At 46.7% G+C, this 137,711-nt stretch overlaps 4 protein-coding genes across 4 annotated transcripts; 1 reads left to right on the plus strand and 3 right to left on the minus strand.

The window, feature by feature from the left end:
* Nucleotides 1–1,883: 1,883 nt before the first annotated feature.
* NKIRAS2 (NFKB inhibitor interacting Ras like 2) lies at nt 1,884–5,964 on the minus strand. Its single transcript, XM_056863606.1, has 3 exons — nt 5,861–5,964; nt 3,970–4,211; nt 1,884–2,126 (listed from the first exon to the last, which is right to left on the minus strand). Exons 1-3 carry the CDS (start codon nt 5,952–5,954, stop codon nt 1,887–1,889), a joined length of 576 nt encoding a protein of 191 aa, XP_056719584.1. The 5' UTR covers nt 5,955–5,964; the 3' UTR covers nt 1,884–1,886.
* A 10,336-nt stretch (nt 5,965–16,300) lies between these two features.
* DNAJC7 (DnaJ heat shock protein family (Hsp40) member C7) lies at nt 16,301–67,833 on the plus strand. Its single transcript, XM_056864683.1, has 14 exons — nt 16,301–16,383; nt 38,227–38,315; nt 46,300–46,424; nt 46,521–46,634; nt 50,854–50,928; nt 57,408–57,526; nt 58,477–58,630; nt 59,677–59,841; nt 61,161–61,252; nt 63,008–63,081; nt 63,847–63,993; nt 64,603–64,755; nt 65,817–65,879; nt 67,500–67,833. The coding sequence occupies exons 1-14, from the start codon at nt 16,301–16,303 to the stop codon at nt 67,535–67,537; spliced, it is 1,491 nt and encodes a 496-aa protein (XP_056720661.1). The 3' UTR covers nt 67,538–67,833.
* Nucleotides 67,834–79,040: 11,207 nt separating this feature from the next.
* On the minus strand, nt 79,041–97,460 carry CNP (2',3'-cyclic nucleotide 3' phosphodiesterase). Its single transcript, XM_056863486.1, has 4 exons — nt 97,331–97,460; nt 83,444–84,113; nt 80,600–80,742; nt 79,041–79,534 (listed from the first exon to the last, which is right to left on the minus strand). The coding sequence occupies exons 1-4, from the start codon at nt 97,331–97,333 to the stop codon at nt 79,082–79,084; spliced, it is 1,269 nt and encodes a 422-aa protein (XP_056719464.1). The 5' UTR covers nt 97,334–97,460; the 3' UTR covers nt 79,041–79,081.
* Nucleotides 97,461–102,139: 4,679 nt separating this feature from the next.
* Nucleotides 102,140–131,085, minus strand: ODAD4 (outer dynein arm docking complex subunit 4). Its single transcript, XM_056864684.1, has 12 exons — nt 130,972–131,085; nt 127,875–128,006; nt 124,453–124,606; nt 123,587–123,653; nt 121,140–121,300; nt 117,919–118,143; nt 114,169–114,376; nt 111,676–111,762; nt 110,429–110,625; nt 108,779–108,879; nt 106,690–106,768; nt 102,140–102,465 (listed from the first exon to the last, which is right to left on the minus strand). Exons 1-12 carry the CDS (start codon nt 131,083–131,085, stop codon nt 102,140–102,142), a joined length of 1,851 nt encoding a protein of 616 aa, XP_056720662.1.
* Nucleotides 131,086–137,711: the final 6,626 nt, after the last annotated feature.

Raw genomic sequence — 137,711 nt, forward strand, 5'->3', positions numbered from 1 at the left:
TTGAAAGATGTTTTAAAGAGACATGGGTCTTTTATGCATGGCTGTTTCCCTTGCGGTCACCCCTCCAATGACTTCAGGTCTTTGTTTTGATTATGCATGCCGTTTCCATCCATCAGAGGTCACCTCGCTCTCCCCCTGCGTTTCCCCACGTTTTGCCCGTGTTTTCAGGGACCAGTTTTATCTCGAATTTGAAAACACGGGCAAAATGCAGGGAAACGCAGGGGGAGAGTGAGACGACCTCTGACAATTGGAAATGGCATGCATAATCAACACAAAGACCTGAAGTCATTGGAGGGGTGACCGCGAGGGAAACAGCCATGCATAAAAGGCCTAATTATTTCTATAATGGTGTTAGGGAAATTCATAATATATTTCAATTGTGTGTTTAAAAAAGACAGATGAAAATCTAGTTTTGATTGGGACCAGGCCTATTCTGTACTCTGCACTCGACACGCTCTGGGTCCACATCTGAATCCAGTTAGTCCAGGGGTTAACATGCATTATGCACATCACAGAAAGAGCTGCCCCATGTGGCAAAGCCAAGGGATGAAACTGCCCTCTAAGCCAACAGATGAATCTACACTCTTGAGAAGGAAACATTGGTCATTTATGCATGGGTACTTTCACTCACATTTGCCCCCAGTCTGTCTTGGTTGTTCCTTGGAGTTATGCATGAGTTTTCCCTTCATTAGAGGTGACCTTGCTGCCAGCGCTCACAAATCCTGGGACTTCCTGTTCCTCTGTTACACCCAATTCTTCCCTCTCCCCATAGCTCAGCCTGGGTGAAATCCCCGTGCATAAGGCAAAGCATGGGACACACAAGCTTGGCTTCTCTCACAGTCAATTACAAAGCAGCATGTAAAGACGCAGGGATTCAAATGCTTACTGCTTACTGCTTCCTCGGAGCTTTTTCTGAGTAGAAGAAAGGCTTTATAAAACTGAGGCTTGGATTTCTCTTCCCCCACCCTTTCAGATCGCTCTGTATTTTGTTCTTAAAATGCTTTTTTATGTAGCAATTGGGTTTTGGACGGGATTTTCTCTCACAGTAAGCTCTACAAAGTAAGCCAATTACAAAGCAGCATTTAAAGGGGCAGGGACTTGATTTGAGCTTGGAGACTGTTGGTGCATAGATTCCCAACAGGAAAGTGTGGGTCCAGTGAGCGACAAACCTCAGGTAAAAATCCCATGCATAAACGACCATCGTCTGCTCCTGTTCTTACCGATGGCTCCTCGTTAAATATTGCTTTGCCTTGCCAGGTGGGCCACCTTTAGATAACTGTCGAGGATTAAGGTCTTCCCATATTGAGTGTGTGTGTGTGGGAGGGGGAGAGTTTTCATTATTCACTTTCTCCACAGTGTTACAGCTGACCCCCCACCCCGGACGAATCTCATAGCATACCTTCTTTGTCCATAGCTGGTGGAGGAGAGGGAAGAGATGCCAATCAAAGCAGGCCCACCATCAAATTGGAGTCATTCTGGGAAGTGTCTCCTCTTTGCCATGGTGACTCAAGTCCTCAATTAAGAGCAGAATTTAGTGCCCCTTACAAGGGCTCCTTGACAAGAAGAATTAAAGGACGGCAAAAGCAAAGAGCTAAAAATTCAACCACCAGTGTAATTCAGCCACTATTTTGATCACAAAATACACCTCGGCAGCTGCTGGCGGCAGACTTATACACACGCGGCTGGCTATCTATGTTTTTGGAGGTCAAAGAGTCAGAGTCATTTCCACTGCTCTGGACTTGGTGCTCTCTGTAAAAAAATGGAGATGGGAGGAAAGAAGATGGTGCTCCACCTGGAATCTGCTGCCTGAAGCTCTAGGTTTCATATCGCTTCTCGGTCGGGGTGATCTGCATGCATGCATTTGAACAAGTACTGTGCCCGCAGGTTCACCCATCCACAGAGCCACTGCTTTTGTTTTTACGGCTGAGCGGGAAAGCAGACTTGCTCTGAGGCTGGGTCATCTTGCTGGCCAGGTAGACAAAAGGCTCAATGAGGGTCCGGCGGTCAGCAACTGAGACCTCCCACAGCTTCACCTTCTCAGCCTTGGCCCAGTGCTGCGCCACATCGTGGTCCACGCGACGCAGTTCTTGCAAATCACACTTGTTGCCCAAGACCACAATGGTGACCTGTGGAGATCCAGGAAAAGAGCTGTTAGCACAGTTAAACAACACACACAGAGATTGTTCAGAGCGAATGCATGAAGCTGCCTTATACTGAGTCATCACCACACCTAAAAAAGGATATTGCAGAGCTTGAGAAGATTCAGAAAATTCTTCAGTGAAGAATTCTACTAGCACTTAAAGGTGAGAGTCCCGCTAAGCAAAATAAATAGGCTTCTTCAGTGTAAGGCTACAGTTCTTGGTTGTCTGTCTTCTAATATGGGCCTCTTTTATCAATTTCCAACCAAGGAGAGAGAAAAGGGGTTGGAACACATGTGGATAAGCTAGAACAATGGTATGCACAGGGTTACCAGATCTCCCTCTTCGATGGGAGACAGCCTGCCAGCGTAGAGCAGTGGTTTGGAGCAGTGGACTCTATCTGGAGAACCGGGCTTGATTCCCCACTCCTACACATTAAGCCAGCCGGGTGACCTTGGGCTAGTCACAGCTCTCTTAGAGCTCTCTCATCCCCACCTACCTCACAGGGTGTCTGTTGTGGGGAGGGGAAAGGAAGGTGATTGTAAGCCAGTTTGATTCTTCCTTAAGTGGTAGAGAAAGTCAGCATATAAAAACCAATACTTCTTCTTCTTCTGCCCTCCCACCGGCTTTGCTCACCACCGCTCAGCAGGGGGGAAATGCCAGGTGAAATGGGAGGGGGGCACCCAGCACCATGACTTCACTTCCAGCATGACCCAGGAGTGATGTCATCATGCCAGTCAATGCTCTAGCATTTGCCTAAAACTGTGGTGAATCCGTTCTGTTCAGATGATAGGATGATGACACTGACAGCAGAAGTCCCGGCCTCCACCATCTCCCACTGGTTGCCAGGTGGGCATTCCCCAGCATGCGTGCTTAAGAGCAGTATGCCAGACAGGACTGCCAACCTCCAGGTACTAGCTGGAGATCTCCCGCTATTACAACTGATCTCCAGCCGATAGAAATCAGTTCACCTGGAGAAAATGGCCACTTTGGCAATTGGACTCTGTGGTATTGAAGCCCCTCCCCTCCTCAAATTCCACCCTCCTCAGGCTCTGCCCCCCAAAATTTCCAGGTACTTCCCAATCCAGAAGTACTTTACAACCCTAATGCCAGACCATTTTGCTCAGAAAGCAAGGCTGGTTCCCCACCAGAAGGGAGCCCCTGAAGCACTGGCTGGGGTTCAACTTGCTCCCATTATGTCTGTCCAAGTATAGCTGTAGTGTATCTCCCCTTGCTCCTTTGGTTTGCTGGAACCCCAACAACTCCGCAGCTAGATGTTGCAGGGATCCTGGCATCTGGCTCTTACATCTGAGCTAGAAGGAAGAACCAGCTGTTTCTGAAACTGAGAAAGTGAAGTCCTGGTGTCTACAATAGTGGTGCAGCAGCAGCAGCAGAGGAAAGGAAAAGTTCCTGGGCTCTACCTGAGAAAGGGGATACGACAGGAGCTCTAGTGTTGCAGAGCAAGAACCTAAACCTGAGATGCCATTTGCCCTGTGAAATCACTACCGGAATCAATACGAAACCCTCCAATCTCTATGGTCTTCACCACAGAGTTTGGGGAATTTCCTAGCCTGTCTCCTTAAATGCTATTAATCCACCCAATTTTTTCTCCCGCTCCTCAGATCATCAAGGGTGGAGGATTGAGAAAGGGGTTTGCAATCTATGCCAGGCAGATTAAACAGTGTACCCTTCAGTAAACCCGCAAATAATCTGCAAGAGGCAGGGATTCTATGGCGGATGTGTTCGGGATCCTCTGCAGACAGCCCCATCCAGAATGAGTTTACCCCAAAAGAGTTCTAGATGCAGGCGTCGTAGGGTGCAGTTCACAGACCTCCTTCTTATCCTTGCTCTTGTCGATCTCCTTTTTGAGCATCTCTGCCCTCTTGAAGGACTCTTTGCTGTCAACGCTGTAAACCAGCACGTAGCCATCAGTGCAGGAGAAGCAGTGCTTGGGCAGCTCCATCCCATCCCGCAGGCCTCGGGTATCGTAGAAGCGCACCTGCTCCCGCACCCCTCGGTCGGTCTCGATTGAGCCCACGTAGATGTCCTCCTGAGTCTCAATCATCTCTGAACCTGCACACAGCAGAGGGCTGTCAGTCCTACAAATACAGGAATCGTTCTTCGCTAGAAGGAAGTTTATCTTCATGTAAAGTCTGTTTTGCTAACTTTCTTTGGAAGTTATAGGCCCCAGCTCTCTTGTTCATTATTTACCAGTACCCAGAGCACAATTATCTGGCTCCAAGTACTGACATCAAAACATTGGCAACGTCTGCTTGACACCTAGGTCATTTATACAGGGATGTTTCACCGCGGTCACCCCCGCCGACTGCTTCGGGGCTTCCTTTTGATTACGCATGCCTTTTCCGCCCATCAGAGGTTGCCTCACGCTCCCTGCATGTTTTGCCCCTGTTTTCCAGACACTGTTTTAGCTAGAAATGCAGGCAAAACATACAGGGAGAGCAAGGCAACTTCTGATGGGTGGAAAAGGCACGTGCAATCAAAAGGCAGCCCCCAAGCGGTTGGCAGGGTGACCACAGGGAAATGTCCCTGCATACAAGGCCCTAGAATCCTGGGGAAGGAAAAGCAATTGTGGGGGGGGGGGAATGGGCCTGAGCAGAAAACTGACTGATGTGTACATTAAACATAGACACCCCTTCATTAAGATTGTAGCCTCAGGCAACTGCATTTCCTTCTAAAATGTTGCCATGGCTTGTTTGTACATACTACAGTTTAATGCACGGCTTGTCCTTGGAAGGCGGCAAGTTGATGTATGGATTCAAATATTTCACAGCCCTTGAAGTGAGATTAATTTTTCCCCTTTTCTGCATAGGATCCTACATCTGTTTGACGTATTTATATGCTTCTATGCTGTTTTTCTTCCATAAATCTAAAGCTGTGTCAAATCTTTTTCAAACAGTAAAATACCCCTGTAAAAACAGAACACCATTAGCATAATTAAAACTCCATTAATGGAATCAACACATAATCTCAACTAAAAATATAATTTACCATGCAGAGGAGGTATGAAATGCCTTCTAGGGGAGGAAAAAGAAACTCTTCCCCTGTGTAAAATTATTTCACACGTTCTACAACAGCAAAGCAGTCATTTCCTCCAGGGGAACTGACCTCGGTTCTTAGGGTTGCCAGGTCCCCCCTGGCCACCAGTGGGGGATGGGGGAGGGGAGGGTTGTCAGATCCAGGTTGGGAAACGCCTGGAGATTTGGGGATGGACCCAGGGGAGGACAGGGACTTCAGTGGGGTACAATGCCATAGAATCCACCCTCCAAAGCATCCATTTTCTCCAGGGGAACTGATCTCTGTAGTCTGGAGAAGAGAGGTAATTCCAGGGGATTCCCAGGCCCCACATGAAGGCTGGCAACCCTATAGGTAGACAGTCAATTGTGGTTACCCCCACAATAATTCTGTAAGCTCAACGAACTGATGTAGCAAGGTTCGTGGCTGAATGGGGGATGTGAACCTCACAGAATGAAAGTCAACACTTTACCAATAAGGTTGCCAGCTCTGGGTTGGGAAATACCTGGAGATTTTGGGGGTGGAGACTGAGGAGGGCAGGGTTTGGAAGGGGGAGGGACTTCAGTGCCATAGAGTCCAATTGCAAAAGTGGCCATTTTCTCCAGGGGAACTGATTTCTATTGCCTGGAGATCAGTTGTAATAGCAGGAGATCTCCAGCCACCACCTGGAGTTTGGCAACCCTACTTACCAACCACGTGGTTCCCGTACAGAAGCTGCTCCAGTATGGAGGTCTTCCCGACTGATGCTTGCCCGCACACAACCACTTTGCAGCTTTTCCCCATCTTCTGGTAAATGCGGGGAAAGGACGCATGCAGGAAGCTATGAGACAGGTCAAGAAGATGAGCAATTAAAATTTATTTTATGCATTTAGAAAAATATACCTTGCTGCTGCTGCTTCCTCTCTCCTCTCTGGAAAGTCCCCAGGTGAGAATCTGATCCCTCCTGAGATGTTTAATTTTTTTTCCGGATTCTTGGGGGCTCATTTTAGCCAAGCTGTTTACTCAGATTAAACTAATGTGTTTTCCCCTCAGGATAGAAACTTAGTATTGTACCAGTATTTAAAAGGAGAAGTTAATTGGCTCTCCAAAACTACCGTCCAAGAGGTTTTGCTGGATATAGCTTCCAGGTAGGGTTGCCAGCTACAGGTTGGAAAATACCTGGAGATTTTGGAGGTGGAGCCTGAGAAGGGTGGGGTTTGGGGAGGAAAGTGACTTCAGTTGGGTATAATGTCAATACAGTCCACCTTCCAAAGTGGGCATTTTCTCCAGGTGAACTAATCTCTGTCACCTGGAGATCAGTTGTAATAGCTGGAAATCTCCAACCACCACCTGGAGGTTGGCAACCCTACTTCCAAGCTGTATTTTATTTACATTATTTATAGCCTGCCTTCCTCACAGGGACTCAAGGCGGATTACACATAGTGAGTCATTACAATCAACAAAATGTAGGGTTGCCAGCTCCAGGTTGGGAAATATCTGGAGATTTTGGGGGTGGAGGGTGGGGTTTGAAGAGGGGAGGGACTTCTGTAATGCCATAGAGTCCAATTGCCAAAGTGGTCATTTTCACCAGGGGAACTGATTTATTTCGCCTGGAGATCAGTTGTAATAGTCGGAGATCTCCAGCCACCACCTGGAGGTTGGCAACCCTAACAAAATGGGACATTCAGTACGTAAGGGAAAGCCTTGAGATTTGGGGGGTGGAGCCTGGGGAGGACAGAGACCTCAGTGGGATACAATGCCAGAGATGGGATACAATGCCATTTAGATACCCTCCAAAGTATCCATTTCCTCTGGGGGAACTGATCTCTGTAAATGTATACCTATGGTTTAAAACACACACACACATACAAAGTCTGAAATGGAACTACATCGTATTGGGCGGCATGGAGAAAAATTGAATTCCTGCTTCAGGTTCCTCCCTGTAATATATGGAAACTCTTATCCCATGTTGTGATGCTTATTCCATTGTGTTTCTACCACTGTTGCCAGTAATGTGTAGCAGCAGTGGGGGAAATGCACAATACAATCACGTTACCAATTGGAATATTATGGTGGAAAGGAGGAAGATGTGTTATATGGATGCTGGTTTCAACAGCATCCCTAAGTCGCCTCTGATGTCGCCTCTTGCACTCTGAAACAGACCAGAATGGCATATCATACAATTCCTAGAATGTGTCCGCCATTGTGATTATCTTCTTTTCTGACTTAATCAGAACTGTGAGTTTCTTGATCACTTTTTTTGTTTTGTTTTTTTGCCGTCAAGTCACAGCTGACTTATGGTGACCCCGTAGGGTTTTCAAGGCGAGAGAAGTTTGGAGGTGGTTTGCCACTGCCTGCGTCCTCATCACCCTGGTATTCCTTGGAGATCTCCCAGCCAAATAATAGCCAGGGTGAGGGCTGAGTGTGTGTGACTGGTCCAAGATCACCCAGCAAGCTTCCATGGCTCAAGTGGGGATTTGAACCTGGAATTCCCAGATCTGAGTCTGACACCTTAACCACTACACCACACTGACTCTTTCTTGACCACTAGAGGTAGGAGAAGAAGAGTTGGTTTTCATATGCCAACTTTCTCTACCACTTAAGGAAGAATCAAACTGGCTTACAATCACCTTCCCTTCTCCTCCCCACAACAGAAACCCTGTGAGGTAGGTGGGGCTGAAACAGTGTGACTAGCCCAAGGTCACCCAGCTGGCTTCATGTGTGGGAGTGGGGAAACAAATCCATGCCCTAGGCCTTAATAATGGATCGGGTAAAATGGCTAGGTATCTAGATAACCTAGAGATACCTTCTCAACGCCGCACTTTTCTATTAGCTAGGGTTAATGCATTCCCATCTAGGATGCTCTTAGGCCGATACCTCCAGCTCCCTAGACATGAACGCCTATGCACATGCGGTTTAAACTTGTTAGATGCAATTGACCACATCCTTTTAGATTGCCCCTTCTATGTGACTCTGCGGGATAAACTGCTATCTACTTTGCTCCAGTACAATACATACAGGAGTAATGAAGTGAAATGCAAATTTCTTTTGAGTGACCATGATCCTAAAATTACGGCTACCATGGCTGAATTTCTTACAGGAGTTCTTAAAGAACAAGAAAAGTTTTATTAACCCGACTGTAACTTATATGTATTGCCCTTTGGAGGTATATTGTTGTTGTTTTTCTATCTCTGTCTTTTGGTATGCCAATAAAGGTTAAAAAAAAAAATCCAGTTCATCAGATTAGCCTCCACCACTCATGTGGAGGAGTGGGGAATCAAACCCGGTTCTCCAGATCAGAGTCCACCGCTCCAAGCCACCGCTCTTAACCACACCACGCTGGCTCTCTACAAATGTGAAATGAGTACAGTATGGCTAACAAGATTGTAGGATAACTATTTACTGCTCCTGTGAATGGCACTAGTCTCGTGGTGATTTTAGTTCTTATGTGTACACATTTTAGTTCTTACATGTACACATGAAGTTGCCTTAATACGAAGTTGGATTACTAGTCTACAAAGGTCAGTATTATCTACTCTGTCTGGCAGAGGGTCTCCAGAATTTCAGGCAGAGATATTTCACATCACCTACTACCTGATCCTTTTTAACGGAAGATGCTGAGAATTCAACCTGGGACCTTCTGCATTCAAAGGAGAAGCTCTACCACTGAGCCACAGCCCACCTACACATAAGTATCCTAAAGCTACTGCTGCCTCATAACAAGGTTTGCCAACCTCCAGGTGGTCAGCACAGAGATATAAGTACAAAAAGGACACACTAGTATAGTGCATAAACAATTAATAATTCAGGTGCAGTGGTACATAAAGGGAACACATACAACTATGTACATAAATATACAATGTTTTTTCTAATGCAGTCTTTGTGCAAAAAGAGTTACTGTTGTAGTTGTAGAAAAATTCTTTAAAAAGTCCATAAGGTACTATAATAAATATTCAATTCTTCATGAGAAGACAATGGCTGGGGGACGGCCGTTTCAAGAAAATTTCTTCAGCCCCAATCAATTCATTCTTACAGTATCATATATCATACATTGAGTTAGCTGGTTCCCGTAGGATACTTCCAAATGTAGAAGCTAAGCTCGTTTATGCACTATACTAGTGTGTCCTTTTTGTACTTATATCTCTGTGCTGATTTCCAAACCTTATGGTAATAGCGCAGGAGTGCTCTCTTTTTTTGTGGTTTGCTAAACCTCCAGGTGGTGGGGAGAAAAAAGGCACCTCTGTACTAATACCACGAGGTTAGGAAAACAGTACAGGATGATATATATACACAAAGTGCAAATTTTATAAGCTACTGAGATGAAACAAGGACCATATACATGACACATACAAAGCACACATATATACAATATGTACAATCTGCATAAAGCAGAAATTCATAATTATGAATGTATAACAGCACTTTTTTGAAGGACTGAAGAAAGATTTCCACTACTGTGGATCTGAAACGGCCGTATCCATTGATGATTGTGGCTTTATATGGACTTTATACACAAAGATTACAATACTAATACTTACCTGGTACTCTGTTGAGACCTTTGGAATCATTTCTGCTTTATGCAGATTGTACATATTGTATATATTTGTGCTTTGTATGTGTCATGTATATGGTCCTTGTTTCATCTCAGTAGCTTATAAAATTTGCACTTTGTGTATATATACAAACCTCCAGGTGGTGGCTGGAGATCTCTTGCTATTGCAACTGATCTCCAGGCGACAAAGATCAGTTCCCCTGGAGACAATGGGCGAAAACGCATGGTCACTTTAGCCTCCTTTATTCCCTGTTTCAGCCAGGATTCAGCCAGGATCAGATGCATGCGTTTCACCGAACGTGTATTCGATCCTGGCTAAATCCTGGCTGAAACAGGGAATAAAGGAGGCTAAAAACGACCGTGCGTTTTCACCCAATGACTGCTTTGCGAGGTGGACTCTATGGCTCTGAAGTCCCTCCCCTCCCCAAACCCTGCCCTCCTCAGGCTCCACCCCCAAAATATCCAGGTATTTCCAAACTCAGGGCAACCCTGCTCACAGCGCTTTGTCCCATTGTTTATCTTTATTCTGTTGCTAGTAGGTTCTAGTCCAGTGGTTCCCAGCCTTTTTTTGACCAGGGGCCACTAGGACTTTTTTGTTTGGTGCAGGGACCCCAAGGCTCAAAATAAAAATTTTGAGAATTTGAAAACAAACTTTAATCATAACTGTTAGTTAAACATTAAACTTAGAATAATATTTGAATATATATTTTTATAATAGAGAACTTTTAATTGAAAATATTAATTTATTATGGGTTTATAACTTTGTTTTGCGGACCTTAATTTAGTTCTCGCGGACCCCTGGGGGTTCACGGACCCCTGGTTGGGAACCAGTGATCTAGTCCATGCAAGCTTATGCCACAAGAAATCTACAGTTCAGGACTCTTGAGGCAATACAGGCGTGTGTTATCCATACAAGTCAGGATTGGCTCTTGTTCGCTGTTGAATGCATGCTAAACAGCAATCCCTTGTCTGTTGATGCATAATCTGTGGCCTGTGCCTCTCCGATGTGATGTGACCATGCAAATCCATGCTAGCCTTCCAGCTGTTCTGAAACGGGGTAGGCAAAGCTGCGCCAAGAATCAAACCTCGTCCCTGCACGCGTGCATGGAAAAATGTGTGAACTTACCTGGCCAAGGCGTGCGTCCCCTTGCTCTTTAACTAGCCACCTGCCTCGATGAACTGTCCTGCTTCAACCTGGAAAGGAATTGAAAGGCAACAAAGTCACAGGGCTGGGAGAAGCGGAGGAAGGAGGAAGAGGCAGCCCACAGCTCCATCTAGGGTTCCTTCCTAGCAATTTACCTAGTGGTCCCATAGACAGAAAGCATAAGAACATAAGAAAAGCCATGCTGGATCAGGCCAAGATCCACCAAGTCCAGCAGTCTGTTCACACAGCGGCCAACCAGGTGCCTCTAGGAAGCCCCCAAACAAGACGACTGCAGCAGGAGCAGCATCCTGCCTGTGTCCCACAGCACCTAACAGAATAGGCCTGCTCCTCTGATCCTGGAGAGAATACATATGCATTATGACTAGTATTCATTTTGACTAGTAGCCATGGATAACCCTCTCCTCCATGAACATGTCCACTCCTCTCTTTTTTATATAAATATTTTTATTGATTTTTTAATAATAAATGGGATACAGAAGGAAAGAAGAGCAAGGGAATAACAAAAGATAGATAGATAGATAGATAGATAGATAGATAGATAGATAGATAGATAGATAGATAGATAGATAGATAGATAGATAGATAGATAGATGGATGGATGGATGGATGGATGGATGGATGGATGGATGGATGGATGGATGGATGGATGGGTGGGTGGGTGGGTGGGTGGGTGGGTGGGTGGGTGGGTGGGTGGATGGATGGATGGATGGATGGATAGATAGATAGATAGATAGATAGATAGATAGATAGATAGATAGATAGATAGATAGATATTATTCAGCATTAATATATCTAGTACCGCCCCCTTATAAGTGTCATAATATATTAACTTATTATTGAGTTATGTTCAATAATGTCCGCTCCTCTCTTAAAGCCTCCCAGGTTGGCAGCCATCACCACATCCCGGGGCAGGGAGTTCCACATACACAGCACCAATGCATTGCATGGAACATGTCGTTTTAGGTGAAAGATGAAATAGTTTTAAGGCGCATAAATAGTTTTAAGGCGTCCACTTCCACAGGAAGCAGCAATGGCTATTAGCACAGATGGCTCTTTTAAAAGATTAGACACATTCCAGGAAGGTTACGCTTAGGAAAGGATATGATGAGGGGAAAGGAACTCCCTTGTTCATAGACTGTTTATCTTGGCATACCGGAGGCTGAGGACACAGAGTTGAACAAGCCCAACACCAACACCCCCTTTGTGCACTGGTTGCAACCTTGCCCGCAGCTGGTTGGCCGCTCTTGGATTCAAAATGAACCATGGGTAGGGTTGCCACTCTCCAGGTGGCACCTGGATATTTCCCGCTATTATTATTGTTGTTGTTGTTATTAGAAGAATAACAGTTGGTTTTTATACACTGATTTTCTCTACCTTTTAAGGAGAAACAAACCGTCAAATCACCTTCCCTTTCTTGCGCCTGGAAACGTTATCCAGGAAAGACTCCAATCAAAAGATAACATCTGGAGATCAGAAATTACGTTTTACAGCTTTTACTATTAAATTGTACAATTCCCACAACAGACACCTTGTGAGGTAGGTGAGGCTGACAGAGTTCGAAGAGAACTGTGACTAGGCCAAGGTGACCCAGCTGGCTTCATGTGAAGGAGTGGGGAAACCAACCTAGGTCTCCACATTAGAGTCCGCTGGTCCTAACCACTACACCATGCTGACTCTCCAGATGACCACGATCAGTTTCCCTGGAGGACATGGCCACTTTGGAAGGTGGACTCTATGGCATTATACCCCGTTGAAGCCCCTTCCCTCCTCAAACGCTGACTTCCCCAAGCTCCACCCCCAAAATCTCCAGGTATTTCCCAACTCAGAGCTGGCAACCCTAACCATGGGGGAAGCCAACAAGGCTCTTCTCCCTCAGATATGTTTACATGCCTAACTGGATCGTATTGCTCACCTACCAAGGGAAGGGAGACTTTAAATCAAAAGCTGGCAAAGTATGGATTTTCAGTGTTTGGAAGATACAAAATCATTTCATTATATTTCGATATTTTGTCCCCAGTGGGGACCCAAAGTAGTTTTCAACATCATTCTCCTTTCCTCTAGTGCATCCTCACATCGACAACCCTGCAAGGACGAACTGGCCCCAGGTCACCCAACAAGCATCTATGGGAGAGTGGGGATCTGAACACGGGTCTCCCAGAGCCTAGTCTGACACCGGCTGGCTCTAGATACGTATTCAATAAAGTTGAACACCCCCACCCCAGAAACAGGAATGTTGGTGCAAATCCTTGAAAAACAACACGCAATCCACATCCTAAATTTTGTGCAAACACCCCAAGTAGTCTGCTGCAGGTCAAATCGAGCATTCTGATCCTATGTGGCTTTTGGATCTGAGAGAACCAGGCTTGAATCCCCACTCTGTCATGAAACATGAACACATGAAGCCGCCTTCTACTGAATCAGACCCTCGGTCCATCGAAGCCAGTATTGTCTACTCAGACCGGCAGCAGCTCTCCAGGGTCTCAGGCTGAGGTCTTTCACATCGCCTACTTGCCTAGTCCCTTTAACTGGAGATGCCGGGGATTGAACCTGGGACCCTTCTGCATGCCGAGCAGATGCTCTACCACTGAGCCACAGCCCCTCTCCATGGCTCTCCAGGGTCTCAGGCAGGGGTCTTTCACATCACCTACTTGCCTAGTCCCTTTAACTGGAGATGCTAGGGATTGAACCTGGGACCTTCTGCATGCCGAGCAGATGCTCTACCACTGAGCCACAGCCCCTCTCCATGGCTCTCCAGGGTCTCAGGCAAGGGTCTTTCACATCACCTACTTGCCTAGTCCCTTTAACTGGAGATGCCGGGGATTGAACCTGGGACCCTTCTGCATGCCGAGCAGATGCTCTACCGCTGAACTGGGTACCCTTGGGCCAGCCACACACTCTTGTCTGACCTACCTCACAGGGCTGTTGTGGGGATAAAATGGAGCAGAGAAGGATATAAACCACTCTGGGTCCTCATTGAGGAGAAAAGCAGGGTATAAATGAAGTAAATGTATCAATAAAGTCCCACTGAGTTCAAAGTATGCATGTTTAGGTATTGTAGCCTTGTATAACTTCCAGACAGGGGGATGTGTCAGTCTAGCAATCTAGCAGCTGGGACAGTACCCCAGAGATCTCCCGGTAATAATTGGCTTCCAGACTGCCAGGGAAGGGATTTCTGCCTAGCTACAAGCCTGCTCTGTGCACTGAGTAACTGGGGCAAGAGTCACGGAGGGTTACAGTAAACCATAACAAGAACTGGGTGAAACTGTTACTTTACTGCCGCCTCTATGTCTGCAGTGCTATCAGCTTTACCCTGAATGTTGATGGGTTGTCATATCTTGAATTTGGATAAATATCTCTCCCTCAGTACAATCGGGACTCAGAGATTTCTGCCCATTAGGGCCTCTGGGTCGCAGCAGCTCCAAATAAATGTTTCTTAAAACAATGGTCTTTAGGTCTCTCTCCCCCCCAAAACCCACAGTTTGTCACAACACAGCTTATTAAAGATAGATGTGTGTGTGTTAAGTGCCGTCAAGTCGCCTCCGACTCATGGCGACCCCATGAATAAAAGCCCTCCAAAATGTCCTATCTTTGACAGCCTTGCGCAGATCTTGCAAATTGATAAAGATAGGTAATTGTGGCATATTTTTTGTAGATCACAATCCACCTCATTAGATCCATAAATTGTGCCTTCCATTGGTAGGGGTATGTGTATATATGTGTGTGTATAAAATTAATTTTATCATTTAACAAAAACAAGAGAGCACGTCTAAGCAGGTCTACTCAGAAGTAATCTGGGGCTTAATCCCAGAGGGGAAGAGCTTTTAGGATTTGCACTTTGCTTTGCTTTATGGTACCAGAAGCGACCTTGGTTTTTTGTTTTTTTGATTGCTGATGACGTTACTAAGCCTCAGGCCTGCCCAAACTTTGCAAACAGGTCGCCGTGTGAGCCACATAAAGCAAAAGTCCAGCGGCACCTTCAAGACTAACATTTATTTCTAATTCACAGTGGGTAGCCGTGTTAGTCTGTCTGCAGTGGTAGAAAAGGGCAAGAGTCCAGTAGCACCTTAAAGGCTAACAAAAATATTTTCTGGCAGGGTGTGAGCTTTCGTGAGCCACAGCTCACTTCTTCAGATAATTCACAGTGGGTAGCCATGTTAGTCTGTCTGCAGTAGTAGACTCACGAAAAGCTCACACCCTGCCAGAAAATATTTTTGTTAGTCTTTAAGGTGCTACTGGACTCTGGCCCTTTTCTACTACTGCAGGCAGACTAACACGGCTACCCACTGTTTATATATATTTATTTAGTGATAAGATAGAAATTGTTTATAGTATATACTATATGGATGGAATGATATAGCAGCATGTGAACTAGTTTGAAAAATAATTTTTAAAAAAAGCTCACACCCTGCCAGAAAATATTTTTGTTCGTCTTTAAGGTGCTACTAGACTCTGGCCCTTTTTTACTACTTTAGGCACACTAACACGGCTACCCACTGTTTATATATATTTGTTTAGTGATAAGATAGAAATTGTTTATACTATATACTATATGAATGGAATGATATAACAGCATGTGAACTAGTTTGAAAAATAATTTTTAAAAAAAAGCTCATACCCTGCCAGAAAATATTTTTGTTAGTCTTTAAGGTGCTACTGGACTCTTGCTCTTTTCTACCACTGCAGGCAGACTAACACGGCTACCCACTGTTTATATATGTTTAGTGATAAGATAGAAATTGTTTATAGTATATACTATATGAATGGAATGATATAACAGCATGTGTACTAGTTTGAAAAATAATTTTTTTAAAAAAGCTCATACCCTGCCAGAAAATATTTTTGTTAGTCTTTAAGGTGCTACTGGACTCTTGTCCTTTTCTACTACTGCAGAAGTGAGCTGTGGCTCACGAAAGCTCACACCCTGCCAGAAAATATTTTTGTTAGTCTTTAAGGTGCTACTGGACTCTTGTCCTTTTCTACCACTGCAGACAGACTAACACGGCTACCCACTGTTTATATATATTTGTTTAGTGATAAGATAGAAATTGTTTATAGTATATACTATATGAATGGAATGATATAACAGAATGTGAACTAGTTTGAAAAATAATTTTTAAAAAAAGCTCATACCCTACCAGAAAATATTTTTGTTAGTCTTTAAGGTGCTACTGGACTCTTCCCCATTTATTTCCAAATTGGCTTTTCCAGCTCCCTTTTCTCCCGCGCGCCCCAGCCCCGCCCCCTTCGCCCAGCCTTAAGGGCCTCCTCTTGGCGGACTGACTCTCTTTGGTTGCCCAAGCCGGAAGTAGCCTTTCTGGCCCGCTCCGGAAGTGCCCGCGAGAACTTCCGGCCCCCTTCTCTCTCTCCCCCTCTCTGTCTCTCTCTCTCTCTTCCCGGCTCGGCGGCCGTTGGTTGCGGCAGTGGGGAAGCAAGATGGCGGCGGCGGACAGCGACTGCGACGTGATTATGGCTCCCGCGGCTGCCGGCGACGAGGGCGAGGACGCGGGGACGCGCAGGTAGAAGGCCCGCCCCTCCGCCGCCGCGCTCGGGGAGCGAGGGGGAGGGGCTTCTCCGGGGCCACGAAGGGTTGGAGGCCGGCCCGCGGCGGGGCGGGCGGGGAACGCGGTCTCTTGCTTGAGGGGAGACAAAAGCGAGTGCGCATGCGCGGCTGTCATTGATTAGGTGTCGTTTCCCCAGGGGCTCGTGGATGAAGATACAGAGAGAGTTCATAGGTTGGGGGCTGTTCATGGGTGGGGGCCGCTGCGTGGAGCCTCCATGCTTAGGGGCAGTGTTACCTGAAGAAGTGAGCTGCGGCTCACGAAAACTCACACCCTACCAGAAAATGTTTTTGTTAGTCTTGAAGGTGCTGCTGGACTCTTGCCCCTTTTCTACTACTGCAGACAGACTAACCCGGCTACCCACTGTGAATTATCTGAAGAAGTGAGCTGTGGCTCTTTTCTACTACTGCAGACAGACTTAACACGGCTACCCACTGTGAATTATCTGAAGTAACTCGACACTGAACAGGTTTCGAAGGAAAGGGAGCTGTGCAGAGCTTCCGTGCTCAGGGCAAGCGTCCCTCTGAAGTAACCGGCTTTGTGCATGTTGTGGAAGAAGGGGAGCTGTGTGGAGCATCCATGCTCAGGGGCAGTGTACCTGTGAAGTACAGGAACACAGGAGGCTGCCTTACACTGAATCAGACCTTTGGTCCATCAAAGTCAGTATTGTCTGCTCAGACCAGCAATGGCTCTCCAGGGTCTCAGGCAGAGGTCTTTCACATCGCCTACTTGCCTAGTCCCTTTAACTGGAGATGCCGGGGATTGAACCTGGGACCCTTCTGCATGCCAAGCAGATGCTCGACCACTGGGCCACAGCCCCTCCTCTGACACTGAACATGTTGTGGAGGAAGGGGAGATGTGTGGAGCCCCCTGTGTTTAGGGGCAGTGTACCTGTGAAATAACCGATGCTGGCAATCACAGAGGAAGGGGAGCTTGATGGCGGGTCTGTACTCAGTGGCAGTAGTTTTCTGAAATAGTATATTCCAAGAAATGCATAGCAGAGGAACAGGAGCTGTGTGGAGTCTGCATGCAGGGCAGGGTACCTTTGAAGTAACTGATGCTGAGGCACACATAGCCCAGGAGGCCTTGACTCTGGTGGAGCATCTGTTTTGCACAAGTGTCAGACCTCAGAACCTCGTCACGTTTCTTGCATAGGGAACTTCACTCCAGACGTAGTCGCGAGTTTAAAGCTTTATTAAGAAAGCCAGCGAGTTCAGCAAGTCATAGAAACTTAAGGCTAGAATACAGACATGGGGAAATATTGGTACATTTATAGGGTACATACAATGGGGTTGATTAGTTCAGGGTACAATACAAAAGAACGAGGAGCGGCAGAGTTGTCTTGATAGTTCAGATACAAGGAAACAATACGGAAGTTAACAGCTGCTTAAGAAAATGCATACAAGAAATTAACGCGCGCAATAGCTAGATGATCTCCAGGGCTCCCAGGCATTGTTCCGCGGGACCTGGTATCATACTAGCGATTACTCGGGCGGGTCTCCATTGTGGTGCAGATGCCGGGCGGGGGACAGAGTGCAAATGGGGGAGGACGGAGCGAACTAAAACTCCATTTTGTTTATGTGAGGAACCATCTTGTCTTATCCTGGGCTGCCAGAAAGCCTTAGCTGACAACAAGGAAATCTTAGATCCCCCAGGCTTTTCAGGTTAAATGAATCATGAGAAAAGCCATGCTGGATCAGACCAAGGTCCATCAAGTTCAGCAGTCTGTTCACGCAGTGGCCGACCAGGTGCCTCTAGGAAGCCACAAACAAGAAGAAGAGTTAGGTTTTATACCCCAATTTTCTCTACCTTTAAGGAATCTCAAACCGGTCTTCTTTTCTTCTCCCCACAACAACTTTGTGAGGTAGGTGGGACAGAGAAAGTTGGCGATAACTGTGACTACCCTAAAGTCACCCAGCAGGGTTCATGTGCAGGAGTGGGGAAACCAACCCGGTTCATCAGATTAGAGTCCGCCGCTCATATGGAGGAGCAGGGAATCAAATCCGGTTCTCCAGATTAGAGTTCACCACTCTTAACCACTACACCACGCTGGCTCTCCTACAACATGCTGGCTACACCAAGCAAGATGACTGCAGCAGCATTATTCTGCCTGTGTTCCACAGCACCTAATATAATAGGCATGCTCCTCTGATATTGAAGAGAATAGTAGTAGGTGTTGTGAAGGGTGTCTGCCTGAGATGCCAGAGAGCTGGTGTCAGTCAGAATAGACAAGACTGACTGTGGTAGACCAAGAGCATCTATCTCAGTATAAGATAGCATCACGTTTTCATGGATAGAGCCTGCATGCTCAGCAGCAGTACACCTCTGAAGTAACTAATGCCAGGGAATGCAGCAGCAGAAGGGAAGCTGTGCAGGGAACTGTGCATTCTGGATTAGAAAATACTGGAGTCCACATAGCAGAAGAGAGCTGTTCCCTTTTTGCCCTGCATGTGGGCTTCTTGGCTTCATAAGGAGGCAGAGCGCTAGACCAGAGAGATCCTTGATTTGACCCAACCGAGCAACATTTTTTCCTCCAAAGGAGAAATAGCAGGGCTTAGCCCTGCTGCTGTGGAAGTCCCTAAGGAGTACTTACAGTGGAATTCAGTAGGATTGTCTCACTAATATCCTTGCTTTAGTTCTTAATTTTGTTGTTGTTAATACTATTGTCAATGGAATAGTAAGATGTTTATTTTAAAAGCCTGTTAAGCATTTTGGATTCATCATTTTTGTAATCCTTACAATAGCACTGTAGGACAGGACCCTAAAGCTAGCTTTTCTCACAGTAGCACTGGTTTTGACAGTGGGGCCTTACTGTGAGCTGAGTTTTTTTAACCAGGGACTTCTTTGCTAATATTTTTAATTGCTGGCTTAATGTGGGGAGGGTGCACACAGAAAGAATATCTGGTAACTTTCAGAAGACGGTAGGAGTAATTTTTGCAAAATCTCAAAATTTGCACTTATTTCCTGGGTTGGAACAGAAATCTGTCCTTTTTTCAGTGGGAGATCATAAGAAATTGAGCAAAAAGGACGATAGAGACATGAGGTATACAGTGTTTCTGAAGGTCCTGTTTCAGATTTTGATAAGGAGTCTCTTGCAGTATAGAATTTGTTGCTGGAAACTTGGAATTCATCGGAAGTAGTCTTGACTAGTCCATTCCTAGTGTAGTGGCTGGTTTCATCAGAGCTAGATAACTGTTCTCTTTTGCTTGTGGAGAAAATGCTAGCTTTAGGGAACTTTGTGGCAAATGCAGTGACTGACTGACTGGTGTGTGGCTGCAGTCAGGTTTGCTTCCTTGCCCTCAGGTGGTGATTAATGGAGGCCTTGTGATAACAGCGCAACAGTCAGTGACTTGTCTGTGGGTGGGAACCTGATTACATCTGGAAGGCTTGGCCGGGCCTTTGGCTGGCTGAAGGAGAAGGAAGCCTTGGGCTGCTTCTTATTCAGGAATGAGGTTTTTGGTTTTGTAGTGCTGCTGTTGCTGAGAATAATAGTACTTTGGGTTTCTTTTCTGTCCTAAGCCTGTGCTTATTGCATTTACTAGATGTGAACACAGCAAGCGTAGCAAGCCTGCCCTCTAGGCCACTGTGTGACTGGCAGGGCTTGTTAACCCTTCAGAAGTTGCTAATTACGAGAGGGAGGGGGTTATCCTTAAGGAAACCCTGGGAAAGTTAGGTTAGGGGCTGTGGCTCAATGGTAGAGCATCTGCTTGGCATGCAGAAGGTCCCAGATTCAATCCCCGGCATCTCCAGTTAAAAGGACCAGGCCAGTAGGTGATGTGAAGGACCCCTGCCGGAGACCCTGGAAAGCCACAGCCGGTCTGAGTAGACAACACTGACTTTGATGGACCAAGGGTCTGATTCAGTATAAGGCAGCTTTATGTGTTCATGTGTTCAAGAGCTCTCAAGGGGCTGGATCTGGCCCACAGGCCTTATTGGGGAGAGGCCATGGCTCAGTGGTAGAGCATCTGCTTGGCATGCAGAAGGTCCCAGATTCAATCCCCAGCATCTCCAGTTAAAAGGACTAGGCAAGTAGGTGATGTGAAAGACCTCTGCCTGAGAACCTGGAGAGCCGCTGCCGGTCTGAGTAGACAATACTGACTTTGATGGACCACGGGTCTGATTCAGTATAAGGCAGCTTTTTGTGTTCATGTGTGAGCGATTTGCCCACTGGGAGCTTTGCAGCTTGGGCAGAGGTGGATGAGTTTCTGTCCTTCAAAGTAAAGCAACAGTGAGCCTAGGTTGGTGACCAGCCATTGAAAGCCTTCCTCACTCCTCCCACAAGAATAGCCAGTTTCCTCCAGGTTGCCAGCACAAGGACATATTTTTGGGAATAGTGAATCTGAGACATTTAGGGGGACAAGCGGGGGGAGCTGTCTGTCAGCCGCTGGAAATACAGACTGTTATGTATTCAGTTAGAATGGTTGTATGCATCAAGGCTCTCTCAGTGAGAAGACCAATAAAGATGAGCAAGTTTCCCAGGAAAGCTGCTTAACCACAGCTACTGGTCTTCCCTCGGCCATGTGCAGACGGGGTAATGGCTGGGTTGGTGTGATTGGATATTTACTTAATTTATACCCTGCCCCTTTTGTCGGTGTGGTGTAGTGGTTAAGAGCGGTGATTTGGAGCTGTGGACTCTGATCTGGAGAACTGGGTTTGATTCTCCACTTCACATAAGCGGCAGATGCTAATCTGGTGATCTGGATTTGTTTCCCCACTCCTACACATGAAGCCAGCTGGGTGATCTTGGGCTAGTCACAGCTCTCTCAGCCCCCACCTACCTCACAGGGTGTCTGTTGTGGGGAGGGGAAGGTGATTGTAAGCTGGTTTGATTCTTCCTTAATTTATCCTCACACAGAACCTGTGAACTAAGCTAGGCTGAGAGTGTGTGGCTGGTCCAAGGTTTCCCAGCAAGTTTCCATGACACAGTGGAGATTCGAACCTGAGTCTCTCAGATCCTAGTCGGACACTCTAATAGCTATGCCACACTGGCTGTCTACAGTCTTCTGCAAAATGTCAGGGTTGCATTGTGAATGCACAGGAAGTCCTTGGCAGACCATGCAGTGTGGAAGAAAGTAAGTTCGACAACCATACCAGCAGAGGTGGCACAGCTTGAGTGCACCTATGCACCGCCCACAAGTATCACATGCACATTGGTAAATATATCTGTGGGGGCTGTGGCCAGCATCTACCCCTTAGAATCATATTTTTTTAGAATGGCAGACTATGAATTATGTGAATAACTACCAGGTTCACAGTACCTTCAAAGCGCTCTGCTACTTCTAACAAGAATAGCCAACAGCATAGGTAAGGTGGAAAAAACAACAAAGACATCTCTGTAGCAAATGGGCATCCGCACATACAGTTTGTCAGGGTGCTTAGACCTCCTGGCAGTGCCTAGGCCATTGGTAATAGATGTAATGAAAGGGCAAGTCTAGGAAAAGAGCACTGTGTTAACACCCTGTACTTTCCCAAATATCCCTATCTGGCTGGGCTAGGTGGGCTACTTGCTGTGACCCAGTGGCAGTTTTAGTATATCGGTTAGCTTGTTTGGGAGAGTCGAGTCAAAAGGAGGTGACTTCCAGAGCAGGCAACTGGCATGGCATCTGGGTACAGCTGGTCTGGGCAATAAATAGTGAGTGTCAGAGCAGTAAAGCATGCGGGAGCTAAGAAAGCTTTCCTGTTGTTTCTGTCACCCCAACTGAGGTCATCCTGAAAAGAAGAGTTGGTTTTTATATGCCGACTTTCTCTACCACTTAAGGGAGACTCAAACCAGCTTACAATCACCTTCCCTTCCTCTGCCCACAACAGACACCCTGTGAGGTAGGTGGGGCTGAGAGAGCTCTAACAGAGCTGTAACTTGCCCAAGGTCACCCAGCTGGCTTCGTGTGTAGGAACAAGGAAACAAATCCAATTCACCAGATTAGCCTCCACCGCTCATGTAGAGCAGTGGGGAATCAAACCCGGTTCTCCAGATCAGACTCCACTGCTCCAAACCACCACTCTTAACCACTACACCACGCTGGCTACACCAAAAGCAAGTTGATTGTCAGGAGACTTGAAGCATTGTGAGTGCTGAAAAAGACACGCAGTGTCAATCTGATATGATGTCGGTGTTCCACTGGAAAAATTGTGTGGGTGGGGGGAGACCGGTGGAGATGGTAGTGGGCCAGACACTGGGAGCCCCCTGAATCTAGTGGTTCCACTAGCACCCCTACTTCCTGTCAAGCGTGGGAGCTAGCCCCAGTTATGCTTCCAACGCCTGAGGAGCTTTCCTCAGTTGCTCGGGTTGAAAACGCCCCCCTCCTTTAAGATGGTGTGCCGTGCTGCTGTCTCTTATGTGTCCTGGTAGTTCCTGTCTCCCCTTGCCATAGATCGTTCCTGCTCATTGTGTTCCATCCTTTAGTGGTGGTTCTGGGGAAGAGCTGTATGTATGTTATCTGAACAGCACCTAGAAGGGGAATCTTTTCTGGAATTACTGTGGACTTCTTGACAGCGTAACATGGAGTTGGAAGCAGCTCTTCAAGGGTTGCAGCTTCTATAGCAACAGTCCTATTACAGGGGATATTAGATAATTCACAGGGGATATTAGAAAAGTGACGGTCACCAGTCACATGGGGAATTCAAGATACAACGTGTGCACATATTCAGGTAGTGATTGTTGACAATCACATTGTTGACAATGTGAATCTCTCTCTCAAAATTCCCATGTGCTAAACTTGCTGGGGGTAAAGGGAAGATGACTGGGGAAGGCACTGGCAAACCACCCCATAAACAAAGTCTGCCTAGTAAACATCGGGATGTGACCCCATAGGTCAGTAATGACCCAGAACTTGCACAGGGGACCTTTACCTTTTTAAACTTTAGAAGTGTTTATATCTATTGTTTTGGAGGATAAGGCAGTTGTTCCAGCATATGTAAAAAAGGTGCCAGAACTCAGTCTAGCATCAGATGTTTGGGGGTGGCTGGGCTTATGCTCTGATGATAGGAAAATACTTTGTACATCAGAGATGCAATTAAACCTTAAAAGCATAGCATATTCCAAGACCTAAGGACAATCATCAGAGTAATGTAACAGGGTTTTTTCCCAGACTGTTAGTGCTATCTGAAGCAGAGTTACATCCTTCTGAGTCCATTTAAGTTAATGGGCTTAGAAGTGCGTAACTCTCTTTAGGACTGCTGTGTGTATCACTTCGCGTTGCCAGTGTCACCATGTTTGTGGAATTCACTATGACACAAATAGAAGGTCTGAGCAACTTTGGCAGTAAGAGAGACTGCAGTCATGCAGTTATCCCTATGCTGATTCTGTTACTTGTTTAACACATGACAGAGTTCAGGTACTTTCAAGACTATGTAATTTTACCTGTATGCAGAGGATATCCACAACTCCAGCACCTTAGTATGATGGTGGAAAGTGCCCTCAAGCTGACATATTGTGACTCCACAAGGTTTTCAAGGCAAGAGACCATTGGAGGTGGTTTGCCATTTCCTGTCTCCACATGTGCTGAGAGAGTTCGGAGAGAACCCTGACTGGCCCAAGGTCACTCTTGTGGAGGCTTCATGTGGTGGAGTGGGGAATCGAACCCTGTTCTCCAGATTAGAGTCCGACGCTCTTAACCACTGCAGTATGGATACTGTGGAATAATTCCACTAACACAGCAAGTGTAGTGGGGGACTGAATTAAGCCTGCACATTGTGTCCTGCTAAATATTAAAGGGTGGATTGGTGCTTTTAATGCAAGCTGACAGTGTGTGAGAGCAAAAAAAATTATTGCATATTTGAGTTGCTGATATTTATTTTATGATTTCTAATGTTTGATATGCAATGACAAATCGAATGGGTTTGTGCCCTGAATTTAGTGAACCGTTTGGCCAGATTCTGTTTGAATAACCTTGAGCTCTAAGTGCTCAGGCAGTAACGTGGTCTAATTCACTGACACAGATTTGCGTCCTGTATTCTGTTAGGCCATCTGTTTGCACACAAATTAATTTTCATCCCCCACTCCTTCCTCCAAGGAGCTCAGCATGGCAATTAACACCCACAATCCTGAGCATAGCAGCATATGTTACCCCTGGTACAGGTAGCACCAGCTAAGGCAAGCATGGGAACCAAACAGGATCCTTTGGGGCAGGCAAAGTGCTCCTAATTGCTTTAATTGTTTGTAGCTGTGAGAAAATCCCTTCCTGAATTCAGCTATGATACAAGCCCGTCTCTCCAGCCTTTCTGAGTGTCATTTTGCATGTCACAGGATAAACATGTTTGTTTAGGGTTGCCAACTTCAGGTTGGGAAATTCCTGGGGATTTGGGAGGGGGTGGAGCCTGGGGAGGGCAGGTTTTGGGGAGGGGAGGGACCTCAGCTGGATTTAATGTCATAGAGTTCACCCTCCAAGGCAGCTGTTTTCTTCAGGGGAGCTGATCTCTGTAGTCTGAAGATCAGTCGTAAATCTGGGAGATCTCCAGGCCCCACCTGAATGTTACAGCTTCACAAAACAAATTAGCCTGCTGCACTAGAACGTTAAACCCAAATAACAGTAGTATGTGGCTAATAAAAAGTGCACTATGGCAGCTAAATTTTGTTATAGTGTACACAGTGCACATATAGTACATAAATAATCATTACAAATGACAAAGTATGTGACAAAGTTAAATCCTTGTGTAAAGTCCATATAGTTCATTCCAATACATTCTTCTGATTATGCTTGATCTGCAAATGTAAATCTTGCTCTGGTCTCATCCAAAGTAGTGATATGTTGTCTTGAACCCATTAATGTGGTTCCTAAGACCCATAAGTGTGGATTCACACTTGCAGATCAAGCATGATATGTGCACTGTCTGTGTACACTATAACAAAATTTAGCTGCTATAGTGCACTTTTCATTAGCCACACTCTGCTGTTATTTGGGTTTAACCCATCTGAAGGTTTGCCCGTTGCCTGGCAAGGGCGGGGTGGCGAGTAAGATTCTAAAGTACATGGTGAGTAGAGCCTAGGAGGAATGACCCGTCGAGGATCTCAGGTGAAGTTGTCCTCTTGCCTCTTATCAGAAGGGTATTCCGTCTGGTATGCCATCCCCGGTTGTGGCAAATTCTGGAGCTCTGTAAACAAACCGAGGCCCTTCCTGACCGCGGTAGACCACTGCACAGGCTGCTCTTGCTGTTAAAAGTAGTAATTTCCAGACTCCCAGCTTCCTATGTACTTCAGCAGCCTGGGTGTGATTTCTGAACGCCTTTTTCCCTAAGAGGTTAGGGATGGGTCGAGGATGGTGGTTGTACAAAATGCATTTGTTTTACAAAATGCATTTATACTATCTCGACACCTTCTGCGTGGCACACAGTTCTAAGGCTGCCTTGAGAGAAGAACACCGCAGTTCCTTTTTGGGTGGAAGAATCTGAGCTGAAGAATCCTTCTAGCCAGACTTATTTAGTGTTGGACTACACTCCTTTGGAACCTGATAGTTTGGTTTCTTGGAAAAGGAAACCAAAACCGACAGGATTCCTGATGGGTCAATATTCTGCCGCTGAGAGTCAATAAAAGATCTTGAACTTCTCACAGTGATGGCTTTAAGGGTAAGCGGAATCCCGGTAGCACAGGCTTATGGTTCCAGTTCTTTGCAGGGGAAACTTCCAGCAGTAGCTGTTGTGCAGCATGTGCAAGAGGAATCTGCAGTCCTTTGTTGTCCTGATGGCATCGGCTCTTCTGCACCTTGCCTAAATGGATATGTTCTCTGTGCCCTCACTGAACACTAGAGGGCACCATGGCACGGATGAATATTTCTCCAGGGTGCCACAATAGCCCGCATTGTGTGCTGTTTGGCCTTCTTTGTATACTTGGGTCTGGAGGAGATGTACAGATAATCTCCAGACAGCTTCCAACAAGACCCATCCTCTTGCCTTGCAACAGTTCATGCACACTGCACATTAACTTAGCATCAAATTGTCACTGCAGGGAGGGAGCCGGGCCGCCCCATGCCTTTGGTACATGCAGGATTCCAGGGGGAAAGTCAAAGGAGCCAAGGAGGAGGGTGGGAAGAGTTCAAGGCTGGAGAGCCAGTGTGGTGTAGTGATTAAGAGTGTCGGACTGGGAGACACGGGTTCAAATCCCCACTGGTGCCATGGAAGCTTGCTGGGTGACCTTAAGCCAGTCACACACTCTCAGCCTAACCTACTTCACAAGGTTGTTGTGAGGATAAAATTGTGGCGGGAGAATGATGTAAGTGGCTTTGGGCTCCCATTGGGGAGAAAGACAAGGTATAAATCAATCAATCATGTAAAGTGGATATCCAACAAAATATACAACTAATAAATAAAATGTCATCCATGGTAACCATCCGATAAGTTATGCTTAGTTTCTCAAATTCTCATGACTGCTAAAAGAAGCTTTGCTACCTTCTCCGTGGTATAAGAGTGCCGGTCAGCCAAAAGGAAAGCCGCTTTGTCTTTTGCAGAGAGATATGAGATATCTTTTATCAGCAGTTCAGTATAAACTTCCCGTAAAGACTCATAGTAGGCACAGTGGAGCAGCACATGGGTCATTGTCTCTGGTAGGTTCTGAGAACAGGGGCAAGTCCGATTGCAGACAGGGATGTTCTTAAATCTGCCCCAAAGGATTTCAGATGGAAAGATGTTATAAATGAGTCAAATAAAGAAAGAAAATGATAGCCAGTGTGAGATTCTAGGCATGAAGCAGAATGGGTTCACTTATGGAAAACTGGCTTCTCAGTGGGGGCTCAGTCAAGTTTTAGCAGATGGAAAAGTTGTGTGCAGCATCTGGTACTGAGGCTTTCCGTGTTCAGGGAACTTTTATCCATATTGATTCTTCTGCAAGAGGGACTCCTGTGCGTCGCAGAGGATTCTGGGACATCTTCTAGAGCACGTGCTTGGTTCACGCAGTGGGGCTAACCAAACCTCCTGGGCCTCACTGTTGCCTCTTGAGCTGACAGCGTGACCTGAAACACATCCAAAACTTCCGGGCAGTTTCACATGACAGGAAAAGAATCGTGGCAGGCTGTCATTAACAAAGCTTCTCCACCATAACTGATACTATAGGTAGCTCTTAAGGCCCCGATGTGTGTGTGTGTGTGTGTGTGTGTGTGTGTGTGTGTGTGTGTGTGTGTGTGTGCTTGGAATACAGTTGGGGTCCCCTCTGTCCCAATCTGTGAAACCTTAATCTACGTCTGAGTGTGCACTGTGGTGTGAAAGTCAAAATTCTGCATCAAGAAAAGCTACATTCTCCAAGTTGTATAAAACTGACCAAAATACGCATAATTTTGCTGCTTCTACAGTATGTATTTAGTCACCGCAAAGGAGCAGTAATGATCAGGCCGCTGGAGATCTTGCCCGGCCCTGTGGCCCACCCTCTGATTTTTCCAGCTTGGAATATGCACATGAAGGAAGGCCTGTGCCTGTTCTCCTGCATTAACATATGCGGTGCTATTTCTTTCATGGGTGGGTGTTCAAGAGACCTTATCAGCCTTTGAGATTAATATTGAGCTATAATCTCAGGGAAGCCAGCATGGTGTAGTGGTTAAGAGTGGCAGACTCTACTCTGGAGAATCGAGTTTGATTCCCCACTCCTCCACAGGAAGCCTGCTGAGTGACCTTGGGTCAGTGACAGTCCTCTCCAAACTCTCTCATCCCATGTGGAGGCAGGCAATGGCAAACCACCTCCGAACGTCTCTTGCCTTGAAAACCCTACAGGGTTGCCATAAGCCAGCTGAGACTTGACGGCACTTTCCACCGCCACTTATACTTGCAGGCCACAAGAGTTGAAGAATGGTTAAGCCAGGCTGCCCTTCACTTCATTGTTTTGCAAGCTTATGTGTATTTTGCTGTTACGGTTTGCACCAAAGTAGAACCTCCCATCGTTTTATTAAGAGCCTGAAGTGCCACTTCCCAGAAGGTTGGACCAGAACCAGCGGATTGAAATTAAATCAAAAGAGTTTCCGTCTAGACATTAGGAAAAACTTTCTAACAGTTAGAGTGGTTCCTCAGTGGAACAGGCTTCCTTGGGAGTTGGCAAGCACTCCTTCCCTGGAGGTTTTTAAGCAGAGGCTAGATGGCCATCTGTCACCAATGCTGATTCTTTGACCTTAGGAAGATGATGAGAGGGAGGGCATCTTGGCCATCTTCTGGGCATGGAGCAGGGGTCACTGGGGGTAGTGGTGGGGAGGTAGTTGTGAATTTCCTGCATTGTGCAGGGGGTTGGACTAGATGACCCTGGTAGTCCCTTCTAACTCTTATGAATCTGTCAGGAGCCAGGTACTGTTTGCAATCTGCACCTTTGCGCCATGCTTCCTTGTCGTCTCTTGATCTGAAATGACTTGTAGGAGTCCCGTGTTTGTATGTGTTGGTCCACCCAGCTAGAGAGCAGGGAACTGTGGTTGAGCTTTACTTCTGCCTACTGCCTTGGCTGGCAGCATATGGAAATGTGCAGCAGACCCAGAGCCTCCGTGTCGTTGTCCCCGAACCCAGCTGCGCATGGTCCCGGAGCTTGGTGGTGGTGGGCGGAGACTTCTTGGGCTTCTGTTGTCACTCCGTCCGGCCCTGCCCCTGGATTCACTGGAGAGGGGCGCCAGCTCCTTGCCTGACAAAGGGGCTCATTCAGGAAGCGGGATTGTATTTTTAGCCAAGCCAGATTCTTTCTCCAGTTTCAAAAGTAGCAAGTGGGGAGCGCAGCCTACATCGGCCCGGGCAGAATGACCTCATTCAGGCTGTGGCATCTGTTCGGAGGAGAAACAATTGCTCGTGATATCAGGAGATCAAATTTTTTCCCTTGTTGTGGCAATCAGTCCTTAGTAAACAAGTGCAGTTCTGACTTTTTTTTTTAACTCTCTCCTCTGCGTGGGTTCACATTGATGAAACCCATTAGATCCGAGTCACGTGCATTTGTGGCATTTGACCTAAAGGTCTCCAGAGAAGCCCAACTTAAGTTTTCTTGCAAGACTGCCTTCACGCAAAGTATGCTGTGCTTCTCCCCCACCCAACGGAGAATAAAGCCAGGAAGAGTGATGGCTGATGAAAACTCGTAGTGCTGTAGTTTTTGAACTGTGTTCCTTAGAAACTTGCAGGAGGTTCCTCAGTGGGCTATGGCTCAGTGGCAGAGCATCTGCTTGGCATGCAGAAGGTCCCAGGTTCAATCCCCAGCATCTCCAGTTAAAGGGACTAGGCAAGGAGGTGATGTGAAAGACCTCTACTTTCCTTTAGGTTGGATCCAGTGCAAAATTTCTCCTTCCATTAGAGCTCTTGCGCAAGTAGAAATGCCAGGAAAAGACCTCTGTAGCCGCTTGTGCTAAGTCAAAATTATTGTACCCTCACTTGCGTTTCCACTTACACAAGATCTTGTGTAAACAGTTTCAGGGCACTATAATAGGTAAGAAGGAAAAGCACTGGGTATTGCATCTAGAACTGCACAAAATCCATCTTATGTTTCTGCTTGTGCATCACTGGATCCAAGCCAGTATTTCCCTGTCACTGACTCTCAAAAGTCCATCCCTTCTGTTGCTTATTTACTCCTCTACTTACCACTTGTGTGATTGTTCCCTTTTTGGTTAATTTACAAAGTCATGTTTTTTTCTTCTTTTTATCCATGTCTAGGAGTCTCCCAAGAAGGCAGAGATACTTGCCTTGTCTCTGCATGGCCCCATTGTATCCACAGGAGGCCAGCCAGTTTCTTGTTAGAGTGATGGTACAAATGGAGACACATCTCATTCTCTCCTTATTTCCGGGGATTCCCACCCTTATGTGTCCCATTCTGAGGCCTCCCCATTCATATTTTTTTACCACAATAAATTACAGGCATTAAGCTATGCTTCTTGTTTTATGTCATTCTCCTTCCAGATTTTGAAAGGTTTGGCAGGTGGCTGTTGCTATGAGGGCTAATCAAACACACACGTAGCCTTTCACCAAGTTGAGCATATGGGGGGGGCATTTAATTTACAAGGGAAGCTCCCAGTTGGCCACTGCCCTGAAGAGCCCCTGGGAGTCACGAGCAAACTTCACCAACCCCTGGAAGCTCTGCTGGTGGTGCAGTGGCTACTCAGTTCAGACCTGGCAACAGCGCTTCTTCAGAATTAGCTGTCACTCACAAAAGCTCATACTGGAATAAATGTTGTTGGTCTTTAAGGTGGCACTGGGCTTCTGTTTTGTTTTGCTACCTCAGCACCTCTTTGGGCCCACCTGTGGGTGCCTCTTGCACTGCAGCTACTATTGGAGGGTGAGGAAGCCAGGGTGAGCCAGTCCCTCTCATTATCACCACTGGTCAGGTGTGAACTGAGCAGCCTGTCCAGCGCTGATTTGTAGTGCCATCGGAGCCACTCAGGGTGGCTTGCTCCTAGGCTGTTTTAATTTTGTGGTCTGCCCTGTATCTCAGTATACAGGTCAGCCCACCCAAACGGTCCTGAGTGGCTGACATGAACACATGAAGCTGCCTTATACTGAATCAGGCCCTCAGTCCATCAAAGTAAGTATTGTCTACTCAGACTGGTAGCTGCTTTCCAGGGTCTGAGGCAGAGGTCTTTCACATCACCTACTTGTCTAGTCCTTGTAGCTGGAGAGGCAGGGAATTGAACCTGGGACTGTCTGCATGCCAAGCAGATGCTCTACCACTCAGCCACGGCCCCTCCCCATCATTTGCCACTGGTGTTGGCACAGTCCTGCATCAGAGCACAGAGTCCAGTCCAGTTTGCTCACTACGGAGCCTGGTGTCTGTCTGACTCTCTCTCACACACTCTCACACAACAAATCCTTGGAATTTTGTTTGTTTAACCTTTCCACCTATACAGGGGTGTCGAATTCATTTGTTATGAGGGCATAAATATCACTTGGTCGGGCTGGGCCATGCCTTGCTAGCCCAGATCGGGACTGGCTGGCTCGCAGGCTGGATAAGAGTTCTCAAGGGGCCGGATCTGGCCCATGGGCAGTATATTTGACACCCCTGGTATAGGCATTTGCTTGTCTCCTCTGAAGATCTTCAGTTAAACGAAAATCAGGTGGAGTGGAACTAATGAAGAAAAAAAATGTAGTGGGGGTTAGTAATCTGTGATCTATAATGATAAGATTCAATTCCGGTGCAGTCTCCTAAATTCCCAATACATTGCTCATGCATTTCCCCCCTTAATTTAAAATCTCCTGAAGGTATGAATAATGAAACAAAAGAAGGCTGTGTTAGGCATCTGGCATTGCACTAACCCAGAAGTAGCTGCTGTGCTATTAAGTGAATGTTTCCATCAGACTGAGGCGCTCTTAAGTTTCTAGTACTTTGGATGTGCAGTATCTCTTCCCAGCCTTTCACTTTAGCTGACCCCAGTTCCCTTTATTGGTATCTTCAAATTAAATGCACATGCATCGAGGGCTGCAGTACCAGAGAACAACTGATGCTTCAATATATGGCACAGGATAGAAGTTCTCAAACTTTAGGAAGCTCTGTTTCAATCCGGATATTTTTTCCTAGACTCCCTCCCAGCCTTCTGTTGCTGGGCACATGCCAGACAGCCCCTTTTCAAAGTGTGTATGGGAAACCACACGTGGCCTGTGGAAGCTTCTATCTGACATCCTGAGAACAATACTGTGAGACCCTCACCAGCTGCACTTTAAGAAAAAATTATTGTCTGTACATAGCCTATAAGGCCAAGTCTCCAATGGTTTAGAGCCTGAGCTCAAAAGACCCCTTTCCCTGGGAGGGCTCCACTTTCATATGAGAGATTCAAAACAGATAACACAACACATAGTTAAACAGTGGAACTCCCTGCCCTAGGATGTGGTGGTAGCTGCCAACTTGGAAGACTTTAAGAGGGGAGTGGACACTTTCATGGAGGAGAGGGCTATCCATGGCTACTAGTCAAAATGAATACTGGTCACGATGCATACCTATTCTCTCTAGTATCAGAGGAGCATGCCTATTCTAATAAATGCTGTGGAACACAGGCAGGATGCTGCAGTCGTCTTGTTTGTGGGCTTCCTAGATTAGAATTAAAGAGCATTTACTGAAGAAGTCACTATATGAAACAAGTTTATACCAGGGAACTTGTTTGAATTTGATCAAAGGAAGACTGTATGTGGATACCACAACCTGCATAAGTTCACCACTTAGTATTGGTTAAAGTTGTATAATTGGAAATTTGAACGGATTGTGATAAGACTGTACATTATATTTGGAATTTATTTTGAAATATATTATTTGACTTTTGGTTTGAGTGTGCACAATACAGAACACTACTTGTTGAATTAGCTTTTTGTATATTTGTTTGAGACTACCACTGTATTAACTGGTGTGTCATTTGTAAGTTTTCTGTTTCAATTATAAATGTAAACAGTTGAAATCTAAGTTGTATATGATTTGGAACTTTCCTTGGTGAATTTACAACCTGAATATGTGTTAAAAATCATTAACAAATAATACTTCCAAACAGAGGGTGCTACTTGACAGAGGTTAGCTTCCTAGAGACACCTGTTTGGCCACCATGTGAACAGATTGCTGGACTTGATGGGCCTTGGTCTGATCCAGCATGGCTTTTCCAACATTCTCACGTTATCCAGCTGGCTGGTAGAAGGACTTACCTTCTGTCCTTACAAAGAACTCATGGACCCCTGGAATGCCCCCCACAGACCCCAGGGTTCCCTGGACCCCATATTGAGAAACACTGTCTGAGAAACTTTACACATGGTGCTCCTTTGGCACCAGTTATAGTGACCCTGAATTTGTAGGAAAATAACGAAAAAGGAGTCTTCTTCCAAGAGTATTTTGCCACTCGCTGACTGTTGGTCCTTTGGCTTGCCTGGCTTCTAATGTTCATACTCATTGTAGGGAGAGAGGCTTCAAAGCGTCAAGGTTGGCATCAGTTTTTGCTAAACCAGGAGGGGCAGTGTGCTGGGTACAGATGCAGTTGCATGCACAATCCTATGCAGAGTTACTCCGGTCTCAGCCCATTGAAATGAATGGGCCTAGACTGGAATAACTCTTTCGGATTGCATTGATAGCTGCCTCCCATCGGTGCCGCTTATCTCTGACTATTCCATGCTTCCTGCACACCTTCCACTCCAACGTGGTCCTCTTCCTTTCTTCAATCTCAAACGTTAGATCAGGCAGTGAATACAGACCTGTATCATTGCAGGTGGGTTCTCACATGACTGACTCTTCCATACAGTCAAGAAATTCCTTCCACATAGAAAACCAGCATGCTAGGGGGAAAGGGCTCTTTTCCTTAGAATGCTGAGCTTTCTGTATGGGAGGAAATTTTTGGCATGCTAGTTTTCTGTGTGTTAACTTATAAAGTGGCCAAATACGCAAGACTAGGTATTAAACATAGAAACACTTGGTCTAATTCTGATAAGGGAAGTGGAATATAACACTGAATGGATAATATTAAGAAAATATTTAACTTTATTGTAAACATTTTATCTTAAATAGTGTTTTATGAACAGATGTATAGCTGTATTTTATCCTTTTAATCATGTTAATTCTTTTGAATATTTGCTTTGCTGGTCAATGACTGAATAAATTGATCATACATAGTTTTTGGTGTGAAAGGAATTTATTGACTGCATGTCAGAGAATTCAGTCCTCTGAACTAGTACTGTCCAGGCACAGATTTAACACATTGTTGCTTATTGTAAGTATGAGAGTCAAACTTCCTAGTTTTCTATGTGTTTCTCCTTGACTTAGAGGATGGTGCCGAGTTGTTTTCTGTTGCCCCAGAAGGTTGGACCAGAACCAACGGGTTGAAATTAAATCAAAAGAGTTTCCGTCTAGACTTTAGGAAGAATTTTCTAACAGAGCAGTTCCTCAGTGGAACAGGCTTCCTCAGGAGGTGGTAAGCTCTCCTTCCCTGGAGGTTTTAAAGCAGAGGCTAGATGGCCATCTGTCAGCAATGCTGATTCTATGACCTTAGGCAGATGATGAGAGGGAGGGCACCTTGGCCATCTTCTGGGCATGGAGTAGGGGTCATTGGGTGTGTGTGGGAGAGGTAGTTGTGAATTCCCTGCATTGTCCAGGGGGTTGGACTAGATGACCCTGGTGGTCCCTTCCAACTCTATGATTCTATGACTTCTTTTGGACGACAAGTTTACTGAGCGCATGCACATAGTAATAATTTTAAAACCCTGGAACTAGGACAGGGGTTTCCTTGTGAGCACAACTGGAGCTGTATATTGCACGCACACTCCACCCCCTCCCCTCCCGATCCATTGGACTAAGTGGGGAAGGGACAAGTCCGGGCCATTGTCACCTTCTAGGGCTAAAGCGGATTGGCTGCCATGAATGTGAGCTGCGTGTATCTCGGTCTTGACCTCAGCAAGCCCCATCCCCCCTTGGAGCAGAAACGTTCTTCGGTCCTATTGTGCTTGGAGGTGATGAACTGCCCCATTCTAGTGAGAGGAGGCAGAGAGGCGGCGGCCACCGCCGGGGCCAGAATGAGGTTAAAACCATCTTAACACTACCCCAACACAGCCCTCTTTTGTGTCACGTTTTCTCATAAGGGGCTTTCCTAACATAGCTTGTATTGTCCGCTCTACGGTGGCTTTTGCATAGCTGTTGGCTGGGGGGGGGGGGCTATTTTATGCTGTATTCTGGCCCTGCCAAAGAAGCCAGCTGAGAGCCATCTACTTTTGGCTGCTTGGGGCAGGCTTTTCGTTCTCTGAGAGCCAGCATGGTGTAGTGGTTAAGAGTGGTGGTTTGGAGCAGTTTACTCTGGTCTGGAGAACCAGGTTTGATTCCCCGCTCCTCTACGTGAGCGGCGGAGGCTAATCTGGTGAACTGGATTTGTTTCCCCATTCCTGCACATGAAGCCAGCTGGGTGACCTTGGGCTGGTCACACTCTCTCAGCCCCACCTACCTCACAGGGAGTCTGTTGTGGGGAGGGGAAGAGGAGGTGATTGTAAGCCGGTGGTAGAGAAAGTCAGCTTATAAAAACCAACTCTTCTTCTTCCTCTTCTTCCTCGTAGCCAGTTTGATTCAGTGGCCGCTGCCTGGAAACTGGCATACCGGCTTAGCTGGAGCATGCTTTAGGCATTAAAATCGGAACCTTTCTGGCACTTGGAAGTTCGTTCAGCAGCTGGTAGCCATCACAGACTCCTGTGGAAACCCAGTGCCAGGGTTCCGTTTCTTTTCCAGTCCTCACCCAACTTAATGGCTTCAAGTAGAGAATGCAGCCAAACACCCTCCCTAAATTGAAGAGTCTCCTCCCATCTCTAGGGTGCTCTCAACATGTTATGTTGTTCATCAGTAGCCCTTACAAGCATTGTAAGCACATGGCAAATTTTGAAGCTCTCGGCATCCTAGCCTCTCCCCAAGGGACATAAATGGCATTTCAAATTAATTTTTAATTAAACATATGATTTAAAATACTTATTAAATTCTGTTTTTTTTAAAAAAAACTGGCTTAAAATGAAATTTGAATTTAATTAAAGACTACCTAATGGTCCTCATCACTTCTGATGATGCGTTGTGCAGGGGATTGGACTAGATGACCCTTTAGGTCACTTCCAGCTCTGTGTTCCTTTGATTCCAAGCTTGATGGTCCAGTCCTCATCAGTAGGGCTGCTAAATCAGGGCCACTTACAGACAAGGCTGAGATTTCTGCATGGTGAGGGAATGCTCAGCTATGCAGAAAAAACAACTTTCTACTCTTCTAACAGCTTATAATGTCTTGGAGGGGGAGATCTGGGTTAAGGGGAAATATCCATAGTTTGTTTTTCTGGCAGTTCCTTACAGCCTCACCCTCATGTTCCTTTTTTAATATGGAAATTTGTGGTCTATTAGTAGGACAGCAAAATGGGGTTACCTGCTGGGTGTTTCTGCATACTTGGGGGAAATCCTTGATTTTGAAACTGAACCGCCACCTCGGAGCGCATATAAATTCTGTGGAATATAAATTCTGTGGAAAAGGCATGCAGGTTGCATGAACAGAGGCTTTGGCTTATGCCCCTATGTCAGTGTCTGTGTGTAAACCCCCCCCCCCTTGCATGTAGCACCTATCAGTGTATAACTTGGCATGTGCGCACTTGAGTCTTGGGGATAAAATCCAAATGGTCTTGAATAGAGCAGGAAAAAGGGGTTTTTGGGTTGCTCCCTAGCAGCAGCCTGACTAATAAAGCACTGAGCTCATCCTTGTTAAGTGTGTCACAGCCCTGCACCCTTGCTTTGGTCAGAAATAGACTGTGGTCTCGTCTCTGGACATGGCAACCTTCCCCTGTGGCCGTACAGGGGCATGCCCTCTCCTTTGGGAAACTAGAATGAAACCACCTCTCTGTCCCAAAGCAAGCAGCTTTCCTCCGCCTCCTTGGTACAGGAGAAGAGCCCAGGGGGCATCCCCTTCGCATCTGCAGGGAGTTCCTATTCGGAAGCAGCTGCCTGCATTATAGGAGGTTGCTTGTCTTAGGGCCGCCCATTTTTTAGGATCTTTTGGGACCCACTTTTTGCCCTACCTCCGTGGTAGTCATTTTGTGGTGGTTCCTATTTCCCTTCCTCAAAATCCCAGCAGCGCTTATAGGTTTTCGCCCCCGTTCCTGTGTTATACGCATGTCCCCTTTAACTGCAAAACATAATTGCAGTATGTTTTGTTATAGCAAGCAATATGCAAACTAGAATGTGAAAATCCTGAATTAAATCAGTAATTTAAAGTCGCCTCTTTCTTGGGGGGGGGGATGATCTAAATTGCCTAGGTTTAAAATCATCTTCCTTTTAGATGTCCTCTGTAATTTACCCCTCTCTATAGTGCAGTTTACTTTTAAAAGCTAGGGCAGCTATTCTTGTCTTTTTCTTTGGGGACACGGGCATATAGGCCTAGAATAGCACAAGCAAAATTTTGGTGCAGAGAGGAAGGAGGTGAGCAACATGTTTACATCACGTTGCACTTTTCTGTTTCCTGTGCATTCAGTGCCGCTTCCTCCTCCCCAGAGTGCCTCTTGTGAATTTATTCTACCAAAGTGTAAACATAAAAGTGCACCAAAGACTCTTGAAACGTAAACAGACACCTGTGTAACATCTTACTGTTCTTCAGCTGGAATGCAAATGTTTGCCTCTCTTCCGAATTTGGAGAGAAGCCTGGGTGAGGTTTCCCCCTCCCTTGGCAGATCCTTCCAGCTGTATCCTGAAAACAGACTGTATTCCAGAGATTTCTTTGTCAAGATCTGTTCCCCTTTGTTAAACCTATGTTGGTGATTTCCTTGTATATAACAGGCACAGTCCCAGATTGCTGGTGCCAGGAGAAAGCAGCCAAGAGACATCCCAAGCAGGGCAGGTAGATGAGGTTCTCTCCAGGTGAAGGGCGTGAGATCCGCATGGCTATGTCAAGAGTAAGAAGCTAAACATATGCCCCCGTTTAATCAACACAGCTAAAACAAAGCACACCTTTTTCTTCACAGCTGTCTTTATTCATATGCAAATGTGTGTGAATTTAATTGACTAAAATCCATATGATTAACTGGCTAAGAAGTTTTCTTAATGATCTAGTGACAACCCTCGAGTGGCTGTTTATAGGTAATCTGTCCATGCCTTGTTGAGATGTCTGTGTTAGAAATTTAGACTAGTTTGTTTGATTTTTGCATAGCGTGATCACAGATAGAAGCCCTGTCTAAATCTAATGTTATCAGTTGGTTAACTGCGAGCAGCTGCCTAGTATCTTAATGTTCTTTCACTGAAAAGAAGGGTGTATGTTAAGGATTGCTACAGCTAGGCAGCCTATATTGGGGGGTGGGGGGAGTCCCTTCGTCCTCTGTAGCTCTGGTGATCATATGATCCCCCCCCCTCCTGTTGATTTCTGTGTCCTGGGTGCTGCAGCCTCTTGCAAGTTCTAATGTCTTCTTTTCTTCCAGAGAAGCAGAGTCCTTCAAGGAGCAAGGGAATGCCTTTTACGCCAAGAAAGACTACAATGAAGCATATAACTACTATACAAAAGCCATAGGTGAGAAGCAGGGGGAAAGGGCGAGTTTGGTTGACATTGGTTACATCTTCCTTTGGCTTTCCTTCATGGACTTTCAGGATTCATGGCTCTCCTCTCTGTATCCTCACAACAATCCTGAGAGGTAGGCTAGGTTGAGAGACTGATTGGCCCAAAGTCAGTCACTATGGCAGATCAGGAATTTGATCCTGGATATCTTCAGGTGTAGTGGTTAAGAGCAGCAGACTCTAATCTGGAAAACCGGGTTTGATTCCCCACTGCTCCACATGAGCAGCGGACTCTAATCTGGAGAACCGGGTTTGATTCCCCGCTCTTCCACATGAGCAGCGGACTCTAATCTGGAGAACCAGGTTTGATTCTCTGCTCCTCCACACGAAGCCTGCTGGGTGACCTTGGGCCAGTGATAGTTCTCTCCGAACTCTCTCAGCCTGACCTGCCTTACAAGGTCTCTGTTGTGGAAACAGTATCATTTGCTTGCGAGGAGAAGGGGACAGTCCCCTGGTGTGTAACTTGGATTTGCTAAGGGAAAAGAAAATAAATTATTACTCTCTAGGGCTGCTTTGTTTTCTAAACTCATATATATGTGTCATTGCTCTGCTCTGTATTGGCATTGAAATCATTGAAAAGGTATTGGCATTGAAATCAGGAAAACTAATGTTTACAAACATACAAGTGTACCTTGCCTTGGGCGAGAGCATTGGTCTTTGATTGGCAGTGGCTCTCTCATGTTCCCGGCATAAAAAAGTTCTTTCCCACACCTTGCTATTTAAAATCATTCAATTGTGGTTGAACCTGGAGCCTTCTGCATGCAGAGTATGTGCTCTACCACTCCTGTTTCCCATTTCACTGCTTTTCCTCCCCTGGGGATTTTTTTGTCAAATTGTAGCCAGCCAAAGGCCCAAAGGAGTATGGTTCAATTTGGAAAGCTCACCCTAGTCCCAAAGCTGCTTTCCAGGATTGTTTCTCGCTCTGAGAGAGAAGGACATATGAAGAGTGGGTGTTTCTGTGCTTTTCTTACTTCAGGAGGCAGGAATCCAAAAGACTTCCACTTCCCGTCTCCTGAGGGAAACGCCCCTCTGCCGCTCAGTTCTTTTCCTGCCTCGCTATCGGGAGAGCGGTTTTTTACAGCTCTCTGCATAGAGAATTTAGGAAAGGTCTTTCTTTATTTCCGTATTTTTCGCTCCATAAGACGCACCTGACCATAAGACGCACCTAGTTTTTAGAGGAGGAAAACAAGTTTTTAGAGGAGGCTTTAAAGCAGAGTCCCTGGAAGCCGGGCGGGGGGTCTTGAAAGTTCTCCACGCTGCCATCCCAGGCAGCGCAGAGCACTTTCAAGACCCCCCCCCCCCGCCCGGCTTCTAAGGACTCCCTGGAAGCCCGGCGGGGAGGGTCTTTAAACTCCTCCGCGCTGCCATCCCAGGCAGCACAGAGCACTTTCAAGACCCCCCCCCGCCCGGCTTCTAGGGACTCCCTGGAAGCCCAGCGGGGGGGTGTCTTTAAACTCTTCTGCGCTGCTATCCCAGGCAGCAGAGAGCACTTTCAAGACCCCCTCCCCCGCCCGGCTTCCAGGGAGTCCCTGGAAGCCGGGCGGGGGGGATTTAAACTGCTCTGCGCTGCCTGGGCAGGCAGCGTGGGGGGAGGTTAAACTGCTCTGCGCTGCCTGCCCAGGCAGCGCAGAGCAGTTTAACCTCCGCACCCACCCACCCCCGCGCTTACCGGTCTTGAGGCTCAGCTGTTGAGCGGGGACCCGACCACCAGCTGAGCCTCGGGACCGGGAAGCGCGGGGGGAGGTTAAACTGCTCTGCGCTGCCTGGGCAGGCAGCGCAGAGCAGTTTAACCTCCGCACCCACCCACCCCCGTTCTTCCCGGTCTCGAGGCTCAGCTGTTGAGCGGTCCCCGCCCAACAGCTGAGCCTCCCGACCGGGGGGGGAGGGGGGAGGTTAAACTGCTCTGCGCTGCCTAGGCAGCTTTGCCCTTCTCCCCGGGGCCGGATTCACACACATTCGCTCCATAAGACGCACAGACATTTCCCCTCACTTTTGAGGAGGAAAAAAGTGCGTCTTATGGAGAGAAAAATATGGTAATTTCACTATATTTATCCAAACGAAATCTGTCTTCCCTTCCTCAATTTATTCTAATTTAGCTTCTTTCTAACTCCTTGCCCCCTTTTCCTCCCCTCTCTCTCAGAGAGGTGATTTTTCCCGCCAGGACAAAATGGCGGAGGATCGGACCGACCACTTCATTACCCCAGCCAATCTAGACCCCTCCCTGCTAGCTGCTGCTAAGGAGCTGGAACTCCCCTCCTGCAGCAAGGCAACCGCCTCGAAAAGTAAATCTAAATCAGGGAGCGGCTCTTTGGGCAAGAGAAAGAGAGCCAGGTCGGCGCAAGGCGAGGCTGCTAAGCGCCTCCTTGCCGCCACTCGTACTAGCAAGTCCCCGAGGTCGTCGGCAGCGGCAGCAGACAATCTGCTGTTGATTGGTGCCCAGGGACACACAGTGACCGGGTCCGTTCCGTCCCGGCGCCCAAGGACACACAGCGGCCGGGTCCGCTCCATTCCTAACAGACACCCGGGAGGTCACAGTTGGCCCAGAGTAAACAGTGGCGACGGTCGCTCCGACTCCACTAAGGGCCGCTTCATTTCCTGCCTCCTCAGGAGTCAGCCAGCAGTCCTCCGGGGGTAATGTATTTGTTCCCTCCTCCTTCGGCTGGGGTGGGGGAATGGAATTTTTGAGGGCAGAACTCTTTGCCCTAGTGCGAGACGCCTTCACAGAGGGGCTATGAGTGGCTCATCTGGCTTTCCCGGCTCCCTCTTACCAAGGCACAGACAAGGCACTCCCTCTTACTAAGGCACCCCCCCTTCTGGTCACAGACAGAATTGGGAGAACAGGGGCTTGGGGTCAGAGGTCAGTAAAGACCTTACTAAGGCAGTCACGAAAGTTCAGTCGCATACTCTGGCACGATTACAAGAGCCAGACACCTCCCCCTTCTCTACTGATGATGAAGTGGAGGAGAAAGAGGAAGGCGAATTCTCCTCCGACGGAGAAGACGTCATAGTGGAAAATAAGCAAAATAGAATTTTTAATATCGGTGATTTTCCATCCCTTCTAACTAAGACTCTCGCAGCTCTTGATCTGTCAGAGGATGCCAACTCTGGTTCTTCTGAAAAGCTGAAGGGTTCAAAAGAATTCTTCCATATGCACGAGGTGTCTTCCAGGGCTATTCCTGTGCCTGATTATTTTACTGGCCTTATCAAAGCTGAATGGGCAAAACCCTTAGCAGGGAAGCGTTTCCCTCAGACTGCCAAAAAGTTGTACAATTTGGCTAATGACACCACCACTCTGCTCAGTGTCCCCGGGGTAGAATCTCCGGTCACAGCCTTACACTCAGCAGATCTAGCCACTGAAGAGGGCCAGGTTATGATAAAGGATCCAGTTGACCAGAAGGTGGATCTAGCATGTAAGAGGTCTCACGAAGCATCTGCTATGGCCATTAGCGCGTCCATCACTTTGGCTCTGGTTTCCAGAGCAGCCATTGTGTGGGCCAGAAAGCTGGCTCAACTTATCCCAGAGGAGAATAGGAGTGCCCTAGAGGGCGTGTCTAGAATCCTCAAGGCTGTGTCCTTTCTAGCCGACTCAACTTTGGACACTATGTCTTTCTCAGCCAGGGCCATGGCCACTACCTCCTCTGCCCGAAGAGCTATGTGGGTCCGCCCCTGGCAGGTGGAGCATAGATCTAAGATAGTCCTCATGGGTTACCCCATCAAGGTTACAAACTATTCGGAGATACCTTGGAGCCCATATTAGTGGAAAGCAAGGATAAAAAGAAGGCACTACCAAAGGTGCTCCGTAGGGATAGTAAGGGCTTCTCTAACCAGACCCCCTTTCGTTCCTATCACTCCCTGTCCAGGTTCCATCCAGATAACAAAAGCAATCAGTGGACCTCCAATCGTGGGTCCTTTTGCAGGGGAGGGATATTCTCTAAGTCCCCTCTCTTCTCAAATTTCCAATCCGATCGGGGGGATAAAGGTCCCAGACAACAAAAACAATGGCTCCCCCAGTCAGCCTGTGGGGGGCAGGCTCAACCTCTTTGACACCCAATGGGCTGCCTCCTGCCCAGATCCCTGGGCTCTTCAAATTATCTCATTAGGTTACGCAATAGAATTTACCAGAGTCCCTCCAGATCGCTTGGCCCCTTCTCCACGCTTCAGGAACAAAGAGAAACAACTGAGAACCCTGTCAGCGATACAACATCTCCTGGACATTCAGGCCGTGGAACAGGTCCCTCTCCAGGAATGATCGTTCGGAGTTTATTCAGTCTTCTTTACTGTTCCAAAAAGAGATGGGAGTTGGCGCGCCATCCTCGATCTAAAGTTCCTAAACAGATTTGTACAGTACAAAAAATTCTGAATGGAGACACTGAAGCTGATCTCAGAGGCCCTGAGACCAGGGGACTTCCTCTCTTCAATAGATCTCATCGAAGCCTACCTCCATATTCCTATCCACCCGTCCCACCGCAAGTTCCTCCGTTTCCGGTTTCACAATCTCCATTACCAATTCCGGGCCCTCCCCTTTGGATTGTCCTCCGCCCCTCGAATTTTCACCAAAATCATGGTGACTCTAGTTGTGGTGGCCCGCAAGAAGGGCATAAGAATACACCCCTATCTAGATGACCTATTGATCTGCGCATCGTCTCTAGAACAATGCAAGACACACACAGACATCGTCTTACAGATGCTGGCAAGCCACGGGTTCCTAGTCAACCACAAAAAGAGCCAGCTGTCTCCGTCACAGAACCTCAGGCATCTCGGGGTATTCATCAATACGAATTCAAACCGACTAATCCTTCCAGAGGACAAGATCCTCAAGATGTGCTCCATCTCCAGGGAGACCATGAAAGCCAGATCTTCCTGGCTTATGTCCCTGGCCAGGTTTCAGGGCCTAATGATATCCTGCATCCCAGCGGTGCAGTGGGCGAGACTCCAATCGAGACCTTTACAGGACTTCCTCAATCCTTATCAGAAGGATATCACCAGAAAACGTGACAGAAAACTGATTGTCCCACCTCTAGTGAAACTCAGCCTAAAATGGTGGTCGACTCCTTCAAACCTCTCGAAGGATCTCCTATTCATTAGACCCACTCCAGTCCAAATCTTCACCGACGCGTGCCTTTCCGGGTGGGGAGCCACATTCCGGGGCCAGCCAGCCCGGGGGGGGGGGGTTGGAATCCTAGGGAGAAGAAGCTGAACATCATCGCCCTAGAGATTCGCGCCATACTGAAAGCCCTACAGCATTTCCAGTCTCAACTCCAAGGGGCGGACCTCCTAGTAAGAATGGACAATGTGGCCGCAAAGGCACATATCAACAAACAGGGAGGCTCTCGCTCCTCAATCCTGAACAGGGAAGCCAGACTGCTGATGCTATGGGCCGAGACCAACCTAGCCTCTTTCTCGGCGGAACACATTCAGGGAACTCTGAACGTACAGGTGGACTGGCTGAGCAGAGAAATCCTGAGCGAAGCAGAGTGGACCCTGCACCGCGAAGTGTTCCGCATGATCACTCTCAAGTTCAGTCACCCAGCCTTGGACCTTTTCGCCACAAGGGACAACAACCAGCTGCCACGGTTCTTCTCACGGTGCCAGCAGAGCGGAGCAGACAGACGCCTTGGTGACTCCCTGGCCCAACGATCTGCTCTACGCATTTCCCCCGCTACCGTTACTTCAACGAGTGCTGAGACGGGTTCGCCTCCTGAAGGCCTTGGTCATCTTAGTAGCACCATTCTGGCCTCGCCGCCCGTGGTTTCCAACACTAGTAGAGCTCTCCTTCCAAGATCCTTGGAGACTTTCGAACAGACACGACCTTCTCCACCAAGGTCCGATCTTGCATCCCAATCCAGGCTGGTACAGGCTGACCACCTGGGCATTGAAAGGGACAGGTTCATAGCCCTCGGCTACCCCTCTGAGATCACCAAAACCATCCTGGCGGCCAGAAAACCCTCCACCATTCGCATATACAACCAAGGGTTTTTGACATCCTCTCCTTCCTTCAGGAGGGTCGCAGGCAGGGTCTAAAACCTTCTACCCTCTGGAGACAGTTGGCGGCCATAGCAACCATAGTGCCTAGAGTTTCAAGTTATCCTAATACTAGACACCCCCACATACAGGCCTTCTTAAAAGATGTTACTCTAGCTTCTCCCCCTGTCTCCCATAAGTTTCCTACTTGGAGACTACACACAGTCCTAACCGCCTTAACTAAGACACCGTTTGAGCCTCTCCGCCAGGTGGACATTAAATGGCTGAGAATGAAAACCTTATTTCTGACAGCAGTAACCTCCGCTCTTAGAGTTTCGGAACTAGGCACCCTCTCCATCAGACCGGGCCTATGCACCTTTCATAAAGATAAAGTAGTACTTAGACCAGACCCATCCTTCTGCCCAAAGATTAATTCAAATTTCCATAGGGAACAGAAGATAGTGTTACCCTCCTTCTGCCCAAATCAGCAAAGGAAAAGGAGTGGCACTCCCTGGATTTGAGGAGGGCTTTATGAGTTTATCTTAAGCGGACACAATCTATCAGGACCTCAGACTCCCTCTTTATTAACCTCACTTCCCCGAATAAAGGCAAACCCATGTTGTGGGCCTCCATCAGTAAATCAATAAAAAACTGTATTGCACAAGCCTACAGGTCCAGTAACCTTCCAGTGCCATCAGGGATCACAGCCCATTCGGTCAGGAGTGCTGCCACATCCACTGCCTTTGACTGCCGGGCATCCGTAGAGGAGATTTGCCAGGGGACAGCTCTGATATGTCCCACTCTTCAGATGCCCTTCTCTCTCAGAGCAAGAAAGAGCCTTGGATACTCACCGTGAAGTCTCCTTCTGCTCTGAGATACGAAGGACATCTGCCCCTCCCAGAGATTCGGATACCTATTCCCACTAATTAATAAAGTTTCAGCAGTTAGTTAAAGTTCAGAAACTGGGCTCTTCTGAAAATTTCCACAGTTGGAGAATCGCTGCCTCTTATGTCTTCCAACACAAGTATCAGTTTTAATTCCCAGTTCAGGTTACACATGTTCTCTATGTGTTGTTTTATATGTTACTTCCTTCCTTTTAAATATTTTTTGAGTCTTCTTGCTCGGAAAGTTTTTAAACTGAGCGGCAGAGGGGCGTTTCCCTCAGGAGACAGGAAGTGGAAGTCTCCTTCTGCCTCCCGAAGAAAGCGAAGCACAGAAACACCCACTCTTCAGATGCCCTTCATATCTCAGAGCAGAAGGAGCCTTCGCGGTGAGTATCCAAGGCTCTTTCTACTTTCAGCGGCTGGAGTGGACTCATTCTCAGTCCAAGGCATACTTGTACCCCAGCTCTGTTGAGATCCCTTCCCCATGCAAGCATGGTCTTAGTTCACTGCCTTCTTGATTGGTAAAGGGAACTGCCTCTCTACCAATAGATCGAGCCAGCGTGGTGTAGTGGTTAAGAGCGGTGGTTTGCAGCGGTGGACTCTTATCTGGAGAACCGGGTTTAATTCCCTGCTCCTCCACATGAGCGGCGGAGGCTAATCTGGTACAATGTAGATGCTTAAGACTCTGTCAATGAGCAATAAAGGTTGATGATGATAAAAATGCTAATCTGGTGAACCCAGCTGGGTGACCTTGGGCAAGTTACAGTTCTATTAAGAGCTCTCAGCCCCACCTACCTCACAGGGTGTCTGTTGTGGGGAGGGGAAGGAAAGGTGATTGTAACCCAGTCTGAGTATCCCTTAAGTGGTAGAGAAAGTTGGCATATAAAAACTAACTCTTCTTCTTAGATCAAGTGATTGCTGAAGAACAATAATGCAAAAAAAAACTCCTCTTAGACTTCAAAATCTTTAAGAAAGTGAGCAAAATTGTGATCATGTTGACTTTTTTTAAACCTATAACAGAACTATGAGACTTCGATGCCAGGGGAGGGCTTTCATTCTGGTTTTACTAACGCCTGTCCTGTTACGTGTCCTCAGATGCGTGTCCCAGCAATGCCAGTTACTATGGAAACCGAGCAGCCACTCTGATGATGCTGGGTAAATTCCGGGAGGCGCTTGGGGACGCCCAGCAGTCTATCAGGATGGATGATAGCTTTTTGAGGGTATGTGATCTCCATGTGTAGCTCCACTGGTTCTAACCCCTATTTTTAATGCCTGCAAGAAAAGGGTTTTTCCCCTGTCTCTCCTTGCCTTCTCAGGGACACCTTCGGGAGGGCAAGTGCCACCTGTCTCTGGGCAATGCCATGGCTGCCAGCCGCTGCTTCCAACGAGTTCTAGAACTGGATCACAAAAATGCACAAGCACAGCTAGAGGTAAGGTGATAAAAGGCTCAATATGTCTGGAAAGAAATAGGTAACTCCTCCCCAGTGACTGTGCCGTGGCAGCAGTGTAAACCATTCCTGTTTCACCATTACACAGTGTCAAGATGCAACAGCCTGTAAGTGTGTTAACTATATATAGGAGCTTTCACACATGCCAAATAATGCTCTTTCAATCCACTTTCAAAGCAATTCACAGCTAGGTTTTACCGTGTGAAACTTCAAACTCCACTTGCAAATGAAGAAGAAGAGTTGGTTTTTATATGCCGACTTTCTCTACCACTTAAGGAAGATTCAAACTGGCTTACAATCACCTTTCCTTCCCCTCCCCACAACAGACACCCTGTGAGGTTGGTGGGGCTGAGAGAGCTCTAATAGAGCTGTGACTTGCCCAAGGTCATGCAGCTGGCTTCATGTGGAGAAGTGGGGAAACAAATCCAGTTCACCAGATTAGCCTCTGCCACTCATGTGGAGGAGCGGGGAATCAAACCCGGTTTTCCAGATCAGAGTCCTCCACTCCAAACCACTGCTCTTAACCACTACACCACGCTGGCTCTCTGACTGTTAAAGTACATTGAAAGTGGGGGGGAAAGTGCATTATTCGGCATGTGTGAAAGCGCTCTTAGTTTATTAAAGATGTGCCTGGTTGCCTTTGAATGAATTTGAGGTTCCATTAAAATTCAGCAGGAATCGGTGTGAGTTGGATCCTTCCAGCTTTTCTGGTGGTGAAAAAGTAAGCAAAATGCCTTTGGCTTTGTGTGTGTGATGTTCCATCAAGTCACCTCCGACTTACGGTGACCCTATGAATCAATGACTTCCCAAGCATCCTTGCTCAGGTCTTGCAAACTGAGGGCCGTGGCTTCCTTTATAGAGTCAATCCATCTCCTGTTGGGTCTTTATCTTTTCCTGCTGCCTTCAACTTTTCCTAGCAGTATTGTCTTTTCCAGTGACTCTTGTCTTCTCATAACGTGACCAAAGTACGATAGCCTCAGTTTGGTCATTTTAGCTTCTAGGGCAGAGTTCAGGCTTGATTTGATCTAGAACCCATTGATTTGTCTTTTTCGTAGTCCACGGTGGCCATAAAACTTTCCTCCAACACCACACTTCAAATGAATCAACCTTCTGTTGTACATGCTCTGCTTTGCCTCTACAAGAGCTAGAGAGTGCAACATAAACCACTTAAAATCCCTTATTCACTGTTAATGTTGAGAAGCAGGTTACCAGGTTGCATTTCAGTTCTCCAGATTGGCAGCTCTCAAAGAATCAGCACTCCTGATCCATAGAGCACACAAAGGTGTTTCTTCCTAAGCGCTGCAAACTTTCACAGATGTTGGTTCTTGTAGGTTATCCGGGCTGTGTGACCGTGGTCTTGGTATTTTCTTTCCTGACGTTTCGCCAGCAGCTGTGGCAGGCATCTTCAGAGGAGTAATACTGAAGGACAGTGTCTCCCAGTGTCAAGTGTGTAGGAAGAGTAATATATAGTCAGAAAGGGGTGGGTTTGAGCTGAATCATTGTCCTGCAAAAAGTATCAAAGGTAATGTGCTAATCATTGTCCTGTAAGTATCAAGATTATGTGCTAATGAGGATGTTGTTGATATATATATTCAGGTACACGGTTGAAAGCATGAGGCTGGAAACCTGATTCCTCAAGGAAACAAACCTCTAAAACAGGCAGAAGACTGTATCTGGGGGGCTCATGGATTTTGGGATGTATAGAAAACCAAGCTGGGTGCTGAAGGCTAGGGCAAGGCTATTGTGTTTGTTTATTATATCAATTTATAGAATCATAGAGTTGGAAGAGCCCACCAGGGTTATCTAGTCCAACCCCCTGCAATATACAGGAAATTCCAAATTACCTCCCCACCCACACCCCCAGTGACCCCCTGCTCCGTGCCCAGAAGATGACCCTCTCATGATCTGCCTAAGGTCATAGAATCAGCATTGCTGACAGATGGCCATCTAGCCTCTTCTTAAAAATTTCCAGGGAAGGAGAGCTTACCACCTCCCAAGGAAGTCTGTGCCACTGAGGAACTGCTCTAACTGTTAGAAAATTCTTCCTAATGTCTAGACGGAAACTCTTTTGATTTAATTTCAATTGGATTTAATTTGATTTAATTTAAGTTCTGGTCCAGCCTTCTGGGGCAACAGAAAACAACTCGGCACCATACTCTATATGACAGCCCTTCAAGTACTTGAAGATGGTATTATCATATCCCCTCTCAGTCATCTCTTCTTCAGGCTAAACATACCCAGCAATCTTTCCTCATAGGACTTGGTCTCTGGACCCCTCACCATCTTTGTTGCCCTCCTCTGGACACATTCATAGCCAACCCTCCACAGCCAAGGCCAGGCTCAGGGTGGGTAACAACCATAAAATCTTAACATTTTCAATATAATATCAATAAAACAATTTAAAAGCATACTACAATAATCTTCTGACTGTTAAAACCGTAGATAGCACACAATGCCACAAAACACTTGCTGAAAGGCCATAAATAAGCAGGCAGGGCCCCCTTAACTCAGTGCCAATGTGGAGTCGATGAAGAAAAGAGAGGGGGGATAGGTAGAAATAAGAGATAAGAGGTAACAGCCCTTTGTTTTGCTAAGAACCGATATGAGGAGCAAAAATAAAATAAAATGTTAGGAAAAGCTCCAGTTCTGATTCTCCAGCATTTTTCACACACACACACACACACACACACACACACACACACACAAAGCTGCTAAACAACTCTATGTTGATGCCTTTCTTTGGAGAGAAAGGGGCAGGGAGGCAGCACAGATAACTGTTCTTCAAGAACTACTTTTATCTATGGAGTTTTTGCAGGCCAGGGTCTTGATAAGGCAAAGAATACGAGATGTAGAAAGACAGCATGATCTGAATAGACTTAAAAATGTCTGTTACAATCGAAATACCCTTACTAATGTGACCCCGATGCCATATCTTGTTCATCTGGAAAATCCTGATTATAGGAGGGCCTTTACCTTGTTACGCTGCAATGCTCTCCCTTCAGCTATAATGGAAGGTAGATACAAGAAGATCCCCTATGGTGAACGTGTATGCCCTTGGTCTGATGGGAGCATAGAGACCCTGGAACATGTCATTTATGATTTCAAAATTTATAATAAAATAAGAGAAGACTTTCCCTTGTAATAGCTGGCCACTCAGGGAGCACTAGAGCGACTCGCCTTTCTCAGTTAAAGACTCTGAGCTAACTTTTAAAATGGCCAAATTTGGATAGTGAATTATGAAGGCTAGATGAGCATGGGTCGAACCCAACGAATGAGTTTTAACTGTGTTCTAGTTACGCTTATGTTTTTAATAGTTCCCCTACGAATGTTTGATTATATATTTTGTGGGGCGCCCTGCCCCCCCTGTGCTCGAGACGTCTCCCGCCGGTACAGGAGGAGTTCGAGGTGGAGGAGCTTCCTTGGCCTCAGACCTTTCTGGGAGCGAGTCTGGCTTGAATTCCCCCGCAGAGGAAGCCAGGATCACTGTGCCGCCTGCCCAGTCGATCCAAAAAGACCCCTCCTGTGCTCCTCCTCGGCCTCAGCGTCCTCCACCCTTTTATCCTCCTCCCTCCCGGTGCCGCCCTCCACCCGTCCCCGTGACTTTCCCCGCCTCCTCCCAGCTGCCGTCTCTCAGGCTTCCCAGCCTTTCCATGATCCCCGCCTCCCGACACGGGGCTGGGCTTCCCCGCCCCCTTCCGCTCCGGGCGCGGCCGCCCATCAGCTGTCCAGCGGGCCGCCGCCCCCTCCGCTCTTCTTCGGGGCTGCCTCCTGGCCGCCACCCCTCTCCCTCTCCGCTGTTGCTGCCGCCCTCTGGCCCGTCCCTCCGCCGGCGAGGTTCGCGGCCCCCTGCGAAGGAGACCGGGGGGCCTGGTGAGTTCCCGGGGGAGTCGGGCCGCTTCCCCATCGCCCTGCTTCTCCCCACGCCACCTGCCTGCTCCGCTGTCGGCCTGAACCCATGGCGGTTCAGACGCCTCCTCCTGTGGCTTGCCCCCTCTTGGGGACGGAGGAGGAGCCTCGCCAAGTCCGGCGACTCCCGGGGCTCCGGGGGTCGCAGGACATATTTATTGATGTATATAGCTACTATTTTTATTATGTAAAAGTTTTTTATTGTTGGTCTGGGACCGTATTAAACATTTCAATTTCGATAACTGTTCTAGACTGACATGATGAGAACTGACCACGCTCCGGTCTTCCCTTTCAGCTTAACAACGCCAGAACTGTCCTGGAGTACGAGAAGATCGCAGAAGCAGACTTCGAGAAGCGAGATTTCCGGAAGGTGCGTATGAAGCTGTTTTACTTCATCAACAGGCATCAACATATCGCCTTCCCCACCACCAGTATCATCCTTGGTTCCCCAAGGACTCAGGGAGAGGCCCTTCACAGCTCTGCCGCCTGATATCCTTTTAGCAGGAGATGGTGGGGAATGAGCACCGTGGTGTAGTGATTAAGAGCAGTGGTTTGGAGCGGTGGACTCTGATCTGGAGAACCAGGTTTGATTCCCCACTCCTCCACATGAGCAGCGGAGTCTAATCTGGTGAGCTGGATTTGTTTCCCCACTCCTACACATGAAGCCAGCTGGGTGACCTTGGGCAAGTCACTCTCTCTCAGCCCCACCTACCTCACAGGGTGTCTGTTGTTGGGAGGAGAAGGGAAGGTGATTGTAAGCCAGTTTGAGTCTCCCTTAAGTGGTAGAGAAAGTTGGCATATAAAAGCCAACTCTCCTTCCTCTGCTAGTACTGAGCTGGGACTGTAACCTGTATCTTTAAAAATGAGGTTGGTGACTGGAGATAGTATCGATGCCTACAAGCGAGGCCCTGAGCATGCTCCTCTACAATGTGAAGCCTCCTCTCCCCATAAATGCTTTTATTTTTTAAGTGGGAGTGCCTCAGAAACACAATAGGAGTCTGAGCAGATACTTCTCCTCCTCCCCCCAAACTCATGAGTTAGGAGTTCCTAATTTTCATACCAAGCAAGGGAGAAGCTCTCCATCTCTCCCCAAATATAAATTGGAAGAGTTCATCTGATGAAGGTTCTTCAGCGGGGGAGGACAAGCGGCCGTCTGGGGGGAGAGGAACCTCATATGTAAGCCCTCACTATGTCCAGCCATCAGTTCAAGGCTTGAAGGCAGTGAAGTGTAGTGGTTAAGAGCAGTGGTTTGGAGCAGTGGACTCTAATCTGGAGAAGTGGGCTTGATTCCCCACTCCTCCACATGAGCGGTGGACTCTAATCTGGTGAACCGGGTTGGTTTCCCCACTCTTCAACACAAAGCCAGCTGGGTGACCTTAGGCCAGTCACCGTTCTCTCTGAACTCTCTCAGTCCCACCTCCCTCACAAGGTGTCTGTTGTGGGGAGGGGAAAGGAAGTAGGTTGTAAGCCAGTTTGAGTCTTCTTTAAGTGGTAGAGAAAGTCAGCATGTAAAAACCAACTCTTCTTCTTCTTGGGCATGGTCATCCTCCCTCTCCCATAATTCATGCGGACACCAGCCTGCCTACCCCATATCTGTACAGCTTTTGAGCCACAACAGTGGTTTTTGTATCAGAGCCTTGTCAGTTTCGTAGGACATGGTCTCGGGTAGCTGAATTATTGTTTTCCAATGTTAGTTCCTTTCCATATTAAATTGTTTGCCAAAGAACCACAACATGTTGCAGAGTGTCATGGAGGAGTACGCTTTGGCATGATCTCGGTAGGACGCCAGCCAGTCTGATTGAGTCTTGCTGTACCCAGCATGAACTGAGAGGGAGACCAGAACACACCAAACTCTCCCTTATGCATATTGTAGGAGGGATTGAGAGAAAACTTGAGAGAAAACTTAAGAGGAGCTGTTCCTGTTGGCAACAGAGGCTAGGACTCGCAAGAATGGGTAATAAATTACGGGCAGAAAGATATCGACTGGGCATTAGGAAACGTTTTTTACAGTAAGAGTAGTTCAGCAGTGGAATCGGCTGCCTGGGGAAGTGGTGAGCTCCTCCTCACTGGCAGTCTTCAGGTGGCAGCTGGACGAACACTTGTCAGGGATGCTCTAGGCTGATCCTGCACTGAGCAGAGGGTTGGACTAGAAGGCCTGTATGGCCCCTTCCAACTCTATGATTCTGTGATTCTAACTGTCTGTTAGGAAAGCTTACCTTTTGTTGATCTTATTGAGGACATTAGGACAAGGTACTGAGAAACTTCCCTTCAGAAATCGCTGAGCTGAAGGGTTTCTGCATAGTGTCCTGAGAAAAGTCCAGTTTTTCCTGCTGTGGTCTGGGTTGTTCTTAAAGGCCATTTGGTGTTTCAGTTCCTCCTAAAATTGTTTATGAATTCTTATTTGCATTTTACTACCAGTTAGTAAATAGAAAGTGCCATACTCAAATAGAACATGTAGATACTCACACAACCAAGTTGAAACTATCAAACATATGACCATGGAGCATCCTATATTTAATGACCAGAGGACCAGTTTAATTACTCCTTCATTTAAAAATATGGAAATGTCCAACAAGGCATCTGGCAGTACGAGGGTGCAGGTGGCGTGGCTCCTATCAGATACAAATAATTCTGTTACTCTGTCTGAGACAAAATTTATAGGGGCAATAATTAAATACCAAAGGAATAACACTAAGGAATGCATTTTTATTCCTTTATTTTCTGCTCAAGGCTATAGCTGTATGAGCAGTACTAGATAGGAAGAATAAAAAGCAGTCATGTGAGAGCTAATGTGGTGGGGCATCCCTTTCCTCACAGGCAGCGTCCCTCTTCTGCAGAGTGGGGAAGCAGGTGCTCATGAGGAGAGAGGGGGAACAGACTCCTCCAATGTACCTGTGAGAGCCACTGTGGTGTAGTGGTTTGGAGCGGTAGGCTTTGATCTGGAGAACCGGGTTTGATTCACCGCTCCTCCACATGAGCGGCGGACACTAATCTGGTGAACTGGATTTGTTTCCCCACTCCTACACACAAAGCCAGCTGGGTGACCTTGGGTCAGTCACAGAGTTCTCTCAGCCCCACCTTCCTCACAGGGTGTCCGTTGTGGGGAGGGGAAGGTGATTGTAAGCCGGTCTGAGTCTCCCTTAAGTGGTAGAGAAAGTCGGCATATAAAAACCAACTCCTTGTTCATCTTCTTCTTCTAAGTAGGGATTCAAAGTCACGTCTCCCAGATTTAAAGCCCAATCCCATATCCACAGGACCACACTGTGGTTGTTTATTCACTAGGAGTGAGTTTCTGAATAAAACTGGTTCCTTCCCGGGTCTGAACGTTCTTGGTCTCCCTCTGACTTGTGGCTCCACTGAGGAACAGCGGAGCCAGCCTCGGCGGCTCTTGCTTGTCCCTGTGTGCCCTCTGCGCACAGTCAGAGTACCTTCAGCTCCACAGCCTCAATCTTAGAGCTTCTGGTGAATTCCTGCTTCGCTGCCTCCAGATTGCGAAGAGCAGCTGTCTTGCCAGGGACAATCTGAAGTTTGTCTTCAAGGAAGAACCCTGCCTTATCTGAGGCTCAGGCTGGCTCTCCCCAGCATCCTCCATCCCCTCGGGGAGGCATCAAACGTGCCCTTTGTTTCCAAAGAAGCACCTCCTTCCCGTGGCCCTCCATCATCTGGAATGTCTCTGCGCTTCCCACAGCGCCCCAATGGTGATGTCACCTGCGGGAAAGTGGGGGGAGAGTTTGACAGCCCAGCTGAGGCTGGAGCCACACAATGGCCCCCTTCTTGTTCAGCTGTCTTCTGGCCCGGAGCAGCAAACTTGGTTGTGAAGTCACCCATTGAGGCCCGGGGTGTGAGTGTCCCATTTGTCATCTCTGTTTCAGACCCTCCCCCCCCCTCGCACATATGCGCACACACTGACTTGAACACTCTTAGCCTGCTGAATTGCTCTTGCTTCCCCGGGTGATCAGAGTTGGGGGGGGGCACGTGGGGCGTGGGGTTTCTTCCTGCAGCAGGGGTGCCTCTTCCTGGTGCCTGGTGCCTCAAAGCACACCAGAGAAGAGAGCAGAGAGCAGGCACACAGTGCCACACTAGATAAAATCTATGTGATTAAACCCACACCTGCTCAGGTTGTGTAGAATGTGTGGTGGAGGGAAGGAGTTGGAGTCCGATTTAGTGGGGGAAAGCTCACTAGGGAGGGATGCAGAACCCTCCCTCTTGCCTCCCTCTCCCCATACACATGCCCTTTTCCCTCAATGTGTTTTTGCACCCCAGCTCTAATGCTGGGAGAAAATCACATGGGACTGGAGAGGGACAAAATTCCCTTTTGCTTTTCAATTGACCCCCACCCCAGGTGTGCATGTGATCGGGGCAGGTGCGGGTTTAATCACACAGCCATGATGCTGCCCCCTCCCATTTGATGGGAGCTGCTTTACACATGCTGGAGAATCATAGAGTTGGAAGGAGCCATCCAGGCCACCTAGTTGAACCCCCTGCTTAATGAGATGGTGGAATGGAGTTCGCAGCTTCAAATGGCAGCTTTCAGTGTTCCTTCGCATCCAGAATTCCTGCCCACGGAAAACCAGCACAGCTGCCTTTGTGTACGGTGCTGGTCTCTGTCTGCAGGGAGTCTTTAACACCAGGGAGCGTTTCCATATGGGAACCTGCAGTCTAAAGCGGGGCTGGCCTTTCTTAGCCATTCTACCACCTTGTTCTCACCTCTGTTGCCCTGCATGTCTGAATCAGGCTTCCTTGGGCAGTCTTTTGCCCTGGGTTTTGTACTGTCTGGCACCGACTGTGGTCGTTTATGCGTGGGAGTTTTACCTGCGGTTCAATGCTCGCTTGACCCACACTTTTCTCTAGCGAATTCAAAAATTGCTATGCATCAGCAAAAGTCACTAAGCTCAAATCCAGAAGTACCTCCCCTTGAGAATGCTGCTTTGTAATTGGCTGTAGTGCTTACTATGAGAAAAACGTCCAGTCCCATCCCCCCTGAAAACCCGTGCTGTGGTAAAATCCATTTCACAAAAAGGAGCTCTTTTAAAGGAATGAATGAAGGGGGGAGAAACCCAAGCCTTGTTTTTAAATCCATTTTTATGTGACGAAGAACTCTGGCTGGGAGACAAAAAACCAGGAAGTATTTGTGTCCCCACCCCTGAAACACTGTTTTGTACTTGGCAGTAGTGCTTACTGTAAAAAAAAAAAGAAAAAAAGGTCCCCCTGCTCCACTCTCTCACACTTTGAATTATGCAAGGAGAGAAGAACAATTTGACCCAAGCTGATCTCAGGAGGCAAAAGTTTGGCTACCTGGGTAGTTATCTCCAGGGAAGAGTCTGCGAGAAGAAGGGAAACATAGAATTCCTCAGATTTTCCTGGAAAAACTGACAGGATGTGGACCATGTACTGGGATCAGATATCACTATAGAAAGGGCAGTGCAGCGAGAAACGTTCTGTCGTTTCCACTTTCCCTGTGGGTTGCTTTCTTAAGTCGCCTGAAGTCTAAGGAAACAGTCCTCTACTGCATATGTAAAATATTTAACTGTAAATATGTAAAATATTTAACTGTTCTGCAATACAGAAGACTTTCTATTCCTTGGCTCCACCATCAACCAAAAGGGAGACTGCAGCCAAGAAATTAGAAGGAGATTGAGACTGGGAAGGGCAGCCATGAAGGAGCTAGAAAATATTTTGAAGTGTAAGGATGTGTCACTGGTCACCAAGACTAGATTAATTCATGCCATAGATTAATTCATGCCATTGTATTCCCTATTACTATGTATGGGTGTGAAAGCTGGACAGTGAAGAAAGCTGATAGGAAGAAAATAGATTCCTTTGAAATGTGGTGTTGGAGGAGAGTGTTACGGATTCCGTGGACTGCCAAAAAAACAAATCAGTGGGCTATAGATTAAATCAAGCCTGAACTGACCCTAGAGTAACTGAGGCTATCGTATTTTGGTCACGTCATGAGACGACAAGTGTCACTGGAAAAGACAGTCATGCTAGGAAAAGTTGAGGGCAGCAGGAAAAGAGGAAGACCCAACAAGAGATGGATTGACTCAATAAAGGACGCCTCAGCCTTCAGTTTGCAAGATCTGATCAAGGCTGTCAAAGATAGGACATTTTGGATGACAAGCGACTTGACGGCACTTAACACACACGCGCACACACACAATACAGAAGAGCGTATATGTTAGGCAGATTAAACGCGATAACCTTCTCAGGTAATGGATGGTGGCTATAAGAAGCTTCCTTACTCAAATAGATGGCATTTGTGTCAGTTGGGGCGAATTGATACATTGGAGCATCGTCTTTTGGAATGTGTATTTCACTCCGATATAATTACGGATTTTGCTGCTTCTTCGGGGAGGGCAAGTATACCTATTGGAAAGAAACAGAAAGTGCCCCTAGCAGGCACTGAAACTTTATTAAAACTTTATTATTACAGTCATAGACCAACATACCTAGCAGGCATTGAACACAAGGCTGCTTTGGCTGTTGCATAGTCGTCCCCCCCCCCAAAGTTGTAGCAAGATATAATAATAGGAATAAATAAACGAGTCCAAGTCTGGAGTCTGGCTATTAGGATTGTTTTTAACTTAATAGCGTGAAACCGCTAAGGGAGCCAGCATGGTGAAGTAGTCGGCATTTAAAACCCAACTCTTCTCCTCCTCCTGCTCAAGGCCATTGGGTCAAGTGAGTAGTTTTAATTAAGTTAAGAAGATATGGTGCGATATAAATATTTCAAATAAATAAAACGAATGCCCTTTGGTCTCCCAACAGGCCTGGTGGTGATGCCCACACGCCCCATCGGGACTTTTCCATTCTCATTGGCTGCTGCTGTTTCTTTTTCCTCCCCACCAGGTGGTCTACTGCATGGATCGTGCACTAGAGTTCGCCCCTGCCTGTCACCGATTCAAAATCCTTAAAGCAGAATGCTTAGCATTGCTAGGTCGCTATCCTGAAGCACAGTCAGTTGCAAGGTACGCAGTGCAACCGTTGGAAAGCAGGCATGGATTTTTTGGGGGTTCTCTCTCTGCTTTGTAAGTGAGTTTTGGCTAGCAGCTGGGCAGACAAGCAAGATTTGTGTCTGAATTTTGCTTGAGGTTTCCATGCCAGTAACACCTGTTATTTGTGTAATTGATTCTGCTCTCGGGGAACTTGCAAAACCCTGGCTTTCCAGGGTTCCAGGTTTCTTTCTTTCCAACTTGCAGTGATGATGCCCCTGCTGGTCTCTCTTGCCATTGGCTGTCCATAAACAAGCGGCCGATGTAATTTGCAGACTCTGACGATGATTGGTTGAGCTGCCGTGTGGTCAGAGTCGGCAGAACCGTCTCTAGCTGGCTGAGCTCCTTCAGTGCTACAGAATGATGAGAGGGAGGGCACCTTGGCCATCTTCTGGGCATGGAGTAGGGGTCACTGGGGGTGTGGGGGGGAGGTAGTTGTGAATTTTCCTGTATTGTGCAGGGGGTTGGACTAGATGACTCTGGTGGTCCCTTCCAACTCTATGATTCTATGAGAAGGGTAATGGAAGTGTGAGGTAAAGCCGAAGGGGCAGAAGAAGCACGAATCTGGGAAAGCAGGAGCAGCAGGGGCCTAGGAGAGTCCAGCCAAACTCCCAAGAGGAATGTGGAGGAAAGTAGAAAGATTGTGATGGGAAAGGGAGCGGTCCAGAAGGACGAGGGGAACAGAAGGCTCATCGCAGGAGACTGAAATGGGGGAGAGGATGGCAAGCAAGGAGGGTTTTTTTTCATGGCCACAGGCTACCGAGCCAAGACATTGCATATGAATTTGTAGCGGACACAGTTACATTTGGCTGCAACGTTCTTGGGCATGCGTGCTCGGCCTTTGCCCACCCCCTTCGCTGGTGGGGATGCGACTCACTCTCCTTTGCTCAGTTCTTTGATTCCCCTCTTCTCCATCTGCTTTTCAGTGACATCTTGCGAATAGACTCCACAAACGCCGACGCCCTCTACGTCCGAGGGCTCTGCCTTTACTACGAGGACTGCATCGAGAAGGCTGTGCAGTTCTTTGTCCAGGCCCTTCGGATGGCTCCAGACCACGACAAGGCCTGCATTGCCTGCCGTGTAAGTGCCGGGAGGAGCTGGGAGAGGAAGGTTGCCTCTGACAGTCCTAGAGTATGTGCCGTGGAGGTACCACGTTCACACAAGCAAAGGCTGCTTACTGGTGGGGGGAGGGTTCAGGGCCAAGGGTTCATGATGAGAGAGCCAGCGTGGTATAGTGGTTAAGAGCAGTGAACTCTAATCTGGAGAACCGGGTTTGATTCCCCACTCCTCCACATGAAGCCTGCTGGGTGACCTTGGGCTAGTCACAGTTCTCTCTGAACTCTCTCAGCCTCACCTCCCTTGCAAGGTGTCTGTTGTGGGGAGAGGAAGGGATGGAAATTGTAAGCCGGTTTGATTCTCCTTAAAAAGGTAGAGAAAATCGGGGTATAAAAACCAACTCTTCTTCTACTTCTTCTTGTTCAAGGACAGCCACTGAGTAGTGGCTCAGTGGTAGAATCTCTGCTTTGCGTGCAGAAGATCATCATCATCATCATCATTCCTTTATTGGCATAAAAACACAATACAGAAGGATACAAAAGGAATGGAAATATTAAAAAGTGCCCTTTATAGAATATTTAAAATACAGTTACATCGGATAGCGCTGTTTGTTGATACTGCCATCTAATTAACTGTTTGGTGGGTTTTTTAAACAAACTTTGAAAACTGTGCCACACATGCAGAGGGTCCCAGGTTCAGTCCCGGCATCTCCAGTTAAAGGGACTAGGCAAGGAGGTGATGTGAAAGACCTCAGCCTGCTACCCTGGAGAGCCACTGCCAGACTGAGTAGACAATACTGACTTGGATGGACCGAGGGTCTGAATCAGTATAAGGCAGCTTCATGTGTTCAAGTATAGATATTCTGTTTCTCTCTGGTTAGCCCGCTTCCTGTGGCATCATGAGAAAGGGGTCGGGAAGGTCCTAATTATGGCAGTTTGTTTTTCATGCTAAAAAAACCCTAACGTTGTGCATCCAGGCAATCAGGATCCCGCATCACAAAAAAAAGTTGGGCAGAGGAAGAGGGGTTACTGCTGAGATTGTCTGACGCGTTGCCTTGTCTTCTCTTCCAGAATGCCAAAGCGCTGAAAGCAAAAAAGGACGACGGCAACAAGGCTTTCAAGGAAGGGAATTACAAGCTAGCTTTTGACCTTTATACAGAGGCTCTGGCAATAGATCCAAACAACAGGAAAACCAATGCCAAACTCTACTGCAACCGGGGGACACTTAATTCCAAAGTAAGGACAGTTCAAAGCCGGGTTTGTTTACTTAAAGCATTTCTACCCCATCTTTCCCCTCGAGTGAACGCAAAGCAGCTAATAGGGACCTTTCCAAAGATTTCGGCCCCTCACCGTTTTGGTGGTTGGGAGGCAAAGCAGGGGAGGAAACTCCCTCGGTCTCTCCTTCTGTGAACTGAAAAAGGACTGATATATTTTTGCCTTGGAAGTAGCCACCTACCTCTTCAATGCTTCATCCCTGATCTCGTGATGTAAATACCCTTGGCCTGTTCTGTCACTCTATGTGTATTTTGATCCTTAGTATAATGCAGTTTCTTGATTAGTTCATTATCCCAAGCAATTCACTTTTTAAGTTTGGGGTAAAAAGTTTTTCTTGGAAGTGATGTTATGTGCTGCCCCCACAGACCTCCTGAAATTGTAGGGAAAGTGGCCTTTAAAGAATAGAGTGGGGAATTTAAATAAACACACACACGCTATGTAATTTCTGTAGCACTTAATGTGTCGTGTGAATATTTATGCTATACTTCAGTTCTTTCTGGAGGTTCCAGATTTCTAATCTCCTAATGCATTTACTAGATGAGAGCTAGCATGGTGTAGTGGCTAAGGTGTCAGACTAGGACCAGGGAAACCCCACTTGCACTATGGAAACTTGCTGGGTGACCTTGGGCCAGTCACACACTCTCAGCCCTGACCCTGGCTAGTATTTGGATGGGAGACCTCCAAGGACTACCAGGGTCGTGATGTGGAGGCAGGCAATGGCAAACCACCTCTGAACATCCTTTGCTTTGAAAACCCTACAGGGTCACCATAAGTCAGCTATTCCTTGATGGCAAAAAAAGAAGACTTGGTTTTTATATGCCAGTTTTCTCTACCTTTTAAGGAGAATCAAACCAGCTTACAATCCCCTTCCCTTCCTCCCCACAACAGACGCCTTGTGAGGTAGGTGAGTCTGAGAGAGCTCAAAGAGAACTGAGACGGGCCCAAGGTCACCCAGCAGGCGTCTTGTGTAGTAGTGGGGAAATCAACCCGGTTCTCCAGATTACAGTCCACCACTCTTAACCACTACACCACTCTGGCATTAATTATTGCATTAGTTATTGAATGTCCCATTTTGTTGATTGCATTGACTCACTATGTGTAATCCACCTTGAGTCCCTGTTGAGAAAGGCAGGTGATAACTAACGTAAACAAATAACTCCAGGCGATCAAGATTGAAGATCAGTTGTCTCCCACCCTTAGAAATTGAAATGGAAATTAAAAAAAAAAAAAAAAACAACCATGGAGCGGTTCTCTTCTTAACCTCCCAGCTTGCCTTGCAGCTTAGGAAGCTAGATGAAGCAATAGAAGACTGCACAAACGCCATCCGACTGGACGACACGTACATCAAAGCCTACCTGAGGAGAGCCCAGTGGTGAGCACGTGCATGTCAGCCCAGCAAGCCAGGGAGCGTAGCGCAGGGGTAGCGTGCCAGCACAGCATGCAGAACGCCCCAGGTGCCATCCCTGCTGTCCCGGGTTAACAGCTGTCAGGTAGCCGTTTTGGGAAAGACCCTCGCTTAAGACCTTGGGGAGGTGGTAGCGGGCCTGACTTGGTGCAAGGCACGATCTGACTCGGTACAAGGCATCTGAACATGTTCGTAGGAGGGGCAATAGAGTGACAGTGCGTTTCTGGCACGTGGTACTTAGATGCCTGAACGTGATCTGCAAAACCGATTGGGGTTGTTGGGATTAATCACATAGGGACGCGTCCAAAGGTTTACTGCCGTCACTTTCTCTCTGTTCACCTTCCCCGGGAACTTACTGCCTCATTTCTAAGCTCAGATTGTTTTTAATTTATCTACTTCTTTATATTTTTATCCCAGGCTTTGGCAAATTTTCCTACGAGCCAGTCCAAAAATTTAGGCGACGCAGTCATTTTTCAGCCGTCAGGGTTGTGTGTTTTGATGGCCATATTTTAAATTGCTGCTACCACCTCTTCACAGTTTCTTATAATTTTATTAGAATTACGATGGAAGCGTTGTAGTATGTAGAGGGCTAACCCTGGTTATCATCACAATAAAAAGTTAGCCTCTAACCTTTACCTAGCTTCTCCCTAGTTGTGGATGTCAGGGCGATCTGGCTGTGACATCTGTCACCCCGTTGATCGCCAGGGTTGATTTGGCTGACCTGGCTGGCTAGGCGGGTGTCCCCTACCTCCCTCACCTCTCTATGTGTGTCCCTCCCGCTCGGTGGAAGAGGACGACCATCCCAGATTATTGCTTTCAAATGCTCCATTTCATTGAATCTTGAAGCTGGTATAGAAAGCAAATGGTTAAGAAACTATTTCCCCCACCCCCACCAAAAGGAGTCAAGTTAAGTGTACATGTCAGGAAGCAATGATAAGAACTTCATGCACATTTATTTTTATGACATACAACAAAACATTCCGATGTAAAAGGATGAGCTTTGTGCTTAACAGTGAGAAATGCCAAGAGGCACTAGAATAGAAGAGAAGGAAAGAAACAGCAAGATGTATTGGGATGATGGCGTGTGGGTGAGATGCTTTTGCTGCAGATGGATGGACTAGGCACATGTCCGGCTTCTTCCAACCTTGTGGTTGTGTCTTTGCTCCTGGTAGATGTGTGGCTCCCCCCCACACTCCCAAATCCTGCTAACATCTCTATTAAAAGAAATGGGTGTTTATTTGAGGAATGGGCCCAGAGAACATCTGATCTGCTTACAGCCTGATTTCTCCCTACAGGAATCCTTTGCAGAGTCTTGTCCTATGGAATCACATGCCACCAAAAGTAACAATATCTGTCTCTTAGATTAGAGAGGGGGGGTTGGGAAGGGCCGTAGCTCAGTGGTAGAGAATCTGCTTTGCATGCAGAAGGTCCCAGATTCAATCCCCAGCATCTCCAGTTAAAGGGACTAGGCGAGTAGGTGATGTGAAAGACCTCTGTCTGAGACCCTGGAGAGCCGCTGCCAGTCTGAGTAGACAATACTGACTTTGATGGGCCAGAGGTCTGATTCAGGCAGCTTCATGTGTTCAGATGGTCAAGAGTCGGGAACTCAGCAACAGGACCCTTGTGGTGGAGGCCGATCGATTTTTTTCCTTCTGTACCTGCGTCAACTTCCTCCATCTTTTGGTTGTAGCCAAATGTGATAACTCTGCTTCCCTTTCTTAGCTACATGGACACGGAACAATTCGAAGATGCCGTAAGGGACTATGAAAAGGTTTACCAGACGGAGAAGACAAAAGGTAAAACGGAGGACCGAGGCACTGTCTTGACTGGCATTTTTTTTTCTAAATCTGGTTTTACACATCTGTCACTGTCTTTTGCGTGGATTTAGGGCTGCTTTTTATACTCTATCCCATAATCTGGAGCTTGAGTACAGTCTAAATATTCACAGTCCGAGCTTAAGAGCATGGTTCTGGCCCTCCTGCTTGAGAAATCCTATAAGCTTGTGGACTTCTTTGTTTTTTAGTCTTGATATTCCAATAGGCCTAAGGGCATTTAAGATTTCATTGAACTCTGTCTTTTCCTTTTACACTTATAGGCATGTGTGGATTCTGAACCTGACATGCACACAACTTCAGCCCCGGTGTTTCTGACTTTTTAGCTTATTATCTGACTAAGCACCTGTTAAATGAGAGCCATCATGGTGTAGTGGTTAAGGTATTGGACTAGGATCTGGAAAACCCAGGTTCAAATCCCCGCTCTGCCATGGAAGCTTGCTGGGTGACCATGGGCCAGTCACCCACATCTTGCCTTGATCCTGGCAAGTATTTGGATGGGAGACCTCCAAGGAATATCAGGGTTGTGACGAAGAGGCAGGCAACGGCAAACCACCTCTGAATGTCTCTTGCCTGGAGAGCTGCTGCTGGTCTGAGTAGACAATACTGATAGACCAAGGGTCTGATTCAGCATAAGGCAGCTTTGTGTGTTCATGTGTATTCACTTCTCCTTTCTGATGCAGTGAAAACTATGTTTTGATGCTCTTTCCCCCCTATTTTGTATTCCAGAACACAAGCAGCTCCTCAAGAATGCGCAAGTGGAACTAAAGAAAAGCAAAAGGAAAGATTATTACAAGATTCTGGGGGTGGATAAGAATGCCTCTGAAGATGAGATCAAGAAGGCATATCGGAAGCGGGCCCTGATGCACCACCCAGGTACAGAAGTATCCCCCCTCCCCACTCGTAGTGTTAATTCAATGGTTCCTAAACTGTAAGAAGGGACGTGCTGAATATTAAACCTTAACACTGAATGTTTTTTTCCCTCTCACACCTGAATCTACCTCCTAGGGTGGCTGTGAGGATAAAAATGGAGGAGAGGAGGGTGATGTGTGTCACCCTTAGTTTTTCCAAAAACAAGGCCTGTAAAGAGTTGGTGAAGGGACTTCGTCCAACTGTAGATTGACTTTGTACTCCTGATATTTCATTATTTATATACACACACATATTCACACCCACACGCAATACCATTTTAGAGACCTCTGAAGAAGACTCTTTAGTTGAAACGCATTTGCTCTACATTTTTTTATCTAAATATTCTCCTACTTTGGTTTTGCATGATATGCTATTTTTTGTTTACTTTTTAAACTTGTGTGTTTAATAAAGCATAATTGTTTTACTAGGATTATATATGTTCTTGCCGTATATTTTTATCTTTTTTTGGTCTGTTGGCTATCAGTTTATTTTCACTTCCTCGGTTTGAAAAGCATCTTTCCTTCACACCACAGGTGAGCCCTCTCACGCTTTCTCTCTTTTCCCCCCGGGCAGATCGGCACAGCAGCGCGAGTGCTGAAATCCAGAAAGAGGAAGAAAAGAAGTTCAAGGAGGTTGGCGAAGCCTTCACCATCCTCTCTGACCCAAAGAAAAAAGCTCGTTATGACAGTGGGCAGGATCTTGAGGAAGATGGCATGAATATGGGAGGTGAGCAGGCGGGAGGGGTTTGGCCTTGGCTGCCTCTTTCTTCATTGGAGGGGTGGGGAGAGAGAAAACAGTGTGGGAAGTCCAAAGAAAAGCACGGTGTTTTAAGTTTTCAGCGTAAGCCTTGTGGGCGCCTTCTGCCTGGCATCTGGCATCTTGTGGTCAGAGACTTGGAAGATCAAGCAAGGTACACAATTAGACAAAGGCTTTTTGATATGGAACGTCAGAAGGAGCTTACGGATTCTCCAGCTTTTTTGGCTCCTGTCAGAAATAGATATATTCAAGTGCCAGCAGAGTATCTATCATTCATAGAGCTGAACAAGCAAAGGAGAGCTTTCACACTAGTGAGGTGCCCCGCCTTACCATCAGCGATTTTATGAGGCAGATTTAAGAAGCTTCCGATAACAGAATGAATGTGCCCTTGTAAGTCGGGGGAATTGGAGTCTCAGGTGCTCCTTCTACGAGGAAGCTCGTTGTAAGCTAATCATTCCCCTGCTCAGCCAAATCACAGTCAGCTCAGATGAAGGGAGAATTAAGAGTCTCCTCTGGGAAGGGAATGCCCAGATGGCAAAACAGGTAGCCATATTTTGTGCAATTGCATATAAAGTTCGACGCCTAATTTTTGGCAATTGCAATTAGATTAAATCATAATTTGGTCAATTTTAGTCTATCATAAATTATTTGGAAATTTTAATTAAGAATATTTTTGGTTGAACTGCTATAATTTTTTACCTTTTGTATAAACGATGCATGTGTTTTACTGGCTTATGCTGTATCAATAAATCTGAATCTGACTTGGATGTTAGGCTCACAGACAGGAGAGGAAAACTGATTCTCGGGAACCGTCACAACTGGCAGTGCCATCCTAAGCGGAATTGCACACTTCTGAGGCCATTGACTGCTTAGGATGGCACTGGGGGTGGTAGCATCAGGGTCCCGAGTTCTGAGAGCCTCTTCTTTCAGCACGCACACCTGTGCCATCCATTGCTCTGTAAACCCAAGAAGTTGATCTGGAGTCCTTCATCAACTGTTCTGCTCTTTTTCCTGCCCCCTCCCCAAAATAGATTTCGATGCGAACAATATCTTCAAAGCTTTCTTTGGTGGGCCAGGAGGCTTTAGTTTTGAAGGTAAGTGGTCTGTCTTACCATCTGTTAAAAAAGTTTGTGCAACATCACACACACACACACTCATTCCCGGGGTTTAGCTCTGGCAGCGCCTGAGTTTCTGAGTGAAGCAGAAACCTATTAAAATTCAGGTTGTGAGGACTGAATGTAGGGACTACTTTGTACAGATTGAGTATCCTTTATCCGGACATCTGATATCCAGACTGATCCGAAAACTGGACCTTTTGAGCTGGCTTGCAGGAACATCCGCGCCACCCAGCCTCTTCTCATTTTGGCCATTGGAACCCACATACCTGTGGGAGATGAAGAGAGATGGCCAGGCCAGCTGGAGGGAGAAAGTGCAGCCCCCCCTTCCTCGGTGCTCTGGGAACAGAGGAGACAGGAAGGAGGATGGGAAGGGGTGGGGGGGAAGGAAGCCAGCTTTCCTTCCAGGGAGGAGCAGACAACCACTGGCATGCCTGCTAGAAGCTGCTTCATTCTCTCTGCCTCAGGCTGAGGACCAAATATTCCAAGATACGGAAAGATCCGAAATACAGACCACTTCTGGGCCCCAGCAGTCCGGATAAGGGATGCTCAGCCTGTATTTCCAAGAGCCTGCTGCAGTGTAGGGCCTACAACCACCCAAGTCACGAGGTCCCATCCCCTTAAGGATGCCAGAGATTGCATTCTGGGCCACTGGATACTCAGTGCCCTGGAGCTGGCTGGCCTCCCTCCTGGTCCTCAGGTGTGACGTATTTCAAGGGGTTTGGCATCCCCCGTCACGTCGCCCAACCATCCACGTGCACCAGTGGCCTCACGGGAAAGGAGGAGCTTTTCTGTCCTCCTCCTTGTAGTGAGGCTGAACCATCCTGGTTCTCTCTGAGGCTCCTCAGCTTTGCATCCATCACCTTTTGTAATCTGGGTGGCAGCAGCCCCTCTGGCGCTCAACATTGCAGACACGTCACGAAGGAAACTTTGCCCTCTAAGGATGCCAGTTTCAGCTGTAAAAAAGAGCAAGAGTCCAGTGGCACCTTAAAGAGGAACAAAATTTCCGGCAGGGTATGAACTTCCGTGAGCCACAGCTCACTTCTTCAGAAACAGCTAGAATGTGAGTCCATCTATCCTTAAGTAGAGAAGAGTGAATTTAGACAGCAATGGCAATGTAAATGTCAAAAGCAAGTAAATGTCATTAGCAGGCGTGATTGGATTGGTGTGATATGCAGAGGGGTAGTAGGTGTGGAGAAATTAGCATTGGTAAGGAATCACAGTCAGGAATCACAGGTCCCTATTCAATCCAGGAGAATGCATTGTCTTGAGCTTCATTATTAGTTGTAATTCAGCTGTCTCTCTTTCTAATCTCCCTTTGAAATCCCTTTGTAAGAGAACTGCTTACCAATTACTTGCTTTTGACATTTACATTGCTGTTGTCTGCCTAAATTCACTCTTCTCTACTTAAGGATAGATGGACTCACATTCTAGCTGTATCTGAAGAAGTGAGCTGTGCTCACGAAAGCTCATACCCTGCCAGAAATTTTGTCTTTAAGGTGCTACTGGACTCTTGCTCTTTTTTACTGCTACTGACAGACTAGCATGGCTACCTGTCGCGATTGAGCTTCAGCTGCATGCTTCTTCTGTGTCTTTCAGCTTCCGGGCCGGGGAATTTCTTTTTCCAGTTTGGCTAAACTACCGCAGAGGCCAGCCTCCATTTGTGAAACCCACGTTACCTGACCTGCTTCTTTTAACCTCAAGTTACGTTCTCCCTTCATCGCATCTTGCCGTTCCTTAGGGCTGTGGTGTTTTCACCGTTGGAGACCTCAGGTTTTTTTTGTGTGCTTTAGAGTGTGATGAGGAAAAACCAGCTCTTGGAGAAAGAGAAGGGAAGCGGGCAGTGAAAGAGGAACATGCTTCCTTTTTTGTTGTTTGTTTTACTGTTTAATTTTATTAAAAAAATAGCAAAATAAAATCTTTTGGTTCCTCCGTGAAAATAACTTTAGACTCCCATGGCCAGGATTTAACTGGGGGAGCCCCCTCCTTTCCTGAGACAGGGCTGCAGCCTTTCTCAAGTGCCCCCCCAGTGCTGTCAACTCCTCCATGTTTACATAAGTAAGGGGAAACCTCATTAGCTTCCCCCCCCCCTTTGTTTTCATCATCCTGGCTGTAGCCAGAACAAACCACATACACAAGGACATTTGCACATTTGAGAAATCCAGGCAAAGAACAAGCTTTACCACCCGCCTCTTGGAGAATTTCACCTTTGGGATCTGGAGAGAACTCCTCTGCAACTGTAAGACCTTCAAAAATGCTCCTCAGCGTCAGTTACACACCTTTGGGGGGGGATGTTTGTTTTTTTGAGCACTTCAAGTGATTGGTAAGGGTTGATTCACACACAGAGGTTCGTCACTTGATGGCTCCTAGCTGAACACACAGCTGCATCCTAGGAAAAGAATAGGGTTTCTCTGGGGATGGTGATATGAACATGTTGCTGTGCAGTTGGATCTGGAACAGCTGTTTCACACATGCAGGTCCTCACCTTCTGTCACGATCACGGTTCCATAACACACACATACAAATTCATTGTAACTGCTGGACTCTTCCTTTTTGCAAACTAGGGTCTCAAAAAGGCAGTTTTTGTTGGGAAAGACTGACTGTTTTCCACCTCTTAAAAAAAAAAGAAAACCCCACCAAGAATTACGGTGTCTGCCAGGCGGTCTGTTTTTGTAGCATGCTTTAAAGGTGAGTGGCCGACTCCAAGTATAAATCTTTGTGATGAAAGTGGAGTTTTAAAATTTCTGGGTACGTTTTTGTACTTATAGAACTTCAGATTGTGGCCAGCACTAAGCTGTTTGTCCTGATCTTTTCCCGGAAGTTGTCTGAAAAGGAATTTGCTGTTGAAAAAGTAGCACCCTGAACTTACTGGTTGCTGCAGTGTTTTACCTTTATCCAATGCTGATCTTCATATGTGTATGTCCGCCGTACCAAGGCAGCTTGCTTCTGTGATATCCCGTTCGCTGTAAAGATAGATTGCTGCTTTTCTCCAGAGTAGCAGGCCAACAGAGGTAGCCTTTTGGTTCTCTCTTCCCCTCTCATTTGCTAGCCATTTCTACACATGTTTGCAGTGTTCACTAGACCCTGAACCAGATCATCAATCTGAATTGCCACTATCAGATGTCAAGGCCTGGTTTGATTGACTCTCTGGCTCAGCTGAAGGAAAATAGATACCATTCTAGACTTTGGACAGCTTTGGGCGACTTTCCACCTGGCACGACCTGCTTAATGAATTGGCCCCGAAACAACAGCAAAAAAGAGGTCACCCTTTGATTTCTCACTTGTTTTTGTATCATGTATCTCCTCTTTGCCTTGTCCTTAGCCAAGATTCAGCTGAATTTAGGTGGCCTAGAAAACAGCAAAAAAAATGGGGTTGTGTGTTTGACCAATATATACATGGGGGGTTTTAGGGGCGTGGAGGTGTGCAGGTGGTAGCCTAGGAGTTCTGTGCTTCTTTCCTAGCAATTCCATTGTGGTTCCTAGCTTGGTGAAGAAAGAGTTAAAGGTGGGGTTCACCTGCCCCTTTCCTGCCTCTTAAGAGCAGGGCAGAGGATGGTAGTGGAGGGGTACAGGTACAGTCAACAAGGGAGTTGCCCAGGGACTGCAGGCATGACCGAACTGTGGGGCGGGAACTGTAATACCGGGTCTGTTGAAGATCTTCCATTCTTTCCCACCAATGTCCAGTCCAGTTTCCACTGCACTGTTTTATCTTATTGGCTGTGTGCACGCACCCAGAGGGGTCAGACAGGAGGTATTGGGTTGTGTGCACTTTTTCAGCTGAAACGAAACACAAGTAGGATAATTGCAAGTGGCAAAAAGTGGCTGAGAAGATTTGGAAGCCGTGGTTGCCTTCTGAGAAAGGAAAGTGTGCCCACGGGCCTTTCGTCCACAGAGGCCTGGTGTCTCCAGGCATGGAAAACCTTCCCCTAAATTTCCTACTCTTGAATGTCTTCAGCAGGTTCAAAATCGCTTTGTCTGTAGGTGTTTAAAAGCATGGCTTCCAGGAATGTGGTTAATAGTTTAAATGGATCAGTTCTTGGCTTTCTCTGACTGGCTGTATAAATGGGAACGGTCTAGGGGTGGTGCTTTCTCTGTGTCTCAAACATTTAAAATCTTTGTGATTCGAAAGCTAGTGATAGGAAGAGATTTCTAGAGCTTGACTTGACGTTGGATGTAATTCTGGAAGCTGCTGAGTGCCATTTAAAAAAAAAAAAAAAAACCTAGGAACATTTTGCCTTTTTACTGTGTGTTTTCTGATCATTCGAAAGTCGTCTTCTGTCCTCAAGGCAGCTGCTAAGGAGCTGCTTTCCTTGGGTTATAGCCGGCACTCAAACTTGTAAAGCCTTTTGGGATATTCACCCTATTCGTCCGATGTGGTGTTTGGAAACGTTGCATTTCATTTTTAGTCCTTGGACTTTTCTCTTTGAATTAGCTTGTCTCAGCAGAAAGTTATCAACTCCTTGCTGACATCTCCAGATGATCGCTCCCTTTGCCACCACCCCAGTATCTGCCTGGTCTACCCGTGCAGCTGAGCGTGAGGGTAGAACGAAGCATACCGTGTGGGACCGCTCCCTCTAACCAGACTCCCTGCAGATAGAAAACGACCCCAGGAGGTACAGACCTGGGCCAGAATGCTTCTATTCCTGCTATATTCATTTCTCTTTTTACATGAAATTTGTACATATATATTTATATGGGAGGGGGTGTTTCCAAAGGAAGCAGTCTGCAGTCTGAATTATACCCACCTGCAGTCTGAATTATACTCAACTCTACCACCTAGTTCTGCTGCATGTGGTAGGCCCGGCTTGGAGGGGAGGGAGAATCTTCTCAGCCATGGGAAGACCGGGCGGCTTCCACGTCTCTCGCGAGCTGTTGGTCCAGGGGCAAAGCATTCTGGGAAGAGTCACTGTCTTGCTTCACAGGCTCCACTCCCCCTACCTGTATGCCGCTTGGCCATCTTTCCATGCATGCACTAAATCCTCTTTGCTGTACATTTATGAGGAGTTATTGTGCGGAGAACAGACATGCCCGTGTTTAAGCTGTTTGAGAGAGAGGCTGTTTTAGCTTGAAATATTTAACAAAGTTCTGTTTTTAAACCTCCAGTGTGAATCTAGCCTTCCTGTTATGAAGTTTGTTGCATGACCTGTTCTAGAACAGCTTATCCCCCCACCCACCCCTCTTCGTCTCTACCCTCCTTTGGGCTCTCTGTCAGGGGTGGCTTCACACATGGATAAACACACTGTCCGACTTGAAACCCTTTCACCTTTCTGAGATGAAGGTAATTGAAGGAGAACAAAATTTTAAAAAATTGGTGACTATTTGTTAGGCGGGATTCATAATGTGTTTATATGCAGAATTTCAAACCAGACTGAAGCAAAAACCGTATGCAATTGGTATTAACTTTATTATAAACTGTATATGATGTACAAAAAAATAAAAACAAATAAACACTCCAGAACTTGCTGGCGACTTTTGTCTTCTTGATTAGGGGCGAGAGCTCTAGTGCTGCTAAGTTTGGGGGAGTGGCTGAACCGAGCAAGGAAAAAAGAGCCCCCACCCCAAGAAACCTGTGATGGTCAATTCGAGATTGGGATGTCTGTGTGCTCAAATCACAGCAGGGGTGGGGAACTCAAGCTTACTTCCAAAGAGGCCTTGACAGGGTAGCTCAGATGAGTTTAGGGGGTGTACGTTGAAATTTCTGGGGGGAAACCCAAATCATGATTCTTCTTGATATACTTTTCCCCTATGAAACTTCTGTCTGACTTGTGTTGGATGCCGCATGCAAACAGCTTCCCCCACAGGTGGGGGCCCAGAAGACCATTCCTACAAAGAGGGGTTGAAGGACATCTGTCAGCAATGCTGATTCTATGACCAGTTCATGAGAGGGAGGGCATCTTGGCCATCTTCTGGGCATGGAGTAGGGGTCACTGGGGGTGTGGGGGGTAGTTGTGAATTTCCTGCATTGTGCAGGGGGTTGGGATAGATGACCCTGGTAGTCCCTTCCAACTCTATGATTCTATGACATCGTATATTTAGCCCAGAGGAGAGAAGACTGGCGGGGGGGGGGGGGTTAATTGCCCTCTTCAAATACCCGGAAGGACTGTCCCATGGAAGAGGGCAAGGACTTGTTCTCTGCTGCTACAGAGAGCAAAACTAGATCCCCTTCAGTTTCAGGAAGGTAGATTTTGGTTGAACTTCATATGAATAAAAGTGATTTGCCCCTGGGTGGGGTAGGGGGTCCTTACGTCTTCAAGCACAGGCCAGATAGCCATTGGATCTGGGATTCTCTAGCTTTGGATTCTCGGTGTCGAGCAGTCAGTTGGACTGGATGACCAACAACTTCTACCAACTTTGTGGGCCAGTCAGAGAATCAGCCTCATCTGCAGCTGGGGTTGCCAGCTCCAGGTTGGGAAATTCCTGAAGATTTTGGGGGTGGAGTCTGAGGAGGGCAGGGGAGGGACTTCAGTGGGGTATAATGCCATAGAGCCCAACTTCCAAAGCAACCGTTTTCTCCAAGTGAACTGATCTGTGTTGCCTGGAGTTGTCATCCCAGCAGATCTCCAGCCACCACCTGGAGGTTGGCAACCTTATCTGCAACTCCTTTCCAAGAGGGCAGGTCTGTATTATTAAAATCAAGAACTTGGATGCCCGGTTGCAGTAACCTCTGGTTCTGTCGGAGCACGGCTGTGCAGGAAAGAAATGAAGGCCCCATCTATGTTTAAGTATCAAGACACAGCAAACATTTCTGTGTATTAATAATAGATTTATTTCAAGGTACTTTACAGTAGCTACAAGCTTCTATTTTGCCTTGAATGGGAGTTACAGTGTTCTTTAAAAAAAAAAGTTACAGCTGCAGGCAGAACCACTGCAGAACTTCCTAATAGATAAAAAAACAGGCTTTGACCATATTTCAAGATAGACATATTAACAGAAATTCGACTATTAGACAGACAGCAGGAGACGTCAAGATCCGGCACAAAGATTACGTATTTAAAAGTTAGAAGGTAACTGAGCTGTGTTTCCTGAGCATCACCCCGTTAGTGTAACAGACTTCCCCTTTTGTAATTTAAAACGTTCAAGAGAATTAGACTCTGAAGTATTAACTCAAAAAAGGATCTACCTTGCTTCCTTAGGGAAGAAAATGAGTTGGATCCCCTTGCACTGGAGGGAAGCACCATCACAAGACCAGATCCAACTGATCCAACTCCAATATACTTAAGATTTCCATCTCGATTCAGGTTGAGTTCATGTTTTACACTTTAAGTCTAAAAACTCTTCATTCAACTCCTGTATCAAATCTCCCTGCTGATTAGGGGTGCGCTTACATGAACAAAGCATTAGTTATATATGTGAGGGTTATTCAGGAGGGCGGGCCTTAGTTCTGTGCTGTTCTCACCGCTTAGGTCTAGAAAACCCTCCCCGAAGAAATGGTCAACCAAGGCATATGAGGACAGTATAACAGCTGGAAAACTCAGTGGTGGGACAGGATACATCCTTGGGTTCTGTGTGTGCATTCTCTACAGGTTTGCAAGTACGCTCCTGAGAAGACTGTTCTGGTTGGAATTCAGGTTAATAAAGAATGGGTTAAATTAGCCATGCCTACTTTACAGCCATTTCCAAGGCAAGTGGGGGGGGGGGGCTGGAATTTGCAGTACAAGGTGAGCATCCCTTATCCTGACTGCTTGGGACTAGAAGTGGTCCGTATTTCGGAACTTTCCGTATATTGGAATATTTTGGAATTTTTGCAAATACATAATGAGATATCTAGGGTATGTTTTATGTACACTTTATATAAATGTTTTCTATACACATAGCCTGAAAGTAATTTTAAACAGTATTCTTAATAATTTTGTGTATATTGAACTATCAGAAAGCAAAGGGGTAACTATCTCACCAGAATACCTGTATCAGCTGTTAAACAAGAGCAACCACAAACAATCGAACAACAGCAGGCTTTCAGTCTCCACCTACGATGCTGTGTACACTGTATTTTATTTTTTTAGGTGAGAGGAAACACTGAAAGCAGGCAGCACGGATCTGCCTGCATGCTGGCTCAAAGGTCTGGTTTTCAGATCAGTTAGGATATGGGATGTCCAGATAAGGGATACCTGACCTGTATTTGTGGCCATGATTTCTTGCTCAGGATTAATGCACTGAAACAGACTGTCTGGAGACAGTTGCTCAGAAATGACAGGAACTCATGTTTGCAGTCAAGCAGCTGCGAAGCTAATTTGTTTGTGGATCTAAAATATTGTACCAGGTGAGGCAGAAACTAACCAAAGTTATGCGGGTTCTTGACCCTTCTCAGTTGAAATCAATGGGATTTAGAGATGCTTAGTTTCCAATGGGTTGTGCCCTTCATTTTTAGAGACTGGCTTGGATCCACCATAGTGTTTCTGTGGAGAGAGGGATTTTTGCCTGCAGGACACAGCTTTCTTGCCTGTCTCCTACAGCAGCCCAAAAATGCCCCCCCCCCCATGCTTGGACATTTTTGGCTACAATAGGAGGGTGAGGGAAGCAAGAAATTTGGGCATCACAGGTAGAAATCTTTCCATCCACAGAAGCACTCTGGTGGATCCAAGTCTGTGTTTAAGTAAAGACAAAAACAGACATACTATACACCGGAATATATTACTGTTACCATGTCAAACGGCAGATATAAACTAATTGTTTCCTTGTTTTAAGTAGCACCCAAAGAATCCATTGGAGATTTTATGTTCTCGCCAGGGTCTTTGTGTACATAAGAGCACAGAAGCTTTTAAACAAGCATTTGTTAGCTTCTTTGATTTATAATTTGTGTTTTCCAAATGTAGGCCAGTTCTGCGTACTGTGGTTTTTAAAACCTTATTACTTTTCTGTGGCATTTTTGTGTATCGAGCACTTTACATACTTTGTCTCAGCAGCCCTTACAACACCCCTGCAAGGTAAGCAAAGTCACACACACATATGTGTCTATAACAAACAGTATTAAACCATAGGATTTGATCCAGACACCGTTTTTTCTAGATCTCCTCCAATTCTTCCCCGCCTGCATGGCTTTTGTCCAGGCAGGTCCCAAGATCCCCAAGTACAGCTTTTCCGGATGGTCACAAGAGCAACGGAAAAACTGGTTGGATCTAACCCATTCTGAAGGTTCAAACAACCCTGTCTGTTTCAGAGACTTCACTAAATGACCTTGTTCTTCATTGAGGTAATTTACAGACTACTTTCCATTGTCCCAGGCGCTTCATTTTATCCTACCCTGAAGGAAGAATGCTATCTCCTCCAAGAGTTTGTGTACTCTGGGGTTTAAATTGAATCCACTAAGCACACTTGAGCCAGAAGCGCTCTAATGAATTTTTAAGGTTTTTAAGAAAAGGCTAGATGGCTGTCTGTCAGCACCTTGGCCATCTTCTGGGCATGGAGTAGGGGTCAGTGTGGGTGTGTAGGGGGAGGCAGTTTGGAATTTCCTGCATTGTGCAGGAGGTTGGACTAGATGACCCTGGTGGCCCCTTCCAATTCTATGAATTTGCAGTTTAGAAGTGCCTAGCATGCTTGCTTTGAACAGGTGATCTTGCCCCACCCACCCCATAGAAGAACCAGCATGGGAGGGAGACAGTCTTCTTGCAAGTACCACACACTTTCCAGAAAAGCTGCCTTTTTTTGCATCAGCTGCACAGTTCTCTGCAGTGGTGAAATCCTGCACTTGTGGTTCTGAAGGCAGGAGGGTTTGTGCTTGTGGGCAAGGGGATTGAAGATAGGGACCTGTAGCTATCTGATGGCACAGGAGAGGGGAGGAAGTGAATGAGAAATACATCTGTGATAAATGTTGGTGACGAGAAAAGGCGCAGGATGTAAATTGTGGGGTTCTTTTTACAGCTTGGAATGGGAGAAACGAGCGTGCCCAAAGATTCCTGGCAGGGTCCTTGATGATTGGGGAAGGGGACAGGGGTTATCCCATGAATAGTTGATGTGGGGGCAGCTGATTGTAGACTGTCTTGTAGCTCGGAATGGATTAAGTTATATTTGTAGTTCACGAAGGCACCCTTAATTAAAATAATAGCTTTCTCGGTTGCACAGTAATGGAATGTGTTTGCAGATTGAGGTCTGATACCATTTTCCTGCGACGCCTTTATAGTTGGTGAATGTTTAGGGGCCAGGATCCATTCTGGGGAGAGGCTCAGCTCAGTGGCAGAGTATGCAGACTTTGCATTTAGAGGAGCCGATACTCAATCCTTGGCACCCTCATCATGGAGCAGCAGTTGTCGGAAAAGACCCTCTTCTGCCACAGACTCCAGAGAGCCACAGCAGTCAAAGTATTGCTTGGAACACTGAACTGACATGGCATAACACAGTTTTCTACGTTCATTCTTTTCCTGTTCCCTGAGGCTCAGGTTGCAAATTATTAGCAGTTCTATACTGCATTACATTTGAGGCGGTGAGGGCTCTGAAGCTGCTTGGCTGAGCAACTGTGATGACATGTTGCTCAGGACACAAAATATTTGGCTGGAGGCTTCCAGTAATGTAACTGTATTCATTCATGCATTATTCATTCATCATCAGGCAATGTATTGGCATATGCTAGCTGCTGGAACTTGGGGGGGGGATTATGAGTGGGGGGAGAGAAGGCATTTTGTCTTATCTACAAGGCAGCTTGAATTAAGCTACTTACCAACTTTCTCCCCTCCAAAGATTACTGCAGTTTAATTAATCTGTAAGTAACCTAGATAGCCCAGTATATCTTGATCTCATCAGTGCTAAGCAGCTAAGCAGGGTCAGCAATGGTTAGTACTTGGATGGGAGGACACTGAGGAAGCTCAGGGTTGCTATGCAGAGGATGGCAATGGCAAACTACCTCTGCTCATCTCTTGCCTTGAAAACCCCATGATGGGGTCACCATAAATTGGTTGTGGCTTGACCACTAACTTTACCTTAGTTAATGTATGATTTCTGTTGACAAAGAATCCAGCCTTATACTTAAGAATTCCCCCCCAAAAAAATGTTTAGCCAGGTAATTTTACTTCACAACTAGGGTTGCGAGCTCTGGGTTGAGAAATACCTGGAGATTTTTGGGGCGGAGCCTGAGGAGGGCGGGATTTGGGGAGGGACGTCAATGCCATAGAGTCCAAGAGCCAAAGCAGCCATTTTCTCCAGGTGATCTGATCTCTATCAGCGGTTTAAATAGCAGGAGATCGCCAGCTAGTACCTGGAGTTTGGCAACCCTACTCACAACTCTAAATATGCCTTGGTGTGACCTATAACTTGAGGGCTGTGGGTCTGATCATAAATTATCCTTGTTGCAAACCAAAAGCATGATTTTATCCATCATGACAGTATGGAAAGAGCCCATTAAGACATTTCTGGCAGGGATGGGCGGACTGGCTGCGTTTTGTGCGTGCCTGCGTGTCGGCTTCAGAGAGCTCTGACTTTGGGGTCATCATACTCTGATGGTCTCGCTGGCTACCATGACACTGCTGCGTCGTGAACAGTTAGTGGAGAGTCTCGGACTGCGTGTGCTTTTCGTTCAAAGAGTTGATGTGGTCTGCCTGTCTTATAAGGTCTTTCCTTGGCTGAACTCTAGCAGCACTGTGTTGGTGGGCAAGATTTTAAGGCTCAGAAAACACAGTGGGTATAGGATTACAACACGTCTGTAGTCCTTTAGTTCCCTTTGCAGCGCTCGCCACCTCCCTAGTTGGACTTTAAGGAATCCAAGTGTCACTTGAATTTTGCTGTAGGAACATTAGCCGTGAGACAGAAAAAAAGACCCCATCTCCGTGCCTGTCCAAACGAGGAATTCTATTTGTCCAGGTACCTGGCACAAAATGCTCTGTAGGTCGTGGATAGAAGATTTATTCTCAATCTCTCTAAGACAGAGTAAGATAAAATCCCTCTCTGCTCTACTCCGTGAGGGAAGGCACTGCAACTCGACTGAGGCAGTTCTGGCTTTTTAAGCCGGGAGTCCATTTTTCAAAAATGGAGCAACTCAGAAGAAAAGAGGCCATGAGTCCCTAGTTGGTGTGAATATCAGGATCTCTGAGACCAGAACTTATATTTTTTGCTTTTTGCTAGATCTTCAGTGGGTTTCACAGACCGGGGGGGGGGGAGCAGGGCTGCTCCACAGCAAGTCTTTGCACTCAGCAGAACAAGGGGGTAAAATGGACTGTACAACCAAAACCGGCAGGTGGTGCTTTTGAATCCTTTAAAAAAGAAACCCCTCCCTGCAAATAGACATCGAAAGCACATTGGGCGCCAAAGTGAAGCCCTTTTATGTGTGGTGGGGTTAACTACAGGAAAGCATTTAAAAAGATATTGAGGGCCCCCACTCCACCCCACAGGTCTTCCAGTCCTCCCTCAGACCTGATTTTAAAGGTGGTATTGGCTGAGGCAAACGAACCCACCTGTGGGGCAAGGTTGCCAGCTCCGGGTTGGGAAATACCTGGAGATTTGGAGGGGTGGAGCCTGAGGAGAGTGGGGTTTGGGGTGGGGAGGGACTTCAATGGGGTATAATGCCCTAGAGTCCGCCTTCCAAAGCGGCCATTTTTCTCCAAGGGAACTGATCTTCGTCGCCTGGCGATCAGTTGTAATGGCGGGGGATCTCCAGCCACCACCTGGAAGTTAGTCAATATAACAAAAAGAAGGGCTGCAAATATATGATAATTACAAATCCAATCAAACAACAACGTGTTGTGTGATTTGTAACCACCTGGAAGTTGGCACCCCTGCCCGTGGAGCTTGGCACTGGCTTGATGTCCCACAGAGCTGCTTTGGGCAGGTAGCAGCCCCGATCCAATGACACCCCATGCAAGCCCCACAGGGGAAAGCTGCTTTCCCAGCCAGCGCCAGCTTTCCAAATCAGTTCTCAGGATGTGACGTCAGCTGAACCTGAGACACGAGTGCCGGCAGTAAAAATACTCCCGTGCCAAACACTGCTGTTGTTTTTAAATACTTCAGCTGCCTAGGAATCAAAGCATTTAGTTGCATTAAGCTTAACCCTTATATATATAAAAAAAGTGCTAGTGTTTCTATTAGAGGTGCCTCGGCCTCTGGTTTCTTTCCTGAGGGTCAGGGGGGATACATGTCCCCGCGGAAGGGGCTGGCTGTGCTTAAAATTTAATGAGGACCGTTTTTAGTGGGAGGACAAAAATTGTACTTTTTTTTTGTTTGTTTCTTCATATAAAACGTGGTTTTGGCAAGAAGGGCCCTTAGATGATCACACAGGCATTGAAGGGCGAACCCCTTTTGCTGCCCCCTTGGGTGGGCACCAGTTTCCCTTTGCCGTAGTACCCTCCGAAGATGGCCCTCACCTCAATCTTTTTAGAAAGCAGTATCATCCACATGCCGTTCCCATAGGACAAAAGCTTCCCCCCTCCGATCTCCCCAACTTCCTCGCCTTTGTTGCCGGCCTTCTCCAGTTTGACAAATTCGAGGAGGTCGAGGCCCGTCTGGACGTTTTCTATCCCGCTGGCGCAGCCCAGGGTGACATGAGCCCGGCTGCCTTTGGGGAGGCTGCCTGCCGGCGGGATCACGTCCACATCGCCTGGCCACAGAAGCAGCTGCTGCTCGGTCAGTTCTGCGCGGGCCCCGGCCGTTCTCGGTGTGATGAAGAGGGCCGAGATGGTGAGGAAGAAGGCTTTTCCGTAAGATGACTTCACGGCCTGAAGGGAAAATCATGCCTGTAATTCTTAAGGCTCTCAGCAGAACTATCATTAGTCCCTGAAGACAAAGAGGTTTTTTTTTTAAGGCTTCACACACCTTAAAGTACAATAACTACAAGATCTGGATTAAAACAGGTTTTGGAAAACTGGGGTTAATGCTTCATTAACTGCAGGAGGGCAAAGTTTTATCCTTAAGGAGTGAGAAACATCTTTTAAAACATCTGTTGGGGTTCAGAAGCCAAGAGCTCATATGAAAGGGTCCTGTCTTGTAACTGGTCAGTCCCCTCTTTCTCTCTCTCAAGAGGAGGGGGGTACTGACCAGTTAAAAGACGAGAGAGAGAGAGAGAGAGAGAGAGAGAGAGAGAGAGAGAGAGAGAGAGAGAGAGAGAGAGAGAGAGAGAGAGAGAGAGAGAGAGAGAGAGAATGAATGAATGAATGAATGAATGAATGAATGAATGAATGAATGAATGAATGAATTAGCCAGCTCTGTTCATACTTGTGATAGCAATTTAGGACATATCAGCATCCTACATGAAAAGCCTCTTTGGATTTTTAAAAGCTTTTCAGCTGCCTAAAAAAGACTCACTCAAATAAGTCGAGCAAATAATCATTTACAAGCCTGACTTAAAACAAATCAGTTTATTGACACGTGGTTTTAGAGATGCATTTGAAAATGCAGAAGCCACTTGGCCAAATGTAGTGAATGCTTTGTTATTTCATCCGGGATCTGCCCTTCCCTTTTTGGCTTCTAAGCATGACTATTTACTCAGTTTCGGGAACAGAGGGCCCAAAAGGAACATCTTGTTTAAAAAAAGGATTCCAAAGCTGAGTATAGTTGGCAAGACAAGTTTATGGACAGATGCTGGTGGTCTACCGTACATCCAGTTTGAGAATTTTCAGATCTAATTGTATAATCTTGGTTAAACACAATTCGAGCAACTGGCCCCCAGCCACCGGCAACAACAACGCAGCCCGTTCTCTCCTTACAAGGGCTGGATTTTCCAGCCAGAGGCGCAAGACAGTCCCCTCCCCGCCACTGTCAGGGCAGAAGAAAGAAAAACTCACCTCTTGCTGGGCGTAATCCTCTGATCCCGGGGCCTTCCCAAAGTCGGTGAATTTTGTTGTGCAGTGCAAGACACCTGGAGGCCTTTTCACAAAGTAGCTGGTCAAGTCTAATTTCATCTTGGGATCTTCGATAGCTCCCCCAACTGCAAGCAAGAGGGAAGAAATGAGTCAACGCAACCATCCCCAACCCCGATGTCTCTCCCCATGTGCCCTCCCTAATCCCACACCCTAACCTTTTTACTAGTGCGATAGGCAGGGTTAGTTTTACACCTGGAAAATGACTGCTTTGTCAAGGACAGACTGTGACAACCCAGCATTCAGGTCTTCCCTCAGTATTTTCAGAAATCTTCACTGATCCAGCCTGGGGTAAGGAGAATTAACAAGCTAACCTATAAATGTTGGCATTCGGTTCATAACGTAGCATTTCTGGCACTCCATAGCACTTTGAAGTGCTATAGAGAGTTTATAGAGGTTTATATTATATCCTGGTAAAGGGGAGTTTGGACCACCCCCAGCAGAACATTATTCTGAAAGGATGCAGCTTCCAGCAAGGGGCCTCGAATCGTTGCACAGCCGTTCCTCTTGGCTCCGAAACCTACAGAAAGGGCACACAGTTCTGCCCTTCTGTCCCTGATGAACCTTTCAGGCCAGAATGATGTTAACAGAAGCCCCACGGCAGCTGCTGAAAGGCCCAGCTTTGGGCAGGATTCTTGCTCCCGGCAGCGGGTTAGACAGGGAAGCGCCTTCCCCATTCTGGTTCTAGAAGAAGACGAAGAGTTGGTTTTTATATGCCGACCTCCTTTACCTTTTACGAGGAATCGAACCGGCTTACAATCTCCTTCCCTTCCTCTCCCCACATCAGACACCTTGCGCGGTAGGTGGGGCTGAGAGAGCTCCAAGAGAGCTGTGACCAGCCCAAGGTCACCCAGCTGGCTTCAGGTGGAGTGGTGGGGAAACCAACCCGGTTCACCAGATCAGCGTCCGCTGCTCATGTGGAGGAGTGGGGAATCCAACCCGGTTCTCCAGGTTAGAGTCTACCGCTCTTAACCACTACGCCACGCTGGCTCTTGGTTTCTAGGGGCTCCCAAGTTCTCTCAGCCACTTCAATGGGAGTGGAAAGTTGGGAAACAATTTGGGGGGGGTGGCAAGCAGTGGGGTGGAAGAGACCACCCACTGAAGGGGCAGAGACGCCCAAGGAAGCCGGGCTGTGCCTCTCTATCAGCTGCAGTGTCCTGGCGAGGCATGCTGTGCTTATGAATTCCATTCTGCCAACGTTTGTCGCAGCAGAATCGCTCTGCGATTCTGCTGCGACAAACGTTGGCAGAATGGGATTCATAAGCACAGCATGCCTCGCCAGGACACTGCAGCTGATAGAGAGGCACAGCCCGGCTTCCTTCTTGAGATGGGCCTCAGTCTCCAGGGAGAGCCTTCACAGTAGGGTGCCGTCTAGGGCAGCACCTTTGCAGGTGCCCTGCTAGAGGGGATGCTGTTCTTGGCACAGCCCTCCTGCATGTGTTTCTGCTAACCCGGAACAGGAGGAGGAGGACATAGGCAGGCCTGAGGATGGAGACCGAACAGGAGCTGAACGGGAGAGCCGGCGTGGTAGTAGTGGTTAAGAGCGGTGGTTTGGAGCGGCGGACTCTGATCTGGAGAACCGGGTTTGATTCCCCACTCCTCCACTTGAGCGGCGGAGGCTAATCTGGTGAATGGGTTTCTTTCCCCACTTCCACATGTGAAGCCAGCTTGGGCTAGTCACACACTCTCAGCCCCTCCTACCTCACAGGGTGTCTGTCGTGGGGAGAGGAAGGGAAGGAAATTGTAAGCGGGGTTGATTCTCCTTAAATGGCAGAAAAAACCCATCATATAAAAACCAACTCTTCTTCTCTAGTGTACTGGGGGCCAGCTTCTTGGAATAAAATAAATTTACTGTGGGGATAAATGATGTCTGGAAGTAGAAATTCCACTTACTCTCAGATATGCCTAAACTCGTTTCAGGCTCCTAAGCACCCACTGCCGGTATATTTCTCGACACCAGCATGAGTTTGAGACCCTCTGCTTAGGCAGCTTAAAGGTGGCAGGTAGCAGAAATAGCAGCTCCCGAAAGATTGGGATTAATTGACAGGAACTGCAAGGCAAGGATTCAAGCCCTGCAAAGATCTCTGGGGATCCCGTCGGTTGTGAAAACTGGTGCAGCTGCAGGTTGGAGGGAGAGATGTCCCACTGAGCCACAGAGCCAGGCAGGATAGGAGTCGGGGGCACCAGGGGCCTGCTCAAGCACCCCTAATAGGAATCTTCTGAAGCCAGATTTCCTGTCACTAGCCTCTTTTTAAAGAGAGAAAATGACCCAATTCCAGCCAATATTTTACCTGTAGAGCGAACATTCTGAAATAATCAGTGGCCAAAATTCTGTGTTTTCTGCAGCGAAGCCCATCAGAAATTATACTGTCAACTGTGTACGTTTTAAATCTGAACATTTCATTCTGTTTTCATGGGTTCTTGAATGATTTGGGATGTTTTGGGTAAAACATTGGGTGACACCAAGGAACGATGAGAAATTCTCAAGCTTTCCGACTGTAATGAGAACTAGAAATTTTACTTTTAAAAGAAGAAATGCCTGCGCTGCAAATCCTCAGAAAAAGAAGAACATTGCAGACCTAAGCATGTTTACTCAGAAGTAAGTCCCACTTTGTTCACTGGGACTTTCTCCCAGGTAAGCGAGCAACGGCTTGCAATTCAGGATATGCAACTTAGGAGCTTCCCTGTTCCTCGTGCGTTAAATAGTAGGAGATGGTTAGTAGAAGTTGGTTTTTATTCATATAAATCTAAAAGCCTTTTGGTACCCACAGTGCTTATTAGACTCCTTTTTGAAGAGTTTAACACTGGCAAGCTCATCCAGAAAGGCCTGTCCGGTCTTGCGCAAATTCTCTGAGCTCCTTTTGCTCAAAAACCATCCATAGTACAAAGGAAGGAAGTCCTTTTCTAAGGCAGGCTTCAACTTCTTCAGCTCATCTGCTGTAAGTTTCCACTGGTTCTTATCCTTGAGCTGCAAGCAATCCAATTTCCACGCTGTTTTGGGCTCCACTATGATGACTTCATAGCGATACTTGTCAGCAAGGTCGAAGAGCTGCTCTAGCCGCTCCCGTTCGTGGTGGGTGTCGTCCATCACCACCACGCCGATGTCGCGCTTCAAATAGTCAACTAGGTCCTCATCCACCTTGGCGTAATCTTCAGGAATGGCGCTCCTGATGGCGGGTGTGATTTTGTAGTGGTCAGCAGAGATGACTTTGCAAACATCCTTATACCTGTCTTGGATGGCCTGGGCCAAGGTGGATTTTCCGCTGCCAGGCAGACCCCGAAGGATAAAAAGTGTTTTCGATTCCCGGATAGTCGTGATCGTTTCGTCGTCGTCCAGGAAGGAGAATTGCAGGCTCTCGGGACGCTCTTTGGGCTGGGAAGACATTTTCCTAAATATCTTGGGCAGGAATGTGTGGCTCTTCCGGGCGAAGCCTTTATTCTGGAATTGGGAAGAAAAGAAAAAATAGTTGGTGTCATTCTACTGGAACATTCCAGAAAGAGTGAGATACCATCTTTAATAAAAGATCACTGTTTTCACTCTGCACTGGAGAAGGGGACTGCTGCTGGCTATTCAGATGGGTACAAATGGTCCAGTGATGGCTTTAAATGACGCTATTATGTCAAATAAGAACTCTGTGCATTCCACAAGAAGCAGCTCTGTCAGTCTATGGTTGCAGCAACAGCAACATCAAGACAAACGCATCTCTTGGGACCCACAAAATGGCAGCCCCCCCAAGGAAATGTGATGTACACTTAAATCCTGCCCTCACACAGCTTGTTTAGGACTCCCAACTGGTCCCCAAGGTATTGGTCTGGCCCACATCTCATCTATGCCTTGCCAGAAGAAGGCTCAATGAAGATGTCAACCCAGTGTTGTAAAAAAGGCAAATTCCATGCTGGCCATAATTAGACGAGGTGGTGGAAGAAAAAGGGGAATAAAACCCAACCTAAAAACAGAAGCCCAAGGTTGGGTACCCAGAACCATAATTAGACGAGGAACAGAATAAAACTGCTGCTATCATACTGCCCTTGTACAAATCTATGGTGAGACCACACTTGGAATACTGTGTACAGTTCTGGTCACCCCACCTAAAAAAGGATATTGAAGCTTGAGAAGGTGCAGAAAAGAGCAACCAAAATGATCAGGGGACTAGAGCAAGTGCCCTATGAGGAGCGGTTAAAGCACTTAGGGCTATTTAGCTGAGAAAGAAGACAGTTAAAGGGAGATATGATAGAGGTCTATAAAATTATGCATGGTATGGAGAGAGTAGACAGGGAAAAGCTTTTCTCCCTCGATCATAATACTAAAACACGGGGTCATTTGCTGAAGCTGGAGGGTGAGAGATTCAAAACAGATAAAGGAAGTATTTCTTCACACAACACATAGTTAAATTGTGGAACTCCCTGCCCCAGGATGTGGTGATGGCTGCCAACTTGGAAGGCTTTAAGAAGGCTTTAAGAGGGAAGTGGACATGTTCATGGACGAGAGGAGTATTCATGGCTACTAGTTAAAATGGATACTAGTCATGATGCATACCTATTCTCTCCAGGATCAGAGGAGCATGCTGAATATATTAGGTGCTGTGAATCACAGGCAGGATGGTGCTGCTGCAGTTGTCTTGTTTGGGGGCTTCTTAGAGGCACCTGGTTGGCCACTATGTGAACAGACCGCTGGACTTGATGGGCCTTGGTCTGATCCAGCAGGGCTTTTCTTATGTTATTAAGTTATGAGTGGATGCTGCTGGCTACAAAAAAGTGTACGGTGTGACATCATGTCTGCCTCCTACAAGTAGTAGTTAGTGAATTGGGGGTGGGGAAATGCTTAACAGAATGGCACTTTCTAAAAAAAAAAAACTAGACATCAAGTGGGAGGCACTATGTCTCCACTTACTTAACAGAGCAATTCCTACTCAGAATCCTGCTCAGGTCTATTCAATGGGGCTTACTACCAGGAAAGTGTTCTTAGGATTGCACTGTTAGTTCCTTAGTTCCATCATAAGATTCTCCTGACCAGTCACTGGACCTTTTCAGTATCTTCACTCATATTTAGCTTTTGGCTGCTCCATTAAATGCATTTTTTGTCTTCAAAACATTTCCATTTACCAAAGGGAGGAAGTGAAGTCTCTGGACGTACTGTGGAGTCTCCAGGGAAGAGGAAGGGTTGGTTCTGCATTATTAATAGCACATGATGCTTCTTCGTTGCTGCTGGGATGCTATAAAGGTGGGCTACCAACCACAATACAGGTGGTGAAGAATAGGAGGTAACCTTGGGCTCGACATGTAAGCTCCTTGGGCCTGTTCCTTTTGGCCTATGTTGTTCTGCAAAACTGTACATAAACCTTGCAAGTAAGTCTACTGAAGTTGCTGGTTCACTTTCCCACTCGTAAAAGGTAAAGGTAGTCCCCTGTGCAAGCAACGGGTCTTTACTGACCCATGTGGTGACATCACATCCTGACATTTACTAGACTATGTCTACTGGGTAGTTGGCCAGTGCCTTCCCCAGTCATCTTCCCTTTACCCCCAGAAAGCTGGGTACTCATTTGACCGACCTCGGAAGGATGGAAGGCTGAGTCAACCTTGAGCCGGCTATCTGAAACCAACTTCCGGCGGTATCGAACTCAGGTTGTGAGCAGAGTTTGGACTACAGTACTGCAGCTTACCACTCTGCGCCACGGGTTCTTATTTCCCACTCATATCTTGTGGGAAAACAGGCATTTTGGGGCTGGATTCCTGAAGTTTTAATCAATGACTCTGATCAGCTCCACATTTCCAAGACACAAAAAAATCCCTTTCAGAGGCTACCTGTTTGCTGATATGTGAAAGTGTAACCTACTCTGCGGCTGTTGTTCAACCAGAAAAGCCTCACTTTGCCTACCTCCGTTCCTAGGTTTGGGTACCTGGTAAAGAGGAATTTCCTCCTTCCTCCCTGCTCACTTCCATAAGTAGACATGCCAGATCCGGGTTGGGAAATACTGTGGAGGTTTCAGAGGTGGAGCCTGAGGAGGGTGGGGTCTGGGGAGAGGAGGGACTTAAAAAGTGTATAATGCCATTGAGTCCACCTTCCAAAGCAGCCATTTTCTCCAGGTGAACTGATCTCTATTACCTAGAGAACAGTTGTAATCCCAGATCTCCAGACACCACCTGGAGGTTGGCAGCCCTATCCACAAGGAATACAAAGTCCCTTACAAACACCTGCTTTACTTAAACTATTGAAAGGCTCAGCACTCTACAGGTGTTTGGTTCATCATTACCTTCATATGCACGTTGGTTTCACTTTTGAGACCATGTGTAGAAAGTAGGGTTGCCAGCTCCAGTTTGGAAAATACCTGGAGATTTTGGGGGTGAGGAGGGCGGGGTTTGGAGAGGGGAGGGACTTAAATGCCATGGAGTCCAATTGCCGAAGCGGCTATTTTCTCCAGGGGAACGGATCTCTATCGCCTGGAGATCAGTTGTAATAGCAGGAGATCTCCAGCCACCACCTGGGGACTGGCTCCCACTCCTCTAAGCATGTTGGCCCAGTAGGCCATGCAAAGGGCTACTGTGTGGCTTTCTCAATTCTGAACATCACAAACCAAAATTATTTTCACCAAATAAATCTGAGCTCACCTGGCTGAATATTTTACACAAGCTCACAAGGACCCTATTCTATTTCTGATGCCTTCTACTGCTTTTGGACGTTTTTCTGCTTTTTGGGCTTCTTCATGCATTCTAATTCCCTGTATAATACCATTTTACTTTGTCAGTGACAGTACTGTGCCTTTAACTTTGTTTTAAATATTTACTTTTTCCTAAAGTGCTGAATGTTCCTTTTTCTCGTGTATTTGAATTATTGTTATATTATTTTGTCTAAAAGTCAATGTGCTATGTAGAATTTCTTGAATAAATGAAATGTGCCTTTAGCAGCTTTCATGCTCCACCTGCCTCTCCCAGCTTTGGTTAAACCGTCCCAGATAATATTTTCCCCTCCAGAATAATATCAAGGTTATTTTTATGAGAAGGCGTTCTAATAGTCTAAACAGTCTACGGCAGTTCTTCTGAGGTTTCCTCCTAGATTTAGATATTGCGTTGGGTCAGTCCAACAGAATGGAGGTACATACAGAGCAGCCACTGAGACTAGAAATAAGTCCTCACGGTAGGGTTGCCAGCTCTTGGTTGGGAAATACCTGGAGATTTTGGGGGTGGAGACTGAGGAGGGTGGAGTTTGGGGAGGGGAGGGATTTCAATGGGGTATAATGCCATAAAGTCCACCTTCCAAAGTGGCCATTTTCTCCAGGTGAATTGATTCCTGTCGCCTAGAGATCAGCAGTAATCCCAGATCTCCAGCCACCACCTGGAGGTTGGCAACCCTACCTCATGGCCCCTAGCTTCCTCCAGACCTGTGTTGGCCAATTCAGATACACATGTGGTTGTAAAAGAGAACTGGTCTCAGCTTCTTTCCAGAAACTTGGTCTTTATGGTTGAAAGAGCCAGTGTGGTGTAGTGCAAAGCGTGTCAGAGTGGGATATGGGAGATCCAGTCTCAGATCCATTCTGCCATGAAGCTTCCTGGTTGACCTTGGGCTGTCCCAACGATTTCACAGAGGACAACATGGAGGAGGGAGCATCATGTACCTTAGGATAAAGATGTACCAGCTAGGTACCCAGAGAGTTACAATTTCAGTTTTCTCCTCGCTTTGCTCACTAACAATTATTGTTTTTTCTTCTACTATAAGTAATTGGAAATATTTTGGAAACCTGTCTTGTGCACCGAAAAGAGAGTGGACAATAAATTGATACCTGACCTATTCTCCTTACCATGCCAGGTTTTGAGGACTACAACTTCAGTCTCTCCTGGTTTTTTACTTCTCTGTCACAGCACTACCTTCAAAATATCGCTGCAAACCAATTTTACTAGTAATAATGTTTATTAATAACAACTGATCAAATGACATTCAACAGATAGGGTACGCAGCTCTGGGCTGGAAAGACCCCTGTTGCCATGCCTTGGATTCATTTGCAGCTGATTTCTCCCAAGGAATTCACAAGATTCACCTGAAGAGTCTGCCAGGCATATCTCCAGAAAGTCTATTTTCCATACAGCACATTTTAATGACTCTTATGCACATCCAGATTTCTCCCAAGAATGCTGACAACAAACTTGGAATGGTTAGAAGCAGCTTGTATACTGGCCTGGCTGATAGTCAGTTCCTCTTGGTCTGGGACTCTTTTCTCCCATACTGAAGGAGACAGGTGTTAGATCCCCGGTTGAAATGCCAGCTTGAGACCTAGGTCAAGTTTACCTTTCCTGGGCAAAGTAGCTAAGAGGCTAGTGGCAGACCAACTCTAGGACTGGCTGATTAATTACACTGATGTCAATCAGGGTTCAAACAGGTTTGAAACGGAGACTTCCTTGGTAGCTGACATGCACTGGGCAAAAGCCAAGGGGAACACTTTGGAGCTCTCAACGACACTATTAATTATGGGATATGGGATACATAGCAGATGTGGGAGTGGTGGCAGTGCCCTGCAGTGGTTCCAGTTCAACCTAGAGGGCAAATCCCAAATGGTGGTGAAGGGGGATTGTTCTTCTTCCCCTTGGCACTGTCCTACCTTGTCCAATAAGGGCCATTCTTATTTTACACCCATGTGTGTGTATGTTGTAAAGTACCACCAATCGCAGCCGACATGGCCACTCCAGCAAGGCAAGTGAGAAGCAGAGGTGGTTTCCCTTCGTCTTCCTCTGTGGAATCCTCATTCGTGGTCTCCCTTCCAAGTACTGGCCCCCCCTTAGCTTCCGAAATGTGACGAGATCAAACTATACCATGCTACCTTCCCGGTACTCACACATATACTCTTTCCTATATTGTTTAATATTTTGACGAAGCTGTCGAGGAAGTCTGTCTGGAGATCTGGAATGATGCCCACATCTATATCTCGTTTGTGTCTGTGTTAAGTTTAGTGGGCACCACAGGCAAAGGGACACAGGGAGGATAGCGCATCTAAAGGTGTAAGAGAGGAAGGAAACTCATTACAGACGGTCCAAGGGAAATGAGGGGTTCTGGATGGAGTTTTTCAGAATGGGGGAAGGAAAGAGAGGAGAGGGTGTTGACTGAGGCAAAGAAAAGGCAATTGCTTCTGATGGGCCCAGAGTCAGAGGCAAGAAGGTCAGACTTGGATGGAGGCTGCCAGAGAAGGCAAAGATGAAATGGCAAAGTATTTTGAGCTATTAAGAGTTGGCCATTGTAGAACTGGGGTATTCGGCTCTTACAAGAGGACAGTGATCGTATGTTATCTATGGGGAAGAGGAGGCAGCAAAGAGTCCAGCACTTCCATCGGTATAAGGTTTTTTAGTTGTAACAGCTAATCTGCCTGCCAAGCTCTTTTTTTATCTGTTTTTTTTTTGGGGGGGGTGTTTTTTTGCAGACCTCTTGCTACAAGGCACAGAGGCAGCTTGTGTTGGGTCAGGACACCAGGGAATTTAATGGCTGTTACACTATTTTGACAAAAACAGCTGCCTCTAAACAGCGGTTAACAATAGCTTTTTAGAGAGAAAAAAACAACAGCAAAACAAAAGAACGATAATAGAGGAGGGGGGAACCAACCACTGTGTGCATCAATTGTTTTGCAGTGAATCTGAAATAATAAATGCTTGTGTCAAAATGGGTGGGAGGGGACACAGACAATAGTACCACACAAGACTGTCTTAAGAGGAGAACTTGGATGGAACAATTTGTCCCATTCTGCACAAAACAGGCCAGCTCTCAATCTTCCTCCCCCCACCATACACAAGCAATAAGGGAGGGGAAGAGCAGAAATTTTTACTTTTGATTTTCTAAATTGCTTTTCTGCTATTAAAACCCATGGTTGGAGGCAGGTATGTAATGAAAGGTGTTATTTTAAAAAATATAGGAAAACGGCCATCCAAAACAAGGGTTTGGGGTAATAGGCACTCATTAAACCCTTGTTTTGAATGTATATTTAAATAGTTCTAGGAAACTCACAGCAATTACGCAGCAGAGAAAGAGCAAAAATCGGCCTTAAGCATCATTAATTTTTTAAGAACTAAGGGAGGGCATTACTTTCCAGCTGCTCTTAAGCTTTACCATGCAAAAACACTGGCACAACCAACATATGGGACTTAACCTGGGCCACCTTCATCTACTTTTGTCCCACTGGAGCGGGTTCAATCTAAATTCTTGAGAGCAGCCCTCCATTTACCTCATTGTGTATCAAATGCTACTGCTAGACTGGAGGCAGGACTGGCGAGGGCGGAGGCAAGGGTCTGTACTGCTTCCATTATTCTTTGGCTCAAATTAAATCTTATCCCTCAAGGACTGCTACCCCTGCTTCTACAGGATAAGTTGCAGTCAACATGGCTACAGATGGTCCTTAATAAAATGGCCTGCCTGGGCCTTTCTCCACCTACCCTGTTAGCCATGAGCGTAGACCAAGCATCAAGTTTCTTGAAGCAAAGGGTGGAAGACATTGAACGCCAGACAGACCTTGGAAAATCACCATTTTCCATAGTACCTCATAAATCTAGATACTTGGTCTCACCTGCAGATTATTTTTATCATCTCTAGTCTATTAATTATAGAAACCCTTGGCCCATTAATTTTAATACACCCAACTTTCTCTGGATCTACGTGGCAATTTGTCCTCTTAATATCCTGCCTACAACTGGACTACACTTGGCATTGTTCACTGGATCTTTGAAGCAATCGAGTCTCTGACAATTTACCTTGCCTGAGGAAGTAGGGGTAAGTGGAGGGGAGGGGCAGTGGCTCAGTTTGTAGAGCATTTGCTAAGCATGCGGAAGGTCTCAGGTTCAATCCCCTGCATCTCCAGTTAAAGCGACTAGGCAAGGAGGTGATGCGAAAGACCTCTGCCTGAGACCCTGGAGAGCTGCTGCCGGTCTGAGTAGACAATACTGACTCTGATGGACCAACGGTTGATTCAATATAAGGCAGCTTCATGTGTTCAAGAGCCATTTGGAGCTCAAAACATGACTTCAGTTGAAGATACCTTAAAAGTGGGATTCATTCCCTACCTTTCAACAGTGTATCACTTTCAAGGATGCTTAGTTCTCCTGGATGACATGACATAGTGGATGTAATAACCACGGTTGTAGGGAAGGAATGCATTTGCTGGTGAATGTGAGCACTAGCATGTCGAGATATCTTGAGAATGACCCACTGTAGTGACAATGGGATATATGGATTCCTTGTGTGTGTGAACAGTTGCAGTGGCACATGAGAAGCTCCTTTCTGAGCCAGGCCAGCCTCACAGCAAACATTTCCAAGGTGCTAAATACCTCAAGACAGACAAAAGGAGTGGAAGGGTTTTGGCCTACTTTCAAAGGAGGAGATTAGATTATGGAATAAAAGAGATTTGCTAACTGCGGTTCAAAAGGGCCCGCTTCAAAAGTTCATTCTCTGCAGGGTCTCTCCCTGCTGGCTGTTTGGAGAAACTGTGGAGTCAAAACTCAGGAGAATGATTCAAAGCCAATATTGCTGGTTAAGCAACTTGCAAAAAAAAAACAAAGGATGGTCAAAGGGAGCTCCTTAGGACCGCAGAGCTTTGCTTAAGCTTTTGGTGACCTCTTGTAAGAAGTTATCGCAATAGCGTCTGCTGTCGAACCTGCTCAGACTCAGAGCAGACAAACTCGGAGAGGGAGAGAAACTACTGCTAAAACCTGAAATGCACTCTTGAATACCAGACTTGAGTCACCGCTTGCCATCTTGCTTTTTGTCTAATGCAGGTGTGATAGTGAATGCAATGAACCAAGGTCTGCTATGCAATGATTTGCGGCTGGACTGGAATAGATGGACTTAGTTCATAAATGGTATAGCTGAGATTCTTCGTTCTCAACTGGAATCTAAAAGTGCAGGGATTGACCCTCAAAAGGGATGGGCTGCGGAATTACCAAACAGGCCAGCGCTACTTAGGAGGAACAATTCTGAGTAGTCCTGCAGACTCTGCCATACATTGAAAATGTTCCCCCTTTCTTCGTCTACTGATTAAGCGTTCTGGGGAAACTCAAAAATTTGCCATTTTGTGCAGTTTCAATTTGTTCTAATCAAAAGATATATTACTGTATGCAACTATTGTTTTTGCAGTTCTGAATTATGTAACCACCACCACCCCTTTAAACTAAAATCATGTCTTGTGTTTAATTTTTGTTTTTTCGCCGTCAAGTCACAGCTGACTTATGGCGACCCCGTGGTGGGGTTTTCAAGGCGAGAGACGTTCAGAGGTGGTTTGCTATTGCCTGTCTCTGCGTCATGACCCTGGTATTCCTTAGAGGTCTCTCTTCCAAATACTAGTCAGGGCTGACTCTGCTGAGCTTCTGAGACCTGACAAGATCAGGCTAACCTGGGGCTGGCTATCCAGGTTAGGGTGTCTTGTTTATAGTAGACCTAACTGAAAAACACGCCCAATCCTTCCCTGTAGAAAATGAATCCACCAATAAGTACACTCTTTGTCGAGGTCTGGAACACCTGATAAGACAACAACCTTAACACGTTTTCTGCCAGCAGCTTTTGAGCAACTTAGGGTTGCAAACAGCCACTTGCCTGGACACCAAGCAGAAAAGTATTTCTACAGGGAAAGTTTATGTTATTATGATCAGATGTCTGTCTCTGTCGACTTAACTACACAGGAGCTTCAAATCAGCCAAAAAATGCCAAAAATTGTTAAGATTGTGCGGACAGTTTATGAAACTTTAGCAGGCAAGTACTGCTCTGGACTAATTTGCAAGACGTAAATTCTTATAGCAGAATTTACAAGCTGGTAATTCCCAAATGATAGTCATGAGACAACTGCTTGCATGTCTCCATATACTTTATGCCTCTGCCCTTGCTAGGACTGAAGCGTTCAGCCACTCCTGCCGTCTGGAGGCTTCCTGTTGTATCTCTGCATGTGTCACTGTTCTTGGATGGTTTCCTTTCAAGCAGGTGGCAGTTATCCAGGCAGAAACAAAAATGGTTGGCGGTGCTGAGAGCATTTCAATTTTAGTCCTACACACGCTGAAAGGAAACCTTTTAGGGAAGTGACTCTCAAACCGTGGGCTGGGTCGTGAAAGTGAGCTGTTACTCTCTTGCAGGTGGGTCACAGGGCCAGGAGGGAGGAGGAGGAATGGGGTGAGCAGGAAGAAGCAGGTGTACTGACAAATTTGGGCTTGCCTCTTAAATAAAGCATGCCATGAAATTTGCGTTTGCCACTTAAAGAACATGTGCCAATCTGTTGCTTACTAATATGATGTATTTATGAATACTAACTATGAAAAACAGAATATAAATGTCCACTGTGTTAACTGATGTGAGATTTCTCTGTGCAGGGGAAGGGGAAAGTAGTGTGGAATTAGTTTGCAAGTGGCTCCCACTTCAAATAGTTTGAGATCCATTGTTTTAGGGTGCAGAGGTGAAATACGGCTCCAATTTTAATTGTAAAGGATGCTGTCAAAAGTTTGGAAAATGGTAGGTGTGAGTTAACATTTCCATAGGCTTGGCCCTGCTCAAGGTGTGTCACTGATAGAAGGAATCTGGGGTGGGTAAAAGTTGTTGATACTGGAAAGAAAATCATGTTGGAAGTCTGTGCAAGAATCCCATGAAAATCTGTTTCACCCTCCCACGCTAATAGCTTGCAGGGCTTTGCCAACAGATGTGAAAACAAGGTTGCAATGCACTGGAAAGTAAGATGTTAAGATTGTCTTGTAAATAACACTGTGAACCAGGCCTTACTTGAAGCAGAACGCCACAGAAGGATCGTTTTAGAGCAGTTTCTAAATGGAGAACGTTAACCACCTACCTGATTTCTCCAATTCAAAACCAGCTCTCCCACACACACTTGTAAAATCTCACCCATTACAAAAGGAGACCATTTCTGTCAACTGCTGGTGTGGTTTCGATAGAATTAATACAGGAAAATGAAACTTATTTGTAAACCTAAATACAGACCCAACGCTTGTGACGCTTTACGAAAATAGGAAACTGGAGGAGAAATGAAGGGGGGAGACTATTTGAGGAGCTCAGTTTAGAGCTCTTCATCTTGATTTCCCAGAATCGCTTCTAGATGGGCTGCTGAGCTTCCACAGAGATTGCTGCGGGTGCCGATGCCCCCCAGGTGCCCTGGCTCACTCTCACAGCAGCACAGGAGGCAACGGGCATCCTCTCCTAGCCCTGGCTAGTGGCGGTACAGTCCCAAGAAGAGTTGGTTTTTATATGCTGACTTTCTCTACCACTTAAAGGAAGAATCAAACCAGCTTACAATCACCTTCCCTTCCCCTCCCCACAACAGACACCCTGTGAGGTAGGTGGGGCTGAGAAAGCTCCAAGAGAACTGTGACTAGCCCAAGGTCACCCAGCAGGCTCTTAACCACCACACCGGCTCTCAAGAAGGAATGGGATTACCTTACACAGGCCAACACAGTGCCTTGAATGGATCCTGTTTCCTATCTCAACAGTCTCAGCGACCAAGACTCAGGAAAACATTCCTGCTCTCTCTAAGCCAGGAGTGGAAGTAACTTAAATTTCTTACCGGGACTTTCCTCCTTGCAGGGACTTGAGACAGAAAGCGGAAGGTACCCCTCGGGCTGTTTTCTTAAGGGTATTCTGGACCAGCTGGTTTTCACGGTTGCTCAAAAGTTCTACTACTGTTGAAGGGAGGGAAGCATCTGCCTGAGCGACTCTACGCTACTGGGGTGGAGGCACAGAGATCAGCAAGCCCTGTGGGAATTGCTCAAGGAAATCCTCTCCGCTGCTTCCAGAAAATGGGAAGAAGGAATGGGGTGTGGAAAGTCAGCGTAGCTAGCGTTATTCCAAGACAACGAGTAAGGGTCTCCCTCCCTAAAAGGAAGTCATCATTATCTCAAAACAGCTGCTTCTTAGCATATTTTTATATTTCTAAAGCCTGCGCTTCCTACTTCGTAGTTCCCATAATTAGCTGATGGACAAGTGCTTCCCACTAGGCTGACCCTGAAGTCCATCTGTGCTATATCAAGCAAGATGATTACATTTTGCACAACAGGTGGTTTCTCTACGGCTAATACCAGGAAGGGGAAATCCAGAAGGGGGTGGTGGTGATGGTAAATGACATTCCTCCCTGCATGTTTTAATTGATATTTTTCATACATAACTGCAGGTGATTTTCAAAGTTCTTTTTAAAAACTGGGTAAGTTTCCCTCTCCAAAAAAAATCCCCAAGAGCCAGAACCATGGTGTAGACAGGGTTCTGCCAGGTATGAAGAAATTATCTCTCCAGTGAAGCAGCTTCATAGCATTTTCTTCTGAATCCGCCCAAGGGCATTAGGATGGACGCTTTGAAGTTCGGTAGAGCTCATTTTTATGTTGATGGAGAGTTCCATGTAATTCACAAGCTTTTACCACCTACACTAGCCTAAATTATGCCCTAAGGAGAGCTAATCACTTATAACTTTTAGGTGGAGCTGTCAAAGGAAACTATGTGTACAATGCTGCAATATATACAACCTTTGAGAAGATGACGTGCCCCATCTTGGCCAAAAATTTCTCCCACACACACAAAAGAGGGAAAGTAAGGTTTCCCCACCATTATTTCTCTACCCCGTGTTTTTAAACCAACCACCTAAAAGTGTCAGGAACGAAGAGTGCAGAGGGCAGCTCCACCGTGGATCTCCCAACGAAGGAGATCCAGTCTCTTCCTGCATGTAGAGCCCTGTTCTTAAAAGATCCATTGCCTCCTTCCTCATCTACTTTCCCCTTGAAATTGATGGGAATTAATACCCTTGTCAGAGGCAATGGATTGTTGAATATTAATGGTATGAGCGGTAGAAGCTAATTCAGGCTGCACGCACACAATAAAGACTCGCAGTCTGTTCTCTTAGCAAAAATCAACTTTACTTACTAACTTGAAGGGTAACTTGAGTGTAAAATAACAAATTCCTTACTACATTCTAAGTTTCCTATCACTTCCCAGATTCATATCTGGGAGTCTCTACAGCTTAAGAAACACGTGGCTCATATGGTATTAGGTGTAGCCCCATCTTCACATAGTAAGATCTAAAAGACAAAGGCGGTGTGGCTTCTTCTTGCTAAACAAAGAAGAAGCTCTTAATATGCAAACACTTTTACAACTGTCCTGTTTAATCAATAGCTAGTTGACACATACTGTACCTAAGACCTAACAGAAATTAGTTTAAGCACAAAGTAGATGGGTGCACAGGCTGTAGCCTCCCCCCTTTTTTTTTGTTTAAGTCTCGCTTTCACACATGCTGAATAATGCACTTTCAATGCACTACAGCAATGGTTTGAGAGTGGATTTTTTGGAAAATCCAGCTGCAAAGTGCACTGGGAGTGCATGATCCGGCGCGTGTGAAAGCGTGGCCATCTGGGACGTGCAACGGAGCAGCAAATGCGTTTAGAGGTTAAACTTCCATGGGGAACCGACTCTGACTTTTGCAAGCTGGATGAAAACTTTGCCGGTTGGATTTCTGCCTGTCCTGAAATGGTTTAAAGGCGCGAGAACCTCTGTCGTAGGAGGTCCACGATACACACGGGAGAGGGCTCCGCGTAAACAAGACAGCTTTCGCAGCTGGCCAGCTGTTTCTGTCCCAACCTGCCAAAAACACTTTTATTGCCCCCCGCCCCGAAGCGCCTCCCGCCCGCCGGCCGCCGTGAACCCCACAATCAACCCGCACTCACCATGGCAGCGCCACCTAGCGGAGAGGGCGGACGCAGCGGAATCAACGCCTCTGGCAGCGGCAGGCGCGCGGTCAGCCTCGTTTATGTTTACGTTTGGCAGGCGAGAGCCCGCGCACGCCGCCTTTTCATAGACCCGGCGGGGAGGGCGGGGGAGCGGCCACGCCCCTCTCGTCCCTGCCTGGTACAGCGGCGGGCGACGCCGGCGAAGCACCTGCCCGAGCGTTTTCTACACGCATGCGCCGGGAGGGCACGGCGAGCTGGAGCATCGCTCGACTGCCACCCAGAGGCCGTAAGGAATAGTGCGCGTCTTTCTCTCGTGTGTGTGGTTCCCAACCTTTTTTTGACCAGGGACCACTAGGACTTTTTTGTTCGGTGCAGGGACCCCAAGGTTCAAAATAAAAATTCCGGGAATTTGAAAATAAACTTTAATCATAACTGTTAGTTAAACATTAAACTTAGAATTATATTTGAATATATATATATATATATATATATATATATATATATATATATATATATATATATATATATATATATATATATATATGTATATATATGTATATATATATATATGTATATATGTGTATATATATATATATATATATATATATATATATATTATAACAGAGAACTTTTAATTGAAAATATTAATGTATTATGGGTTTATAACTTTGTTTCGCGGACCTTAATTTAGTTCTCGCGGACCCCTGGGGGTCCAAGGACCCCTGGTTGGGAACCGGTTCGCCACTGATCCCCTTTGCAAAGGGACCCTGGGTTACGGTCGTCCAGGTCCCTCTTCGCCATCTGCGGGAGGTTTTGGGGGCGGGGTTTGGGGAGAGGAGGGGCTTCAATTACATAGAGTCCATTTCCTCCAGGTGAACTGATCTCTATAGGCTGGAGATCAGTTGTAATAGCAGATCTCCAGCTAGTACCTGGAGGTTGGCTACCCTAGACCCTGGACTTCCTTGGCGGCCTCCCATCCACTTCCGAGATCGGGCTCGCCTGGGCCATCCAGGTCAGGGCAGAAAAACAGAAGTGGTTTGCCATTGCCTGCCTGCATAGAGACCCCTGGACTTCCTTGGTGGCCTCCCATCCAAATGCTAACTAGAGCCACCCCTGCTTAACTTCCGAGAACTGACGAAATCAGGCTAGCCTGGGCCATCCAGATCAGGGCAGACAAACAGAGGTAGTTTGCTATTGCTTGTCTGCAAAGAGACCCTGGACTTCCTTGGTGGTCTCCCATCAGGGCCGACCCTGCTTAGTTTCCCCAGATCTGACAATATCAGGCTAGCCTGGGCAATCCAGGAAAGACATAACAGCATGTCTTTTGTATTCAATACTAAAAATATTAGGGTAGGGAGAGAGTTGGCTTGTAAATTCAAGTGAGGGTGGGGGGGGGGGAAGTTGCCAGATCCAGGCTGGGAAACACCTGGAGATTTAGGGATGGAGCCTGGGGAGGAAAGGGACCTCAGTGGGGTACAATGCCATAGAGTCCACCCTCCAAAGCAGCCATTTTTTTTTCCAGGGGAACTATAGTCTGGAGATGAGCTGTAATTTCAGGGGATTCCCAGGTCCCACCTGGAGGCTGGCATCCCTATCCCCCCATGAGGCAGTATAAAAGTACTTCAAATGAAAAAATATTCTCCTCTTCCCACAACTGGGCTGGCAGGGCTGCTTTAACTTCCTTGAGGTTGGCGGGGCTTGACTTGGCTGTTCAAGGTATGTAGCATTTGATTCAAGCACTTGCTGTTAGCAGCAGCTGTGGCAACTGAGGCTGCTGCTAGGCAGGGGCTTCTAATCCATAAGAAAAGCCATGCTGGATCACACCAAGGCCCATCAAGTCCAGCAGTCTGTTCACACTGGACAACCAGGTGCCTCTCGGAAGCCCACAAGCAAGATGACTGCAGCAGCATCCTGCCTGTGTTCCACAGCACCTAATAGAATAGGCATGCTCCTCTGATACTGTAGAGAATAGGTATGCATCATGATTAGTATTCGTTTTGACTAGGTGTGGGGGGGAGGTAGTTGTAAATTTCCTGCATTGTGCAGAGGGTTGGATTTGATGACCCTGGTGGTCCGTTCCAGCTCTATGATTCTATGACTTTTTCACAGCAGCCACATACTGGGTTGACATTTACATTGAGCTATCCACTACCACCCCAAGTTCCCTTTCTTAGACTGTCACTGCCAGCACAGATCCCATCACCAATGAAAAAGCTATCTGGAGCCAACCCTAGGTTTCTTCAAATACAACAGAAGTAGGAAGCCAGCCCGAGAGGGGATGGGCCCCATAAATGACAAAGGGGTGAAAGGACTGTTAAAGGAAGTTTGGGCAGTTGCAGAGAAACTGAAATAATTCTTCTCATCCATTTCCACTGTGGGGCAATTGTTCATGCCAGAGCCATTGTTTTTGAGTACTGGGGAAATCAAGCCAAGTAAATGGGACAAGAGCTAAGTCGAAGGTTTTCCATTAACATAAATGCAATGTTGATCTGACAGAAATATGCAACTTTATGAAAACCTGCCTCCTTCCAGAGGACTGGTAGAGAACAAATCTAACAATTATTTTTATAACAGGATCCACGAAGATCAAATTTAACACCATTCCATGTAAATTGGTAGAAACTGTTATATTCTGTTTTGGGGATTATTAGAAAGGACTGAAAAATAAAACAGTCTCATAAGGTCCTTAACACTGATCTACAATGTATCCACATCTGGGACAGTATGTACTGTTCTGGTCACTGCATCACCAAAAAGGATATTTTAATGCAGGAACATTGTCTTGACCTGGATAGACCAGGCTAGCCTGATCGCATCAGATCATGGAAGCTTAAACAAGGTTGGTCCTGGTTAGTACTTGGATGGGAGACCACCAAGGAAGTCCAGGATCGCTATGCAGAGGCGGGCAATGACAAGCCTCCTCTGAACGCCTCTTGCCTTGAAACCCCTATGGGGGTTACCATAAGTCGGCTGCGACTTGACAGCACTTTCCACCACTGATCCAGGAACAAAGTGCAAAATGGGCAACCAAAGTGATTATGGGGTCTGAGGGCCTTTTGTATGAGAAAACTTAAAAGAATTTGGGGCTTTTTCATTTAGAGAAAAGATTACTAAGGATTGTTCATAAAATTATGCATGAGGTAGAGAAAGTGGGTATTTTTTTTCTCCTCTTTCTAGTGCAGTTAGTTTAGTTGGCTTTAAATGGGGACATTTATGGAGAAGAGGTCCATCAATGATTATTAGCCATGATGACTAAATGAAACCTCCACTTCCAGAGGCAGTCACTCTTTGAATATCAATGCTTTGGTGTCCAAGCCTTTCTTATAGGTCTTCTGGGGCCACGTGGTTAGCCACTCTGTAGATGGACCATCAGTTTGATCCAGCACAAGCACTCTTACATTCTCTCTGGCTGCAAGAAGCACACTGTGCTCACAATTCCCTGAACTGAGCAACGATGAATCGTTCTTATCACTGTAACATCAGTCTTTCCCCCTCCTTCTGTGTGCAAGCGGGCCAGTGTGTACCGACCAGTGATCAAAGATAAGAACTTATCTGCCAGTTGTATCCATCTCACAACAGCATATGTTCAGTATCTTGCTAGTGGGACCAGGATTCTGAAATCCTGAAAGCTATTATCTGGGGAGTGAAAAAGGCCTGTGTTAAAAAAGAATCAGGAGCCCCGTGGCTCAGAGTGTTAAGCTGCAGTACTGCAGTCAAAAGCTCTGCTCACGACCTGAGCTCGATCCTGACGGAAGTCGGTTTCAGGTAGAAGGCTCAAGGCTGACTCAGCCTTCCCTCCTTCCGAGGTCAGTCAAATGAGTACCCAGCTTGCTGGGGGTAAAGGGAAGATGACTGTGGAAGGCACTGGCAAACCACCCCGCAAACAAAGTCTGCCTTGGAAACATCAGGATGTGACATCACCCCATGGGTCAAGAATGACCCGGTGCTTGCACAGGGGACCTTTACCTTCTTAACAAAGAATCCTCAAACAAATCTATGAACTCCTAAATTGAAAATGGTGTGCTGCATTCTGAGGCTAATTCATGCACGCAATATCCTCCGCTCTTGCATTCAGTATGGACGCAATTGTTCTGCTCACACCCACAATGTAACAAATCTGCCAAAAAGTAGACCTGCACCTATGTATGTGTGCATCTGTATGTATATCATTGAGATCTCAAAAGCCACAAGGGCAACAGCAAGCTAGACTGTGGCCTGTGTGGATCAGTCTTTTGCTACTGGGAAACATGTGTTCTGGAACTTAAATTTAGTCCTTAACACTATGTTTAGTCCTTAACCCTTGTTGACTTAAGCGGCAAAACTATATATTTTCCATCATTAAATGAAAGGTAGGATTCTATGGATGCATTGACAGGTGACTCTGGGACCCCAAGGAAGGAACAAGAGGGAGTTCATTGCTCCTTTGATATAAATCAAGGAATGTAACCAATTTTGGAGATTCGTTTTATCCACTAGCTGGCTGGCAAGTAAGTGTGATCTTAATCGATCTGGCTGGTCAGTAGGAAAAAGAAGAGGACATATTAAAATATATCAAGAAGAATCTTTAATGGTTCCTTTCATCTGATTGCTTAGACCAACTGGAGAGTCCAGGGACATCTTACCTGCAGTGACAGAATTTCCTACATTCTTGGAATCTACTTAGGACCTATCCAAAAAGCAAAATGGTCATTTTTTTTTTGAAAGGCCTGCAAGGCACCCAGAGTGGCTCATGGAGAAAGTATTATTAGAGAGACCTGGCTGACCCCAGCACAGAGACTCCTACAAGCCAAGAGCTTCCAAAGTGCCTCATCCTGGAATGTCCTCGCTCAGCTCTTCTGGGGCTTCCTCCTTCTCTGCTTCTTCTGCTCTTTCAGGCTGTCCCCCCAGGTTCTCCTGCCCAGCTTCTCTCTCCCCATCTTCCACCGGCCCCTCCTTAGACCCGTCTAGCTCTGCTCCCTCGGCACCTGCTACCTCGTTTTCTCCCTTGGCATCTGTCTTCTCAGCTGCTTCCTCTTCTTGTTTTTCTGCCGTAGCCTCTCGCTCTTGGTCACTTTCTTTTCCTGAAGCGCCCTGGTCAAAGTTTTCCTCGCTTTCCTCCTCCTCCTCCTCCTCCTCCTCTTCATCTTCTAACTCTGGGAAAGAAAGGGAGGTTCAGAAGAGACCCTCTTTAAAGCCTCATCTTTATTCCTGGACCCACCAAGGCTGAGAGAGAAAGTGGCTTGCCCACGGCTAAAACTCAACAAGTCTGTCACTATGGGCAGACTCAGTGGAGGGGGTTGATTTCCCATTAGAGGCTCTGCAGAAGGGACTGCGTAAGGTCCTTTATGCATGGGTACCTTCACTCACGTTCACCCCGCAGTCTGTCTCGGTTGTTCCTTGGAGTCATGCATGAGTTTTCCGTCCTTTAGAGAAGACCTCACAGCCAGCCCTCACAAATCGTGGACCTTCCCTTTCCTCTCCCCTGAGCTCAACCCGGGTGAAATCCCCCTGCATAAGGCAAAGCACGGGACACCCAAGCTTGGGTTCTATCACAGAAAGCATGTAGCCAATTACAAAGCAGCATGTAAAGAGGCAGGGATACAAATGCTTCCTTGGAGCTCTTTCAGAGCAGAAGAAAGGCTTTTTTAAAAACGAGGCTTAGATTTCTCTCCCCCCTGCTTTCAGATTGTTCCGGTTTTTGTTCTTAAAATATTTTTTTATTATCTCTCACAGTAAGTTCTATGAAATAAGAAGAAGAGTTGGTTTTTATATGCCGACTTTCTCTACCACTTAAAGGAGAATCAAACTGGCTTACAATCACCTTCCCCTCCCCACAACAGACACCCTGTGAGGTGGGTGGGACTGAGAAAGTGTGACTAGCCCAAGGTCACCCAGCTGGCTTCATGTGTAGGAGTGGGGAAATAAATCCAGTTCACCAGATTAGTCACCGCCACTCATGTGGAGGAGTGGGGAATCAAACCTGGTTCTCCAGATCAGACTCCACCGCTCCAAACCACGGCTCTTAACCACAATATCATGCTGGCTCCCAATTACAAAGCAGCATTTAAAGGGGCAGGGACCTGATTTGAACTTGGAGACTGCTGGTGCATAGATTCCCAACAGGTAGGTGTGGGTTCAGCAAGCAACAAACCTCAGGTAAAGTTTCCATGCATAAATGACCTAAGACTTTTGTGCCCTCTACAGAAGTGTGCCTTGAAGCCATCTGCTCTGTCCTACGTAATACAAGTGCCCTCTGAAAGAGCTCAGGGGTGAGGAAAGGTGAGGAGGCAGCATTGTAACCTTTGGGTTTTTGACTCTAAAATAAAGATTCGGCATGAGACATTCAAGGCACTAAAACCTACATCAAACACCTCCAAAGGGATTTCAAGCTTCTATTCTGAAGCTACATAACTCATAAAACTGGCAGAAGTGTCCCTCAGATAGGGTCACGAACCTCCAGGTGATGGCTGGAGATCTCCTGGGATGACGACTGATCTCCAAGAACAGAGATCTTTTCAGCTGCAGAAAATGGTCGCTTTGGAAGGTGGACTCTATAGTATTGTATCCCATTGACGTCCCTCTCCCCAAACCTCACCCTCCTCAGGCTCCACCTCCAAAATCTCCAGGTATTTCCCAAACGAGCTGGCAACCCTACCCTCCGACAACGCATACAAAATAAGACCCTCAACACCATGGCCAGAAGAGACTGCTTTCCACCCTTTCTTTTTTTATTTTGTCACATCCAGCCTGATGAAGAGCTCTGCTGAGTGTGAAAGCTGGCACAACATTTTGTGTTGGTTTATAAGAGGAAAACTAGAAGAATGCTGCCACCCACAGGCAAACCTGTATACAGCACTTCAAGATATCTATATAGCGTCACATATTTTTTTAAAGTCTTTGCACAGAGAGAGCCTTGCCAGTGGCCTCCCAGGAAATGGGCTTTTATCACGGGAAAATTAAGATGCATTTCCTGATTGTGTAGAGCAGTCGTTTTCCTGCCCCATTAGTGGCTGCAGCCAATCCCACTGGTGGGTCATCTAATGGATAGCAAGGAGACAGGCCTTTGCAAATTGCAAGAAACTACATCAAGGGTTGCCAGCTCCAGGTTAGGAAATACCCGGAGATTTGGTGGGGTGGAGCATGAGTAGGGCGGGGTTTGGAGAGGGGAGAGACTTCAGTGGGGCATAATGCCATAGAGTCCACCTTCCAAAGTGTCCATTTTTTTGCCAGTGAACTGATCTCTGTTGCCTGCAGATCAGTTGTAATAGTGGGAGATCTCCAGCCACCACCATACAGCCGGGCTGCTCACACTGCGGACCACTGCCTGCCAAATGGCTCCGACACACTGGTGTGGCTTCTACGTTCCCTTGGGATGCTCTGTCATCTGCAGTGACTTAAGGAAATGTTTTGAAAGCAGGGCAGGAACACATGAAACTGCCTTATACAGAATCAGACCCTTGGTCCATCAAAGTCAGTATTATCTACTCTGACCGGCAGAGGCTATCCAGGGTCTCAGGCAGAGGTCTTTCACATCACCTACTTGCCTGGTCCCTTTAACTGGAAATGCCGGGGATTGAACCTGGGGCCTTCTGCATGCCAAGCAAAGGCTCTACCACTGAGCCACAGCCCCTGAGCTGGAACCCTGGCAAGAGATAGACAAGGGATGAGAAGGCCTGGGGAGTGAGTTAGCGGCCCTCTTGTTGCTAGGCAGGATGTGTTCCCTCGCCAGCCCCATTAAAAATTCGCAAGGAGGAATTGATAGCCCTCCATGGTCACTTATGGGGTCAACAGATAGGACAGGAGGGCAGGGCTCCTGCAGCATTCAAAGGCGTGGGGGAAGAGGGAATTCCAGCTTTTCTCACTCTTGAGAAATTAACTGCACCTGATGGAATTCCCTCTTGGATACAAATCAAAAGTACAAAAGCCTTGCTTTCCTTTGCATTTGGTCACCCTGGCTGGTTACTCCCCCACCTCCCAGCACCTGGTAAGCAGAGACAGACTGCCCCTAAATATGGAAATTCCATTATTAAATATTAAGGCTATTAGCCACTGCTAGCTATAATCCTTTCAAAGTAATCTGTGCTGGAATACTGTGTTGCCCCCCCTGCTGAAGGATCTGCACTGGGTACCCATCTGTTTCCAGGCACAATTCAAAGTGCTGGTTCTTACCTTTTAAGCCCTAAATGGCTTGAGACCACCAGAGGGACTGTCTCTTTCCATACTCTCCAGCCGGCCAGTTAAAATCCGCCTGCCAAGCCCTGTTGTCTGGGCCCTTATCTTCAGAGGGAGGCGAGGGGCAAGTGGAAACAAGGGCATTTTCTGTGGTGCCAGCTTGCCTTTGGAAACCCCCACCCCTTGGAGCTTGCTTACTATCCACCACACACTTTTAGAGACTGACAGTTTTTTACACCCAGGCCTTTAACCAAGGGCTTTAAACTTTTTAATTCTGTTAGGGTCTGTTTTATGGATATCTTTATGTCCTGGGCTTGTTTTAAATTGCTTGTTTTGTTGTTTATGTTGATAATTCATTATAACATTAGGGTATTTTTACTTGGAAGCAGGACTCCAGAGGCTGCATAAAACATTCCCTAAACAAATATTCCAAAAACCATCAACTTAGCAGCCATCGCCAGATTTTTATAGCAATAAATTCCATACATTAGTGGCAGAACACAGAAAAAACATCTTTCCTTTCGTTTTTCTTCAAACCAATCGTCAAGTGGATTTGGACAACTCAGAATTGGGAGTCAATCATCTTGCTTTCTGCACTCCCTCAATATATATCTTTGCATTTTTTAAAAGTTACATACAAAGCTACAGTTTCTTCAAATGAGCTCGAAGGTACAGCAGTCTAGGTTTTCAACTACGAAAACACAGCATGAGGATCTACCCACCCTAACGGGAAATCCTGCAAGGGGCCCCATAGAGAAAAAGAGGACTTCCAAAGGGACAGTGGCTACAGGGACAGAAATAATCTTTTCAACTTTTGGCACACAGCTGCGGGCTTTTCATCCTGAAAACTTTGTAGGATGGCCTTGGATTATTTCACATCTTTCCAGTGAACCTATAAAATTGGCTTTTAGTGAAGCAGTTCCTTTGGACAAGCTCCACAAAGGGCTAAGGAAGAACAGGAAGGGGCTCCCAATTCCATCAACCCCCCCACTCCATATTCTTAAGCCTATCTGAACATCGTTCACCCCACACACCAGATCTGCTGCTCAAGGAAGACCCAATTGCACATCTTTTCAGTAAGTGGGTGCTGGAGCTAGCTAACCTCCCCCGCTCATCACCCACTTAGCAAGGCTGCTTGCTTGTCCCCCTGCAGAGAAAGGCGGGCCTTAGGACCTTCTGGACACCACTTGGGGGCATCAACCAACCTCTCAGATCGCGCAGCCTCTCAAGACGCTGTTCTTCCTTCAGCTCCTTGATGAACCCTTTGTTGGCTTCGTCCAGGGCCTGCAAACAGGAAGAAGGGCCCTAAGTGGGAAGCCTCAGGCAGGCCTTGCTAGCAGGGGCAGACCAGGATGTTAAGACAGGCCTGGAAGAAGCTGAGCCCCACCTGTTAAAAAACTTCCATTTGCAGTGCAGTTTGCACAGGGTGATACTGTCGTGTAAGCTCTTAAGAGAGGCATAACCTCCAAATCGCAAGATGTCATAGTTCCACTGTATACAGTATTGGTCAGGACACACCTGGAGTACTGTGTGCAGTTCTGGAGGCACCAGTTCAAAATGGATGTGGACAGAATCTAGTGGGTGCAGGGGAGAGCAACAAGGATGATCAGGGGCCTGGAGACCAAGCCCTACGAGGAAAAGCTGAGGGAGTCTGGAAAAGAGGAGGTTGGAAGGGGGCATGATTGCTCTCTTTAAGTATTTAGGACTGTCACTTAGAGGAGGACAGGGAGCTGTTCCTGTTGGCAGCAGAGGATAGGACTCGCAAGAATGGGTTTAAATTGCAGGAGGAAGGGTACCAGCTGGATATTAGGGGAAAAAACTTACAGTAAGAGTTGTTTGATAGTGGAATCAGCTACCTGGGGAGGTGGTGAGCTCCCCCTCACTGGCAGTCTTTAAGCAGAGGCTAGACAAGCACTTGCCAGGGATGCGCTATGCTGATCCTGCATTGAGTGGGGGGTTGGACTAGAAGACCTGTATGGCCCCTTGCAACTCCATGATTCTATGACTACCTGGTGTGTATGTCTGTGTGTGGGGGGTGGGAAACACTTCTTGTTTGTTCTGAAAGAAGAAGAGTTGGTTTTTATATGCCAACTTTTTCTACCACTTGAGACTCAAACCAGCTTACAATCACCTTCCCTTCCCCTCCCCACAACAGACACCCTATGAGGTCAGTGGGGCTGAGAGTGACTAGCCCAAGGTCACCCAGCTGGCTTCGTGTGCAGGAGTGGGGAAAGAAATCCAGTTCACCAGATTAGCCTCCGCCGCTCATGTGGAGGAGTGGGGAATCGAACCCGGTCTCCAGATCAGACTCCACTGCTCCAAACCACCGCTCTTAACCACTATATCACACTGGCTGAAAAGGGGGCAGCACAGCAGAGGGCAAAGTTTGGTGGAGCAAACCTGGCAGCCTGAGACTTTTCAGCAGGCGACAGAAGCAGCGGAAGGGCCACATCGTTTTCTGGCGGGCTGAGGAGAAGGATGTGGCCAAGTGATGGGGACTACTGACAGAAGGGTGGCATGGCAGCGGTGGCAGCAGCTGCTGCCTGGATGGCTGAAGGGAGAATCAATAAACTGAAACCAGGGAGGACTGGCTGGGTCTCTTATTTAATCACAGCACTTGAAGAAGGGTTTCATACCCTGCTTTTCTCTACCTTTAAGGAGTCTCAAAGCAGCTTACAATCACCTTCTCTTCCCCTCCTCAGAACAACACCTTGTGAGGTAGGTGGGGCTAAGAGAGTTCTGAGAGAGCTGTGACTAGCCCAAGGTCACCCAGCAGGCTTCATGGGGAGGAGTTGGGGAAATCAACCCAGTTGTCCAGATTACAATTCGCCATCCATAACCACTGCACCACACTGGCTCTCTCAGCAAGAGGCAGCAGAGGACTGTGGGGCCCCTTAGGAGCCGAAAGACCCAGTGCAAATGCAGTGGCTGGAATGTAAGAACGCTCTGACTGGATTGAACCAGTTCCATCTAGTCCAGCATCCTGTTTCCACTGCTATGGGGAGGGCCACAAACAAGGCATGATGGCTTGAAAAAACACCCTCCCCCATCGTTTGTCCCACCACCCACCTCTTTGGGTGCTGTTTGACCTTCATTCTGAGTGGCCCGAACCCACAGCAGATGGGGCAATTCCGACCCAACGCCTCAGCCAGCCCACAGGAGCTGCAACCCCCGCTTTGAAGAGCTTTGATGGCTACCCAAAGGCAGTAACGGTTTTGCTCCTCCCTACGGTGCCTTTGCTCTCCTGCCACATCGCCCTCCCCTTCCCCTTCCAGATTCCAGCCGATTGCTTACAATGATGATCGCTTGCTGAGCCGCGTCATTGTGGATGCGCTTCGCCTTCTCCAGCGCCTTCTCGAAGTGCGTGACCGCCGAATGGAAATCCTCCATTTTCACTGAGAGTCAATCGTCAGTTTAAAATAAAGTTTACAAAAAAAACAACACTTTATAACTCCAAATACAGCTGTCAGCGAAAAACCTCCTTCCATATGATCGTGTGTGTGTGTGTGTGTGTGTGTGTGTGTAAAGTGCTGTCAAGTCACAGCTGACTTATGGCGGCCCCATAGGGTTGTCAAGGCAAGAGAGGTTCAGAGGTGGTTTGCTGTTGCCTGCTTCTGTGTGGGCTGAGAGTTCGAAGAGAACTGTGACTAGCCCAAGGTCACCCAGCAGGCTTCATGTGGAGGAGTGGGGAATCAAACCCGGTTCTCCAGATTAGAGTCCTGCCACTCTTAACCACTACACCATGCAGGCTCATATGATCACTTGCTGGACTAGGGGTGTGGAGGGGGGAGGTAGTTGTGAATTTCCTGCATTGTGCAGGGGGTTGGACTTGATGGCCCTGGTGGTCCTTCCAACTCTATGATTCTATTCTATGTTATTTGAGCTCCCTGCAGCAACCAGCGGCAAAGAAGAGGGCCACATATCCTTTTCAGCTATGTGGGGGGGAGGGGGGAAGAGCATCATCATCTTTATTGTTACAGTCAAAGAACAGCATACATACAAGTTACAACCAGTAGTTGTAGAGAAACAAGAAAAAAAAGAAACTATAAAGTCAGAAACTAAAAACCCTGACTGAACATATGAGCTAATGATAGTTCTATAGCTACCATGAGTAAATTATGTGCACCTCAGCTACAATATAAGTCAGTACTGTGTATATAAGGCCATTAATCCACCTTCTTACTTGTGAGTGCATTGTGAGTGCATTTCTCTTAACAGCTAGAAAGCAGAATTTTGCCATTGCATGGGGTATGGCAGCCTCCTTATCCTCAAGCAATAGTTTGACCAAGGCTAACTCCGTACATCCCAAAAAAGCTTTTACCTTCACAGTTTAGGGCTTCCTTATGCCTTTTTCAGGGATGGCTCTCAATCAACAAGCTGCTAAGCCATGTCCTTCCCTCTCTCAAAGAAATCTGCAGGTGCGTCTGCAATGTTTCCACCCCAGGGGGATTGCTCTATCTGCTTTGCACAATATGGTTGCAACATCTTTCCTCACAGAGGCTCCTGTGCTGAACAGACAGCAGTTCAACAGGTGCAAGCTTGCACAGCGGCTCTATAAGGGGCAACCCTACACTTGTGGGTTGTCTCCCTCCTGCAGTCATCAAGGGCCACAAGCATCCATACGTTAAAATGATGCCTCCCAACCATCACTGTTGGACAAATAGAACCTTGCTAAAAAAGATGCCCAGGGTAGTGCCGATAGCCACTTTGGGGTCAGGAAGCAATCTTCCTCCAGGCCAAATTGGCCAGGGATCCTGGAGGGTGTTTGTTTGGATTTTTTTGCCATCTTCTGGGTGTGGAGTAGGGGTCTCCTGGGGGGTGGGGGGGAGGTAGTTGTGAATTTCCTGCATTGTGCACGGGATTGGACTAGATGACCCTGGGGGTACCTTCCATCTCTATGCTTCTATGATTCTAAGAAAGCTGTCTAGGAGCAAAGCTGTTCACCTTGGGCTTGTGCCACCAAGACGCCAGCATTCAGCTGCCACTCGATGTCTCCTTCCTCCTCTGCGCAGGCCAAAGATTTCTCCCCGTAGTCCCGAGCCTCAGCTGCTTTGTTGATCTCCAGGTAGCACCTGCCAATTTCATGGAACAGCCACGTCTTCTCCAGGTTGCTCTTCACAAGTGGAATCTTCTCTTCCCACCTTTGCAATTAAAAAAACAGAACTCTTAAAAAAGGGTTTTTTTGGGAGGGGGGGTCCCCCAAACACCCTGAAGGCCAAACATCTTCTGTCTATCTCTCCTTAAGCCACCACAACACTGTATGCAGACCACTGACCCCTGTCAAGAAGAAGAAGAGTTGGTTTTTATACCCCGCTTTTCTCTACCTTAAGGAATCTCAAAGCAGCTTACAATTACCATCCCTTCCCCTCCCTACAACAGACACCTCGTGAAGGTAGGTGGGGCAAAGAGAGTTCGGAGAGAACTGTGACTGGCCCAAAGTCACCCAGCAGGCTTCATGTGGAGGAATGGGAAACTGAACCCAGTTCTCCAGAGTAGAGTCCACCACTCTTAACCAAGCATATCTGGCAGCACCGCTAGGGGGGGGAATCAGGCTGTTCTCTGACTGTGGTGGGAAACAAGTGTGATCCTGGGTGTATCACATGGAAAAATTAGACCAGTTTCCTTGTTAGGGCTTGTCCCCAGAGCACTGGGACCTGAAAATCTGTAATAATGCTAACAATTCATCACGTGAGAAGGCAAGAGTTCTCCCAAGTGACAACCCTCCAGGGCCCCTTGGCAGGAAGCCAAAACAGATAAACCAGGTTCAGTTTATCTGGGGGTTGGGAGGGTCGGGGTTGGAAAAACCCACCCTTCTCTAAATCTTCCTTCAAGGATTTTCTAAGCCCTCGGGGGGGCCGGGCAGGCTAAACCCTCCCGTTACAAACACACACCTTTTCCCTTAAATGACTCTCACCTAGAGTATGCTCTGGCTCTTTCGGGGTGTTTTTCTTTTGGTTAATTTACAGAGTTACATTTTTCTCAGGAGTCTCTGTCAAGCCCGCTATTTTGTTTGTGGCGGGCCTGGTTTTGTTATTTCACCGACAGGCACCAGGGCCAGCCAGTTTACTAGCGGATGCAGCGACACCACTTAAGAAAAGACAAAAGGGTCGGCTGCAGACTATCCTCACTGCAGAAAGCAAGAGGGCCTTTGCTGGGGAGGGATGTTCCCTGTAGCCAAAGCTTCCACATACGTGTCGATTGCTTCCTGGAAACTGCCCATGCGGGCGTACACTCTGCCGATATTGTCCAGGGCCCTGGAGATGGCATCAGTCAGGTCGCTACAACAGAAACAAAAGCCAGATGTTTAGAAGTTGGATTATCAGATTCAAAATACCCTGGGAGGCCTTTCCCGTACCCACCCTCCATCATAAGAACATAACAAAAGCCCTGCTGGATCAGACCAAGGCCCATCAAGTCCAGCAATCTGTTCACACAGTGGCCAACCAGGTGCCTCTAGGAAGCCCACAAACAAGACCACTGCAGAAGCATTATCCTGCCTGTGTTCCACGGCACTTAATATAATAGGCATGCTCCTCTGATACTCAAGAGAATAGGTATCCCTCATGACTAGTATCCATTTTGACTAGTAGCCATGGATAGCCCTCTCCTCCATGAACATGTCCAATCCCCTCTTAAAGACTTCCAAGCTGGCAGCCATTACCACATCCTGGGGCAGGGAGTTCCTTCCTCAACTTCTGCACATCACCCGCACTGCCTGACTGATTTCTATAATGCTGTCAAAATGTTGGGTGCTTTACTGAGTCAAGACAACAGGTGTCAAGAAGTTGAGGTCCCTCAAATTCTTGGAGTGTGTTATTTCCTTGGTTCTGGCCTGGGAGGCCTATGAGTTTTGTGCAGTTAGGATTTTGGAGCAGTAAAATAGTTACACTTTGAAACTGCTTCTGTGGAGGGAGTGAGGTGGGCCCCAGCTGGTGCTTGTTAAAGCCTTCTCTCCCCTTTCTGGAATGCAAGGCCGTGCCTTGCCCTAGTAATTAATCAGTCGGCCATCATGACAATGTCCAGGTGCAGGTAGTTCTGTAAGCTTCCTCACCTGAACACATCACTTAAGGAGTCAGCATTTCTGACCAAGCGATTAATTACCAGCTAAGTGCTTTCGTTTTCTCGATTGGTTTCTATGAGCTCATCCTTTTGAGAAAACGAATATAAGGACAGACCAACCCTAAACAAACTATGCACGCTTTGGGGTACAGCAGGAGAGCTGTGCTGGCGGCATCACAACCCATTTGATTTTGGCCCTTGAGGGGGAATCTCTGGTCAAGCTGACCTGCTTGGAGAAAACTTTGGACAACCTTTTGAAACTTTTGAATGCTGGAAGCATCTTTGGAACTTGGTAACTATAAATCTAATGCAAGAAAACTTTGCCAATCCTTTTGAACCAAAAAGGCTTTTGAATGTACTAGTTAGCTATGCTAAATAGTTTGTTATTTTCTTGCTTGAAACTTCATGAACCTTTTCTTTCCTGTAAACCAGCCTGAATCTTAAAATAAATTGTTAGCCTTTAAATGGACGGTGTCTTTTGATTTTGGGATTCCAAGCCTAATTCTAAGTGCCTTGTTTGAGTGTAAAAACCACCTACTAAAAACCTAAGACATTTTTTGGAGTGTAATCTTTCCCTGGCAGGCTTCTACCTTGCAGGGTAAGCGTTACACTTAACTTTTGAAGCTTGGCAGGGGTTACTCTGGACCCTGTGCCTGGAGGCTTACTTTTGTTCCAGAGTTGGTGGCAGCTACTGATTAAACTTGGGGTGAAAGCCTGGAGTTTAATGTTTTGTCCCTTTTGGGAAACTTTTGACTAAACCAAAGCAGCTCCAGCGGGTGGAGGCTGGTTGGAGCTCTTTGACAACAGGTTCTTGCGCTAAGAAGCTTTCAGTCTAAAATTCAGCTGGGGACTCAGCAGAGCACATGTGTTGCAAGCCACCTTTAAAAAAAAACCATATTGCTTTCTGGGGCAGGAATGGGAGGGCATGGTCACTCTGAGAATCCACATGACACAACCGACAGCCCGTGACAACAGTCACAGGACTTGAACCCATTCCTAAAGAAAACATCCACTCAAGGGGTCTCGGGGGCCTTCTACCCCCTTGCCAATGGACCATCAAGGGGCAGCCAAGAAATGCCCAATATTGGAGAACAAAACCAACTCCTTGAAAATGGTATACATTTCTCATCCTTCTCTCTCCCTCCAATACCCCATTTCAACCACTGGTTTCTCTGAGCTCACAATTCGAGATTGCCCTTTTCCTGCACTGCGTAGCTGTCCTGTGCACACCCATGAGCAAAGACAGTGCTGCTTTAAACATTTTGCAGGCCAGCAGCCCAAGAGCAGATCTAGAATAAGTCTCTTGGACTACCTTGGGAGAAGCCGTATATGGCCTTTCCTCCGAGGAGGAAACATCTATGTATTTACTTCATTTCCACCCTGCCTTCTCCCCAATAGGGATCCAAAATGGCTTAACATCACTCTCCTCTCCTCCATTTTATCCTTCACAAAAATAAGCTGTGGTTTGTGTTCTGTTTTGCACAGGCTGAGAATCCCAGGATTCCAACATTCCTTAACCTGCATGACAAAGATCGAAAGCACACAACCACCGCTGCACACCAACATCACAGAACTGGGCACTATTAACAGGCATCAGAAGAAGAGAGACTTTGCTCCGTTCTTACTTTTCCCTGGCAATGTCCAGGTCCAGCCGGTGGCTCTGCAGAGCTGCCCCCATGTTCCCCATCTCGATCTGAGCATTCCCAATGCAACTGTATAGGTTTCCCAGCAGCTCGCTTCGGTTTGGGATCTCGTCGTCAGACCAGCCCTGGATCTTCTTCAGCACTTGTTCAGCCTTCTGGCAGCTTCGCTCAGGACAGCCGCTTGTCAGCACTGAGATGGGGGGGGTGAGGAAAAAGAACTGCCGTCACGCACCCACATTAGGCAGAGGTGTAATTCTCGAGTGACTCTAATGGAATGGGGTTTCCCAGATGGACACGTTTTTCCTACGCAATCCCTCATTACCCCCATTGTCAGAAGCAAAACAACCAGCACAGAGGCCAAGAGGTCTCTCTTGAAGATAGCTTGAAACAGACGCTCACTAGAACTCCATCTCGCCTCATTGTCTCTCCACCGAATTTACACTGCTGCTTTATTCCATATACTTCAATGGACAATTTGTATAGTTATTTGACTTGACTGGCTACATTCCACCATGTAGCGTTGAACACGGTATAACACTTGTTATTAGTCTTGTGAGACTTCATTATAATTTTGTTGTTTCATTCAAGTTTACTTCTTTGGGTCTTTTCTTGGCCTCTGTGCTGGTTTTTGAGTGACTACGTGTATACAGCACTGGTGATTTTTGTTGTTGCTTAGAAGCAAAACAGCAGCACGGGTCCTTGCTTGTATGTCAGGCCCTGTCTCAGGACGCCTGCTGAGCCACCAGGGGAGATCAAATGGTAGGCCTGAGTAGGCCCTTAGCTGATCCTGCAAGGTAATTCCTGCCACTGTCTTCTGATCTGCCCTGCAGCTGGATAGGCAGAGTCCCCAACGGTCGTCTAGCAACAGCTCTCCAGGGTGTCAGTCACAGTTCTTTTCCAGCCTTGACACCCAAGATCCTTTGACCTGGAAGGGCCATGGATGGAACCTGAGACCTTCTGTGTGCAAGGCAGGGGCTTCACCACAAAAGGAGAACGTTGCTTTTGGCCATCATCAGTGGGCATACGATTTGTCATCCCCCTTCACTCCCTCTCAGAAACACAGAGCACATCAGAACAACTTTTCAGCCTTGCAACAACCCTGCAAAGTCAGGATTCAGATCATCTTTTTGCCAGCCTCCCAGTGCTATAGTTTTTGGCCTTCCAAAGGATCGCCTTTTGCCCCAAGCACCTCTTGGTGTTATTATTTTAGCCCACCCTTCCTCCAAGTTAGGGTACACCATTTTCCTCTCCAGTCACCCTTTTATCCTCACAAAACCCCTGTGAAGTAGCTTAGATAAGAGAGTGTCTGGCCCAAGGATGTGGGGCGGAGCCAGGATTTCATCGTGGCTTCCCCTGGTCAAAATCTGATGCATTCTCTTCTGCATCAGAATGGCTGCGTGCTCATGTTATGAAGTCAGGTACCTCTTTGTCTGATACAATGGACAACTCTAGAGCCCTGGAGCTCTTTGAACAGACAGGCTCGGTTCCCCACAAAGCAATACACCCAACTCCCCATAAAATATTCATTTCTTGTACAGGGAGGGGTCCTACTGCCTCCTTGCAAAATTGTTCATCCTCCCTCCCCTTCTCAAAATGCATCTGCCTAGCAGTTCAGAGGCTCAGGTCAGATTCTGTGATTTCAAGGCCTGCCGCAAAACACCAGCCCCCTCCCACCAATTAGCAGGCACAGGAGGAAGCAATCCCAGTGAATGCAGGCTATCAAAAAACTCCGGGGGTAGCTTCTAAAAGAGACTTTGGAGCTGGCCAGTGAAAGTTCCTAGCTAAAAGCAAGTCCCAAAGCGGGCTCTCTTTTTTTGAACTATGAAAATGATCTGGTGTCAGATAGGGCTTCTGACAGCTCCGTCCTCAAACAAGATGGTTTCCCCGCAAACAAAATGGAGTTCTCCGTGCACTCCTTCCCCCCCCCCCGCCCCCGTTTTGCACACGAGCTCCGCCCAGAGATTTACAATTGTATTGGGACCCGCCCGTGTAAATCTTCGATCTGATATCGGGTCCCGCACACAAAGCCGAGAGCTCGGCCATCTCCTCCACTGATTGTTCATAATTGTTTCTGTTTCAGTTTTACTTAAGTCGTTACCAGCAGGAAACGACTACATTGTCTCTTTGTTCCTGTAACCCTATTGTATCAGCCCTATAAATGTATCCACACTCCCCCTGTCATGTATTTCAGCCTTGCGTGTCTCTTACTGAAATCACTGACTTTCTGAAATAAATCTTTGAATCGCTGCTCTGCCTGGATTGAAGGTCTATTGCCTGAAATGCTGTGTATTTGCTGAAGCCTGACATCTGGCCACAGGGAACTAATAATTGGGGAGGGGCTGTAGCTCAGTGGTAGAGCATCAGCTTGGCATGCAGAAAGTCCCAGGTTCAATCCCTGGCATCTCCAGTTAAAGCAGTGGTTCCCAACCTTTTTTTGACCAGGGACCACTAGGACTTTTTTGTTCGGTGCAGGGACCCCAAGGTTCAAAATAAAAATTCTGAGAATTTGAAAAAAAACTTTAATCATAACTGTTAGTTAAACATTAAACTTAGAATAATATTTGAATATATATATTTTTATAATCGAGAACTTTTAATTGAAAATATTAATTTATTATGGGTTTACAACTTTGTTTCGCGGACCTTAATTTAGTTCTCGCGGACCCCTGGGGGTCCATGGACCCCCAGTTGGGAACCAGTGAGTTAAAGGGACTAGGCAAGTAGGTGATGTGAAAGACCTCAGCTTGAGACCCTGGAGAGCCGATGCTGGTCTGAGTAGACAATACTGACTTTGATGGACCAAGGGTCTGATTCAGTATAAGGCAGTTTCATGTGTTCAAGCTATGCTTCCCCTGGATGGAGACCAAGCTGAGGATCATTTCCTTTCGTTCTGCGTTCCGTTCACTCCCTGGAGAATAAAGGTGCATCTTCCAGAGCACTGCAGCTTGTGGCTGACAACTAGCTCTTTCAGCAAGAGTGGCAAATGCAGATACCACTGTCTCCAATTTTACACATTCAGGGACAGAGCCCCAAAGATGCAAGGGTCAGCCTAAGTCTTCAAGGGCTATGTAGCTTTGCTCAATGCAGGGTGGGAGTGGGCAGAGATCGCTTTCTCTTACTCAGTGTACCCTCTGCTCTGCCTACATGGCTGTTGGGAGAATAAAACAGAAGAGAGAATGACATAAGCCACTTTAGGTCCCCGTTGGGGAGAAAGGGAGGGCAACAGTGAAGGAAATTATGGTTGTTTATGCATGGGAGTTTTACCTGGGGTTTGATGCTCGCTCGACCCACACTTTTCTGTTGTGAATCCAAAAATTGCTATACACCAGCACTCACCAAGCTCAAATCAAGAAGCATTTGAGTCCCCACCCCTTGAAACTTTGCCTTGTAATTGGCTGTGGTGCTAACTGGGAGAAAAGCATCACCCCCCCCCCCCAACTCCCCTGTCAAGCGCCTTGGCTTATGAATGGAGAGTTCACCTGGGCTGATCTCAGGAGAGATCGAAGAATCGGGATTTCACAGCAACTGGAAGTCCCGGGATTTGTGAGGGCTGGCAGCGAGCTCATCTCTAATGGACAGAAAACATGCATAACTCCAAGGAACAACCGAGTCAGACTGGGGGTGAACATGAGTGAAAATACCCATGCATAAACAACTATAATTAATTATGACAGGTAAACATATCCATTTAACGAAGCTCCCCGGCTGCCCTTTTGCAGCGCAAGTACTCACACATGTCAATATCCTCCATGCTCTTGAGGATGTATCTGGCCACCTCCGAGGGCTTCCGCTTTTGATCTCGAGTCCATCTTTTCAGCACAAGCTTGCGATCTCTGATCCGGGCGTAGATGGGTTTCTGCTGCTGCCAAAAGTCTGTGCGGGTGTCCAGGTAGGAAAGGCCTTCCTGGATCAGATCTCCCACAGTGATTCCCTGCTTTGTTGTACTTTTGATCAAGTCTGCAGAGAGGACCAATGCCAAAAGAAAGGAGAAGAAAAGGTGAGGTCACCTGTTGACAGGTGTGGTTCATAGCCGTCCTGAGCCGGCTTTGCTGGGAAGGGTGCCAGGTAGAAATCAAATCAATCAATAGGATGAACCTTCCTGCTTACATATATGCCTCCTCTCTGTAGTAAAATACAAAGAGCTCCCTTACCTCCCCATTTTGGACAATTGTTGTAAGAATCATAATTTATTAATACGGTCACTGACCAGCAAAAAAAAGCCACAACAGATAGTAAGAAAACCACAACAATAGCTACTACTGCTACTACAAATAATCCAAGCCTAAAAATTACATGATATGTATGAATAAAATTTATATAAACATCGTATAATTTGGTGAGACCCTCCTTAATATTTTGAGTAATAAAGTATTTCTTACTCTTATCCTGTCAGGGTACGATGTATTTTAATAGCTGCAGTGCAGAATTTAGTCAAGAGTGTAAACTGTGATTTTTCATCAGTTAGGAGCTTCTTAGCCAGAAACTCATCTGGTTGGTCAGGGAAAGTGTTAAGCAAAGGCAAAAGAACCCTTGTGCGGACTTCTTGGTAGAATGAACTGTGGATCAGGACATTTTCTGAAGTCTCTATATCCCCTGACCCACAAGGGCAAAGCCTTTCTGCTATAGCACTAGTTCCCAACCGGGGGTCCACGGACCCCCAGGGGTCCGCGAGAACTAAATTAAGGTCCGCGAAACAAAGTTATAAACCTATAATAAATTAATATTTTCAATTAAAAGTTCTCTATTATAAAAATATATTCAAATATTATTCTAAGTTTAATGTTTAACTAACAGTTATGATTAAAGTTTATTTTCAAATTATCGGAATTTTAATTTTGAACCTTGGGGTCCCTGCACCGAACAAAAAAGTCCTAGTGGTCCCTGGTCAAAAAAAGGTTGGGAACCACTGTGCTGTAGGGACCTTCTTATATCTTCCCTCCAGAAAATTGTTGTATTTTGAGTGCTGTATGTTGTAACACTTCTGATGAGCCAGTAGGAGGTGCTACAGTGCCATCTGGACTGCTAACATCATATTAGCAAACGACTGCTCAAAGAAAACAGACAGCAAGTCATTTGAGAACTGGACCGACTAGACATGATGCCATGCTTGTGTCTGCCCTGCTGGTGTTTTCAAGTGCTGAAACAACATGGGGTGGGGGCTGTTTCAGCACTGGAAAAGGCATGGGGGAAACAAGAATGCTTCCGCCCGCTGGGCTGCAGGCCCAATCAGGATTGGGTTGTCGTGGTATTTTTAAACCTTAGTTTTCAATGGCAGACACAAGGATGCCATCGTGTCTAGTTTTCAGTCTCTCTTTCCTTCACTCATGATAGACCTTATCTAGACCCTTGTAGGAAAGTGTGTGTACTCTGTGTGTGAGTGTCATTAACAGCCTTGCTCAGGTCTTGCAAACTGAGGGCTGTGGCTTCCTTCATTGAGTCAACCCGTTTCATGTTGGACCTCCCGCTTTTCCTGCTGCCTTCAACTTTTTCTAGCATTACTGCCTTTCCCAGTGACTCTTGTCCTCTCATAACGTGACCAAAGCACAATGCTCTCAGTTGAGTCATTCTAGCGACTAGGGAGAGTTCAGGTTTGATTTGATCTAGGACTCACTTATTTGTCTTTTTGGCACTTCCTGGACACTCACATAAAAGCATGTACTTACATTTCTACAAACAGCAACTATGGAAGACAGCCAGAATTTGTTTATGGGAGAAAAGACTTTCAGCTCTGAAAAATAATCTTTTAAATCCAGTGGGAGAATTTTTTGGCCAATGTTTTTAAATTGCAAACCATTCAAAAGCCATACAAACTAGGAAAGGTGAACAAATCCACAAGGGTGTTAATTAAAACACTGGTTTCTTGGTGACCAAGACAAAAACAAACCCTTCCAGACAAACAAATTGCAACAACAAAACAAAAGGGCTTGGAATAAACCTGAAAATTATCTTCTCTTTATAGAGTTTTGCATAGAAGAGATTGAGACCTGGAAAGGAAGCCATAAAGAGACTAGAAAAGATTCTTACTGGAAAGTAAATGTTGCTGGAGACCAACAGCAAGATCGTTCATACTATTGTATACCCCATTTACTACATATGGATGTGAAAGCTGGACAAGGAAGAAAATAGATTCCTTTGAAATGTGGTGGTGGTTTTACAGATACTGTGAACCATCCTCCTTGCCCTCTTCCCATGTCCTCTTTAAGAACAGCATGGCAAGCCATGCTTCCTCTAGAAGGTGTTTCCGAACTCTTGTGAGAATTCAGCTCTCCTTTTGGCTGCCCTGGTGAGAGTTTTGGAAGCCTTTCAGGAAACACACAGTTATTTTTAAAAGAGGAAAGCAGGCAAGAAGAATTAATTGCTCCAGCTTCCAGGCAGCTGCAACAGTTAGGCAGGATAAGAGGTTGCTGCCCACCAGGTATGCCACTTGAAACAACTGCCTCAGTTCTCCTATCAGGTAGAAGCGGCCCAGAAGGATGTGCTCTGCCATTCAGCTCCGCCCTCCCCAGAAACCACTCTCAAATCGCCAGGAATTTCACAAGCCAGAATTGGCAACCCTATCTAGGACATGCACTTGATTCATTGCCCAAATTATTTTGAGCCTTATCACCATGCTACTTGAACCGAGCATGCGCCCCCACATATGACCCCCCATCATGCTTCCAGCTGATCCAGGAATCTCATTTGAAAATGTTGGCTTGCATCCTGCCTCTTTCCTAAGCAAAGTTTGAAGGCTTCCTTCTGCTGAAATGGCTCTTCCTCTGATGAAAGAGCACTTCCGTTAAAAGAACCTCCTCTTACCTAAGGTAGGATCCCACCTTTCGCCTTAGAAAGCACCTTATCAACCGTCTACCCCTGCACATCCCTACTGCTCGCAGTTGCGGGGAGGGAGGTGGACATGATTGATTTTGAGTGTCTGAAGCTCAAAACCCCCAGCTGAAGCAATAAACAAAAACCTTCATCCTTGAGCAGTTTCTCCAAGAAAGCTTTGTCAACGTAGAGCTCCCCGAGGAGCTGCCGTTCCGTCTTCTCATTCCGCGCAGGCTCCTGTTGCCGATTTCCATACCTTGTGTCTTTTTGGGGGAACTTGACCTGAAGCTTCTGTTTTGCTTTTTTACTCTGCCACCAAGAAACACAGAAAATCACATTTGCAATTAGGGCAAAAGCTTCAGGTTTCCACTACCAAGGCAGTATTCCTTGTGGCAGGGGAGAGATGTGTTTGGCCGGCAGAAAGCTGCAAACCAGACTATGCCAGGCTGGGCAAACATGGGGGCCACAGAATAAATTCAGCAATGTGGATTAAAGCAGACTGTCTGTGTCGGCGTAAGTGCCCATTTAAACTGGGATAACAGGCACTTACACTGTCCCAGGTGACACACACAGTGGTGCCTGGGCGCCCCAGAGTGGCATGGGCCTCCGCTGCCACCACGCTGGGACCTAAATCCCGGAAGTGGCAGGCTGCGCCAGCATCAAAGGGGGGGGGGCGTTCCCAAAGTGTTCCAAGGGGCAGAGCTGACGTTAGTCAGCTTCCTAACCCCTTTCGCCCAGGAATGCCACCTTGAGCTGTGGCGTGGCTGTGCTACCTTTTTTGGTGGCGCAGCCTCACTGTTTGCTCAGGCAGCATGTTCCCCTTTTAAATTTTTAAAAAAGTTTTTTTTCTCCTCAGCGGCCAGGAAGCCTCTAAGAAGGCAGTGTGGTTGCACTGTTCCCAGCCGCCACAGATCTACCCCCCCCCCCCGCACCAGGAATGGGCTGCCCAACCATGAGGAAGGCAGGTCAGGATTTCTTCATCCAACAACAATTCCTCCTCTAAAACTAGACATGACAGCATCCTTGTGGCCGCCACAACTATGATGCCATTGAAAAATGCCGCAAGTACTATACCACAGTACTTTCCCCCCTTAACCCCCCCCTCCCCCGCACCTTTTCAAGTGCCGAGACAGTGTGGGGAAAGTACAAGAGCTCCTTAGCCCACTCTGCACTGCGGCTCGTGGCATTTTTAAATGACTCTAGAATGGCTGCTGCAAGGACACCATCATGTCTAGTTTGGCCCTTGGTAAACTAGTGGCAAGTGGCCTTATATAAGTTAATTTCAGGATGCCTCAGCGCTAAGAAGATGATAGCAATATTGACCTAAGAGGAGTGTTGCAAAGCTTAGTGACGCAATGAATGTGAGATGCTTAAAGCACTTTAGAAAAGTCTTAAATCTAGCCTAAGGCCTTTTATGCAGGGATGTTTCCCCATGGTCACCCCTGCCAACAGGAGGGCAGGGAGCTGTTCCTGTTGGCGGCAGAGGATAGGACTCGCAATAATGGGTTTAAAATTGTGTGCAGAAAGGTACTGGCTGTATATTGGGGGGGATTTACATTAAGAGTTGTTTGACAGTGGAATTAGCTACCTACGGAAGTAGTGACCCCACCCCCACCCCCCGCAGTCTTTAAGCAGAGGCTGGACAAGCACTTGTCAGGGATGATCCTGCATTAAGCAGGGGGTTGGACTAAATGGCCTGTAGGGCCCCTTCCAACTCTATGATTCTATGAGTCTAACTGCTTCAGAGCTTCCTTTTGATTATGTATGCCTTTTCTGCCCGTCAGAGGTCACATCGCTCTCCCTGCACATTTTGCCCATGTTTTCCAGATGGTGTTTTAGCCAGAATCGTCCCTGCATAAAAGTCCTAAGACTGCAACCCAAAAGACATTTTCCTGGGAGTAAGCCCATTGAATAACATGGGACTTACTTCCAAGTAGACCCCTTCTGGATTGCTCTCAAAGTTAAACACTTTCAGATCCTACTGATTTCAATGAGATAGTTCTGCTGAGATCAAGGAGAAGTGCTTAACTTTAGCTGGGTTGTGCTCTGTTATTACTATTTTCACAAATAGTTGTGTTTATTCTCACACTTCTGTTATATTCTCCTGAACAAACAGGAATCTAGTGGCACCTTCTTCAGATGCAATCTAGTGGCTCCTCACTAGACAGTCATTTGATGTAGGTGTATTTAAAAAAAAAAAACGGCAGCGTGAAGATGCCAAGAACTGTAATTATGTAAAATTCAAATGTAATAATGAAAAACAACATTCACTAGTTTTTCTAAGTTAGATAACATTTGTAAATGAATGGGGAGACCCAGGTTTTTGGGGAATGAAGAGCCACCCACTGCATCAGAAGAAATAAGATCTACTCCACTAAATGTTTATGCTGGAATAAAATTCTGTTCATTTTTGCTGCCACAGACCAATACTGTGAAATTTGGGGGAGCAGGGATACCGATTTAGAGGATAAAAGGTTTTCCACTTATCCCACCCACTATGAATAATGGGCTGAGATCCTTGCCATTCCCTGATTACCATGGTTTCTAGTCCCTCCCAAGGTCAGACACCCACTTTGGGAAAAGCTGGTCAGACCATACCTCTGCCTGGCGGCTCAGAAAGCAAAGGTCCCCTCTATTCTCCAGTTTCACAGAAGAAGGGCCTACAGAGAGAGAAGGTACCAGCCAAGAGGTCAGGAAAGCCTTACAAAGCTCCTGCCACAAACAGAAGCAGGCACCCATTTTGGGAGAAGCCAAAGTCAGCCTCTTAAGGTAATATGATCCCACCCTCTGATTATTTCAGATGTCCCTTTTCTGTACATTTCCCAAGCTGATTTATTTTTCTTGAAATAGAAAGAGACAAACCACCACCTTCTATAAGGGAACACACAGTGATTTTATTTTCAACCTTTCCCAGATAATTATTAATGCCAGATTTGCTTTTCCCAGTGCTGTGGCATGCTATCATTCTCAAAAAGAAGAAAGAGGCTGAGCATCTTTCAGGAAGGAGTTTGATAAGACAGTAGCCATCACTGAAAAGGCCCTGCTCCTCTTTTATAACAGCATAGCAGGGATAGATTTAAAATGGCCGTGGCGGGGGAGGAGAGAATGCATGAGTGAATCCACTGCCTAGATTTCTAAGACACAAGATTTTCTCCTGGATCATTTGTAAATTTTTCAGCCAAATATTATTTTGCCATCTGGTTCATCAAGGGAAACAAACTGAATTAAAAAAAAACTATACAAATGACTTGTCGTTTGTGATTTGTTTTTACCAAAGTGAAGTGCAGGTCTTAAAATCTTCTGTAAGGCCCTCACCCTGCACTGCACTCTACCCTAGAATAAATCAAGGCTGCACCCCCCTCGTCGACATTCTCTCTTACGTGTACACTTTCAGCTAAGTTGAAAGCCTAGCAACACTGAAAACCAACCCTCACCGCCTGTGAAAATCACATAGCTTACTTCCAACTGAATTTTCAATGGCCTCTTGACATTTCTGAATGCCCAGCTTGAATTTCTGCAACTCCGGCCGAAGCCTGTACCCTCGATGGTAAAAAACCAAGGCAAATTCAAAGTCCCCCATGGTGTACAACGCTTCTGCTTTCTGGTATAGGCCCTGTAATTGAAAAGGAGATAGGTTGCACAAGGAGAATTTATTTAGCTAAAATATTTCCCACACACACTCTATTTAGCCTCTAAAAGTGGCAGCCAACAAAATATAAAACCTTAGAAAACCCACGTAATAAAACCTAATCAATAGCCCAAAGACAACCGATTATAACAGAGCAACAGCATCAATATACACATGAACACATGAAGCTGCCTCATACTGAATCAGACCCTTAGTCCATCAAAGTCAGTATTGTCTAATCAGACTGGCAGCGGCTCTCCAGGGTCTCAGGCAGGGGTCTTTCACATCACCTACTTGCCTGGTCCCTTTAACTGGAGATGCTGGGGATTGAACCTGGAACCTTCTGCATGCCAAGCAGATGCTCTACCACTGAGCCACAGCCCCTCTTCAATATACCTAAAGCAGTAGAAACCTACTCCCACTAGGGGTGTTTTGAAGAGGCTCAATTTTCCTTAGGTCGGGGGTTTTGTGCTTGAATCTCAACAGTGACCTCAGAAACCTCCCTACGCTCATTTTGAAATGCCACATTGAAATGCCACAAAGATCATTGCCCCTGAGCGAGGGAGAAAATACAAACAGACCTGGTTGGGCTGAAGGACAAGCTGTTGTGTGCTTCCCTTAATGTTACGAGTTACTGCTATTGACATATGTCTCCTTTAACACCTTAGTACAGGGGTGGGGAACTTTTTTCCTGCCAAGGGCCATTTGCACATTTATAACATCATTCAGGGGCCATACCAGGTGTAGATCTCCCGGTGTGGGGGGGGAGAGGCTAGATTTGCCAGGTCTCCGGCCACCACCTGGAGGTTGGCAACCCCAGGGGAGGCCACGCAGAGAAGGCCTGGAGGGTGCCCCCGCTGACCCGGTCCTCCCCCCCAGGCGGGAGGGCAGCCAGCGGTGGGCCCAAGCAAACAAGGTGCCAGGGGGGCGCAGCACACGGTCGATCAGCAAGGGAGGAAGGGAGGAAAACAGAGGAAAAGGGAGAGAGGGAGAAAGAAATAGAAAGAGGGGGGAAAAGAAAATGACCGAGACAAAGAAAGAGACAGAAAGAGAGGGAGAGAGAAAAGCCTTTCCCCACACACACACACACACCCGCCGGCCCCACACAACCTGGCTCCAGGCTCCATGCCCTCCCCCCCGCCCAGAGTCCACAAAAGGCCCCCGAAGCCCAATCGGCTCCTGCACGCATGCTCTGCCGCTGGGAGCCGCGGGCCTCTTCCCCCCCCCTCGCTGCTCAACAGCCAACAGGCAGCGAGAGGGGCTTACAGAGTGCCCTGGCGTTCCTGCACGCTGCGGCTATAGGGGGCAGCCTTGGGGGAAGCGTCCTTCTTCCTCCTCTCGCCGACCAACAGCTGTCAGTCGGTGAGAGGAGGTCCAAAGGGCACCGCAGTGCCTCTGCAAGTCGTGGCCCCAGGAACACCCTCAGGGAGGGCTGCCCTGCCTCGCCCCTCCGTGGCAGGGCCCCGGAGCTCCTGAGGGCCACAAAAAATGTCCTTGGGGGCCGCATACGGCCCCAGGGCCTGAGGTTCCCCATCCCTGCCTTAGTATCTTTATAATTTGGGTCTTGCAGACCCTGAGAGGAAGTTTTTGAAACCAAACTTGGTATATTAAGGATTGAAACGAGGCTATCAAGCTTAGACCACACCAGGTTCAGTTGTTCACTTATACATCCCAACGTTGTAGAGCAGGGCTTCTTAAACTTTTTCCACTCATGACCCCTTTTCGCCCGAGAAATTTTTACGTGACCCCGGGTATATAGATATACAAATCAAGCATTTACGGATAATAAATCATGAAGAAATTTATTTTAAAACAATTCTTTGGTATACATATAATCTTACCATTTACTGATGCCAAATTTTTCGCGGCCCCCACATTCAGTTACGCAACCCCATTTGGGGTCGCGACAGTTTAAGAGGCTTTGTTCAAGAGCACAAGTGGGCAATTTCTGCTGCCTTCTCAGTGTCACAGCTGACCTTCCCTGACTCTGATATGCCTAAAGGATCATAGTCCTCGTCAAACACTGAACAAACTGTATCAGCCTTGACTGACGGTCCTGGGAAATTAACAGGAGCGAAAAAATAATTCATTTTTCTCTGCTTAGCAGGCCAAGGAGATAGTGAATCAGCTGGCCCAGGTTGGTGTTTTTTGCATAACAGGAATCCCCATGACCACTCACTCCACACACACTCTTAATACACACACAAGATGCTTCCCCCCTCTGATAGCAAACCACCACCTTCCCAGAGGGCTAAAAGAGAAAAGAAAGAGAGAAGGGGAAAAAGAGGAAAAAAGAAATAAGAAAAGAGGGCAAAGAGAGAGAAAGGGAAGATGTAATAATTTATGCCAATTTTAGAAGAAATCTGGAAAAAAAAAAGACTGTTCAACTGGAAGCGTTCCTGGCAACATTTCTACAGTAAAGGAACAAAAAGACCAAAAGGAACAACAGCGAAACCAGACAATATAGACTTGAGAGGAAACTTTCCCCAAATGCCTCAAACACAATAATGTCTTGACCAGTCTTCTGAAAGCCAGAAGAGACTGGGTGAGGCAGGCTACCCTGGGAAGAGAAACCCAAAAGATTGGTGCCACCACAGAGAACACCCTGACCCAATAAAACCAAACCTATGAACACAAGGGTACAATTAACAGGGTACATCCTGATAACCAGCATGTGGGAAGGCCCCAGTAGGTCTCTGAAGAGGCGGCATACAAACCTTTTAAATAAATTAACAAAGAAGTTCAGAGGCACTTCTCTACCTGACAATTTCCAGATAATATTCATGCCGCTACCAATTTGTGAAGAAAAAATTGTGTGCAAATGCTTAAGGAAACTGCACAGGTACACAGTAAAACCACACATTATGCATACACATAAAGAATATCTGTTTAACGCCCCCCCCCCACTACTCCACTCCCCAACACCATACTTCACCAGCCACAATTCTCCACCCCCATCCTTCATCCTTTCTCGATGACAAGAGCATCCTTGTCTTTACCTTGGTTTGCAACAGTATTTTGTGACTTAGCCAACATGCCAGATAATCACACAGAAAGGCCGTAGCAGAAACAGAGATATCAGAAGGACTGGGTTCTCTGACTGAGCTAAGTCTGCCCCTCTCCTCTTTTGAGGTGAGTAAGAGAAGGGAATTCTGTTAACTCCCCTCCACCAGCAAACATAGCAGCCTGCGGTTAAGTTTGGGAAGAGAGTCCTTAGGTTTGGCAGCAGACCTTTTCCTTCCAGTTTACTCACCTTGGTAAACTCTTTGTCGTTTTGCAGGGATGCCTCCGCATCCTTCAGAGCATTTTCCGTATCTCCGAGTCTCAGGTAGCATTTTGAACGGGCAACAAGACAGTTCCTGTCCTCCGCCTGGAGCTGCAAGGCCTAAAGAACAGAAGTACACAGCCATTCTCACCAGTATGAACTGACCTTTCATTCCTGCAGCTCAAAAAAGTCAGACTTTCAAAAAGAAAGAGCCATAATTTTAGAAGACTAGCTAAAATGACTAAACTGAGGCTATCGTACTTTGGTCACATTATGAGAAGACAAGAGTCACTGGAAAAGACAATAACATTAGGAGAAGTTGAAGGCAGCAGGAAAAGAGGAAAACCCAACATAAGATGGATTGACTCAACCCAGGAAGCCACAGCCCTCAGTTTGCATTGCAAGACCTAAGCAAGGCTGTTAACAATAGGACATTCTGGAGGCCATTGATTCATAGGGTCGCCATGAGTTGGAGGCAACTTGACGGCACTTAGCACACACACAGCAACAGAGATTTGGGAGGGTCCTGAGATCTGGGCAGAAGGATGAATGGAGGAAAGTCCAAAGAGAGATCAACCTCCACTCTGTTTTCTTGTATAGCCATAAGATCAGCTTGGGAGAAGCACCTCACCTGGTGGAACACAGTGAACCTATAATCCCACAACCCAACTTTTGTGTTAATCTAATGGTCTAAACAGGATCAGCCCATACTTTGTGTCCATACTCAGGCTCTGTCTCTGAAACAAGCTATCCACATTATTTTTCTAGCAGGTCTTCAAAGGTTACCCAACCAGTCAACATTTGCTGCAATGGCCCCAACCTACCTCGATGCATTATCTTCTTTTAGTGTGACCATGCTGTGTCTCAACAACTGCAGGGAACCCAGGCGGAATTCAGTCCAGGCAGTCTACCAACCAGGCCTCAGCACCTTGGATCTAGCTCCAGAGATAGGGTTGCCAGCTCTGGGTTGGGAAATACCTGGAGATTTCTGGGTGGAGCCTGGGGAAGGTGGGGTTTGAGGAGGGGAGGGACCTCAGCAGGGTGTAATACCATACACTCCAACTTTCAAAGCAGCCATTTTCTCCAGGGGCATTGATCTTGGTCATCTGGCTATCAATTATAATAGGGGGAGAACTCCAGGTGCCACCTGGAGGTTGGCAACCCTATCCACAGAGCCAGCTGCAGTACAGAAGGTAAGGCAGATCTGGGGCTTGTGCAACCCAGCCACACCATTTGGGAAGCACCCTCCATTTGAGCTACACTCAAGCGACTGGGCCACAGCATATATCCACTGGGATAACTCTGGCTCTATAAAGCCCTGGCTTGAGGTCTGGACAGCTAAAGCTGCATTAAGTACCTAGAAGGTCAAGTGAAAAACAGCTAACAAGGCCAACAATAGAATTAAAAGCTAAACCATTAAAAAGTTGTCTAAGTAAATTTAATACAAGTTAAAACCAAATGATGCTAATGACTACTATATGGCCTTGCAAGGAGCCTTCCAAACACATGTATTAAAATAACAAAAATTGGCATAATATACAGTAAGGCTCATACACAAACCATAAACATACACAGTGGGTAGCCGTGTTAGTCTGTTTGCAGTAGTCAAAAAGGGCAAGAGTCCAGTAGCACCTTAAAGACTAACAAAAATATTTTCTGGTAGGGTATGAGCTTTCGTATCTGAAGAAGTGAGCTGTGGCTCACGAAAGCTCATACCCTACCAGAAAATATTTTTGTTAGTCTTTAAGGTGCTACTGGACTCTTGCCCTTTTTGACTACCATAAACATACAATTACATGTAGACCATATGCGTTTCGGCGTATTTGCCTTCTTCAGTGGTCTAAAAGAAACTAGCATACCAGACTGTTAATTATATATCAAATTTCTAAAAATCTTTGTGACTTTTGGGCACAGTACTAGCAAGGTCTCAATAAATATAGACAGCTAAAGCTGCAGCCTGCTCTCTTCCCACAATGTCAGTTGTCTCCCTGGCTAGCAGGCCCAGCCTACCTGTTGCCTCTGGCCCTCGGGTTCTCATCTGACCGCTGCCTGATTGTGACCTGGCCCTTTGCACTCATGGACAGAACGCTGACCAACAATTCCTTCACCTCATTTTCTCTTCCTCCGTTCCTCAGGGACTCTGTAGCCTTATCCTCAAAACGACCCCCCAAGCCCGTCTGATAACCACCATATCTTCAGACTTGGTAACCTTTCAACCCATGACAGCAACTGGCCACAAGGCTGACCAATTTAGGGGAGAGTGCACCTGCAAGAAGCCAAGCCCTTTCCCTCAAGATGGCAGGCAGCTGCCTGACCTGGAAGAAAATCGGGGTATGCTGACTTTCTCTACCTTAAGCAGACCAGCTTACAATCCCCTTCCCTTCCTCTCCCCACAACAGGCACCTTGTGAGGTAGTTGGGGCTGAGAGAGTTCTAAGAGAGCTGTGACTAGCCCAAGGTCACCCAGCGGGCTTCATGTATAGGAGAGTGGGGAAAGCAACCGGTTCGCCAGATTAGAATCCACCGCTCATGTGGAGGGGTGGGGAATCAATAAAGTCCACTGCTCTTAACCGCTACGCCAAGCTGTGGTGGCCGCCGCCGCCGAAACAACGTTATTGTAACCTGCGCAGCCCTTCAGTTCTCCAATGGCCACTCAGCGTGGTGCAGTGGTTAAGAGCGGTGGTTTGGAGAGGCGGGCTCCGATCTGGAGAACCGGGTTTGATTCCCCACTCCTCCACATGAGCGGCGGAGGCTAATCTGGCGAACTGGATTTGTCCCCCCGCTCCAACACATGAAGCCAGCTGGGCGACCTTGGGCTCGTCACCGCTCTCTCAGCCCCACCTATCTCACAAGGTGTCTGTTGTGGGGGAGGGGAGGGGATTGTGAGCCGGTTTGAGTCTCCCTGAAGTGGTAGAGAAAGGCGGCATATAAAAAGACCAGCCCTTCTTCTTCAGAAGCCCAGCTAGGCCACAGCCCCATGTGGGCCTACCCACTTTCGAAAAATGCTCGGTGGGGGCCTCTGCCCTCGCCCCCTCCTCATCCCTGGCTGCCTCCCTCGCCCGCCTATTCACGGGCCGAACACCCACGTAGGTATAGCAGGCCACGGCTTTGGCCAGCTCCCCGCGCCGGCTCAGCATCAGCCCTTCCGCCATGTGGCTGGGGAACGTCCCCCGCAGAGTCTCGCCCTCCGAGTCGCCCATCTTCGGAGCCTGCAAGGCCGGAGAAGACGCGGGGCCGCTGCTAAGCAACGGTCGCCGAGCAACCACGGCACTTCCGGGAACCTGACGGGGCGCGGGAGGGGCCAAACAGCCAGGCAGGCGGGGAAGGGGCTGCGCGGCCGCTGCTAAGCAACGGTCGCCGAGCAACCACGGTACTTCCGGGAACCTGACGGGGCGCGGGAGGGGCCAAACAGCCAGGCAGGCGGGGAAGGAGCTGCGCGGTGGTCTGCGGCTCCGCCTTCTCCTTTGGTGTAGGCTGATAGCATCACGTGGCTGCCCGTGTTCCCTTCCCCACCAGGCACCACTGTGAAGTGGGTCCTGGCCATTGATTCATGGAAGGTTTTGCATGGGATTTGCCACTCTTTAGATGCACTTTTCCCCCATCCATATTCTCAAAACTCAACAATAAGCCGCCATGCAGAGTTTTGAGAATTCAGATGGGGAAAATGTGCATCTAGAGCACCTTTTTTCGACCAGGGACCACTAGGACTTTTTTGTTCGGTGCAGGGACCCCAAGGTTCAAAATAAAAATTCCGAGAATTTGAAAATAAACTTTAATCATAACTGTTAGTTAAACATTAAACTTAGAATAATATTTGAATACATATTTTTTATAATAGATAACTTTTAATTGAAAATATTAATTTATTATGGGTTTATAACTTTGTTTCGCGGACCTTAATTTAGTTCTCACGGACCCCTGGGGGTCCATGGACCCCTGGTTGGGAACCAGTGATCTAGAGAGTAACAAATCCAATGCAAAACCTTCCATGAATAAATGGCCTCTGGATAATGCTTAACATTTATACAGAGTGTTTTCAGCGCGGGCGGAGTAATTAGTTTATTACAGCATAAATAAGCAGGAGTTTTGTTCTCACGTGAGCTTTCATGATTAGGGTTGCCAACCTCCAGGTACTGGAAGTTAAACATAAACCTCCTGCTCAAGTAGGAAGTTTAAAAGATAACAGCAAGCGCTGATGGCACGCTACTTATATTTATATAAGCACCATCCTATCTAAGCATATGACAAATTACAGAAGTTCCCGAAATCTGTAGATGTAAACACAGTACAAATCACACCAAGAGGCGAAGCGGCTCCAATAGGCTCCATGCTTCTTTGGAGCTCGCTTTCTCTCCGAGTATTGGAGCCGCTTCGCCTCTTGGTGTGATTTGTACTGTGTTTACATCTACAGATTTCGGGCACTTCTGTAATTTGTCATATGCTTAGATAGGATGGTGCTTATATAAATATAAGTAGTGTGCCATCAGTGCTTGTTATCTTTTAAACCTCCAGGTACTAGCTGGAGATCTAATGCTATTACAACTGATCTCCAGCCGATAGAGATCAGTTCACCTAGAGAAAATGGCTGTTTTGACCATTGGACTCTATGGCATTGAAGTCCCTTCCCTCCCCACACCCCGCCCTCCTCAAGCTCTGCACCAAAAAGCTCCTGCCAGCGACGAAGAGGGATCTGGCAACCCACAATCTTTAGATTTGCCAGCAGCCTGGAAAATGTCTTGTCCCTAGGGTTGCCAGCTCTTATTGGGAAATACCTGGAGGTTTGGGGGGGTAGAGCCAAGGGAGGGTGGCACCTCAGCAGGGTACAATCCCACAGAGCCCATCCTAGGGTTGCCAACCTCCAGGTGATGGCTGGACATCTCCCGCTATTACAACTGATTTCCAGCCGCTAGAGATTAGTTCACCTGGAGAAAATGGCCACTTTGGCAATTGGACTCTATGGCATTGAAGTCCCTCCCCTCCCCAAACTCCACCTCCTCAGGCTCCACCCCCAAAATCTCCAGATATTTCCCAGCCCAGATCTGTCAACCCTAGTCCACCCTCCAAAGCAGCCGTTTTCTCCAGGGAAACTGATCTTGGCTGGCTGGAGATCAATTGTAATAGCAGGAGGTCTCCAGGTGCCACCTGGAGGTTGACAACCCTACTTTAATAGAGGCTTTTTTTGCTGTCAAATTGCAGCCAACTTACAGCAACCTCATAGGGTTTTCAAGGGGAAAGACATTCAAAAATGGTTTGTCATTGCCTTCCTCTGTGTTGCAACCGTGGACTTCCTTGGTGTTCTCCCATCCAAATACTGACCAGTGCCAACCCTGCTTAGCTTCTGAGATCTGATAAGATCAGGCCAGCCTGGGCTATCCAGGTCAGGGCCCTAACAGAGGCTCAATGGGATGTTATTTAGTAGATGATGTTGTTTACCTCCATGCCCTTAGGGCTGTAAGGCTCCAGGTGTGGTCTGGAGAGCTCCTGAAATTATTACAGATCTCCAGACAACAGAGATCAGTTCCCCTGGAGAAAATGGCTGCATTGGTGGGTGGACTCTATGGCCTTATACCTTGTCGAGGTACTTCCTCTCCCCAAACTACACTCTCCCCAGGTGCCAGCCATAAATCTCTAGGGGATTTTCCAACGCAGAGTCGGCAACTCTATCTGAGAAGCTCCAGCTGCCCATTTCCACACTTGGAAATATGTGAAATAGTTACCTTTCCTTCTATCGTTTTGTTTGTGATAAGAGCCAGTGTGCTGTAGTGGTGAGAAGGTTAGGATCTGGGAGAAACCGATCCAAATCCTCATTCTGTCATGGGAGATTGGTAGGTTACCTTGGGCCAGTCACTCTCTCTCAGACGAACCTACCTCACAGGGTTGTTGTAAAGATAAAATGGAGGGGACAATTTAGGCGGCTTTGCTTTCCTGTGGCAAGAAAAGTGTGATGTAAATACCTTCGCGATGTAAATACCTTCGCGAATAAAGTGGAATTACTGTAATGATAACTTTGTACTTGGTTAGAAAGACAGTGCTCACGAAGACAGTGCCTAGGACTCACTTATCTGTCCCCTTTCACTGACTACGGTCTTCAGGCTGCTACCTAATGACGATCATATCAGACCTTCGTATCTGCGGGACCTCCTCTCCTGGTATGTTCCCCAGAGAACTTTACGAACATTGAATACCAACCTTCTGGTGATCCCCGGCCCGAAGAGCGTCCGGCTGGCCTTGACCAGGGCTTTTTCTGTCCTGGCCCCTGCCTGATGGAATAGCCTGTCCAGTGAGACCAGGGTCCTGCGGGACTTGGAGAGTTCCCCAGGGTCTGCAAGACAGAACTATTCTGCCGGGCTTATGGTTCCTCCTGCCATAAATGCTGGCCTCCCCAACTCTCCAATCCTCCACTGCTGATTCCCCCCTCTTACCATCTATGGGAGCCTATCCACCTGTTCGCCCCACTGTAGCTCTACATTACAATGTGGGGGGTGCCATTTGGTTTTTATGGTAATCGATATTTTATGTTATTTAGGATTTTACAGGGCTGTTTTAATTGTGTTTTAGATGTTTTATGCTACTTTAATTGTATGTTGGAATGTTGTGTGAGCCGCTCTGAGTCCAGCCTTTAGCTGGGGAGGGTGGGGTATAATAATAATAATTTATTATTATTATTATTATTATTATTATTATTATTATTATTATTATTCCCCGCTAAAGGTAGCCTGCCTGGCATCAACCAGCGCCCTTAGTTTTTCCATTGTAGCTCTCACTTTGTGGAACAGTCTCCCGGAGGAGGTGAGAGGAGCACAATCCTTATACATTTTCAGGACCCTTTGTAAGGCCATTTTATTTGCCAGAACTTGTAACAGGCTATAGACTACAGTAGGGTTGTCAGTCTCCAAGTGGGGCCTGGAGATCTCCAGGAATTATAACTGATCTTCAGACTACATGGATCAGTTCCCCTGGAGAAAGTTGACCCCAGGTTCCACCCCCACCCCCAAATCTCCAGGAATTCCTCAAGCCAGAGTTGGCAACCCTAGACTACAACATAGGGGGCTATTGGGATTTCTGTTTTAAATTGTGATTTGTAAGCTACCTTGAGCCATCAGAACAGCAGGGTATAAATATTTAAATTAAAAAGTACACTGCAAACCTAAACAGAGTTACACCCTTCTATGTCCATTGGATACCTTCTCTGGGACACTATTAGGGTTGCCAACTGCCTGGAGAAAACATGTCCTGTCCCTTTAACGGATGCTGAGGGGCTGGTATTTACCAGGTGATCTTCTTTACCTCCCTGCCACTAAAAACCTCAGTTGCCCATTTCTACACATGAAGCCTCTATTAAAGGGACAGGACATTTCTCTTCAGTTCTGTTGGCTACCAAGACTTTCATCTTGAAAGATAAAAAGGCTTGTTTGGTTGATTGACTGGTTGGTTGATTTAATTTGAAACTTGGAACAAACATGTTAAAGGGACAAATTGCAAAACAAAACCTTGGCCTGAGCAAAGAATGACATATGTGCCATTGATCTATGAAACCCATGGAAGTTCCAAGGCTCCTGGAAGAACCAGTTGGGGGATTGCAATCACAGAGAGCATTTCACTTTCCAAAACTCTGCAGAAGAGCGAGTCCAACTGGTTCGCAGCTACATCATGAATGGAGGCTCTGAATGAAGCCAGGCGCGTTGGTGGCTTAGAGACTTCCAGCCAAGAGCACTGCAGGTTGTAGAAGGAAGTTGCTGTAATGTCAGTGCTGTCTGCTTGACCTCGTGTCGACAGGAGCCTACACAGGTGTATGAAGAAATCGGATATGCTAACACACACATGAGGGTCATGGGGCAGTTTCACACTGCCTCTCTGTCCCTTTATACACGTGAGGAACATGTGGACTGAGTCCATTGAAAAGTACCATGTTCAAGATGCTGCAGAAAGTTTCGTCTGTTGCCAGTGGTATGTCTGTGATAAAGGGGGGGGGGGAAAGAAGGTAGGAAGGACAGGAATTGCCCTCAACCAACCCAAAACAGAAGGGGGGTGGACTGCATTAGAACAGCTACCTATAAAAAAAACAACCAACCGGTTGCAAACTCATTTACTGGCCATGTGATATATAAATGAGAATTGGATCTGAATAAACATAAGCTTTTTCAAATCTAACGTTTACTAAAAGTCAGACCAATTAATATTAAATATATAGTTAAATCAGATGGGTTTGGACCAATGGGCATTCATCAATGATAACAGCATATAGCAAAGATACATTATCACAGGTTTGAAAACAGCCACGTTCAACACAGTGTAGACCACTGGTTCCCAACCGGGGGACCATGGACCCCCAGGGGTCCCCGAGAACTAAATTAAGGTCCGCGAACCAAAGTTATAAACCCATAATAAATTAATATTTTCAATTAAAAGTTCTCTATTATAAAAATATATTCAAATATTATTATAAGTTTAATGTCTTAAGTTGAAGACATTAAGTTTAAAGTTTATTTTCAAATTCTCGGAATTTTTATTTTGAACCTTGGGGTCCCTGCACCGAATAAAAAAGTCCTAGTGGTCCCTGGTCAAAAAAAGGTTGGGAACCACTGGTGTAGACCAACAGAGGCTCAGAATAAACAGTCTCTGCCCAGCAAAATATTGCAAATTGCTGACAGAATGACGATCCAATTACCAAACCCTGTCATGGCTCATAGCTCCTTTTTAAAAAAGTAACGTACGATCTTACCCTCAATTGGGTAAGATCAGCAACTATTGTACACAAGCATTCTGTGACATGGCTGCCTCCTTGTGGAACAGCCTGCCTGAGAATGGTATTGTACAAGACAGCATTTTCTGTACTGGAAACAGGGTTGTCGTTTTAATGGTCTGTGAAAATGCTTAAGCAGCTGTTCTCCTTCTCTTTCCTCTCTCCCCCACTGCACTGTTTACAGCATATTATAGATTTTTAACATTAAATTCTTCTAGTGGTTTAATTAAACGAATGTTTATTGCCTAATAGTGTAATCCAGTTTTATTGCATTGTTGCATGTATCATAGTGGTCTTTATTGCATGGGTGTTTCCCACTGTATAATTCTGTAGTTTGCTCGAGTCTCAGCAATAAAGGTGGATGATAAATGAAGTCAATCAATAATTTTCTGTTTCTTTGCTGTAATATCTCTCACGCCCAATTCACACACACTTGAGGTTGCTGTCATCACCTGATCCGCACAAATATGGTTTGCCACAAACCATGCACACAGAAGCCAGGATTAATCTCTTTCTGAAATTCTGATCTGATTGCAACACTGCCAAGGTAATCTTGTGAAGAGTTACTGAAGTCTTTAAACCCATGGAAACCAACCGGCTGAAGTAACTCTGCCAAGGATTGTGCTGTTAATGAGTTGGTCTTGTTTCTCACACTTCTGAAATGGGAGAAGCACAGCAAGCAGTCACCCTGCAGGCAAGTCGTTCTGCTGACTCATGCTGTATCATGATGCGGAAAGGAGTCAGAATTCCCTGTCTCCATCACAAGCTGATTGGAGGTAGGCAGAGTATATCATGCCCTGACCTGGGTGGCCCAGGCTAGCCTGATCTCGTCTAGATCTCAGAAGCTAAGCAGGGTCAGCCCTGGTTAGTATTTGGATGGGAGACCACCAAGGAATGCCAGGGTTGCTGTGCAGAGGAAGGCGCTGGCAAACCACCTCTGTTAGTCTCTTGCCATGAAAACCCCAAAATGGGTCGCCATAAGTCGGCTGCGACTTGAAGGCACTTTACACACACACAGAGTATATCATAAAGAGACACAATGGGCAACCTCCTCCATGACTGGGTGCTTTTTTAAAAACATGC

This window comes from Euleptes europaea, chromosome 18, assembly GCF_029931775.1.
Source record: "Euleptes europaea isolate rEulEur1 chromosome 18, rEulEur1.hap1, whole genome shotgun sequence".
NCBI lineage: Eukaryota > Metazoa > Chordata > Lepidosauria > Squamata > Sphaerodactylidae > Euleptes > Euleptes europaea.

Excerpts from the sequence above, each read along its gene's own strand:
- NKIRAS2 (XM_056863606.1), bottom strand. The coding sequence starts at position 5,954 with ATGGGGAAAAGCTGCAAAGTGGTTGTGTGCGGGCAAGCATCAGTCGGG. Across the intron at positions 4,212-5,860 it reads GTACGGGAACCACGTGGTTG|GTTCAGAGATGATTGAGACT; the intron begins GTAAGTAGGGTT and ends TGCTGTGTGCAG. Across the intron at positions 2,127-3,969 it reads AGAGCAAGGATAAGAAGGAG|GTCACCATTGTGGTCTTGGG; the intron begins GTCTGTGAACTG and ends GGATCTCCACAG.
- DNAJC7 (XM_056864683.1), top strand. The coding sequence starts at position 16,301 with ATGGCGGCGGCGGACAGCGACTGCGACGTGATTATGGCTCCCGCGGCT. Across the intron at positions 61,253-63,007 it reads TACCTGAGGAGAGCCCAGTG|CTACATGGACACGGAACAAT; the intron begins GTGAGCACGTGC and ends TCCCTTTCTTAG. Across the intron at positions 65,880-67,499 it reads AGGAGGCTTTAGTTTTGAAG|CTTCCGGGCCGGGGAATTTC; the intron begins GTAAGTGGTCTG and ends TGTGTCTTTCAG.
- CNP (XM_056863486.1), bottom strand. Across the intron at positions 80,743-83,443 it reads AAAGGAGTCTAATAAGCACT|TTGGGGGAGCTATCGAAGAT; the intron begins GTGGGTACCAAA and ends TCTTGCTTGCAG. Across the intron at positions 79,535-80,599 it reads AGGATTACGCCCAGCAAGAG|GCCGTGAAGTCATCTTACGG; the intron begins GTGAGTTTTTCT and ends TTTTCCCTTCAG.
- ODAD4 (XM_056864684.1), bottom strand. The coding sequence starts at position 131,085 with ATGGGCGACTCGGAGGGCGAGACTCTGCGGGGGACGTTCCCCAGCCAC. Across the intron at positions 114,377-117,918 it reads CATGGAGGATATTGACATGT|TGCTGACAAGCGGCTGTCCT; the intron begins GTGAGTACTTGC and ends CCCCCATCTCAG. Across the intron at positions 110,626-111,675 it reads TTCCAGGAAGCAATCGACAC|GTGGGAAGAGAAGATTCCAC; the intron begins GTATGTGGAAGC and ends TTAATTGCAAAG.